The sequence below is a fragment of the Pomacea canaliculata genome, linkage group LG4, assembly GCF_003073045.1.
Source record: "Pomacea canaliculata isolate SZHN2017 linkage group LG4, ASM307304v1, whole genome shotgun sequence".
NCBI classification, from domain to species: Eukaryota; Metazoa; Mollusca; class Gastropoda; order Architaenioglossa; family Ampullariidae; genus Pomacea; species Pomacea canaliculata.
This window is the reverse complement of record NC_037593.1, coordinates 29,391,476-29,497,708: the sequence shown is the minus strand read 5'-3', so window position 1 is coordinate 29,497,708 and position 106,233 is coordinate 29,391,476. Positions and strand designations below refer to the sequence as shown.

Below are 106,233 nucleotides of genomic sequence, written 5' to 3'. Positions count from 1 at the left end.
TGTCAGTTAGCCATGGTCTTGATACTGCAAAAAAACAAAAACAAACAAACAAAAAAAAACCAAACAAACAAAAAATACACCCAACTAAAACAACTCTCTGTAACAATGCAAGACAACTACAGGCAGGCATCGCCCTATATGTATGCTTACATATAAATATAATACATAAATCTCAAAAGATTTGCTTTTGAAGATTAAAGAAGTTTGCAACGCACTCAGTATTTGAAAATTTCAGAAAGTTTAGCCATCAAATGAAGTTTAGTCGGAAATTAAGCTTTGACATGACGAAATATATTGTGCAAGCATCCTTCTCTTCTCCTTTCTGTCTGTCTCTCTGTTCTCTCGGTAGCATTGTTTTCTTTGTTGTACATATACATGGTTGTACTTGTGTGTCCGGGCATTGCACGCGAGTGAAACTATATATGTTGTTTATCTGTATGTCAGATTGTCTGATAATTATGCTTTGTATTTACAGCAGAATATACTCAAAGTCTGTATGTTTAAAGCAGAATATACTCAAATATAAAGAATGTACTCACGTATCTGATCAGATATCTGATCATTAATCTTAAAGGTTAAACGACTGACTTCGAAGAGAAAGTAAGTCTTCGAAGAAAAGCGATCCTCGGTAAAAGAAAATACATAGGGGAACAATATGCTGTTGGTGAGTGTTCGCTTATACAGTCAGAGTTTGTACACATATCTTACATATACTGATTACAAACGCCAGTGGATTAACTTTGTTCATACTCATCATCGCTGAGCCCAGCCATACTCGCTTCTATAAATACCACAATGGCCTAACAGTTCTGTGTAGAGAGTAGTTCTTTCTGCTTCACGAGCAGAGTGTGAGAATGCTGAGTTTAATGGCTTATATCTTGCAACTTAACCTCGTTTATGTACTCATATTTAGGAAATTTTTATTTTAAAATAAACGAAACCCGATCATAGAGAAAAATGCACTCATGTTGACCTTTAAGTCTATATCTGTACACTAGAATATACCCAAAGTCTATGTATTCGCAACAGAACATATTCAAAATCTATGTATTTACAGAAAAATATACTCGACTATCTTGGGAAAAGAACTCTAAAAAAAAAGAATTAAAAGAAATAGCACATATTAATACCCATCAAAAGCACTGACTCGAGCAAAGGTATTTTATGTTTATTTTCTAACACAAAAGCAAATATCATAGCAGAAACAAAGAAAAATGTATATTTAAATAAAAGCAAAACTACTTTAAATTATTAAGTTCTGCGGAGTCTAATTTTAAATTGTTTTAACCAGCTTTTCGTGCCTTGTCCCAGCGACTGAATGTCAGAGTCTATCTATCAGACACAAACATGTATTTATGATTATCTTATTTCCGTCACCAAATCGTGTGGGTGTTGATTTGTTTCAAATCCGATTCCCAACCCCCCGGAGATGTTGCAGCCTTGTCACACGAACTGACAATGTATGCGACATATGTAACTGAGTCTTGATACCAAACAACAACAACAACAACAACAACAACAACAAAACTAAATCACCAAATATATTCTTGGTTCCACTTTAGAATGTGGTAGATCCTTCCATCAAAAACTAAGAAGCCATTGAGTACAAAATTTTAACGCACTTGACATCACTGTCACTAAATTAAATCATAGGACACAATACATATTAATGTCAAGGTTCGTTTTTTCCCCCATGAAAAATTGTTCTCATCGCTGTGAGTGCTGCTACGAGAAACAAAAGACGTACCCGCTGCCACCCGCAGCACCTGGTGACTTCAGGGTGCCGCCTGAAGTATTACTGGGACATCACGTGACTTACTTCCTCTTCACGTGACATGGTCATCATCAACTTCATCACCATGATGTATGCACGGTGTTTGCAGACAACGGTTAATCCACTGCGTGCTGACGGTGCAAAGTAGAGAACTTTGGGTCACGTCACGGAGTGCATGGTGACGTCACATCCCGGACTCACCTTCTCTGACTTCAGAGAGCGAGAGCTTCTATGTCACAGGTGTACATGTACATTGGTGTGTGCGCTCATGCACGGGGAATTTATAGCTGCACGCATGCAGACGTACAAACTTATTCATTCGCACATACAGATGATCAGATATGTACAATCACGTGCAAGCGTACAAACACCGATAAAGATAAATATATATACAAGTAATTACATACAGAATGATGTACATACATTAAAAAGAGTTACATACGGCATGAATATAAACAATCATAAACATAAACATTTATAAACATACATGATTTTACATGCACCACACATATATACATATATATATAATTAAGACGTGTAAGAAGTTTATCATTTTCAATCTCCCGCACCTTGAAATCTGCCTGAAAATTCAGTCCGCAAAGAAAGAAACAAGGACGCTTAAAAAACGCGTTTTTTTGTTTTGTTTTGTGTTGTTTTGATTTTTGCCAGCGTCTCTAATAATTGTTGTCTCTACTCCTTTTATTCTAGACTGTGGATGCTTTTTTTTTCATTGTGCTCATTCATCTTTGATTAACCTGTACAGTTCTTAAACTTTTTTTAATTGTATTATTATACATTTGAATATTTCGTTGCGAGAGCTATCGTGTTAACTAAATTATATCATTATTATTATTAATTAGCAAAAATAATGAGGATGGCAGGCAGGGTTCGATCAGTGCAAAGACACCATTGAAAAAAATCAGGAGAGCAGGAAAAGACGAGGAGCGGAAACGTCAGGCTGATGACAGCAATGAATGATCTGACCTCCACTGATGATGTGAGCTGTCACACTCATTTGCTTCCACACCCACCGCATCCACACCACATCCACCACCGCCGCCGCCACCACAACAAAGCGCGTGCACCGTCTCACACACCTTGTGTTAGAGGGCTCAACTGAATGCCCTCCTTATCATTCCCGGGAAGTGTTCCGGCACCTGTCATAAGAGAAGACAGATGTGTCGGATATTAAGAACAGCACATAAAAAAACAAACAGAAGTAGGTCAATGTTTTTCCAGGATGCTCACACGTCTCATTAACACGCACTCACCTGTATATAAGCTTTCGGTGTTGTCAAGACTCACCATCCACACCAGCCAACTCCCAACGACAATCTATTCTTTTCTGAAACGACAAAGTCATCTCCAGGTGAAGACAGAATGGCAACTGCACAGTTGGCGTTGGTCCTGCTAGGAGTCCTCGCTATTGCACACGGTCTTGTTGGTAAGATTTCTGATGATTGAATTTATGTCAAGTTCTCCCTAAAACTTATAAGAACAGTGATCTGGATGTGTCATGTGTACATTCAGACATCCAATGCTTGTCAAGAAACTTTAAGTTTCAAAACAAAACTAACTCATAACAGTTAATGTAAACGATAAAAAAGTAATAAAAATAAAATAAATACATGGAAAATAATTATAGTGATGAAAAAAAGTATTTTTTTCTGTCTTTTCTGTATGTCTCTATTGGAAACGTCTATTGGCTTTTTCCTATTTGTACAAAGCTATATTTATCTTATTATGAATGTTTATGTACATGTGTGCGCCCTATATGTATCCTTACATATTAATATATATTTATATTTACTTCCGGTATTCAGCTCCCCAATATCAAGGTACATACCCCAAACATTGCCGTCCCCCATGTGGAAAGTACTGTGAATTCGACTACGAACTTGACCACAATGGCTGTCCTCTCTGCCAGTGCAGGAACGGTAAGTTTGTGACGTCTCTGAAATTTGAAAGAAAATTTGAGATTTTTTGTTACCCTCGTTATGTATTCCCTTCCTGCTTATATATGCACACACACACACACGCATCATTATGAGGTGATTATTGCTATGAAGTAAAATACTTTGTCTCAAACAAACAAAGCTCACAGACATTGTATGTTATCTAGGTTCTGACATGTTGCAGGTCCCGTGTGTCCTCAGCTGACCTGCTACAACCAGTGTCCTTACGGTTTCATCTACCGAAATGGTTGTCAGACGTGCGAGTGCAATGTTGGTCAGTGTCTTATAATCACATTTGTTTGAATGTCTTGCCACTAGAGAAAGTCAGTGTTTGTTCATCAGTACGAACATTTAACATGAGCTTGTTTGTACAAATTACTGTATAGGTGTTGTCGTCCTCTCTAACATTTGAATATCTTCCTGTAGCTGCAATGTAACGTTGTTGCAGGTAACTGCCAGCAAAGGTGTTTGAGTTATTGTCAGGCCCCGCACTCGAGCATCCTACCCCATGGATGTAACTGCAACTGCGGAGGTCATGTGCAACCACGACCTACCTATTAGGTATAACACCCACTTAATAGATAGCTCTTACAACTATCGTATTCTAAACTGTTTTAACAAGCCTAATATGTCTGCCCAATTAGTTTTCATTTAACTAATCGTCAGTTAACAGTGGTTACAAATGGCAATATAAGTGTTTTGGTTGAAAGAAGGAGGAAGAGTTTATGAAAAATGGATTGCATAAGAAATTTCTTTAATCAGAAGAATATATCATGGTTTAAAAGTCTGAAGATCTTTAGAAGTGAGTCAGTTATATTGTAGAAGTCTATAAAAGACCGATGAGTGCTCCCTATGTGTTGAGACGGCATAAAAGATAGAGCAGCTGCTAGTTTGTGTGTTTCACGTGAGTTCTCACTCAGTTCTATCTCTGCTAGTTTTTTTTCTGTTTCCAGGTAAATGACAGAACAGTCGACAACCTTGGCAAAATCCAAACGCAGCGCTTCAGCTGAGAACTACCTCGGCCAACTCAGAGATTTCTAGAGCATAATAAAACTTCTGAAATAAATGCAGTGAAAGCTATTTTACTTGTTCAATGAGTTTTGTAATCTACAAGGTACTTTGGTGCCTTTGTGTGTGAGTCTGTATTTATACATGCTTGTATGGACGTAGGAAGGTGTCACTACAGCCAGATGAGTTGACTTGTAGGTGTTCCAATGAATAAGAAAAACAAAGCAGTTACCCCATTGTACACAAAACAATCGTGCTTTATTTGTCTTCCATACCTGAAGAGTTAACTGCAACAAGTTGTCATTGCTCTTACTCAAAACTGCACTGTAGAAATGCAGTGGGTCCCGTTCGATTGCGGCATCTGGGGAAATGAATAAACCGATAGTCAGTTGTCTGGAGCAAACGAATCACTGCTTCATGTAGCAGCTCAGTAATCTTCATCTAAATCTTTCAGCGCTATATAAATAATCCGAAATCTTTTCTTTTGAAATTGCTGCCGACACGGTATCATCAATCCTTCTTCATCTTCCATACGTACGCCGCTTTTCTTTTTCGCCTGACGTAAACAAATAATTCATCAAGATTAGGCAGGGGGGATGGTCCGTGACGACTGTTTGCCGACAGCCGCTTACCTCTCTTGTCGGCAACAAAATATGTTTCCGTCTTTGCTTCCTTTACATATGCAGATTTATGCGCAAAACGTGTGGGGTCTATGAAATCTTGAAACATTATTACAAAGTAGAGTTTCTATTCACCAGGAGAAAGAAAGAAGAGAGAAATGGGGAGAGCTACAGAGAGAGAAATATAGAAAAAAAAATGTGAGTTAAAAACTAAACTAATTAAAGTGTTTAGATACAGATACACCTGCTCAAACGTCTAGACCAGTGGTCTCAAACTCATATTAGCATGTGGGCCGCAGTGGAAAGTAACAGCCAATCAGCGGGCCGCACCACGAAAAGAAAATGTTTTTTCATTAAATTTTACGAACACTACTGTCACTGCAGTTAAATGGTAAAATAAAGTTTGTATAATTATTAATTACATTTAGTGTAGTTTATTACGTGCACAGGCAATTTAGTTTATTAAAATAAGTTGACGTTGTCTCTGTCACTAATAACGGGGGTAATTTTCACTGCGGGAGTTAATCACCAAGCACAACATACATATACACCGCAGACGTGGCCGAGGGCCGCACAAAAATGTTTCGCGGGCCGCATTCGGCCCGCGGGCCGCGTGTTTGAGACCCCTGGTCTAGACTATATGGGGTATGATCCAGTCAGTCATCATTATCTTCGTTTTTTTCATTTTTCGCAATACTTTTTTTTTTTAGATCGCTCTATTTTGTTTTTATCTTTCATTTTTTTCTGTTGTTTTTTATCTTTATTTTGTTCAGTTTTATTTTGTTTGTGCACCCACGTGTACACATGCACACTTGGAGCCCTTATGTCTAAGACGCCGTTGTTAGCTCACATACTCGCACACAAACATAACTTTAATGTCTAGATCCCTGCTATTAGTCCATTCATGTCACAAAACGTGAAAGTCGTTAAACCCTCCCACGCCGTTTAATGACAACATTGTCTGACATGTCCCCCCGGGCAGGAGGAGGTAGATTCTCATCTTGATGACTCGAAATGTTTATTGAAGTTACATTGAAGTGGGGAGCCCTTCCTTGCGGTGAAGCGAGCATCTTTCACTTCTCCTGTGTTCTGTCTGAAGTTAAATGCAAGCGGTAAAAAATTTGCCACATAAGTTTTATTCATACTGCGCACGCACAGCCCTCGCATTTTACAGGGGAAGAAGAGAAGGAGAAGGGGGAGGAAGGAAAAAGGGAGATGACAGATGAAGAGTCCACGCAGCGGTCCGTACCTGCTATCCATGTAATCAGTTTTTTTTATTGTTTTATCTTCAGAGGCCGTAGTTACGAAACGGAAGTAAATCGTTGCTCTGGGGCAAAACGAGAACTTTATGACTAAGTTTTAAAACGATGTTTGGTTCCCACAGATCTTGTTTACCTCTAGTAAGCAGTAATTATAAAGCGGTGGCAAAGGTGCTCGGGGATGAAAAGTAGTGTCCGTGAGATTTCGACACAGCTCGATAACTTCGGAATCAAGATGCTGTTCCTTCATGCCCTGGGGAGACGACTTACTCTCGCTTCATATATACGGGCCTGGGGGCCGTAAGAAATACACGTAGATAAAAATCCATATTGGGTTTTAAAAGAGCCACGAAATTGAAAAATTGCTGATAACTAGATTGTAGTTTTAATTTTATTAGTATATTTCAAGTGTTATATTTATTATTATAAAGTATTAGTTATAGTATTAAAACATAAAGAAAACACAAAGAAAACTGCAGTGATTAAATATGTGTCAAATATTATATAGACCACATTCAGAACACATTCAGTCCCGCATTCTTCTCTCTCATAATAATAATAAGAAAAAGAATAAGAATAAGAATAAGAATAATAAGAATAAGAATAAGAATAAGAATAAGAATAATAAGAATAAGTAGTAGTATTTGTAGGGGGTATATTTTTGAATAGATGTGAGTTCATCGAGCTATGAAAACGAAAATGAAGAAAAACGTAGCATAAGGACGAAGCTGTGGCCAACCTTAACGAAGTAGTTGTATCAAGAAGTGATGTGAGCAGAAGTGTTTTTTCAGAAAGGTGTTTTGATTCTAGACTTGAGAGGTCCGAACATAGTTTCATCATTCAGAGAGATAAGAGCAAATAATGAACGAGGGATGCTCTGTGAAGCATCGACATTTATCTCATGTTATGAATAAGAGATCGTTGGTAAGGCGACTATTACATCGATACAGTTGCCGCCTGGTTACCATTTACAATTACGTTATTTGCATTTGTCTACACTTGACTCAACTTTTCCTCGCTGCATCCGGGTCTGAAACACCTTGTGGAATAGAAATAAAGGATATCAGTTTTTAAGGTCGCTATGCTTGGATGATTCTTCCGGGATACATGAGAGTTGCGACAATTTCAAGGTTGAATTTGACGCAATAAAACATGAATCATCTTTTGTCCTGAAACAAGTTGCCCCATCGTTACTTCATGAGGATGCAGCGTCTGCCTCTCTCCCCTCACTCCCGCTCCTCATCCCCTCCCTCCCTTAGGTCTCTAACCTGGACCTTAACCTAGTTCAATGTCTTGACGTCGGTTTCTGTGACCTGGGGCGTTTTATGAGCCCAAAGGATTGGTTGTGATAGAAGAAGAGCTGTTTCCTAGCTGGTGTTTTTCAAGACATAGGGGGACGTCACACAAGACTTATTTCGCGTGATTAAACATCAAGACCATCTCACTTCACATCTCTGTCTCACTCGTAATCACTCTCAATCGCTCGTTATCTCGCGATCCCTCCATCCATCCATCATATGCCCGCACAGAACACTTGCATACACGCCTGTATGCACAATTACACGCACACATTCACACATATATACATAATGATGTATATAATAATACATAATAATGATATACGTGATACAAGAATAGATATACCTTCCTATATGCATACATCAATACATACATCTATACGAACATCCCTGAATGCACGCATAGAGTAGTACATACAAACATCAATCCATATATTTAAACATACACATATCACTACATACACGCATACACATCCATACATAGATGCATACATGCGTATTGTATATATCTATCCATCCATAATACACTATTTCCTCCTCACATGTTTGTTCCTCCATTGCACACGAAATCACACAATTCCATCCACCCCCAATATAGCAATATATGAACTTCACATTTATAATTCAAGCCATCGATCCATATATAAATGAAGTGATGAACCAACCAACCAACCAACCAACGAACCAAGCAAGCAGGCAACCAACCAACCAACCAACCAACCAACCAACCAACCAACCAACCAACCAATTATTGACCTAATTGATCTTACGATTAGTCTCTTCTCAAACAGAGTGAGTTCGATACTGCAAAATCCACGAGGGTAATCAGTTTCTGGCACAGCAGGTACTTGTGGGCTAGTTTCATCAGTTATTGGGTTCATATTTTGCATATTGAATCTTGAGATGAGAAAGTCGACTCACTTTTCAATGTCAAACGTATGTACACGTGAACGGGTTATCTCTCTTGGGCCATACATACATTACATATTCCACACACGTACGTAGACTTCCCCTATATCAGACAAAAATGCCCACATTCACATTCACACACACACATATATATATATTCCACACCCACTGACGCACAGATACAAGCTACCAACAAGCTTTCCGATCTTTCCTCACACGTATGCACATCTGTATCACGTGCTAACAGTACTAACTAATACTAACACAGTTGTAAGCTACTTTTGTAGGTGAAAAATATAGGTCAGCAGTAACCACCATTGCTGATAGCTGCTGCACCTGATAATCCGGAAATGACCAACAAACACGAAGCAGGATGCGGACAGCGACATAAACAATGTCAGCCAATCACAGGCGTGCTTATTACGTCCAATGCAGGGTTTCATCTGCTGGAGACCCCCGGGGAAAAGAAAATGATGAGTCAGTTATCCCAGGCGCCTATATAAGTCACGGTGCTAGCTTCTACAGGTAGCAACACCAAGAACTCCCCACCTACCACCAGATACACCAACTCTAACCCGTCAAAAGACTTGCTTTCTGTCCAACTACATTAAGCCTGACAGAAATACTCACCAAGGATGGCCAGCACCAGTTTCTTGCTGCTTCTGCTGGGGGGCTTGTCCATCATACAAGGCTTGACTGGCAAGTATTATCTACTTTGTGGATAAGTTACAGGACAGAAACATTACACCTGGATGATGTACTCATTTCATTCTTGTGTAACGTTTGTTCACATCAGTGTTTCTGTCCTGGAACTAAATTCAAGCAGGCAATGTGCTGTGTGAATATTCACAGCAAGTCACTGAATATTAACTAGCTATTTTCTGATTATCATTTTGGTCGCAAAAGTTTTCATCACATTTCACTTATTTATAGAAGCATTTTCTTCAATCAGTTCCAACATTCTCTTCAAGGTTTGAGCGTTTATAGGCAGACACATATACACATATTTGCACATAGTCACATAGACATTTGGACGCACAAAGTAAGTATTTAACACTTGCATATTTTCTACAGCTTTGATTCTGAAACCACCAACCCACGAGTGCCCACCACAGTGTAAGATTTTCTGTGAATACGGGTTCGTCTTAGACTCCTATGGCTGTCCAACCTGCCAGTGCAAACAACGTAAGTTCATTCCAACTGACTCTTATTTCACCAAGTATTTTATAAAGCCATATCCAGCCCTCAGCAATCGCATAACATATAGCTAAATGTGAACAAAGTTTAAAAAAGAGAAGTTTCCAAGATGACAAAGAATTCTCAAACTTGGTCTAACGTAACCCCTTCGCTAGGTTGGTATTATTAATATTGTAATGATTTTGTAGTGTAAGTGTAAGATTGGCAGGCAATTTCTTCTTTCAATTTAATAAATGCGAACTAAATCACCGAATATGCTGCTCATCACGACCTTGTGTACTAGCGCGAATATGATCTGAACATGGATACTATTGGTTTGCTTCAACAGGCCCCGACTGTCCTTTCCTTAAATGTCCTGCTATTGACTGTCCTTATGGAAGACTAGAGGAAAACGGATGTCCTACCTGCCGATGCAAACCACGTGGTATGTTGTTAGTCACCATCACTTTACATTATATAAATTTATTTTACAAAAATTTCATACGGGAAAGAAGACAGCGTATTTATCAACATCAAACTTTTTTTGCAGACTAGATATTTATTTCTTACAAATGTCGTATGCTCTTTGTAGCACACACATACTCTAATCAATTCGTATACCTTCTGTTACCCTAGTTGTGGATCCTCCACCTGGAAAGCATTGCCCACCCGTCTGCTTGATTTTCTGTCCATACGGGAACGTCTTAGACTCCAACGGCTGTCCAATCTGCAAATGCAGAGACCGTAAGCTGAAATTACTCCAGTCATAATTATATACCTTAGTTTCAAGTAACCATCTCATGTACCCAACCTTCAAGTAAAAATCCAAACGTCCTGTCGGCTGCTTCAGCTCAGTCGTGAAGACTAAGTGGCCCTTGTCTTTCCCGCAGGTCCAGTCTGCCCACCAGTGCGGTGTCCCAGACCTTGCACTAACGGATACGTCACCAAGAATGGCTGCCAGACATGCACGTGCCTACCTGGTGAGTTGATATCTTCCTCTGGAGTCATAGTTCACGTCAGTTAAGAAATGTATTATTATTTTTTGGTTTGTTTTTCTTTCCCTCTCTGGGCATCAGTCGCCATTTTGTTAGTGTTCGTAGCTAAACATTATTTGTTTATTTGTTTATAGTTCAACATCATTATGGTGCTGATAGTTCAGCATTACGAAAGTGCTTACAGTTTAACATTATTACGATCTTCATAGTTTAGCTTTAATAGCATGTTCATAGGTCAGCATACTTTGATGTTTATGGATAGAAGCCTCGTCTGTCGACGTCACGTTTCTGAGGATCGTTGTGCTTTTGTTGCAGACGTCTGCCGAGACAAATGCTCGCAGCACTGTGCCAATCCCTCTTACGCCTTGCCACCTGGCTGTACCTGCAAATGCCCAATAGTAGCTTACTAGTAGGTAGGATGCTACCTCACTACCTTTCACCGATTACATGGATCAAAATTTAAAAACTTCAGACAAAAGATTTTGCTTCTTTATTCTCGAAAACTTCTTGCAGAACTAGTGTGATGTATTTTTTTTAATGATTTTGTACAGCTCAATAGAAATATTATTTTCTCAAATCTGAATCAATTCCCTCCTCCCGTTTTTGAGATACAAACAAGAATGTGCTGAATTTCTTCCATATCTGATCCTCTTTGGCTCACACCTGTGGTTTGCATGAAAGAGTCTGATTTGATTTCGGACGAAGTTTATATTTTTTGTCAAAGCGTGCAACAAAGCGACGAAATGTTTTTCTGTCCAATTTTTTGTTATTGAAAAAGACACATTCAGGTGAAGGTCAACGAAATCGCTTTTAGCAGTACACAAACAACAGTACATTAATCTGTTTTTCTTTAATTTTTTTTAACCAATAGGCCAACTGAAAAAAAGATTTCGCTGATGAGAAAAACAAGGACCTGCAGTACAAAACACAACCTAAGGAGCTGCAGACTGTAGAGACGAATGTATTAAGAGCTTGGAAAATAAATGAACAAATAAAATGTACTTGTTCTTGTTATCCTCTAACACTACAATACCATATTCGTTCATAATTTAGTCTTCTGGCCCAATTTAATGTGGGGTACAAGACAATATAAAATGTATGATACATTTATTCTAACCTTTACTCATTTATGTGTATAACAATAATAATAAAGCTTATTTTTAAAGCGCCATATTCCGGCATTTATGAGCAAAATCATGGGGCTTTATCAATGATGATGATGATGATGGTAGTAGTGGTGGTGGTGGTGACGATGATGATGATAAATTACAAGCAACCAACCAAAATGACAGGAAAGAAAAAGTGATAACGCGGAGAAACGGAAATAATAATAACAAAAAGCGTAGTGCCAACTGATTAACAACTATAAATAACAATATATTCCTTTATCCAATACGTCTTTGAAATTAAATGAATAAATTATGGGAAAAAATACAAGAGACAGAAGAATATAGACTACCAGATATGTGTGAGTGGCCTGGCAACACATTGCAGCGTTTAAGATTTAGAGTTTAGGTATGCAGCCCCCCCACCAAAAAAAAAAAAAAAAAAAAATCCAAAAAAGCATGGCCTCTGAGTAAAATGCGTATGTCAGTACTGTTTCAGTATCTGGGATGTACTTCCGCTGAATTTTCGTCAGTTTCATAAACAGTGAAGACTGCTTCCTGGATTTTAATTCTTAAATTCTTTTTTTCTTTCAAAACTGAGGAGGTACAGCCAATTCATGTTCCATGCTGTGACATTTCGAGTAGGAATATGTCTACGTGATTGTTTTCACAGCGCGCAGTGTCTATCAAGCATTTCTCGATCAGTGTATACTACATAATTATATCTCAGTTCTTAACAAATGCAGATTTTAAAAATGTATAGATAAAATTCCGAGCATTCACTATGTCATGTGCTTTGCGCGTCAAGGGAAGTAACTTAAAAAAGTTTTTTACCTCCCCTTAGTGGCCCCTACCGAACCCTTTAAAACGGCTGGCAACTTGCAAATGTTGCTACAAATATACCTACTTCGAAATTGTCAGGTTAATATCAGTGTATCTTTATTTGTTGGCCGCCGACATCTTTTGAATAACCTGATGTGTCACACACATTACAGTAATTAAGTTTACTAAGCAAGTAGAAACAATTCAGTAATACAATTAGGAGTCACTAATCCATCCCTCGGGGCACAGTAACAGTTCCATCCCACAGCTGATCTGTCCAATGACCTTAGCTAGTCTCGTCCATTCACCTGACGTCATAGTCTGATGTCTACAGGATATAAACAGGAGAGATCCGCATGTTGACAGTTATTCACGTCCGGAATCCTTTCCGAAAGCTTGGTATGTCGTCGTCGCTATAGAAACTGTCACAATCTTTTATAGATCTTTGTCTCCCTACAGACATTTTGTGTGTATATATATATACAAGCATGCATATGTATTTATATGTGTAATAATAATAATTATTATTATTATTTATATAGCGTTTTCCCAACCATCAAAAGCTAGCTTAAAGCGCCTCACACAAAATATAAATACACAACAATAATAATGATCTCAAAACAAAGAGGTCATTGTGTAGCTACTCGTGGTGAGAAGAAGAATGAAAAACAATCTTTCCTAGACATATACTTCTGTTGTGTCTGTGTGCGCGTTTGTAAATATGTGTAGGGGTGTCTTGATGTGTGTGTGTATATATATATGCTTTGTATGTGTGAATAAGCACGGATATTTGTGTTTGTGCGTGGGTATGTGTGTTTAATTCTGTGTGTGCGTGAGCGTGTAGGCGCACAAGCGCTCCTTCACTATAACTGTTACTTTGCAGTCACTGTGTCGAGATTTCGAAATGTCTTGTTTTGATCAGGCGATCACATGCTATTCACATTCTTGTAATAACTCGGTCGTCGACCTTCCCTTAAGTATAACGTGCATTCACTATGTTTACGGCAACAGGTCTTTGTCACCACGTGTTTACACAATTACACAAAGTACGTTGCTGAACTGGCAGCTCGCAGATATATATATATCTGCTTTTGTTAGATTTTGAAGTCGTGGTTATACTCTCCCCTTTTTAAAAAGATCTTTACAGCCAAAGATATTAATAGACGATCGCGAGTGCGTCAGAGGGGGAGCAGGAGGTAGAGTTGGGGGACATTCGTAGGTCCGGGTAAGTATACCTGCCATGAGGTCAATCGTTTGAAACGTCATTATCGTCCAAATATATTCACCAATCAAAATGCAGTTCTACGTCTCGTAGCCTGCGATTGGACCATAATTGTGAAGGATGTAAGGTCTATAAAACGCGTTGCAAGCAGACGACACCACGGAGAGAGCAACTGAAAGCAGGTGTTGATCCTTTCCTGACTAGTGAATCATTATTTTCTCACCAAGTAACGGGTAGAAATGGCAAGTGGGATGGTGTCAGCTTTACTTGTGTTCGTGAGCTTGATAGTCGGCGAAGCAGGAGCAGGTAAGGCTTGCTGGTGTGAAGAAGGAATCGAACAATTTGTGAAAGTTGTGTATTGACTTGTTTGTGTAGTTGTCAGCTGAATACTGTGTATACACTCACACATATGAAAACTAAAGCTATACATTCCCACCAACAATATCCTTCATGCGTGTTTATATTTATATTGTGTGTTAACAGCTGTTGCACACCCTCCTTTTGACCAATGCGGACCAGTGTGCGCTATTGCTTGCCTCTATGGAAACGTTCCTGATGAAAGAGGATGTCCAACATGTCAGTGCAGAGAAAGTGAGTTAAAATAAGTCTTTGTCTATCTTTTCTTTCTCTTTCTCTCTCTCTCTCTCATGCACGCACGCACACAGAGTAGAAATATATTTGGTAAAAGGTAATATTTTGTTCCCTTAAACCAGTGATGCCCAACCTTTTTCGGCCTGCGGGCCAAATCCATTTCGGACAGCCGTGTCGCGGGCCACTTCACCGCAAAAATACAAAAAGGAAAAAAAAATAGAGCAGATACCATTTTTTATTAGAAACAAGTTGTACTTACCATTAATTATGTAGTAATTAGTGGGATATTTGAAGTTGTTTTCCCGAAACCAACTTCTGAATCTCCGGCCTCATCGTAGAGACACCAAGTCGGAGCACTGAATCGAAATATTCTTCCATGGAAAAAAAAGATTGAGAGACGCCCCTACGTGGGGATAAATACTTCTTCTTCCTTTTTTTTCGTTTTTTTATGTCTTCTTTTATTACTAACATGCGGATATCCTGCAATGTGGGCAGAAGTTTCGCGGGCCGGATATGGCCCGCGGGTCGTAGGTTGTGCATCCCTGCCTTAAACTAAAGGGTGCTTGGAAGGCTGACTGACAAAAGCGGACGACGTGGCTTTACTTATGTCAAGACAGACAGACAGACAGACAGACAGACAGACAGACAGACAGACAGACAGACAGACAGACAGACAGACAGACAGACAGACAGACAGACAGACAGACATAAGCGCGCGCGCTCACTCACACATACACACACACGAGTCAGTTTGAAATGTATGTCCATAAAAAGTATCGCCATTATTAAAACAGATTTCACAGACACCCATTCCGTTTAATGATAATTTTTAAGGCTAACGTAGTTACTACGTAGTTTTCATATTTTCCCTATTTAGCATTAGCGATGTAATGTTACCGTCATTTCACTTCCAACTAACCGAGCTACAAAACTTTCTGTTCAGAACCTTTATGCCCTCTTTTCAAATGCCATGCGTGTGCTAACGGCTACGTCTACGTCGACGGCTGTCAGACTTGTACCTGTCAACCAGGTACGCTTACCTTCGCTAGTTTTTTTGTTTTTGTTTAAACTAATGTATACGTGATAAGACGAACGTACACTTACCTTGCATACGCACGACATATTACACACACGCACATAACGCTCGACGAGCCCCGCAGATGACGATGACGATGACGATGAAGAGATTTGTAGGTGAATCGATTCGAAGAGGCCAAATTTCACAGGAAAGTCACTGAGAGAGTTATAAAGAAGATGGCGGACGAAGACCATTGCTTTCCCGCTCACTCGGCCATTTCGTAGCAACTGCTTTTCTGTTATATGTGACGTCTTTTTTCTCTTATAAATGACGTCATTTTCTGCTTCAAGTGACGTGGAACAAATGACGCACACAAGACATCAAACACAAAACACCTTTCGTACACGAGACAATACGAGACGTATCACAACTCATTACACTATATATGTAACAAAGTTATACCTATCTCAAATATTTATTATTGAAGGAATGTGGAAATTTTGTATGGAATAATGTGTCAAATGCGAATGAACAAAACTGAGGCCGTAAATGCTTGGTAGGATACGTTTGCTGAGAGGTGTCAAATAATACAAAATCTTGAATAATTCCCCAGAGAACTGAGTTTATATTTGTATACATGGTTATTTATGCATAACAGGTGCGCAATAAATCATTAATATAAAAGACTAGGAAATATCCGATATTTGCAAACATATTTTTTGCAAATGTAGTCTTGACATATTAATAACCATACTGAAACAATAGAAGTCGTCGTATAAAACTAAATGCGAGATGCGGAACTAGATATATAGTACAATAAAAACAAAAAATAAAGTTCTTAGGACTAATTAATCTAAAATGTACAAAGAACGTAATGAAAACCTTTTACTGGCATGCCCGTTTCACTGTTTTTCTTATTGCAAATGTTATAATGCAGGGTTATACTTAAAAGAAAACATACTACTTATGAATACGATGCACTGTTCAATATTTGATATTGCAAGCATTAGGCATATTATTAAACATGGTTTTTAAAACTGAACAAAAATTAAACACATCTTATGATGACAAAGGGCTTAGCTTATCAAAAGCAGGATGGTTTTTCAAAGTTGGGTTCTTCAGACGAAGGTAGGTTTGTGTGTGTGTGTGTGTGTGTGTGTTTGTTATGTGCTGATGTAAATTTGACTAAACTAGTCACAATATTGTTTTTGCCCAGACTGTGTACCTGCAGTTTGTCCAACCATCAAATGCGCATACGGACTTCAACGAGACGAGAATGGCTGCGAGATCTGTTCGTGCAACCCAGGTAAGATCCGGTCTTTTCTCTCAATCTCGGTAACACAATGTATGTGCTTTCTTCGTGCCTCGTCGACACACCATGTCAGACTTTCCATTCCGAAAAACATCACAACTGTTTGATGAAAGACCTGTTTTAAATATAAGCGATGTTTGCAGGTCCAGTCTGTAAACTAGTGAGGTGCCGCAATGCGTGTCCATATGGATACCTGTATCTAAATGGATGTCAGACTTGTACATGCAGACCAAGTATGAATTTTTCGTTTTATGTATTAGTTTTATTTTCCTTTTTAAAAAAAATCAGTGCACGTAGAATTTAAAAAGAAAAAGGAATGGCAGAAAAGATTATGCGGAGAAAAAAGATCTTCTAACCAGTCTGAGAATCATCTGCAGTCTACTAACCCATGCAAAATTTCTAGAAAGCAGTACAGATGCGTGAAAACGAAACGTTTAAAATAAACTTTAGAGTTTAGAGTATACACATATATTTCTTTAGTAGTTAAAATGCCATTTACATGTTTTCATCTCGAGTAAAATCGTTTGCAGGACCAGAATGTCCAATGATCAAGTGTGCACGCAACTGTCCTTCTGGATATGTCTATAGCAAAGGATGCCAAACATGTACCTGTCTAAATGGTAACTAAACATTTGATATTTTATCTTTCAGTGTTAACCTCCTCTCTCGTTCTATATGGGTATAGCACTAGGACACAAGGATTTACAGAGCTACCTGATCAACATTCAGGAATCTTGCACTTATGGTAGCGAAGAATTGCATCATGTAGATGTTACATAAATAGAGTGGTCAGCCATAGAAGCTGATGTAGAGTTTCGGAAAGACGTGTGACTAGTTATGTTTACGTCTAAAGGACGATTACTTTACATAGATTGTGAATTGCACAAAGAATGTGTTGTATTATCAGTTTCACTAATTGTCGGTTATACACATCTGACAGCAATTCGTTAAAATGCTGTTTGCTGCACTGAGTGTCTTATAGTGTCAGACAAGTCAAGATTCTGCTTTGTGACTGCGTGTATTATGACTGTTACAGTTTTCCAGTAAGTCAGCCTATCTGTGTAATAGGCTTATGATTGGCCTACCACCTAGCCCTCTGAAAACTCCTTGAAGACTATCGACTCATTCTGGAAGTGAAGACCTAGCTCCTCGCTGAACCGCTGATGACAAACCTATTAGCTTACCTTCTGACCTGTAGAAATCTCTTGTGTCTGATTAGATCATATAGGTGTATAAAATATACCTTGCTTTTAAACATTACCAGAAAATTTTCTTGATTACTACTATATTTTTGTAGGAGAGAAGTGTTTAATGATCGAAGTGGGAAATAAAGGGATACAAAGTACACCATACTAAATGCTTATAACGACAAGTAAATAGGAAAATGAGAGAAGGAGATGATAGAGGATCATGTAGCCGCCAATCTTTTCTGAAGAGATAACAACAACAACAACAACAACAACAACAACAACAACAACAACAACAACAACAACAACAAATGTAAGCAAGAAGTAAAGAAATTTGGCATTTATGTAGTGTATTTAAATCAATCTGAAATTAGGTCCCAAGGTCTGCTGCCTCAAGATCAGAAGTAATAAGTAATATTAATCATTTATCTGATTAGAGCAGTATAAAACTTCATTGGTTTATACTAGATCCCTATTCTTAGTAGGTGCTCTATACGTTTGGTAGCAGCACATAAAAGCATAATACAATAAAGTGTATCTATGTTGTCAAAATAAATACTTCTTTTGTTTGTATGCATACCTAGTCCTGTGAAAACCCAAAGCAAACCCATCAGAATTTTTAGTGAGTTTATCGGGATCGTCTGGTTGTGTACAGTCTCTGGTTGCTTCAAACCACAAGATTTCCCATCACTGTGTCGTGTGAAAACGGAAACAGGACTAGATTTTCCCCCTCTGATTAGACCTGCCTAGTAAATCCAACTTTATCAGCAACAAGATCCCTGACAGAGGACTTGGCAATCACCAATCTATGCTCAGGGACCAGAGTTGTTTTGTAAATAGTTGTTCGAGGTCATTTTTCTCAAAGCGGGCAGAAAAGAATTAATCACGTTGTGAAGTCCACACTCAACGACTGCAAGTGCCACCTGGATTTTTAATAGCTTTTTCCTTGCGATTGACAGAAGACATACTGTTAATACCATGAGGTCGCCACTACTTAACTACAACTCAGCTTTGTCCTTGTACCTTTTCTTTGCTTCCCTGATGGCATTCCGCACCTCTCTGTTCGTTACTTTTTTGTCATATACAGTTTCAGTATAAAATATACACTTTTTATTTTTTAATACAGTTTTGAGTTCTTTGTTACCCAGGGTCTGTTATTGCTATCATATAACACTAAGAAACAGCATTATTCCATAATTTAGTAGTGTGGTCCAATATAAAATGTTCGTGAAGATGTGTGGTGTTCTTTTACTCTTCAGTCTATCAAAATCATTGCGCACCTCTCTCTCTCTGTATATATGTATATAATCGATGTATCCATACGTGTATGTGCCTATGTGTATGTGCGTTTGTAGTAAGATCCCGCACACAAATCCTAGTTATTATGTTATTTGTTCTGACCACTTTCTGACCATATAGTGATCTCATGGATTTACACAGACTTGTCCTCGTTTCTCCATAGTATAATATGCAAACACTAATACTAATAAAGGCTAACGGTGTCTGGTATCAGCGTTTTTCAATAAGACCATCCTGAGGGACTCTCCTGAGAAATCACTCCATGAAGACTGTCCCTTTAGGCAACGAACTTGAAGAGCGAGTGTGGGGAGGGGGAAGGAATGGTGGTTTACGCCGAGTCAGCAACGAAGGTTATATCCGTGCAAGGCAGGCAGCCATGTAAAGAAATATAACATGCAGAGAAGGAACAGCGTGCCTTAGACGAGAGCTGAACCCAGGACAGCCAGCCTTCACTGTATTGATGACAGGCGCTAACCGTTGCGCCACCGGACCGCCCACCAAGAGCAGAGATTGAATATAAAACGCAGTGTGGTCAAAGAACTTTTATGGAGATAGAAGGTCTTTGGTTTGACTGAAAGCTGAAGGACTGTAATTCCCCAGAACAGCAGCTACAGGAAGTTAAAATGTACGAATGTTCTCTAACATTTTGCAAGCTTAATATTTAAAAGCTTATAGACAAATCCATTGATTACAAGACTTAATATATATAATTATTATATAGCTTTTGTTTAATATTCCTAAATAACTTATAAACAAAGGAAATGTTAGCATAAGGGTGGGATAAAAGAAAAAGCACAAAGTTAACAAGATATCCGTGGCTTCAACCAAACGGTGACCCTCCTGCATCTTCCCTTGTCTCACCATCAGTTCTTGTTGTCTTCATCCCTTTTCCCTTATATATCACAGGTTCCTCTCGCCCTAACAGTACAAAGTTGCATACAAGTCTAAGTACTTTTTTACAAAAACCAAAAAAAAAAAAAAGAACACAAAAAAAAAACAAGACAAAAAGTAGAATTCCTGGTAAGTAAAAAAGTGTGCGTGTGTGATGAGAGTCGTGCTCACTCGCTTAGCTGCCCGTTGTGTCTCTGTGTCTCCATGTGTATGTATGTAAAGTACCATAATCCAGGCTTCTGTTGGAGAAAGGCGCTGCATAAATACGCTTTAACATTCCACGAGTTATAAATATTTACAGGACATTTTACATTTCAAATTCCTTTAAACTCCTCAAACTGTATTTATCTAAAGAGCATATTATTAGACATATGTTATGTATTTAAAGTTAGAAGTAGTATCGTCTGTACAGACTACATATGAGGTACCTGCTTCGTCTCTAATATTCCGCAATTTTACTGTAATAATGCTTTGTCAACAGTGTTTTCTTTCCTTTCCCGGAGGGCAATGGCTATCCATTGTCAGTCTCTGTGTATGTGTAGTGAGTTGTGGTAAGTCTCGTGTTGTCTCGTGTACGAATAGTGCCTTGTGTCTGACATCTTGTGTGCGTCATTTGTTCTACGTCACTTGAGGCAGAAAAAGACGTCATGTATCAGAGAAAAAGACGTCATGTATCAGAGAAAAAGCAGTTGCTCCTTGATGGCCAAGTGAGCGGCAAAACAACGGTCTTCGTCCGCCATCTTCTTTATAACTCTCTCAGTACTGCACTCTTTTCAGTAATTTACTCAAACCTGCTTGAATCGAGTCATTGGCCTGTTCAGTTTTACCAGATGTTTCATCTTTACTGCCCTGATGTACAAGAAGTTTCTAGCTTCAGGAAGAAGCATAAAAGACTGTGTATTGATAGTGTCTTCAAGCAAGATGTAAAGATCTTTGTGTCTGCCCTGCACACCTGCCGTGTGTCCGACCATCAAGTGCATATGTGGACAGAAATATCAATGGCTGCAAGATTTGTGTCTGCAGCCTACTTGAGATTCGATAACTTTCATCGGTTTTAGTAACATAAGGTACATACCTTCGCCATGGGTTAAAATTATCTGGAAATACCACAAACAAAGAAGATTATTCTCCAGACACAAACGCAGACAGAGAAACCTGCACGGGGGGGGGGGGGGGTAGGGGTAGCTCTTAATATAAAAAGCGGAGGTAGATGTGGTTTATGGAGCTTCCCGAATATATGGAGCAGTCATAGTGTGGACAAGCGATTTTTAGAGAGAAAAATTAGTGTCTCTACACATCTCTGTGACACAAACTGTAGACCAAGTGGTAAAATGTGTAGAACACACGGCTTTACATTTCGGCTCACAAAACGATGAGAGATATACAGTTGTATCAGCAGTTGAGAAAATTTGTGAAGTAGTCAGAGAAAGGCGATCAGAGAATTAAATCTTTGCTTTTGACACACGGATCCAGAGTATAAGCAGCGGCAAGGTGGCCCACATGTGGTAGTAGAGACCGTTTGTCCCTGAGACGCTTTTATACCTTTATTAACCTCTTGACCAAAAGTTTATAAATTAAAAAAAAAATAGAGCATAAAGCAGGTGACATAACCAAGTAGAAACAAACACCAAAACTGCGTTTTCGCTAAGATGCTATTCACATTTTCGGTCTTCAACCTTCTTCCAAAGTATAACATATCTATGAGAGTCTCCCTAAAGTATAACCTACATTCAATATACTTAAAGCCCCAGGTGTCCTTGTCGCCAGCGCGTTTACACAAAGTACATTGCTAAACTTGTTCAGGGTGTCAGCTCAGCTTGTCCGAAAAAAAGAAGCGATCATGATTCCTTTCCTCTCTACCTATAACCCACACCCTTGACTACCATCCTCGACACGCGAAGTACCCCAAGTACCCTCAAATCCTTTTCTTTCGCTTGCCTTTATCAGTCATTTCTAGACAGTTTGTACAGATCTCTGCTCCTGTAAGACTTTTTAAATCGTTGTTAGTGCTCTCCCCTTTCCCACAAAGCTCTTTACAGCAAAAGAGTGATAGAGGTCACGAGTGAACAGAGGGAGAGCAGGAGGTTGAGGTCGGAGGACATTTGTCGGTCAGTGAAGAGATCCACCAAAGTATACCTGCCATGAGGTCAATCGTTTGAGAGGTCAGCATCGTCTACCAATCAAAATGCAGTTCTACCTCACGCAGCCCGGGATTGGACCGTAATTGTAGAGGATGTGAGTATGGAAGATTCTGTAAGTTGCGTTGAGAGCAGACGACACCACAAAGAGAGCAACTGAAAGTAGTAAATTGTTGATTCTTTCCTCCTTTTCTGAGTCAGAGCTACTAGTGTGTCATTTTCTCACCAGGTAACCAAGTAACAGGTAGAAATGGCAAGTGGGATGGTGTCAGCTTTACTTGTGTTCGTGGTCTTGATGGTCGGCAAAGCAGGAGCAGGTAAGGCTTGCTGGTGTGAAGAAGGAATCGAACAATTTGTAAAAGTTGTGTATTGACTTGTTGGTGTAGTTGTCAGCTGAATACTGTGTATATATATATGTGTGTGAGTGTGTGAGTAAAAACTAAAGCTAAATATTCACACTAATAATCTATATACTTAATTTGTGTGTATATATATATATGTGAAAACTAAAGTTAAATATTCACACTAACAATCTATATGCCTAATGAATATATATATGTGTGTGTGAAAAATAAACCTAAATATTCATCCTAACAAAGTATACACTTAATATATGTTTCGTGTGTGTGTGTAGGTGTGTGTGTGCTAAGATCTAAAATCTGTTCCAGTCCCTCTTTCTGACCGATGTAAACAAGTGTGTGCTATTGGTTGCTTCAGTGGAAACGTATTTCACCCAAAAGGATGTCCAGCATGTCGATGCATAAAAAGTAAATGAAAAATAGATTTATACTCTTTTGTTCCTCTCTCTCTGTCTCTTGCGTGCATACATACACACACGGTTACATCATAAAGACGGCTGCCAGACTTGTACCTGTAAACCAAGTGAATTTATTTTTGTTACACTTTCTCTTACTAATGTATGCAGCTAAAGATTTCATATGAACCTAAAACGGGTTTGGCTGTCGTCCGTCGTAAGTCCAGTCTCCTGGTGTGCTTCATTACGTTCGCCACCCGTGACGAGTTCTCTGGTATAAGTTTCGGTAACATGCTTTTTGACATGGTGGGATTGTTAGCCCTATCACAACCTATTTTACCTCTAGGTGAGGTGTCCATCTTAGTCGCCTCTTACAACATGACTGGCTGGATGGCAGGAACCCTATTCTTACAATGCTCGCTAGGCAAGCATACCCCGTGATCCTATAGGGGGTGTGTAATAATAATAAAATTAATTTATATAGCGCTATTCCCACCATCAAAGGCTAGCTCAACGAGTCTCACAAACAATATAATTGTTAATACAGTGGTTCTTAACCGGGGTTCTATCGAACCCTAGGGGTTCGGTGAGTCGGTCTCAGGTGTTCGGCGGAGCCTCCGCCACGGAGGTCAAGACACACCCGACTGATTATGTAAATTCGTGATGACACTAAAGAAGGGTTCGGTGAATGTCCATATGAAACTTGTGGTTCGGTACCTCAAACAAGGTTAAGAACCTCTGAGTTAATAACAGCAATGGTCTCAGGCAAACAGCTCATTGTCTTAACGGTTAGTGTAGCCACTTATATTGAGAAAAAGAATGAAAAACAATCTTTCATAGACATATACTCCTTCGTGCGTGTGTGTGTGCGCGCGCACGCGAGGACGTTTGGAGGTATAGGTAGGTGTGTCTTGTGTGTATAGATCATTTTGTGTGTGAGAATTAGCTTGGATATTTGTGTTTTTTCGTGATTATGTGTGTTTAAATCTGTGCTGTGCGTGTACGCGCACAACCACTCCTTCACCTCAAATGTTACTTTGCAGTCACTGTGCTGACATTTTGAAATACTTTTTCTTGTTTTGATAAGGTCAAAACTCTCTATAGCGAAAGATATTGATAGACGATTCCGAGTTCGTTTGGGAGGTGGAGATGTGCGGCATTTGTCGGTCAGTGAAGAGATCCGGGAAAATATACCTGCCACGAGGTCAATCGTTTGAGAGGTCAGCATCATCCAAATATATCCACCAATCAAAATACAGTTCTTCGTTACGCCGCCTGGGATTGGACCATAATTGTAAAGGATGTAAATATGGCGAAGTCTATAAGCTGCATTGCGAGCAGACGACACCATGAAGAGAGCCTCTGAAAGTAGTAAATTGTTTGTTCCTTCCTTCTCCATTTCTGAGTCAGAGCTACTAGTGTGTCATTTTCTCACCAAATAACCAAGTAACAGGTAGAAATGGCAAGTGGGATGGTGTCAGCTTTACTTGTGTTCGTGGTCTTGATGGTCGGCAAAGCAGGAGCAGGTAAGGCTTGCTGGTGTATAGAAGGCGTCGAACGATTTGTAAAAGTTGTGAATCGATTTGTAGGTGTAGTTGTCAGCTGAATGCTGTGTGTGTGTGGAAACTAAAGCTAAATATTCGCACCAGAAATCTATATACTCAATGTGTGTATATGTGTATTAACATCTACTAGGTGCTCCAGCCCCACCTCCTAACCGATGTGGACCAGTGTGCGCTAGAGCTTGCCGGTATGGAAACGTACTTGACAAAAATGGATGTCCAACATGTCGATGCATAAAAGGTAAATTTAAAAAAATATTTTGATCTTTGTTTCTTTTCTTTCTCTCCCTCTCTCTCTCGCGCACACACACGCGCGCTCTCATAAATAGAGAGAGAAGACGTGCAATGGTAAGTAAACAGAGTTAGTGTGACTTATTGCACAATTCTTTATCCACATTCAATGCAAAAAAAGACCAAAACAACCAAAGGAACAAAAAAGACAAAAGATAAACAAAAAACCCTTTAGTATTCTTTTTATCACCTTTATGTACAGAACAAAGGACCTATATTTAGACTCATGCATGGTATTCTTTTTTCTGTACACAAAAGAATTGCCATTATTAATACGTATTTCACAAATGACACACTCCCTCCAATCTATGATAATTTCCTGTTACAGCGTAGTTTTAAAATATTTTCACTAGTTAACCATTAGCGATGTATTGTTACCGTCGTTTCACTTCCGATTAACCGAGATAGGAAACTGTCTGTTCAGAACCTGTTTGCCCTCCTGTGAAATGCCGTGCGTGTCCTAGCGGCTACATCTTTGAAGACGGCTGCCAGACTTGTACCTGTAAACCAAGTGAGTTTACTTCTGTTGCACTTCCTCTTACTAATGTATACAGCTAAAGATTTCATATGAACCTAAAATATTTCTTATTTCAATAATGTGGAAAGTCTGTGCAGAAGAATTTGTCAAAAGCAAATAAACTAATATGAAGCCGTAAATACAGTTGGTAGGGTATGTGGGTAAGAGGTGTGAAATAATACTCAGTCTTTAATAACTCTCATCGAACTGATTTTAGAATAAGTATTTGTAAACGTGGCGACTTATGCGTAACAGGTGCGCAATAAATCATGAATGTATAGAATTAGGAAGAAGCCGACACTTGCAAATATAAATTATGCAAATGTAATCTTGATGTATAAAAGCCATACTAAAAGCGATAGAAGCTGTCGTATGCAACTAAATGCGAGATGTGGAACTTTATATATATATACAGTACAATGAAAAAGGAAAAGTTAAGCTGTTTGGACTCCAAAATTAATATGAAATGTACAATTAACATAATTGTGTGTTGTGTGTGTGTGTGTTCACGCGTACGCTCTACCATGGAAATATCTAAGGCAGATGAAATATTGTTTTTTCTGTAGACTTTATACCTGCAGTTTGTCCAACGATCAAATTTCTGTTAATCTCGGTGACAGAATGTATGTGCTTTCTTCGTGCTTTGTCGCCACACCATCTCAGACTTTCCATTTCGGCAAATATCACAAGCGCTTAATGAAAGCGCAGTTTTAAATATAGGCGATGTTTTCAGGTTCATTCTGTAAACTAGTGATCTGCAAACAGAAGTGTCCAAATGGATACATGTATCTAAATGGATGTCAGACTTGTACATGCCGACCAAGTATGAATTAGTTTTATAAATGTTTCAGTTAAATATATTATTTTTATTTCCAGCTTTAAAAATATCGGTACAGGTAGAGTTTGAAAAGGAAAAAGACCTTAACATTCTGAGAATCATCTGCAGTCTACTAACCCATGCAACATTTTAATAAAGCATGACAGATGAGTGAAAACGAAACGTTTAAAATAAACTTTAGAGTATACACATTGATTTCTTCAGTAGTTAAAATGCCATTTACATGTTTTCATCTCGAGTAAAATCGTTTGCAGGACCAGAATGTCCAATGATCAAGTGTGCACTCAACTGTCCTTATGGATATGTCTATAAAGAAGGATGCCGAACATGTACCTGTCAAAGTGGTAACTAAACATTTGATATTTTATCTTTTAGTGTTAATCGCCTCTCTGGCTCTGTGTGGGTACAGCACTAGACACAAGGCTTTACAGAGCTACCTGATCAACATTCAGGAATCTTGCACCTATGGTACCTAAGAATTGCATCATGTAGATATTACATAAATAGAGTGGTCAACCATAGATGCTGATGTAGAGCATCGGAGAGACCTTTGGCTAATTAAAAAAAATACTTTATATAGACTGTGTAGTGCTAAAAAGTGTGTTGTATTATTAGTTTCACTAATTGTCGGTTATACACATCTGACAGCAATACTTTAAACTGAACTTTTCTGCTATTTGCTGCACTGAGTGTCTTGTAGTGTTAGGCAAGTCAAGACTTTTCTTTGTGACTGTGTGTAATATGATTGTTGCAGGTTACAAGTGTCAAGACACTTGCAAGGTTTTTTGTGCAGATCGTGTTGCTATAAAGTCTGCATTCTGTGCTCAATGTCCTTGCGTTTAGCCAGTCCATCAGCTTGTCTCTGTGATTTGCTTATGATTGGCCTACTGAACACTCCTTGAAGACTATCGACTCATTCTGGACGTAAAGACCTAGCTCCTCAGCTGAAGCATGACAAACCAATTAGTTTACCGTCTTAGCTGTTTACTTCAGGAATTGAAAAGTAGTTTTTGTCAGATTTTGTCTGATACTCGTTTAAAGGTATACCCGAAACATCATCGATTTGTACTAGATTTTTGTAGTAGAGAAAAGTGTTTAATAATCCAACTGGAAAATAAATGGATTCAAAGAACACCGTACTGAATGCTTCGTAAGATAGATAACAGAGAGAATGGGAGACGTTGATGATCAAAGAGCCAATAGTTCTATCTTATGAGATCCTGAAATCATTAATAACAACTGTTATAAGGAAATAAGCTGTTTCCTATTCATGTAGTTTATAAATCAAGATGAAATTCTCAGTGAGGTCCCAAGGCCTGCAGCCTAGAGATCAGATGCAGTAGTGTTTAAAGTACATTAATTATTTATCTGATTGGAGCAGCATATAACTTCATTGGCTTATACTAGATACCTATTCCTAGTAGTTATTCTGTACGTTTGGTAGCAGCACATAATACAATAAAGTCTATCTGTGTTTTCAAAATAAATACTTCTTTTGTTTGTATGCAAACCTAGTGTTGAGTGAAAACTACACAAACCCACCAGCGTTTCATTGAATTCATCGTGATCGTCTGGTTGTGTACAGTCTCTGATTGCTTTACACCACAAAATACTTTTGAAACCATGTTGTTTGGAGAAACAGACTTGCCATTCTGTATTACTCCGACCTGTGTGTGTGCGTGGGTGTGTCTTCGAGTGCGCGCGCGCATGTAATAAGTAGGGAGTTCCCTTCACTGCATCGTCTTAAGGCGGAAACAGGACCAGACTTTCCCGCCCTGATTAGACCTGTTTAGTTAGTCCACTTTTATCAGCCTCAACCACAACTGCGGCAAATCTTGTATGCCTGTGATTTGCTAAGCGAAGGATGCCATATTGGTACACTTGACCAGCCTGCTACACCAGCATCAAGAAGTTTGCTGGAATAATTTTAACATCCCAGATTTGTCCATAATTACCATTTCGCAAGTGACATGCGCATACAACACTCACAAGACGACAAGAAACAAAATTGACATGAATGGACATGAAAGGCAGACGACATCTGCTCGAGGTGGCCCCGTGACCTCTCGCTGAAGCGCTTGACGACGACGACGATGATGATCAGTCGATTTTCCCGAAATTTACGTCACGCGGGAAACAGGGGGAACATTCTGTTACTCTTCCTATAGCAGCAAGACGACAGCGAATTCATCAACATCAAACCCTTTTCCAGACTTGCTATTTATATTTTCTAAAATTCGTATTCCCTCTGGAACACACACTACTCTCTCTCTCACACACAACCTTAATTTCATTAAGTTTTACGTGATCGTTTGGTTCTTTATGGTCCCTGGTTTCTTCAGAACTGTTTACTCTTGTGAAAGAAGGTTATCCAAAGAAAGACTGTTTATTTTGAGGAAAACTGCCCTTCACTAAAATAAGTCCTGAATATATGAGGAGGAATAAAATGCGATCGGGGATGAGTGAACGTTTCTGTGTTAGCGTGTTTGTCCCCATAGGGGAAACGAATATCCGAGTAGTTAGAGCGCTGGCGACCGAACTGAGAGCGCGCATTTATTAGGTTTAGTTTTGGAATATCACCCATCAATGTGCACCAATGTCGATACAAATATATATATATCCCAGAGGATTTTCTCCCGATGCAAGCATAAGATTGAAGATGAAGTGCACATGTTGTTTGATTGTTCTGCCTATGAAAGCTACAGACCGAAAGTTGATATTTTAAAACCTGGAACTCCATATAAACAGTCCAGAGATAAAATTACACGAGTCTTTATATGTAACTTTGAAACAACCATCAAATAAATCTCTAGTTATCGGGAATCAAATATTTAAAAACTGAAATGAAATGAATACATTCTCGGAAACAAAGAAATGTCAGTATACATAGATAACGCTATTGAAAATATTGCTGTTGCTGTTTTATTCCCTTTAATTTCCCTTTAAAAAAAACAACAACGGATTTGCTCAATAAAGATCATCAATCATCAATCATCATCCTCATCCTCATCACATAATTGACGATGAATGATGTCTAGCACGTGAATGCACACAAAGTAAAAGGTAACACGCAAAGTTCTCTGTCTCTACATAATAGTTTAAGAAACTGCAAGCCTTTCAGTAATTTACTCACACCTGCTTGAAGATAGTAATTGGCCTGTTCAGTTTTACCAGCTGTTTCAGCTTTACTACCCTTATCCCTGATGTACAAGAAGTCTCTGGCCTTAGGAAGACTGTGTGTTGATGATATCGCTAATTACATACAAGATGTAATGATCTTTGTCTCTACTCTGTATACCTGCCGACCATCAGGTGCGCATGTGGACAGAGATGACGATTGCTGCAAGATTTGTGTCTGTATCCTAATTAAGATTCGATCACTTTTATCAGTTTTTGTAACATAAGATAATACCTTCGTCGTGGCTTAAAATAATCTGCAAATTCACTAGGAAAGATTTGGGTAGGCCTCCACTTTTCCCTCTCTCTCTCCCAGTGGGTTAGCACAGACACCGGACACGAGTTGCGGCACTGCAGATGGCGCTGGACGTTTTCCTGCCCAACTGAGAAACTCTCGAGGTCTTGTCGAAGTGCGAGCAGTTAAAAGCTTTTCTGCCTCGCTTGCTTAAAGGCAGAGCCGAGCCCGTAAATGACACCAAACCATTCTTCTGTCCGCTGTTGTAAAAGTTCCTCCGTCTGTTACCTGCAACGCTCTCTACCGCGAAAGAATTTATAAACGATCAAGTGTGAGCTGGAGGGGAAGGCTGATTAACAGATGCGGGAAAGTACACGTGCAAAAGCTTGATGCAGACACAGATATACATTAATCAAATTACAGTTCTATGTCACGCAGAATGGGATTGAACCATACCTACCTACCTATGTAATTAAAGCCGAGCTTTACAAGCAGAGGACCTCATAGAGACTTGTCTGAAAAGTAATTAACTATTGATCCTTTTCTTGTCCTCAGCGTCGTAAGATTGAATGTTTCTGAGTCATAGCTACAGGTGTGACACTTTCTGTTGGGGATGGGTCTACACACAAAGGTCACTGTCAACACACTCCGTCCCATGTTCTTTCGTACAACAGAGTACAAAGATTAGAATGGAGAGGGTGATAACTCTTACATAACTCAACCATCAATAAATAAACATGATTATTGTCCCAAATTTCATATTAATGTCATGAATGACTAAACCCTCCCTGACGCTCCTTGTTATTATTCAAATGTTTCTCCAATAGTTCAACAAAATTTAATTTACTGTTCGGATGTTGTCCAGAAGTTGTATCGTCACCAGCCGGGTGTTTCTGCCGAGTCAGCACCTGCGGTTCTGGGACACTAAAGTGTATTGTTGCAGTCAGGTGTGTCAGCCTAGCCAGCACCTACTGTTTGGAAGTTTCGGAAAGTGTGGAAGGATATTCAAGGAAGTGTAGATGGGTGTGTGTGTATGTAAGCATGAACGTCTCTGGACAACATCCAAACCGTAAATTAAATATAATCCACCTATGAAAGCTATATAATTTATATATGAAACACGGGTATCCTAAATGTATACTAAAGCTTTTATTTATTTTTAATGCTTTTTAAGGAAAAGAGGCGATACATCATTTAAGTATAATTCTGGTATCCGACATCTAAAGTGTGAAATGAGAGATGGTAGGGTGAATAAAATATTGTTAGATATAAAATATTTATAATGGTCAGTATTTACTGGGCATACAAAGAGAAAGTGTTGTTCAGTTTCAGATGTACTGGGACTTAAGGAGATATGGCACAGTAAAGTTTATGCCAAATTATCATAATATCAAATCACACCAAATGGTGGCAAAATAATCTGTTTCAGGATTTGACATTCCCACACTACACAAAAACAATATTTATACAGATCCAGAATAAAATGATAACATCTTTTCTTGTTGATGTAGCAATAATAGTATTAAATAAGGAAACATTGACAAAAAGTAAAATAAACGGCCCAATAAGGTGAAAGGTCAGTTGAATATCATACTCATTTATTGTCCTTTGTTGGATCATTTCTAAACAAAGGGAAGCACAGGGCTACAAACCCACCTTGTTGAGACCACAGGGAAGTAGGGGAAAGCATTCAATGTAATCAGACAAGTCTGCAACAGCTTTCACTCTAGTCTCCACACTATTGTATATAATTTTAACATTTAAAAGCATTTTTTCCTTAATACCATTTCTGTAGCATTTCATATTTTATATATCTAAAGAAAAAATTTCTGGTCATACCCATAGTGGACCCAACCGTTCCTTTCTGAAAACGGCTGCCAACTTGCAAATGTTACTACAAATATACCTACTTTGAAATCGTGAGGTTAATATCAGGTGTATCTTTATTTGTTGGTCGCCGATATGTTTTGACTAACCTGATGTGTCACACATATTACAGACACCATACAGTAATTAAGTTTACTAAGCAAGTAGAAACAATTCAGTAAGTAACAGTAGCTGCCATCTTTTTAATCCATCCTAAGGGGCACAGTGACAGTTCCATCCCACAACTGGTCTGTCCACTCACCTTAGCTCGTCTCGTCCAGTCACCTGACGTCATAGTCTGATGTCTAGAGGACACAAACAGGAGAGAACCACATGTTGACAGTTATTCACGTCCGAAATACTTTCCCATGCTTGGTATGTCGTTGTCGCTATAGAAACAGTCACAATCTTTCATAGATCTTTGTCTCCAGAGAGATAATGAGAGATTTAAAACACATACGGATGTCTGTGTATATGCGATTGTGCATATATTTCTATGTGTGCAATAATAATAAAATTAATTTACATGGCGCTATTCCCACCATCAAAAGCTAGCTCAACGCGTCTCACAAAAAATATCATAATTAATAACCTCAAATGTTACTGTGCAGTCACTGTGCTGACATTTTGAAATACTTTTTCTTGTTTTTATAAGGTCAAAACTCTCTATAGCGAAAAATATTGATAGACGACTCCGAGTTCATTAGGGAGGTGGAGATGGGCGGCATCTGTCGGTCAGTTAATAGATCCGGAGAAAATATACCTGCCATGAGGTCAATCGTTTGGGAGGTCAGCATCCAAATATATCCACCAATCAAAATACAGTTCTTCGTTACGCCGCCTGGGATTGGACCATAATTGTAAAGGATGTAAATATGGCGGAATCTATAAAATGTGTTGCGAGCAGACGACACCACGAAGAGAGCAACTGAAAGTAGTAAATTGTTTATTCCTTCCTTCTCAATTTCTGAGTAAGAGCTACTAGTGAATCATTTTCTCACCAAGTAACCAAGTAACGGGTAGAAATGGCAAGTGGGATGGTGTCAGCTTTACTTGTGTTTGTGGTCTTGGTGGTCGGCAAAGCAGAAGCAGGTAAGGCTTGCTGGTGTGAAGAAGGCGTCGAACAATTTGTAAAAGTTGTGTATTGACTTGTTGGTGTAGTTGTCAGCTGAATACTCATAGACATAGACGGAGAAGACGTGCACTAGGCAAATCGTAAGTAAACAGAGTTAGTGTGACTTCTTGAACAATGCTTTATGCACTTTCAATACAAAAAAGACCAACCCCCCCCAAAAAAAAAAAAAAAAAAAACAAAACAAAAAAAAACAAAAAAACAACAACAAATAAAAAGACGAAAAAACCCAAACAAGAAAGTCTTTAGCATTTTTTTTATAACCTTTATGTACAGAACGAAGGGTCTATATTTAGACTCACACATGGTACACATTCACTATTAGTTCTTTTTTCTGTACACAAAAAAGTTGCTAGTATTAACACATAATGTACTTCACAATTGACACATTCCCTACAATCTATAATAATTCACTGTCACAGCGTAGTTTTAAAATATTTTCACAATTTAGTTATCCATTAGCAATATATTGTTGCCGTCGTTTCACTTCTGATTAATCGAGATATGAAGCTGTTTTTTTTTTTTTTTTGGTTGTTGTTGTTTTTTTAAGATTCTCCTTGCCCCTCTATTGCGCAATGCCCATGGTGTCCTTACGGCTACGTCGATGAAGACGACTGCCAGACTTGTATCTGTAAACCAAGTACGTTTACTTTTGCTGCATTTTCTCCTACTAATGTATACAGCTGAAGATTTCATATGAGCCTAAAATATTTCTTATTTCAAAGAAAGTGGAGAGATGGCATGGAAGAATTTGTCGAAAGCAAATAAACAATTTAAAGCCGTGAGTACTAACAGATGATAAGGTATGTTTTAAAATAATTTTTTAATTGAGTTAACCATTACCAATGTATTGTTGCCGTCGTTTCACTTCTGATTAACTGAGAAATAAACTGTTTTCAGAACCTCCTTGCCCCTCTGTTGCGTATTGTGCTGCATGTCCTTACGGCTACATCTATGAAGACGGCTGCCAGACTTGTATCTGTAAACCAAGTACGTTTACTTTTGCTGCAATTTCTCCTACTATGGTATACAGCTGAATATTTCACATGAACCTAAAGTATTTCCTTTTTCAAGAATGTGGAACGCTTGTGTGGAAGAATTTGTTGAAAGCAAATAAACAAATATGAAGACTTGAGTACTAACAGATGACAGGGTATGTTTTAAAATATTTCCACTATTTAACTAACTATTAGCATTGCATTGTTGTCGTCGTATCACTTCTGATTAACTGAGAAATAAGATGGTTTTTGTTAGAACCTCCTTGCCCTAATGTGCGATGCCCTGCGTGTTCTTACGGCTACATCTATGAAGACGGCTGCCAGACTTGTATGTGTAAACCAAGTGAGTTTACTTTTGCTGCAATTTCTCTTACTAATATTGACAGCTGAAGATTTCTTATGAACCCAAAATATTTCTTATTTCAAAGAAAGTGGAGAGATGGCATGGAAGAATTTGTCGAAAGCAAATAAAGAATTTGAAGACTTGAGTACTAACAAATGACAGGGTATGTTTTAAAATATTTTCACAATTCAGTTAACCATTAGCAATGTATTGTTGCTGTCGCTTCACTTCTGATTAATAGATATGAAACTGTTTTTTTAGAGCCTCCTTGCCCTTCTATTGCGCTTTGTGCTGCATGTCCTTACGGCTACATCTATGAAGACGGCTGCCAGACTTGTATCTGTAAACCAAGTACGTTTACTTTTGCTGCAATTACTCCTACTAATGTATACAGCTGAAGATTTCATATGAACCTAAAGTATTTCTTTTTTTTCAAGAATGTGGAAAGCTCGTGTGGAAGAATTTGTCGAAAGCAAATAAAAGAATTTTTAAGCCGTGAATACTAACAGATGACAGGGTATGTTTTAAAATATTTTCACTATTTAGCTAACTATTAGCAATGCATTGTTGCCGTCGTTTCACTTCTGATTAACTGAGAAATAAACTGTTTTTTAGAACCTCCTTGCCCTAATGTGCGATGCCTTGCGTGTCCTTACGGCTACATCTATAAAGACGGCTGCCAGACTTGTATCTGTAAACCAAGTGAGTTTACTTTTGCTGCAATTTCTCTTACTAATATTGACAGCTGAAGATTTCATATGAACCTATAATATTTCTTATTTCAAGAATGTGGAAAGATTGTGAGGAAAAATTTTCTTAAAGCAAATAAACAAATATGAATTAGTGAATACTAATAGTTGGTAGGGTATTTTTTAAAATATGTGTTTTTTTTTTATTGAGTTCACCATTAGCAATGTATTGTTGCCGTTGTTTTACTTCTGATTAATCGAGATATGAAACTTTTGTTTTAGAGCCTCCTTGCCCGTCTATTGCACAATGCCCATGGTGTCCTTACGGCTACGTCTATGAAGACGGCTGCCAGACTTGTATCTGTAAACCAAGTACGTTTACCTTTGCTGCAATTTCTCCTACTAATGTATACAGATGAAGACTTCATATGAACCTAAAGTGTCACAAACCTGCTGCGCTATATATATTTTTAAATATTTTTTTAAGCCTAAAAGGGGACAGGGAAAAGTAACTGGAAGGGGGAGGTGGTAAAGACAGCAATGACTGCGGCTGTCAGGGCAACAGTCTGAGGCTTCCCGCGCCGTGCAGGGATGGCCGGCCGGTCTTTTTAATCAGTTGGTGTTGATAGGTTGTTTTTGTTCGAAGAACAAAGGAAAGAGTGTTGTGATGTTTTGGATGTTTATTGTGTGAATGAGTTTTTCCTTGACGGGAGCGGGGAGAAGTAACAGTCTCCTCGGTGTCATCAGTGCGTCCGGAGCGGACGTTTTGTTTGCAACAAGTCTTTAACCGACTTGGTGTTGTAGTCCTGACTGGACTGGGTACAAATCTTAATCAGATTTTCATGTTATTTAACAAGTCCTGAACAGACTTGGAAGTTAGTCCTGACTGGACTGTGCAAATCCTTACCAGATTTGTATAGTAGCGTAACATTGAACATGCTGAGGATTTTGTGGGGGTTTTTTTCTTTCACTTTTGTTGTTTGTTCTTCGCTTATTCATCGTATCCGCCGGGGAGTTCGCCGACCAGCGTTGAATTAACATTTTCAGGAAGGGCGTCGGTGCCAGAGAAAATTTTATGTTATATTCAAGTGGATACTTCGTGCTACTTTCAAGTGTAGATTCTGTGTTGTTTTAAAGTAGATACTTTGTTGGGAACAGTATTGTCGGCAGGAATATCGGATATTTTGAGACATTAGAAGAAACTTGTGTTCGGACTGTGAGCTGGACAATTTGGACTTGTTTTGTGTTTGGTTTTTACTTCCAATTATATTTATTTTAAAATTTAAATTGTTGTCGGTGATTTTTATCTTCCTCGTCTGAAAGGCACTGTAGAGTGCAGGTGACATAAAGTATTTCTTTTTTTTAAGAATGTGGAAAGCTTGTGTGGAAGACTTTGTCGAAAGCAAATAAACAATTATAAATGAATGAATACTAACAGTGCATAGGGCATGTTTAAAAATATTTTCCCAGTTTTGCTAACTATTAGCAATGCATTGTTGTCGTTGTATCACTTCTGATTAACTGAGAAATAAGCTGTTTTTTTTTAGAACCTCCTTGCCCTAATGTGCGATGTCCTGCATGTCCTTACGGCTACCTCTATGAAGACGGCTGCCAGACTTGTAACTGTAAACCAAGTACATTTACTTTTGCTGCAATTTTTCCTACTAGTGTATACAGCTGACGATTTCATATGAACCTAAAGTATTTCTTTTTTCAAGAATGTGGAAAGCTTGTGTGGAAGAATTTGTCGAAAGCAAATGAAGAATTTGAAGCCGTGAGTACTAACAGTTGATATGGTATGTTTAAAAATTTTTTCCACTATTTAGTTAGCCATGATTTGATATCTGATTATAACCGAAATATGAAACTATCTGTTCAGAACCTCCTTGCCCTAATGTGCAATGCCCTGCGTGTCCTTACGGCTACATCTATGAAGACGGCTGCCAGACTTGTAACTGTAAACCAAGTACGTTTACTTTTGCTACAATTTCTCTTACTAATACTTACAGCTGAAGATTTCATATGAACTTAAAATATTTCTTATTTCAAGAAAGTGGAAAGTTTGTGTAGAAGAATTTGTAAAAGTCACAAAAACAAATATGAATCCGTGAATACAAACAGTGTATAGGGTACGTTTTAAAATATTTTTACAATTTTGATATTAGAAATGCATTGTTGTCGTTGTATCACTTCTGAATAAATGAGAAATAAGCTGTATTTTTTAGAACCTCCTTGCCCTAATGTGCAATGCCCTGCGTGTCCTTACGGCTACCTCTATGAAGACGGCTGCCAGACTTGTAATTGTAAACCAAGTACGTTTACTTTTGATGCAATTTTTCCTACTAATGTATAGAGCTGAATATTTCATATGAACCTATAATATTTCTTATTTCAAGAAAGTGGAAAGATTGTGTGGAAGAATTTGTCGAAAGCAAATAAATAAATATAAAGCCGTGAATACTAACAGATGATAGGGTATGTTTGCTATTTAGTTAACAATTAGCAATGTATTGTTGCCGTCGTTTCACTTCTGATTAATTGAAATATGAAACTGTTTTTTTAGAACCTCCTTGCCCCTCTATTGCGCATTGTGCTGCATGTCCTTACGGCTACGTCTATGAAGTCGGCTGCCAGACTTGTACCTGTAATAAAAGTGAGTTTACTTTTGCTGCAATTTCTCCTACTAATGTATACAGATGAAGATTTCATATGAATCTATAATATTTCTATTTTTTAGGAATGTTGAAAGTTTGTGTGGAAGAATTTGTAATATGAATACTAACAGTTGATAGGGTATGTGGGGAAGAGGTGTGAAAGAATTTTGTCTTGAATAACACTCAGCGAACTGATTTTAGAATAAGTATTTGTATATGTTAGAATTTATACATAACAGGTGCGCAATAAATCATGAATCTATAGAATTAGGAAGAAGCCGACACTTGCAAACATAAATTTGTTGAAATGTAATCTGTATATATAACTACCATACTAAAAGCGAAATAAGTTGTGGTATACAACTAAATGCGAGGTATGGAACTATATTTATAATTATATATGGTTCAATAATGAAACGGAGAAGTTAAGCTGTTTGGTGTAGTCAAACATAGCTACTGATGAAGAGTTTCGGAAAGACCTGTGGCTAGTTTAAAAAATTACATGATATAGACTGTGTAGTGCTAAAGAGTGTGTTATATTATTAGTTTCACTAATTGTCAGTTATACACATCTGACAGCAATATTGTGAACTGAATTTTTGTGCTGTGTGCTACAATGAGTGTCTTGTAGTGTTAGGCAAGTCAAGACTTTTCTTTGTGACTGTGTGTAATATGATTGTTACAGGTCCCGCATGTGAAATCAAATGAAAGACAATGTGTGCACTTCCTATTTTAAATAAGTCTATATTGTGTGCATATTGTGGTTGTCGTTAGCCAGTCCATTCTCCTGTCTCTGTGATTTGCTTATGACTGACATACTGAACACTGTTTGAAGACTATCAACTCATTCTGGACGTAAAGACCTAGCTCCTCAGCTGAAGCATGACAAACCAATTAGTTTACCGTCTTAGCTGTTTACTGCAGGAAATGAAAAGTAGTTTTTGTCAGATTTTGTCTGATACTCGTTTAAAGATTTACCCGAAACATCATCGATTTGTACTAGATTTTTGTAGGAGAGAAAAGTGTTTAATAATCAACTGGAAAATAAATGGATACAAGGAACACCGTACTGAATGCTTCGTAAGATAGATAACAGAGAGAATGGGAGACGTTGATGATCAAAGAGCCAATAGTTCTATTTTATGAGATCCTGAAATCATTAATAACAACTGTTATAAGGAAATAAGCTGTTTCCTATTCATGTAGTTTATAAATCAAGATGAAATTCTCAGTGAGGTCCCAGGCCTGCTGCCTAAAGATCAGATGCAGTAGTGTGTAAAGTAAATTAATCATTTATCTGATTAGAGCAGTATATAACTTCATTGGCTTGTACTAGATACATATTCCTAGTAGTTATTCTGTACGTTTAGTAGCAGCACATAATACAATAAAGTCTGTGTTGTCAAAATAAATACTTCTTTTGTTTGTATTCAAACCTAGTGTTGAGTGAAAACTACACAAACCCACCAGCATTTCATTGAATTCATCGTGATCGTCTGGTTGTGTACAGTCTCTGATTGCTTTACACCACAAAATACTTTTGAAACCATGTAGTTTGGAGAAACAGACTTGTCATTCTGTATTACTCCGACCTGTGTGTGTGTGTGCGCGTGCGTCTTCGAGTGGGCTCGCGCATATAATAATTAGGGAGTTCCCTTCACTGCATCGTCTTAAGGCAGAAACAGGACTAGACTTTCCCGCCCTGATTAGACCTGTTTAGTTAGTCCACTTTTATCAGCCTCAACCCACAACTGCGGCAAATCTTGAATGCCTGTGATTTGCTAAGAGAAGGATGCCATATTGATACACTTGACCAGCCTGCTACACCAGCATCAAGAAGTTTGCTGGAATAATTTTAACATCCCAAATTTGTCCATAATTACCATTCCGCTAGTGACATGCACAGACAAGAAGCAAAATTTTCCAACTGACCTAGTTACCCGGTAGCTTGGTGCTTCATTGGCGAAGGGGAAAATAAGTTAGGCGAACTAACGTTTTCCAGGACAGTCAGAGACGAGCAACTCGAGGTGACGGACCTCCGACACATTGTCCTCTTGCATATAACGGACGGTGGATTCAGCGGTGAGACATTGAAGTGAATATTTCTGTGTCGTGCAGTGGAAATCTGTGTGTGAGGACGACCTTACACTGTGTTAGCGGCACGTGAATAACGGAAGCTAACACCGCTTTACACATTGACACAATGATTACAAACGAATTGATAGTTGCCACAAGATCTTTAATTATAAAGTGATAGGTTCGTTGAATCACAATGTTTTCGATGTTTGACATGCTCAAAGTTTTATGCATTCTATATAAACACAATATGATGTTTCAAAGGGTAGGTCTGACATCACACGGCAATGTGTCCACTAGTGCCATCTGTTGCCCCCGTTGTTAACACATATCTCAGTCTAGCTTTTCTTTTGATCAGCTGATACCTCGGTTTCAAACTATCTTTTCCCATTTAGTTTCTGCCCAGGATTTTAGTTTGTCACAAATATAAAACGTCCTTTAAAAAAAAAAAAGAAAAGAAAATCACAAACTCACCACATCTAGCATTTATTTGTTCTAAAAAGCAAATCTTCATTAATTTTACATGACAAGTCGCTTTACATGCATTCAATCACCTACTTGAAATTTCGCACTGTTCATTGCACTGTGAAGAATGATCACGTGAGTTGTGTTTTAATGTATGTTCTTTAATGTGAATTAATGTAAGTGTGCTAGGAAATTAAAAAAAAATAATTTAATGAAGTTGATTTCAGCGGAAATCACGTGTACATAATCATGCATAAAAGAAACCATTGGATATTGGACATTACAGGTATATGACATTCTTTTAAAATTAAATAAGAAATCATTGAGATCCTTATTCTTCAACAAAAACAACTTCCGTAAATGTGAAATTCACACAAATAAATTCTCTCGTCAGTGCTATTCTCTAAGTCACTCAACTCCAAGGTAAATCAGGTTATGTCTGAATTCTGATAGTACCACCCTCATTCCAACAATCCGTTGTGTGTGTCTCTGTCTGCTTTGTTCCGCGATTAGACAATGTTACCATCCTTGGTACCATGTTCTTAAAAGTCTAATTATAATCTTTGTGCAATTTCCACAAACACCAACTCTATCATAAATGGTAGTCAATATCAACCTTTCCGGAGGCAACTCAAGAAGAGATGAGTGCACAAATATTATTTCACAATTATACATCAGAAACCTCCTGGACTTTCTTTATCTTCTAATATTTTAAATCCAGACCTTGCTGATTTCATTATATCATGCCACAGAAAATGTGACAGGCATAAAAATGAAGATTAGTTCATGTTTTATAATTTTTACACATGAAATTAACAAACTCTCTAATGAACGCAGGAGTAGGGCGCCCTCCTAGTGTCTGCGTCACCTGCGAACAAGTGTCGCTATCTTTTATATATTTGTGTTTATAGGAGTAAGGAGGATTGTTCTCTTTTTTTGTCGGAAGTCCCAGATAGGTCGTGACTGACCCTAGGCCAACGTCACATCTGTTTATTAGGCATACATGGAGTTATAGCGTTCAATAAACATTTTGTCTTCAAGAGAAATTTGTAAAAAGCTGTTTAATTAAAAAAAAAAGATCGAATTGGACGGACGTTGGGCAGACGAGCAGTACTACATGCAGAAAACAAAGAGACGCTGGTCTCGCGCCAGAACTTCGACTTGCTAGATCACGTGACCTGAGTGCATTAACTTCGTGTTCAGAACCAATGAGCAATATTAAGGACATTATCACCTTCTCCTCTCAAAGTTAATATTATACAGCACAAAGGTGTAATGCTGTAATCAGAGCATTAAAATATATCACAGTCAGCAGAATACATTTGAGGAAGACGACGTAACACTCACTCACAAATATAAAATATTTGTTATAAAAAATTTACAGCTCACATCAGGTAGAAACCTTTATTTTAACGTGATACCGGTGATTATAATAAAATGCCATCCCTTTACCCACATTCGATGTGTGTACCTATCACAGGTAAGATACCCGAACATGTACTCAGAGTATATTTTGTTCGTTGAGCGAGATCACAACCGTTGATGAAAAGAAATATCCTGGCCCAAGTTTATTCCTCGGAATTTTGAAATATAACTGATTTCCATATTTAACCATTCTATATACTTAAAAGGCCTCTAAAAGTAACAGAATTGACCTAAGACGTCTCCAAGAAAAATCACACAAGGGACGAAGGGTAAAGGGAAGTAACGCCGGGTGGGCTACGTGGGAGAGAGAAGGTAGGGCGGAGTGGGTGGGGGAGAGTATGAGAATTAAAAAAAAAACAAAAAAAAAAAAAACCACCCGAGAACGTGGAGATGGCGAAGCTAACACTTCACAAGAGTCTCTGCCAAGGCTTTCTGCTTCTGAACAACTCGCATTCTCGGCATAGTTCTGTAGACAGCAAAGCTCCCCGGCGAAGCGCAAGCAGTCTCCACTCCGGAGTCCTCGGACTGTGGGGACGGGGCGGCCTGCTCCACCGCCCACTGCAGTCCCTTGGCCCGCGCCGCCGCCAGGTAGCGCTGGCGTCGGTTGACTTTGTAGGCCGCCACCCGCTCGCGCTCCTCCTCCGTGTTCTCCACCACGTACTCCCACCGCAGCGTCTCGTTGAACGTGGCTGATGCTTCCTCCGGCTCGTGCTGCTGCTGGCGCTGCTGCTGCTGCCGTGCTGCATCGCCCTGCTTTGGTCTGTTTCGGGACGACTTGATCGCTTGGGTCGACTTTCCGATGTGGCTTCTGATGCGAGACTTCGCCTGAGGCTTTTTGACTGCCATGGTGGCTACGCGGGTAGTGACCTCGTCGACGGACGTTTTCTCGCTTGCGGGGATCGTCGACAGCGGCAGCGTCTGCGGTGGTGACATCGATAGTGACGTTTTCAGCTTGTAGCAGGCCTGGTCGGAAGGCCGAGTGGTGAGGGACATCTTGGAGTCAAGGAGAGGTAGCCTTGTCACCTTCCTGGCGGGAGACAACTCGCTGTCTGCAAAAAAGTAACGGGAAAGGCAAGAAATTAAATAACATATTACAGGCCACTGAAGAAAACGTCTGTGTAAAGGACTAATGTACTATCTTATGTGATACACTAATTAAAATATACATTGTATAAACAAAATACAGTGTATTAAATACAACATATCTATATATATCTTGTCAAGATGTCATCCATCAAATGTCTTAAATAATTACAGTATATCGTTTGTGTTGTAGCTGACCCACTTTTCCCAAGAACACAAAGGTGATTCTATTTATGTCACCAGTGGAGAATAAATAAATACCACCACTTCTGCATAACTGTGCACACTATAGCCAAACTAAACTGCAGGAATCCCTCCCCTCCCCTGTGTGTAATTAGTTAATTCATCTTTTCAAAGTGTCACAATCCATGCAATGTCTACCTGTAGAGTGGAGACTGAAGAGCTGAAGTTTCTTTCTATACTGACTCAATTCATGTTTATCTAAACATCGTATGTGGATCACCCTAATTTTTGTTCTTGAGCACAATTCTAGCACCTTAGGGTAGATGTTTACAAAATAGTACACACGTATATAAATGCTAAATCTAGAATGCTTTGGTTATTGTAATTATTTTAAAAACTCTAGGTAAATAATTCTGATTCTAGAACACTTAGGGCATGCGCCTACAGGACCTACCCCCTAAAGAAAGACGTGCTTTATTTTCTGCTAACACCCATTTGGTTGACACATCAGGAAGATCCATTCAGGCATAAGCCACTTAAAACCATTCTATAGAAACACACCTTTATGACCTCCCCTACCCCAGCCCCCAACCAAGCCGATGTGGGTTTGCAAGGCAGTAGAGTTGAACATTCTAGCTCAACCCATTGTTGTCTCACATACAGTTAATCCACACTTATACATATGCCACTGACTAGGCCATTGCAGGTCGGCCTCACACTGACGCTACACAAGGATCACCAATGATAGGAATTAAAGGTATACCTGAGGGGGTTGAGTGTCATCGCCACTAGACAACGTTATCAGGTGGCGGAGGGCTTACTACAGAAAGGCTGACGGTTTTTGGTGAACAGAGGGTGGATTAAGAGTGTAAATGCTGGGAGGGACTGAGCAACTGTTTACTCTGACAGCAAAGCTGAGTGACGGATAGCCATGAGTGAATCTAATTAGATTTATTTATAGGTTTTCAGTTTGAAAAAAGTTTAGCAGGAGTGCATGGTGGGCGAGGGATGCTGGAAGATTCTTAGTTTCATGCAGCACACACTGTGACATACTGTGACATACTCCAGAGGAGGGAAAATCCATCGTAAGGGTACTAGATGGAAATACTATATTTCTTATGGGTCTAGTGGGGTGTGATATTTTCTGCTGCGTAAAGCACAGTGCAAGATACTACTTTCCCCAAACCCTTCCATTCTGAAACATGCCTGCCTACAAATATCACCATGTACAGAATGAGGTCAGAGTAATGATGTGATGTTTGTCCACAAACACCAAATTAACATTATGTCCATGCTCTCCCATCTGCTGTATTCTTCACAACGTTAATGTATTCTTGCACAATCCTGAGGTCTGTGCTGCTGATCCTTTTATCTCCTCATGGTGGTTTGTTGGTGTGTACTTTGACAATACTTTGGCACAGGGTGAGGGTGTTCATTCCTGTTTGGGGAAACTGTATTTGCACTGATCTTTACCCAGCTATTCGAAAAGCAATTCCACCCAAAATGATCTTTACACTTTACTTTAATTTGGCTAGAATGTACATATTTACCTGTATCTTCACAGATGTTCACAAAACATGATATCTCTATATATATATATAGATACACCCTGATACTGATTTTGTAACAGTTCACATTACAAATTTATAAAATCTCAAGTTGTAGGCATTTTTTCTTTTCTTTTTAGTAAAGTGCTTTGAGCCCACCTTTAATGGTGGGAAAGAAAGTGCTAAACAAATAAACATATTATTATTATTTTATTCATTCATCCCTTGAGGGGTATGGAGAAATGGACATTATACACAATTTAAATATGTACACTATATGTGTGTATATGTATATGTGAGTTACTATATACAAGAACAAGTACTTGCATTTTTGACACAGTGAAGGTCAAGGGAAAAAAATTTCTTCATACTAAAAAAAATGATTTTTCCACTTTTTACAGAGATCTTGCTTCATTACTTCCTTGGTTTAGTATGCATTTTCATCATAGGAAATCAATTCAAAAGTACAAAATACTAGAAAGCTGCTGGGTTAGAGGAGGGAGAAATCAAGAAAAGAAAATGTAAATGAAGACCTGGAACAAAAAGAACAACGAAAGCTTGGCTAAGGCCCCTTAGCAACAAGAGCAGTATAAGCCACAAAGAGTTAAATCCTGTGAAAATCTTACAAGACTGATCAATATCTGTATCTCTCCAATGCAACGTGCCTAGGCTTTGAATTCATCCTGATATTGATGTGCCTTTTGTTGCCATGTCAGACATGTTATTAAGCATTCTAAGCACACAATTTAACACCTCTGCAGACTACAATATTATATTCAATTTCACTAGGTGTATAAATGCATGCACTATGTGCAGGACTTTCAAAAGCCTAGATGAAGCATTCCAATGCTGTGTTTCTGTGTGTCAATTTGTGTGTTGATGTATGTGTGAGTGATAGAGAGTAGACATATGCAGTGTGTGTTGAAAGATAGAGAGCGCGCGCGCGTGTGTGTGTGTGTGTGTGTGTATCAGAATGTTTTTGTTTGCACTAACTTTGCTAAATAGCTAGGAGTCACTCGCTCACACTACTTCTCTTTAAATTGATTATACAGACAGAGAACAGAGTTGCAGTTAAGTCCTTAATGCAAAAGAAACAACCCACTTTAAGAAAGAAACACTTTGCTACAATGATAGGATTTTCGCAAAAATCAATGGTTAAAATCTTATTTAAACAATAGCTGGCACTTCCAAATAGTCTCTGGTCTGATCAATGAACCATCCACTTCCAGACCTGCTGCTTTGCTACTTCCGTAAATCATGGTGTTTAAATTTCTTGGCAATGTTTTTTTTTCACCAAAACTCCACACTCATAAAAATATAAATCCCAGAATGAGCAACAAAATTTTCTGTACTCTGTGTACTTCAAAGTCAGCATTTTTAAGATGAAATTGGGTAAGAAAGAGAACCTTCATGGCATCAAAATAAGGGTAAGCATACACAATTATAAAAATGTTGAAAAAGGACTCCATGGCTCAGAGAAAAATGGAATAGTCCAAATACACTAATAAAACCTCCATCCAAGATGCTGAACAAAATATAGCAGTGACATAGCTTAGAAGCCTTCAACAGTTTGATCAGTAAGTTGAACCTTAGTGTTTTAAACATTATTCTAAACAGATTTTTATTTTGTATGATTTATGAAAAACATTTCAACATAAGATTTTTATATGATAGTATGTATAAAGTGATATGATATTATATGAAGGACTGACCCTGATTTAGGTTAAAGCTTTGTAATCTACTCTTTGGCTTAGCCTAATTAGCCTATTATCCTGTCATATATGATTAGGATTTCAGAATCTCTGATACATGCGCTGTCATATTTGCCAGTTTTTCGTGCATCGGACTTCATTTCCATTTTAATCAAGGAGAATAGACAACAGCCATTTTTTTATATACTCAAAACAATTGTAATTGATAAAGGTGAGCAATGGCTGAATAAACATTGACCTACAGTGGAAATCTCGATGGTCTGACACCTGAATGTGAGGCATTCTAACAAAAGAATCTCAGAGTATTTTATTGGTGCTTGTGATCTGTTGGTGGCCACCTTGTTGAGGCAGGATTTTATTGCAGCATAAGTTATCTAGCAGTTGAGAGAGTGTGTGTGTGTACATGAGTATGAGTCTGTGCACATGCATGTGATCATGTGCACATGTAAGTTCTTTCTTTTAGTGATAATGAGTGAGTGATCGGTGTGTGGTGCAAGAAATTAATTAACTTGTAACAACTGTGGACCTTGTCCCATATGCATGCTGTGGAGCCAGATTACTAGCCTTATCAGTAAGTCAAAAAAAGTCATTCTGTCTTCTCTGATAGACACAATGTTGGCAGAATAATATAACATACTCTTCCTTATATGCTGACACCTGCCTGTGTACAAAAACTTAACAAACTTCTGTAAACATGCATTTTCCTTGGTCTGAAGTGAAACTACTCACATCTAATGATTAATACCCCAAAGATAAAAACACAGAAATTTGCATTAAATTTTAGGCTTGACAAAACATTCCTAACACCAGAGTAAATTTAGGTTCAACCCAGTAGGGGATTCGAAGCATCTAGTCCAGTGTTTAGAGGACTGGCTTCAGCACCCAAAGGTACATTCATCTGATACCCATGTGGTTCAGCGAACTTCCTCCATTGACCCAGATGGAAACCTCAATTCATAGAAGATTGAGGAAAGGTAAAACAGTGAGAGGAAGAGGAGATGGGAACCACCCTCACAAAAAGATGACACTGAGAAAAATGATCTTTAACACAGGGGTGCACAGAGTTTTCTTTTTGCGGGCTGGTCTCAAAATTCTCAGCCCAAACCCCAAAATATCCCAAACCCAGGCCAGATGACTACACAACAAACCTAATGATAATGAAATGGACAAAAAATATGTGTGAGAATGACCATTGCTTATTACCTTTCTACAATCCAGTTGCATACAAAACACCAAAAAAATGAACAGTTCACAGTTTCATAAATTAAAGTAATGATAAAGCCTCTCTGATCATAACATTTGCCTGTCTGTTGTCTCGATAGACTGTGCTTCCCCTTTGACATCTTTGAGAACAAAAATTAATCAAGGTTTCAGGAGGAAAGGGGATGCACAACCAGAGACACAAATGAAGAAAAAGAGAAAGAGTCTCAGATCAATAAAAAATATTAAATCTAATGTTTTTAAAAAACTGAAGAAAACAAACTTATTGCTGTGCTGTGACTACTTCTGGACTTCTGACATCGGATTCGGCTACATATTTATAGAAATGACAATGACAATTCAATGATAATGAAAGATCAGGGAAGGTAGGGAAAGAATAAACAGCAACCATGAATCAGGAACAAAATCTTTGATCTCTGTGAAAGAAGGAGAATCTTAATGAACAAGAAAGGCAGCAACCTTGTATCAATAAGAAGACAGCTTTGCCAAAATCAGGAGGAAGATAAAGGCAAGAAAAAAAGCAAAAAAGACAGAATTGAAGGGCAGTGCCACAGTGCACACAAAGAAATGATAATCAGAAATAGCAAGGAGCTATAAATGATAAAGACTATAACAAGACACACTGAAAGAAAGTTTCAATGACAGCATCCATATTCTCAAAGTACTGGTTAAAAATGCTGATTGTCATTTATGTATGCCAGCCATATCATAAGAATTCTGTCATCACTGATATGAGAAAATAATGTCTGATTTCAAAAAGTTAACAAAATAATAATAAAGATGTAAAATGAGATCCCAAAATGGTAACAAAGATGTAGAACAAGTTAACAAAAGAGTAACAAAGATGTAGAACGAAGAACAATGCAAAGACTCAATGTGTTTCGGCAGTAAACTTTGGATTTAATGGTAACAACTCCACAAAATAAGATTAGTAACATAAGGCAAATACTGGGAATACTGAGTAATTTTCAGAATATGAAAAAATATCATATGAAACTGCAAACGGGTGACCATCACTTCAGTTTATTCAATGTAGCTCAAGGTCGCTGCTGAAGCGAGTGAAACATGGTAGACTGGAATTCAGCTAATAGATCCAAACAGTTCGCATTTCAAATAACATTATATACAGTCCTGTTGCAAACTAGAAGAGGAAGAAAAACGCAGCAGAAGCACATGTAAACATGAAGGTCCAACACTTTCATCCAAATTGAAGCATGACCACAAAACACAAACCAAATCAAGGAGAGCCAATCCCCCCCAGCCTGTTAAATGAGCAGATGAGAATTTTGGTGGTTGAGATGGAAAGAGTATGGCAAATTAAGCTGATTTTCCAGAGCTCATAGCATGCAGAACGACAGATGTGAGAAACATGCTATCAAGAGACATGTCACCTAAGTTGTGTTGAAGTAACAAAAGGAACATTGGATCACCTACCCAAACAGGGACATACAGTGAAGGCTAAACTCTGGCTCTCCTCTTTGAAAAAAAAAATAAAATAAATAAAGCTTCTGTTTTTTCGTCATTAAGTTTTAACTTGGTGTAGGTCATCCATTGTCTAGAAATATCAGAAATCTTGGATCAGATACCATTTCTATAAAGGATGCTGCTTCCTAAATAGAAGAAGATTCCAGGATTCAAATCCAAGTGCATAAAGAAATCACTTTGAATGTACTTGAATGCAGGAACAACCACTAAACTGTGTAATGTCTCACAGAACAACCACTAACTTGTGTAATATATGTCTCACAAGACCATTGTGCTATCCCTTTCAGACCTTTCTTCCTACCTTGACCTTTTCTCATTGATTTTCTTCCTCTGTCAACATCTGCTTTTAGTGTCTCTCAGACTGTATAAATGTTTCTTTTTTTTTAAAGCTCAAATGTGCTCAGTACTATATATATATATCTACTGATTAACCAATAGCTATAGATAAATTTGCAGGATACGCATACAAGTATCCATAACTCCATTCACTGGTAGATATATACGCATTGAGACTAGAAATTCTGTTCATACTAATACGTCATTGAGCAGCTTTGAAAAACATACATATGCGCATACATTCATCTCCCCCTCCCCAAAACCTCGATCTAATTGTTCGCGCAGTGACGGATCGGTTTTTACCTGTTACATCAGTTAAGGTTCCATCTCCCTCCAACCGGGTCTCGATGTCGAAATCTGGACTGTGAATTCCACTTTCTTTTGATTCTCTGCCTTTCACAGTCTGTTTAACTTTATTCTTTTTCCGCTTTACTTTCTTGACTGAAGCCGTGGTTGAAGCACCGTTGGCACCCTTCTTCGATGCTCGATAACTGAGTTTTGTTTCCATGTCATTCGTATACAAAGACAGCATGAAGTATCTCACTTAGAAACATCTCCCACCATGCAGGTAAAACAATCTCAGAAGGCAGAAGATGGAAATCCTCACCCAAATGCCATTTGTGTCCCTGCTGCCCTTCCTTGTGAGCAGCTACTGCATGCCTGCCCTACGCAGCCGACTTACACACACGATGACGCTTTCGGCTACAATATAGGTCATGATAACTTATAAAAATCTAAATTGTAGACAATCAAATAAAGTTACATATTATCTGATACTCATTATCTTATAAAATTTGTATCAATATACCATAGAATTAGTTTAAATGTTGCGTTTATTGAAGAAAACTTTGAAATGTGCGTATTAATATGTTACCAAGTGGCAACGAGAGCCTAACTTGTTGCACTTCCGGTCAAGCGCGAGGTTAGAGATATTTAAAATGTCAGCACGGACAAACATTGCTGACGAAGAAGACTGGAGTGATTTAGATGAATCATCCATGATAAAGATAGATGGAGGTGAGAATATATCAGTTGTTTAATAAGTACATGTATTTTTTTGCACAATCGTGTAGTCGTTTCCTTGATGCTGAAAGTCGTATCACTATGGGCGTATACATGTGTGTATATATAGTTCGTGGTGTCACGAAAGTTCTGTTGGCTTTCTTTGCCGGGTTTTGTTTAAGTCTGGATTAATAGGAGTGTCACTACTTCGTTATTATAGCTTGTACAGCTTCTGAATGCATGCGTGATAAGTTTGATTGCATGTTTGTCTCGTTGATGTTGTGTGATGGGTAATAATGCGTGTGTTAGCTGTTCGTGCTGCAGTTGTTAGCACAATAGCAGTGAATCTCTTTTTCTCAAGTCTGGCTTCTTTAGCGAACGGTACTCAGCAGCTACCGATTTCTATTGCTGATTACGAATTAACGCTAATTAGGAATTAACAATGGCAGTTAGGACGTTTTGAACAAAATAGTTTTTTTTACATTTGAAATGAAGAAATCCACGTCAGCAACACGAATGAATACTTTTTCAGATGCCACATGTCTGAACTTCAAAGATTTGTAGACCTTGTCTTCATTTGCATTTTTTCATTTGTTTGTTGATTACTTTTTCAGGTATTGACGAGCATGATGAAACAAGTGGACTAGAACTTAAAAATAATAAAAGCAACAAAGATTTTCAGAAGTCTGAGCAGCAGGTCTTAAATTTTGTAATTGGCTTTAATGCAATCTCCCTTGCCCTTTCTTTTGTTAGTGCATGGACTCTGTATGTACATCTGAGTTAATATTTTTAGATTGATGTGTGTGTATTTATAGTATATGTGGCAATGTTATTAACTTATTGTATTATGTTACTCAAAGGTTTTTATATCCATGTGTGTTTTATAAAAGTAAACAAGACCATTTATTTATGAGTTTGCCATGGAGACAAACTCTTTTAAGATAACAGATATGGATAACAGTAATTAGACTCATTTCTGAAGGTTTTTTTTTCTTCCTTCAAATACAACAGCACCTTATGAAAGTATGAATGAATGTACTTTTGTATAGGCAACATTATTAAGCTTTTGTAGAAACTTCACTGTTGGAAGTTATTGCAGCAGAATCACGAACTGATCCTTTTTTATTTAGATGATGGTTTTATATTATTTTTATTATTAGGTAAATGGCTCATCAACTAAAATCTTAAGCACTAAAAGAGGTGTGTGTAAGCAGGCACCACCTCCTTTGATACAGTTCTGCAGGTCTCGCTACCTCTGTGTAACAGACATCACACAACAGCTATGGTGTGAGCAGCAACTGCAGTATAGAATGATGGGGGTTGAGCCAGGGTTGACAGATATGCAGGAGATTGAGGCTGGGGACGTGCCTTTGTCTGTTAAAGATAAAGAGGAAGTCAAAAAAGGAAAGTCACTTCATTATGCTAGAGGTTGGTTTGTTGAAAGTGTTTCATGGTTTGAATGAAAATGTTACAAAATATGTGCATTTGTATGTCTTAGCATCCAATTGGGATCTTTTGCCTGAAGGTATGAGAGGTGGTGTGGTTCAAAGAATTTATGTATTTTTGTTTTAATGTGTTAATAGTCATTGTACACATAAATCAATGTACTAAAGATCTGGGGGCACACACACACACCAGTCTTGGCTCCCACATAACTCACAGCGGCACCCTGGTGCAACAGTTAGCACTTGTCATCAATACAATGAGGAATAGCTGTCCTGGGTTCAGATGTCATCTACAACATACTTTTCTTTTGTTGCAAGTGGCACCTGTTTACAGGGTTGGCTGCTTTGATGTGATGTAACTTTAGTTACTGCCTTGGTGTGAAACACCAATTCCATTATAATTGAATTTGTAAAGCACATTTCCCCTTGTGGATGAGACTCGGGGAACTGCACACAAAAGTCTACAATCTGACAGTCAACCATACAGGAAACATAAGTATCAGCAAACATGACATTACGACAAAAGCAAAAACTAAGGCATTGGATAAAGAACCATTTTATTTTATTTTTAATTTGGCTGTTTCTTGCATATTGCCTGTTTCTCAGCCCTGTAACTCTCCCATGTAATGGTGTGATTTGTTCCCGACATTTCCAGTGTGTTAGCAATATCATGAAGCACTGATTTTCTGTTTAAGTTAAATGATGAAACAATTTAGTTTATGGTGTGACTGTTGTATTAGTTTTATGCTGTTATTGCAGAACTAGAAACTCACGATGTTGTGGATGTCAAAATTTCATCAAACACTGACAAATGGGCCTTGAACATTCTAAATTTGCTGGTGGCCATGAGAGGATTTTTTTCTGGAATTGCTAAAGCTAGAGAAGTCCCAATCTTTGGGGACCTTGGCACCGGCGACATGCTGTTTGGAATTATTGATGAGCTCCACTTTGATGAAAAAACCTACAGTCTTCATCTGCTAGAATTGAAGACAAGGAAAAGCACAAGACTTCCAGGGGTGGCTCAAGCGAAACAAAATGCACTCCAGGTCAGTAGTAAAAATGAACTAACATTCTTAAACTCAAGAAATGTTTATCAGCTCATGTGTCAGGTGGAGTTAGTAGCATATGTACAAATGCATCTGAAACAGTTGGTAGTGCAGTGGCTAAAATGCCTGTCACCTTGACATTGCTGTTGAGATTCAGGTCTCGGTTTGTATTTTAGAACTGACATGTTCCTTTCTCAGCGTGAGAGATTTTATTGGACTGTTGGTGGTCTTCTCCTGTTCCCTTGTGTATATTTTGTGAGAGAGTTATATTTGGACAATGATATTGTAAGATACATTTGAATCCTTTGATAGTGTGTGCCCATGCGTCTTCATGTAAGGGTGGGGAAAGTGAGCTATAAATAAATATCATTATTATTCATGTGTGTATTCAAGAGATTCTTCTTGTTCCTAATCACCCCCCAGTGAAGCATAGGGCGGCAACTACACCACACCATTGGACCCTGCTCTGGGCATCCTTTTGCATTCAAGAGATGCCCTTGTTAAATTATTCTGGTTAACAAATATAGTTTCTAGAAACATGCATGTTTATGTTAATTTTTGTACATTATGTTTGTTTTTGATTCTGCTTTGAGTGCTTTTAAAATTTCAGGTGCAAATCTACAAGAGATTGTGGGACAACTTAGTTAAGGGGAATATGTCAGCAGATTTCTTCTTGAAGAAGCTTTGCCTTGAAGATTCAGCTGACTTGCCTCTCAGTGATGAAATTATAAAGCACATGGACCAGTTGCCAATGTCAACAGTCTCTCTTAGAAACCTTTTTTCTCTGTTGCTCTCCACTGCTCAGAGTCTGGTTTGTATTGGCTCTATGTCTATTGAATACGTTCACCAAGACACACATGATTTGATTGGTCATGTGGAAGTCAAGGAAGAGGAAGATTGGATGTGGCAGACAGTTCTGCATTCCTTAGAGTTTTGGCATGGACAGAGAGAATGTGAAGGAGTAGAAGTAGAAGAGGCATGGAAGTGTGGCATGTGTGAATATGGAAATATCTGTGAGTGGCGAAGGAAGAAAATTTCCAGCCATATACAAAAGTAATTTTATAAAGTTTTGGGTTTATCACAATTTTTAATGTCTTCCTTAAGGTATATGACCTTTTGGTCTTCCGTCATTTTATAGTACTCTTAAAAATTCTGCATAGCAATAAAATATTTATGTATGAGAACCTTCATTCATTTTAAGAAAGTCAATTTTCTTTAGATTATTCAGTATAAGATACTTTAACCAGTACAGAATTTTAACTACCTATAGGTTGGCAGAAGCCATCTGCCAAAGACCTGGGTTTCAAAATCTTAACAACAGAGACAAAGTTTTTTTTTAAGTTCCCCATTCTGCTGCCGGGTGATTAATTTACTTCATAAATATAGCTTCTGGTACATTAAAACTCAAAAAACTACTGTTCTGTGTGTCTTCATTTTTGGTAGGCGCAGGAGACTTGAGATTTTGTTAAGAAATGTGAGAAAACTATAAAACGTTAACATGAAAAAACATACAGTAAGATGGCTGGGAACTTTTTGTTTACGTTGCAGCAAGACTTCTATAGAGGCTGCAAGTTAAGCCATTGTGTGTGTTATTGAAATCTTACAGTCATTCAAGTTTTTCTCCAGGACTTTGACATGTTAAAGAAGTTGATCGCTTGATACACTTTAGTGACACATTCACTCGTCCAAGATGACTTTCTTTTTCAGTACTGCTATCTGTGAAGGTCATGCAGGCAAAAAAGATATAGTCATAATCCTAAATTATTATTAACATGACCACACTATGAGCGTACATAAGATTATGAATGCAACACCAATAACATTCACATTACTTGTACACAAAATGTGCAATACACATTCAAGCATAGGTGAACACAATTGCGAAACAGATGTAGAAGCAGATTCTGCTTTCATTTTAGGCTTTTTCAAGAAAAATACCCAAACACTGCAAACCAACTGCATCCCACTTTATTATGTACAGATTATCAAACCAGAAGGTATTCCTGTACCTGAAGATTTACACCTATTGACCAAACTCCCAGTGTTTTATTGTGTAAGCAATTTCTGTATTTGATATGTTGAAAATAATCTTTCCAGTTATTAATTACCAATAATTTTCATCCCTGAAGAAAAATAAATTAACAAAACTGAACTGTTTGATACTAAAGGCACTGACAATTTCCTGGTAACACAATAAGATTAGATAGCACCAATGGTAACTGCTGCTAGTGTAATTGACCCAAGTGGCAGTCAGGTGACTGAACTTTACAGTATGACTGGCAAGAAACTAAATTTCTGTGAGCACTCACATTGGAGTGAACATTTCCATATTGATTGCTGAAATGTAGCCTTAAAGCTGTCGGCTCTTACCAAAGATGCCAGAGCAAAGGCTGTTGAGATCAAGAAAACCTATTATTTAACAAAATGCTCCCAAGGCAGCCCTATGCTCCTCAAGGAGTAATAAGGAATAAACTAAAAACTAATGCTCCCAAAAATAGATGACGGCTGAAAATACCGAAAGAAATCGTCACAAAGTGAAATTGTCTTATTTTTCAGTTTTTTCTTGAGACTAAAAATAATGTTATTTTCATCTCTCCATGGTTATATTCTTCCAAAATAAAAACCAATAAAAATCAGAATATACATGCAATGAATACTTATGATTCTTCTACACACACATTTTCACATATCACAAAAAAATATATTAGGTGCACTCTCCTTGTTTTCTTCTTTTGCATCTTTGAAAGGCTTGTAAAAGAGAAACTATGTATGTGCATAGAGTGAGTAAAGATACAGAGATCAACATTTTTATGTATGCTTGTAACCTGAAGTTTATGTTGATTGTCTAAATAAAAGAACACACACAAAAATAAAATAGAGGTGATTGGTTCTCTTATAAACAAAAATTAGTGCATAATTATGCATTTGCAGATGAGTTCTATTTGGGAATGTCACCATTAGTACAAATTCAGTAGAAAAAAATGCTCTATATTAAGAGCCATAAACTCCACTCGTGAACACAGTCTAATCCAAAACATCAAATTTTATAGCATGATTAAAAAGGCCTTTGATATGAACTATATGAGTAATTAACATCATATTAACTGAAATTACTTTTGTCTGAAATGCTTTTCTGAAGCAGTAACAGTTGGCAAGACAGCTATCATGGAGTGCTGGGAATACTGAGGCAGCTTGGTTACGTTTGGTGCACTAGCATCCATAAGTCTACTTAAGCTCTGAGACAAAGATTTAGAATCTAAAACAATATGACAAATAGAAGATATGAAAAAAATAGATGTTTAGGTTCAAATAAAGTTAAACACTGAATATCATCATTGTATTTCAAATAAAACTGATGTCTGTGAGCAACTGTACTTGATGGTAATGTAGACTGCAGGGTCAACTATAATTATAAATGTTTGTCTCCCACCTGTACAATACTGCTACATTTTACTTGGCTGAATTATCAGTTTAATCCTGATGCACTTATCATTATTGAGTGGGAATTTATAAAGCATAATATCTCAGCCAAAGGCAAACTCATTGCACTGAATAAGATGAAAAAATAACAGATGTAAAACAAGATCACAAAATAGTAACAAAAGATGTAGAACAAGTTAACAAAAAAGTAGCAGATGTAGAAACAAAGTACACTGGGAGAACTTGCTGCATTCTGGCAGTAAAGAATGATCACTGTAGACTTAATGGTAATGCTTCTAAAGAATAAGGTTAGTGACAGGAGAATACTGGGAAGAGTACTCTTGAGGATATGAAGAAATGTTATGAAACTAAAAAATAACATCAGTTTGGCCTCAGCATTTGCAGCTGACAAACTGCTAGACTTAATTATTAAAATGTTCAAGAACTATCTAATATTCTAGGGAAGGAACTGTCGTATTTAAAACAGGAATGAATTCCCTTTGGAGTTACGATGAAATTTATTTCTTATTGGGTATCCCAACTGATGTCTGCCTATCTTATTCTAAAATAAGGAAATGGACATTTCATAACCATCGTGGTTGGTGAAAAGCTGCATACAGCATGTGAAGATCCTAATAACCCCTCAGCAGAATCATTAAGATCTGGTTAGTTCAAAGTTGCTATAATTCTGCTTTCACAAAATTAATTGTAAAAGTTAATCTCAAAAACTTAAATTAATGGAAACAAAACCTAGTAGCATCTGTACCTGGAAATAATACTGATAAAGGAACAATCCATAAATGTGCACACCTTCCTGATAATATGAGATTAACAAAAATGTGAGTACAATGTGTCAAGTCTTAGAAGCAATCAGCGTTGAAAAAAAAAAAAATTCTCATTCAATAAGGCTTTTTGTTTAAGTAGGATTTTGTGATGTCTGGTACAAAATGCTGCATTTTCATCTTTGCAAGTCAGATATTTTCATCAAATATACAAATAAAAATATCATCAACATATTTTAAAATATAAAACTTCAAGGAAAGAAGTACATGTCAAAAAAATATAAAGCTGGGCATTCTTAATGAAATGAAGTTTACAAAACATAACTCCTTACAATAACATTAGGATCTGGAACTATGTCATTTTTAAGTTCATTGTATCCTTTGTATTCTTTTAAACTGCTCCCTTGTCTGGTAATTCATCATTTATTGTGGCAAGCACTTAAAAAATTTTAGCAACCTATTAATCGAAAAAGAAATTAAGGTTCTTTCACTAAACCACTCTAGTCATCACATCACAATCAGCCACCTGTCATACAAATTAACAAACTCTCTGCTAAATTATTCTTAGCACAAAAGGGAATGAAAAAAATATTTAAAAATCCATGTACACTTTATTATCAGGATCGGAATATATGGACGACACGAGTGATATACTGTCTGCAGATGGGACAGTCTGCCAGACGCTTCCCACATTTTGTACATGTCAACATGTGACCACACTCTAACAAGATGCAATCAATGCTAGCATCCATGCAAATCTTACAGATGTCATACTCCAGGTCAAGTGGTACTCCAGGCATTGCAGAAGTCTTCCCAGAACTAGCATTGGGTGCTTTTGATTCCTCATGTGCCGCTGTTGCTGTGTACAAAAAAAAAATTGTTAGAGATGAGAAAGGATTTAGCAATTTGACAAGAGTGATGTCCCTTCTAATTGGCTGGTGGGTGCTATGTTCTGTTGTATTTTTGTCTTATCTGATGGATGTCTTTTTCGTGTTGGTGTGTGCTTTTGATGTGCCTGCCATCATTCGTTTGGATTGTGGTGCTCCTTCAATCCATGTCTATGGCTTCGATTCTACTTCAACATGGAGACATCTTAATCAACACAGTTCATTTGACAAGAGTGATGTACTGTCTGCCAGACGCTTCCCACATTTTGCACATGTGACCATACTCTAACAAGATGCAATCAATGCTAGCATCCATGCAGATCTTACACATGTTGTGCTTAGGGTCAAGTAGTACCCAAGGCATTGCAAAAATCTTCCCACAACTAGCATCGGCTGCTTTTGATTTCTCATGTGCCGCTGTTGCTGTGTACACACACAAAATTGTTAGAGATGAAAAAGGATTTAGCAATTTGACAAGATTGATGTCCCTTCTAACTGGCTGGTGGGTGTTGTGTTCTGTGGTATTATATTATCTGATGTCTTTTTCGTGTTGGTGTGTGCTTTTAATGTGCCTGCCATCATTCGTTTGGATTGTGGTGCTCCTTCAATCCACGTCTATGGCTTTGATTCTATTTCAACATGGAGACGTCACAATTGACATAGTTCATTTGACTGGTTATATCAAATGCCTTAAGCTTGCCAGACAGGCATGGACAGGGAGCTATACAAGCTAACTTTTACTTTGCTGAATAACTGTCATGTGGACAGGAGCATTTTGCAGCCTCACAATTCAACTGGACTGAGAAAGCCAGGAGCAAATATAGATGTATCTTTCTTCATTCTGCCTTGTGGTATTCTACAGACATAACACACCTTTTGTTGTATGTGTCCGTGTATGTGTTGTTATTTTGTCTATTTTTTTTTGTCAAGTGCTTTGAGCTAACCTTTGATGGAGGGATCACGCACCCAATAAATTAAATTTACTATTATTCTTAATAGTGTTTAAGAAATGGGGTTATACATAAATAAAAGTTAATGCAAAACAAAATCTTCCACAATTTACCCTATATCTTAAATCATACTGATTGAAAGGACATTTCCAAGACTGAAGCATGGGCCCTAAAAGTTTGGAATGTCTCCCCTGAGTCATCACTTGCACTGAACAGTTTCTTTTATTTTTTTAAATACTGTTCTAAATCTGGCAACCAATTTTGGCTGCACCTTATGAGGAAGAGTAATCTTGAATTCTAGCAGGGTTACCGGGTAAACTTAGAGGTTTATCAAATTCATCAAATCCAGGTCTTCTCAAACGATTCATGGTAAAAGGATTGCCAGATTAAAAAAACTTCTTCACCACTACAGAGAAAACAATTATTTATAAGAGTTCATCAAACCACTGATTACAAAATTTTTTTTAATTAAGGGGGGAAAATTACTCAAACTGGCAGTCATGTGTAATGGCATTAAAAAAAAAGATGTCGTCATCCCAGTCATTCACTTTCTCTATTATGTAGTTTTAATATCTATCCTATGACTGAAGACTAGAGGTCACAAACCTCTCTGCTTGTTTGCTTGGTCTTCTTTCCAGAGCCTCTTAGCATGGTCTCTCAGCTCTCGTTTTTCACAACAACCACGGTAGTCCACAAAATTGTTCACAAGAATCTCTTTCAGCTGCCGCACCGTCAAGCTATCCACATCTGACTCACACTTGACATCCTCCAGAGTGGCACGTTTAATTCCTGGTCTAGTTTCAGGCTGAAGAAGGAAAAAAAAAACCAAAATAAAAAACCCTTCCTCTGGATTCTTGCATGCGTTTGTAAAGAATGTGAATCTTAATAATGAACAAAGCAAAAATATAGAGCTATTTTACCTTATGCACAACCATCTTGCTTCTTTAAAATTCAATTCAATTTAACTTTATTATCTCACGCGGAGAAATTACAAGATGTGGTAAAACAACTGGCTTATAATAAAAACTTAATAACAACTAAATTCCACTCAAACTATCATCTCACACAAACACATACAGTCCATGTAAATAACCCAAAAAAAACACCTCCGACGGGAGTAATTGTGAAAATAATTTTAAAAAGTGAAAAAAAAAGAAAAAACCTACAGCAAAACATTTGGCATTTCACAGCACTCACTAATCTCTGTATGAAACCTGTATGAATTCCATGCAAAACCAACCTCCTCATGCCTCAGTTCCTCCTGATATCTCCTAAGAGTCTCTTGCTCTTGTCTCTCTCGAAGGTTTCTATCACCACCATCACTTTCATCATTACCCCGTTCAGTGTCTTCTGTGACATTTTGTAGTCCTCTATTGCTACTGTTATTGCCAGTGCTTTGTACAGAAGATGACTGTTCCTGTTGTTCCTGATATGATGAGTCTGCAACAAACAGGAAAATCTAGACTAACGCTAAATAGAAATAGAAACAGAGAGTAAAGAAGACTGAGAAGATGTGAGCATGTTTTCATCCCCATTTTAGGTAGGGTAGGGGAGGATTGTTATAAATTTTTCTAATCTGATTAGTTTCCTATAGAAAACACTGCTTCACATTCATATCATTTTACTGCTGCAATTTTAAACTAAATAATTTTGGTAAATTAAAGAAGACACAGACTCATGAAAACACACAAAAACAAAATTATTTCCATCAATGAAATCATTAATGAGAGAACAAGAGGAACACATTGGGTCTAAAAGCCACAAGATGCTGGTGTTCCCCCTTTACAAAACTTGACCATAGCAAACATAACAGACCACCACATAATAGAGGATGTAGAAAATGTGGTTGACTACATGAGCCACACTTCACAAAAGGGATAAGAAGCTTCCCTCACCTGTAGCTTCACTTATAGCAGAATTGGAGAAATGTTCTGCCATAGACACCTGACTGGGCAAAGGTGTGAAACTGCAAAAGCTGCTAGACTGCATTCTGCTCTGTAATTATTATAACACCTCACTGGTTAATGGCAGGACCAATGAGCTTCATGCCAACGATCAGCACTATTCACAATGTATCTGTTAAATATCATTTTTAATTTTGTGTGCTCAATCAGCTTAAGGTAGCCCCTTGTGCAATGAGTAATGCATCAATGATTAATGATTAGAACAGTGCAAAACAGTACTTATCCCAGAAGAGATCATTTCTCCAGCCAAAACAGCTGTCTGATGCTAGAAATTTAAGACTTTGATCACAGGCCCTCTCTGCTTGTAGGAAATGATTAATGGATTAAGACAACTTTATCCTAAAACTTACAGCAAGTTCATCAACTAGCCGATCATGCTCTGCCTGTTCCACATGTGTAGAATTAGACTCCAAGCAGAAATGAAGCAAGAGAAGATCTATCAAATCATGTTTTTCTTTACATGATGATGTTGAAATGCTTCGGGCATCTAAAAAACATCGCATGTCTTTGATTTTCCATGCCTGCAACATCTGTCTAGTAAATTTGCCAGATGTTAGAATGATACACTTGGAACATTGACGACCATTTCTTCCATTATTATTGCTTGGTTTGGGTAGGCAGGTGGAACAGAAGCAGCGGCGACAGTCTTTGCAGAATTTCTGTAAAGTAGTTGTAGAAAGAGAAGTATGCATTTGATATCTTTAGGCTTTGACTGAACAGATTAAGCAACTCTTTATTCCTACACCCACAAAAAGAGGAAAATGCACTCAGAAGTACAAATGTTGCATGCAATGCATATATTATGTATATGTTATGCATGTACATTACATATAATATTGATAACAGTAAATACTTATCACAAAAGAACATCAAAAGTAAGAAATGCCAGCTGCAGTGACAATTATTTACAGGTCTAGACTAGCATGGCACTGTATAGTCTAAATCATGGCATTAAATGTCACCAACCATGCACCATGGATGCACACATCCATACATCACACACTATTTACCATTAAAAGGCAATCAAAACATGCACAAGCATGCACACATGCGCGCAGACACACACATACATATATAATTAGCAGGTGTTCCAACTCACCCGCCTCTTAAACAGATTAAAGACCACATCACAGGTCTCACAAGATAATGGCTTGTTAGACATGGTTGCTTTGATACCAGGTTGTCCTTGTAAATCTGATTTCTCCTTAGGTGCAGTTCTAGTAAAAGAGGTGTCTGATGAGGTTGTGGCTGAGTTCCCTGCAGGGGCTGGTGAGGGAAAAACTCGACTGCCACGAAACTGACTATGTCCGGTCACTGCCCCTGCGCCCATAAGGCAGCCAAAGAATATACTGCTATAAAAATTCCTTGTTTTGGTGGAAAATTTGATAATGTTGACTGTGATATATCTTTTCAGGATAAAAGTTTTTATTATTAATGTCTGTTTTGACTTTAAAAAAATGCTTAAGTCCAAACAGAAGTTTGCTGATGAAATATTCTTCACATGAAGTTTGCTCTTGTTATTAAATGATGTTTAACAAGTCAAACACTGTGGATAATATCAAAAGTAGTTTGATCAAAAACCTTATGGAGAATTCCAAGATATTACAGACCAATAATGATACAGGCACTGTCATGTGATGTCTTACAATACTTTTCATGCATTAGCTCTGCCTCACTTCCACAATTAAATATACAGGTATTTCATGTGATGTCTTACAATACTTTCCATGCCTTAGTACTGAATCACTTCCATAATTAAATATGGACAAAAAAATCTAAATCAACTAAGTGTTTATTAATCATGCCAGTGGAAGAGATTACTCTAAAACTATTTCCATCTTGTCAACAGGATTAAGAGTGTTTATCTCCCTCTGATGACCTGGCTACCACCACTGTGAAGACCAGAAACACTCAGATACTGAGCAGCTGAAACCAGTTCAGGCTGTCTTGTGGTGTTAAATGAATGAGTAATCTGAAAAATAAAAACAATCATAAATTAAACAAATAAACTGTGAGCCGAAGAGATTTTGTTATAGGATATGAGTAACCAAAATCAAGATGTTTGTTTCACCCTTTCAGTCAACTCAACACGACCAGAATTGTGAAGCTGCTCTTAGTTGGGGCAGCAACCCAGCAACATGATGGTCTAGAATTATCAAGTTGCTCCTATACACCATCAGTATAGTTTCCTCTTAACTTGCCTAGATATCATTGTATTAGGCTGCAGGGAAAATGTGTGTGCTTGCACATGCAAACATGAACATGCAGGAATGAGCTTCAATACTAACCAATACAAAAAATAAGCCACAATATAATTGTAAAGTTATATATCAATGCTCTCTTGCCTAATAAAATATGGAATGGTTACATTATGCTGCAAGAGTAAAGCATAACATTCATTGCGATCCTGAAACTACTACAAATTATTATATGACTATTAAATTCGCCAGTACACGACTGCATATAGAAATTCAGATTTATAATCCAAACGTTTTCTCAATCAATGCGACTTTTTATTAACCAGATGGTATCAATCACACAATATAATGCTGATAACGCCAGAGTATTAACTAAGTCAGTAGACGAATTGTTTAAGCTGTTTAATTAGCCTTTTTTAAAATCTTGCAAAAAAAACCCAAAAAAACCAGAGGTGCTGAAATCTAGTACTCTAATGATTCTATTATAAATGCTTTACATGTCTCTGATAGACTATATGACTATGCACAACATAATTAAACAATAAACAAATACTCTTTTCACAAGCAGCCCTCATATCATGTTCACATGGAGTAACGATAAGCTTAACCTCAAATTTTGTAACGATAAGCTTAACCTCAAATTTAGTAACGATAATTGTGATAAGTGTGAGCGGGATCAGTGTTTAGATTGTATTGGAATACTCTGATAACACACTTTCAGTGTATTATAGTTCCTACTTCGGTAATCTACATTATGCTACAAGAGTAAAGTATAACATTCATTGCGATCCTGAAACTACTACACATTATTATATGACTGTTGAATTCGCCAGTACACGACTGCATACAGATATTCAGATTTATATGATGAATAACTGATCCAAACTTGTTTTCAATCGATGTGTGTTTTTATTAACCAGATGGTGGCGATTGCACAATATGATGCTGCTAAGGCCAGAGCATTAACTAGGTCAGTAGACGAATTGTTTATGCAGTTTAATTAGCCTTTTATTAATCATGGAAAAAAACAGAGATGTTGAAATCTAGTACTAATGATTATTATGACTATTATAAATGCTTTACATGTCTTTGATAGACTGTATAACGATCGATGTACGACAAAGTAAACAAATATTCACAAGCAGCCCTGATGTTCACGCGCAGTAACGATAAGCTTAACCTCTATGTCAGCAACGATAATTATGATAAATACGAGCGGGATCAGCGTTTAGATAGTATTTAGCATACTCTGATAACACATTTTCGGCATATGAGAGATTCTTACTTCGGTTATCAACATTAAAAAAAATCCTCTCGCAAAACTGTAACTGCACTGCATTCGCTCTCATCATATCTTGCTGTATCCCACGAAAATGTAGTTCAACGACACTCACAGTCATGATAAAGCGTAAAACAGTGGCTCTACTCTAAACCTCAATTTTCACGGATTAAAATGGATTTACCTTTCCAGAAAACCAAGTCTTTCGAAACTGTTTCTCTGGACGATCGCTCATTTTCCTCCACTTCCTGCTGGCTACCGTGACGTCAACAGCTTGTCATTAATTAATATTTCTCGTCTGCTGCTGACACGGAGAACAATGGGAGTCACTCGCTCACAATGCCGCACTTGTCCAAGCTAAATAAAGTGCATCGTCACGAGATTTCGAAAGATAAATTGCTGTTTTTTGGATAAAGGATTGCGACACCGAGAGTATATAGTGCTGATGGTAGACCGTCATGGTCTAGTGCATCTGTACGTGCCCTCGCTCTCTCGCTTGAATTCATCGGTCTCTGGTTCAGATATACACTGATGTTCTTTGTGTGTGTGTGTGAGCTAGTGTTTAATCATTTGCGGGGCAATGACCGAAGTGCAGGCGTCTTCGTGTCGTTGATGAAAGTTTTCCGTGTTCGTTGATGCCCGAAACTGACAAAACTCGACGGTGTCTAAAGTGCAGTTTAGCATTATAATAATTATTATGCCCAAGAATTTGCTTGCTCTGTGGTTTCATATTTTAAAAATAGTACAGTTAGAATTATACATTGCATTATAAAATTTGGTTTTTCTTTACTTTTTGAACCCATGCAGTCAGCTACGCATAGGCCTCTTATTTCTGATGGTTTGGAAATAATGTCTTAGACACTAAACCAATCACACACACAGTTTTTCTCACATATCTCAGAACAAGCCAAAAAAAAAAAAAAAAAAAAAGCTTGTACAGAACAAGTAATAAAAGTCAGAGTTCCTTTGAAATGCCACCTTTCAATGGTTATTGTTTTAGACAATAACGATTTTTAGACCTAGAGATCAAAAGATTTAATAAGAGTATATATTACTGTGATGACAATAATGAAAGCCCACACAACTTGTGTTTCAGCGTTTTTATTTATGATACTAAGCACTCATTTAGCAAACACTTTATTTATCTAGCTGTGCATGAAAAAATGAAAATTCTCTCAACAAGAGTGATAGAATATTGCCATCATCTAACAAAACAGTTTTAAAAAACTTCAATACATACACCTTTCCATAAGTAAACCATCAAATTGTTGTGCCTCTTGCAGATCCATCTAGACAAAGTGCTCATATAAATATCTTAAAGTACACGCTAATTCAAAATGCTATTTTCACTGCATGTAGTAAGGCTCTTTGTGCCAATCTCCATGAAGTAACTAAATAACTGAAAATAAAATGGTCACCATTTTATCCAAACCTGATGGGGTCTCAGATCACACACATAGACACACAAACTGTTATTCTGCAGAAACAGGCACAATGCTGTGCAGCAGATGAGGGACCATAACAAAGCCTTCATATGTGATCCTGAAAAAAGTGAGGCAGTTTTAAGGCAGGCAGTTATGTCCAAATAAACCCCAGCTACAACAAAATGTATCTTAAAATATAATTAAAGAAAGTGCTTATATTAAGCATTTTATACATCATACAGACATCACAAAATATCAAGAAAAATTTTCAATATAAAACCAAGAATAATCACAGCATTCTTCTTTGTGAAAATGTCAACAATTCACTTTACAAAAGGGTGATTCATAAAAATGTAATCCAACAATATTTGTTTTCTACTTGATTACTAAATACCGCAAAAAGCCTTTATCAAAATTTGCTTTGTTAATAAAGTTGTTAGTAAAGCTGAGAATATCTCAAAACCTTGAAAAATATTTTCATACACAAGCTCCTCCTTTCTCCCTCAGCTTTTTCTGAAACAGTTGCTGAGCTTCTCAACAATATTGCTAAGATTCTGAAACTTTTTTTTGACAAATATTGTTGATAAGGATAAATGTAACAACATTTTTTTATTTTGAAAATATTAATAACTATGCTGATGGAATTTTATTTCTGGTCTTCTCTGCACAAAAAACTTTATAACCACAAAAACTGCCTGATTTTTACTTCTGGTCACTTGGAACAAAACATTACTTCATAACCACAATGCATAAGTCACTGCCACAGAATCAGCAGCTTTTTTGAAGAAAAACATCAACAACTTTAAAAATCAAGATCTCCTCAAACATCATCGTTGTCCTCATCATCAGACAAGCGGCGACGTTTGCTGAGCGCCATTCCACCAATAAGTCCTGAAGCTGTGGTGAAGAGGTTGATGGGTGAAGTGCCATCGGTGATGAGTGTGGATTTGAGTCCCAATGCCTGTAGCATCTTCACCTGCACAGACACAAAAATGCCTTGGCTTTGACATGTTTATTTTGTCAACTATTGCTGACAAGCAACCTCACCTTTGTCTGTTGACACAGTATACACAGTATGGTCAGTATTATACAATGTGTTGATGACTACAGGACACCTAGAACATGACTGAGAGTCAAAATATCTGCTTAATTTTCAATGCTGAAGGATATTTTTTACCTTCAAAACTCTAATCTTATATAGCCATCCTAAGCAGAAAGTATATATGTCTGTAAATATGTCTTATAAACATTCATTAACATCGAGGACAACTCAACCCCTTTAACGAAAACCCCAAAGAACAGTGTTTTGTAAAGGATAATATGTAGAAAATAAGACACCAACGAATGACAGTACATACCTGCGTCTCAGTTCCAGCACTGGCCATAGTAGCAAGAGTTGATGCTCCAATGGCCTCAACCATACTTCTGAACTTAGTAGATTCAATGGCGGCAAGTTCCTTGGATTTGTTTAGTTCTAGATCATTTTGCTCAGAAACATATTTGAGCTCTGCTTCACGAGCACTTGTCAGACGTTCCAGCTCGGATTCCTGAGAACGAAATTTTTAAAAATCATGAAACGTGAAACTCAAACATTATTTGCTAATAACAATTAAGCCTTCTCAGTTATGAGGCAAACACCCTTTTTCATTATCACCCAAATTAGAGGTTCTAGATGAGAAGTAAAAAAAATTTAAAAAGGGCAAGCTTGATCACATCTCTGTTCAAATACTCAAATAAATGCATATAAACACTCGAACTTCTATAAGTTGAAGCTTCAAGGGACCAAAAAGAAAATCGAGTTATGGAAGGTTCGAGTTAAGTTCGTCAAAAAAAGAACATTTGCGGATGTTTAATTTTAATCAAATGTTCATTTCTTGTTAATCTTTTAAAGACACTTTGGCACTCTGTGGAGACAGTCACTTTTATTGCATGTGTTTCCTACATAGAAAGGAGAATATGGGAGAGCAGGGTCAATGGGGGAGGAGTACACAATTTTACACTTTCTGAAGTATTTTCAACTGGTTTCAACATGCTGACTGGCTTAAAGTTATTTAAGTTGTGGAAGTTTTTGGCTAGATGGACTCGAGCTATGGAAGTTGAATATGCATTGCTTTAATGGGAAGCCAACCAACTGATGTTTCAAATTCGAGTTAGGGAGAATTTCGATTTACAGAAGTTTGATGGTAAAAGTTCAACAAGATCAAATGTCAAATGCTCACAGCTTCAATCTTCATGGCCTGGGCCTTTAGCTTTGCTTGCTCCACTGCAGCCTCTCCCTCAATGCGGGCTGATTCTGCACGACTCTGGGCCTCTGCCTTTGCCTGACCTGTGCTTTCAACAGCTGCACTCTGAGCTTGAAGCTCCAGTAGATGGCGACGGGACTTTTCTGCCTCAGCCTCATCAACAATCTTTTGTCGCTCCAGTCTTCCTTTTGCTTCTTGCTCAAGTCTCTCAGCCTCATGCCTAATGTAGAGGTTACAATGGATTAAAAAGATGCAGACAACATATCTTCACAAATACCAAAACTGGAAGATGTTTGCCATTTCACATCTTTTCTTTCAATATCATGAGTTAAAGAAACAAGATGAGAATGTTTAGAGTGTTAAAATGTTTAGCTTCAAAATAATAAATGACAAACTATGCATATCCTAATAATTGCCCAACACACTGATGCTAACCTGTAGCACACACGTGCACAAGCCCCTCTTCCCACACACACACAATAGGTCCCCGGTTTATTCTAAGAGCTTTTTATACACACCGAGCAGCAGCTTCTTGAGAGTTTGTTGTGATCTCAATAGCCAGCTGCACAGATTTTTGTAGAGCATCGCGTGTACGCTGGTCCACAGGCTCCACAGACTGGATGTCTATGCTAGTTATGACGAGGTTGTTCTGGGGAAAGGTGAACTTCTCCCTCACTTTGCTGTTAGCATCAAAACCAAAGACAGAGGAACGAATGATCTTGGCTGAGTTCTGAAACAAATTCCACAAATGTATCAGAAATAAAGTACGGAAGTAAACTTGGCAGACGTGAAACACTGAAGTGCAGTGATTTTTAAGAAGCAATCCCAAAAGGTAAACATCTGATAAGGAATGTACCAGCCATGTTGCTTTTTATGGTTATCCTTTTCTTCTCTCTGTCTGTGTGTATATACATTTTGTGGAGATCTTGCAACCAGTTTTTAATTTTCTCCACTGAGCAATTACCTTGTGAAAGTCATCAAACTGCACTTGGGCCACAGCACCACGAATGCGAGAGGCAATTGCTTTGCATGCATCGCCTGTGAAATCTGGGACAGAGAAGAGCTTTGCTGCATCCTCGGGTGTTTTACTACCTGTTTCAAAATGCCTGCAAAACAATAGATTATGAAGACATTACCATCAGTTCAAACCACAAACAAAGCAATAATTTTTTATTTCATGCAAATGCAAATCACGAAGATTTTTAGCAATTCTTCTTAAATTCTTGATAAATATACTGTAGGCTCTTTTGACAGTCTGATTAAAAGACTGATAAAATGCATTTCAAAAGCCTTAACAATCTGTATCATAAAAAACCAGGGCTGAATGCATTAACCATGGTCCATTCAAGTGTAAAGTCCTCCTTAAGCATGGACAAATCAATTTGAAGTGCTGTCTTGTCGAAATACTAAGTTTACAGACAGATCAGTAAAGTGCGTATATCAGACTAAGTGCATTAGACTGTCAACCTTGTTTAAAAATGGCCAGGGCATCTAGTCACTCAGAGATCTCTTCAACTTCGAGTCTGTAGAGTTTGCTGTCCTGACCAAAAAGGTAACAGAAGTTAAGCAGCAGGAGCATAATACTGACATTTAAAAAATTGCTCACCAGTTGTATGATAACTGCAGTGACAGGCGGGCATGGTCTGCAGTTTCTACAGTGATTATATCAGTGCAGAAATCTGGTCCCAGTAGCAGGCAGAGAGATTTGATCTGATTGGGTTTCTTGGGTTTGCCTCCTGAGAGACTAAGCTGTGTAAACTGCTCATCAGGGCCTAGCATCACCAGTTCAGGCCCAAAGACCACTCTGAAAACAAGAATAACAATCATGGTGATTGAATCTTTGAGAATAAATTTCCGTAATGAACAGATATTCTGTCATGTTTAGAATCTACCTATATTATAAATCACTTTAGATTTAAAGAATTTATCTGGAACTAGGTTATAGAATTATTCTGTTAGTTAAAAAACAAATGTGATAAAGCTAAACTCTGTTAAAACATGGATAACATATGTCTCACATTTTATCCTCATATTAACGTAATTTTTGTTGTTGGCATGTAGAATTCAAGTTATCTCCCTTACAACAATGACTCGTCAAAAACTGGCTGATGAAGGAAATTTATTTTTAAATAATATTTAATTCATTACAAACTAGTCAAATAGAGATATTAATATCATAATAATATTCTGATGACAGCTTAGTTAAAAAAAAAATAAAACTTCACTCTATCCAAATTACATAAAATTATTTTTCAAAATTGTCTACATTAAATTACTAATTTCAAAGGTATCTTTTCCTTGAATTATATTTACCTTGCTTTCTTTTCCTTGTAGTCATAGATCTGCACAGCAGCATTATGAGGAACACGAAAGGATACTACGTGAGTCCTGTCACGAGGTTTGGTAGAGCGAGTGGCATCACCACCACGGTCAGCGCGGTCTGCCAAAGGATCTTTTCCACCTGCCAAAAGCTGTTCAACAACTGGGGGGAGTTGTTTTTCCCACAGCTCCTCATCTTGGTTCAGCATATATGTTGCACCTGTGATGGCTCTCACCTGTAAAATTGGATCCACAATTCAGCAATAATCATTACATTTTCATAAACCATTCTTTACCAGAAAATGGAGACAATTTTCAGACTGTAGTAGACATGACATATGACTACAACCTTCTGCAGTTATTACAGCATTTATAAATAAAGGTCAAGATATTATTATTTTCAAACTTTCCCTTCTTCAGCAGATCATGTTATGTCACTTGTACAGGTTCCCCTCAGGGCTGCTGCAAGCTTGTCTTCACTACTGTTCATACTATAATCTAACGGTTGTACAAGCACTATGGATAGGAGCTTTCTTATAAAATTTTTTGATTACTCTGCCTTGCTGTCACTTTTGTATGATAACAAACATGTTGTATGCTGGTGTGACAAACACTTTCTTATTCGAAATGCATCAAAGACTAAGCAAATGATCTTTGACTTTCTAATGAACAAGCCTGAGGCAGTCATCAGTACTATCCCATGATGATGCCATCATGGTAGTCGGCATAAAATACTAGTGACTATCTTTGATAATAAGCTTAAATGGGACATTATCACTGATATGATCCTCCGTAAAAGCCAACAACGCCTGTACCTCCTATGGAAACTCAAACTTTCTCTGTCAGCTCTGTCATCCTCACTCAGTTCTATCAGTCCTTCAATGAAAGTCTCATCTCCTCTCTTTTATCTCTTTGTTCCACAGCCTCTCCCTAAAGAAAATGGATATTCTTGTCTCCCTTGTTAAAATCTATTCCAAGATCACAGGAATCAGGCAGAGGGACTTTACTCATCAGCCAATCCTTAGGAAGACATCCGGCATCCTATTTCTGACCATGCGTTGGCATGTGAGTTTTCACATTTGCAGTATGGCTGCAGGTATGCGATGCCTATATGCAGAACCAATTGTCACCAAAATTCCTTCATTCCACATGCCATTTACTTGATTACATTTAACTCTACTGATGATCTTGTACTGGGCTGAAAGGATCTAAAGTCACCAACTGTATCTGCTGTTGCTGGGAATGTGTGTGTATGAGAGACAGAGAGAGGTTACTTCAACATGTATATATCTATATATTAGTAGTATAAACACTATCTGGAATTGCCCTTGTGGATTAATTAAGTTGTATTGTAATGCCTCCTTTCTCCCTACTTCACTCTTTCATATTTGCTAATATTCCATGTCTTAAGTGTACAGATAATGGCAAAGGATAGCTCAATGCAAACCTTGCCAGTCTTGACATCCCGAACATAAATTCCTTCATTCTCATCCAGAGGGATAGTCTGTCGCTTCATCAAAACATCCACTTCAACAGGGGGAACATATTCAACTGGTCCCCTGATCATCCACCGATCACCTGGTTTGCGCTCAACCGACTGAGGATGCAAAATAAATAAAAAAATCATTGCCTCCATTTACTATCACAGATAGAAATAATCTCAAAAACAGTTAATGGGAAGAAGAAACCAATTCATATAAAGCTGACCAGCTGAGCATTTAGTCTTTTGTCTTACTTAAGAAAACTGAATTGTTACACTTTTTTCCTTTTCAACTGAATCCCTTACTGAGAGGGAGACAGCCAGTAAAGAAAGAAATTTAATGACTTTAACTTCAAAACATAAGGTTTATGACACTGTTTTTTCTTTTGCATGTGTGAGTCTAAGTATTTACCCCATCCTTAAAGGCTTCATTAGCTCGAAGAATGAGACCCTCGTCTTCACCAAGAATGTATACATTCTGAATTCCTTTCTCAAGCTGCTCACCAGGAAGGAGGAAGAATGATCGCTCTCCCTGTAAGTAAAAAAAAAAGCAAACAAACAAAAAAAACATGGATGCAAACGTCTTGACAAGCACAGTGATTGCTTCATAGGAACACTGTATAATATAAACTGTGCGGAGTCCTAAAGCATTGCAATGTACAAAACCAAATGAATAAATATGGGAAGAAACTATTTGCTCCTTTAAGGACTATTTTACTATGAATTGTTTCCCTTGAGCAATTAGATATTTTGTTACATTTGAAAGATCAAGCCAAATAAAGACAACTATTGGCTACTAACTTTGAAATGGATTTGTACTACAAAATCGAAGAGGCAATATAATGATAAGTAATATTTGAATTCTAATAAGTTAATTATTTGGCAATTTTTTGCCTTATAACCTAATTTCATGGCAATTTATATATAATTATATAGTTGACATCTTTAATTTTTTTTAACACAAGACTACACAGAAATATGTTTTTTGCAAATTACATTAATTAAATATGTAAGAAATATTGTATAATGTGGTGTCAATTATAGCTGTCTTTACTGCAGGTTTATAGGAGGATATATTTGAACACAATTGTACTTCTGTGCAACTATTAGTGTTCTAGGGTTCAAATATCTTTGATTTCCTTATACATAATAAATGTTGAGATTTAATGAGAACTAAAATATAATTTTGCTCCCTTTTCTGATTTCTTATTACTGTAACCCTGAACCATTAAAAAGAATAAGAGTTTGAAAGGAACTGTAAAGGTAAAGGTAGGTTTATTGTACCAGTCAAGAATTCCAAAAAAAAAAAAAAAAGGAAAAGTGGGGGAAAAAAAAATGGGTAAAGCCTCACCTTGATCAATTTCTTCTGTCCAAGCTGAGGACGGCCTAAGTCATCACAAGGATCCAGAATAACACAATACTGTCGGTTGTTCAGGGTAGTTATGTTTACCACTCCAACAACCTATTTACCAGGAAACAGTCATTATAACAAACTAAAAAAAACAACAACAACAACAACAAAAACTCAGCCATTAGAACATTTAATTTAATTCAAAAATCAACCGAGGAAAAATAAGTATCTTTTCCTTGTTTCCTCAAATATCTGTACCTTACATTACAGCCCTAATGAAGATGTCAAATTATCCATAATGATTTGATTTTTTTTTTAAACTCATCAATATCAAAATAAAAATAGATCTACAGTGGAAGAGCATCTTCCAATGTTTCAGTGCAACTTATGAATATTTTTCATTTCGTTTATAGCCATGATCCCCCCCGGAGGATCATTACCTTGTCGAGGTCGGGGGGCTTGTGTGTGTCGATGACCCTGAGAGCTATACCGGGCAGGGTCACCCAAGCCGGGCAGGTCAAAGGATAGATACCAGACGAAACATGATCCCTGGCCCTCCAGGTTGGGGGTTGGGCACAGGGCTAACATTAACCCTGTCCCGTAAAAAACACTCTTGTTACGGAAACAGCGACGAAGAAAACCACCACCAATGTGTGCGATGGGCTTCCAGAGGTATCACAAGGAGACAGAAATGAAGACCCTAAATCACAGCTGGGGTACTGTGGGGAAGCTAGCCCAGGACAAAAGTGGAGGACCTTTGTCGCTGCCCTACGTGCCGACCGGCATAATGGGCAGTAAGTAAGTAATAGCCACGATAAATGTATAAATCACAGAAGCATGTACCTCCTCATACACATTGGGAATATGTGTCTCTGTGTCTTTCAGTGTAATTAGCCACTCTTCACCATTCTTGCGAGTCACACCAAAGTCATCTTTGAATGTTCTCAAAGCTCTCATGTGAAGTGCTTTCTGAAAATATTATTGTGACTTAAGATTGATGTTGGTGTTAATAAACACTCTTCTTGCCACAATAAGTCAAAGGATACTTAACAACACAGAAGTATTTATCACAGAAGCTCACTGGTATCAGCAAACTAAAAATAATCTGGCTTTCCAAGCAACAAATATTTTATGAAGCTACTACAACAATCTGCCATCATATTGAAAAAAGTGACTACCCAAAAAATTAGAACAAAAAAACAAAAACCAATGCAAATTCAAAGCTAATACTAAGGTTTTAAACCTATTTTAAGAAGATTCTCAAATCATGAACAGATGGGATTAATTAAGACATAAATATACTATCTGGAAACCTTGTTGCAGGCTGATCTTGATTGGTGAAATGAAAATCATTTTATTATTATTTCATTTTATTACTTTAAAAAGCTAGACTATGTCAAAAGTCAGCTGAAATATTTAAAGAAATATTACCTTGTCAGTCAAGACATAGGCATTTACAATGTCGACCACCTCCTCATAAGCCCCTGGTAGGTAGGCACCAGTTTTCTTCATCAGCCACTCTTCCCCAGTCACCCTATCAGTACCTTCCCGATCATTGCATTCCTTACGAGCACGCAAGCGAATGGCCTGATTGGGGCGAACAACAGTTGCTCGGATTGTTTCATCCACAACAACTTCTTTCCGAGGTATGTAGGTTCCTGAAAAAAATAAGCAAAGACACAGATAACATCTAGTACATGTACACATTAAACACTTTACTTAAAAATTATTAAAAATTATTAAAAAATAACATAAATAACAAAAATCAAATGTTTGTTCATAAAAAATAATCTGCACTCACCTGGGCCTTCAAAAAGCCACTCATCTCCAGCTGTTCGTTTTTCTCCTGACTCATCCTCATAATCCAAAACAGCTCTTAGTCGTAAGGCAGAATTGGCTGGAACTATTTTAAGAGGTGTAACAGGCTGGAATTTCAAAACCAAACAGGAAAAATGAAAGATGAAAGATGGTTATCTTTTTAATAATTTTGAAATTTTGTGGTCTGATTTACTTTTACCTTTGACACAAGTTGTACCTACTATTCCAGCGAAGCTTAAAGAACTTTCTGGATTTTTCCATATTATGGCACATTTTTACCTTGTACTTTTTAGCACTTGCGAACTGTTTCTTTCATTTTCTTTCTTTTTTTCTGTTTTTTTTTTTTTTTTTTTGGATAGCTGAAAATGCGGATATGAAAGCATGACCATACTCATAATGGTCTGTGAGATGGGTAACAAGGCTAACCTGCTTGAGAACCTCCCCAGGGTAGAGAGGAAAGGGATCTTGTGCCAAGCGGATTTCAAGATCTGCATGTTGCAGCTTAACCTGCCCAGACTTGTCAACAACAACTTTTCCATCTTTGTCTCGTAAAACAGGGTTCTCAACCACACAGTAATGCCGTGGTGGCACTACTGTCATCTTCTCTGGTCCAAAGACAACCCTTGAAAATGAAAATTAACAATTCAATAATTTAGGCAATTAAAAAAGCGATTAAAGCAGACAACATTTTTTTCTTTAAACAGTTTGGTTAATCATAAAAAATTGACATGCACTATACTGAGGAAGAACAGAAATAAAAAAATTCCAAATCTAGTAATAATTAAACCAGTCAAGCTTTACAAAAATGCTGGTTCACACAGAGAGGTATCCAAACGGTGCTAAAATAGTAAAAAAATATATTTGTCATTTGGCATCAAGCCCTTTTTTTAAAATTATAAACAGAATTTTACACCTGTAAATTTATATAATGGGGTTCAGATTTCATTGTTGATGTTACTTCTATACGTTCCAAATACCCAAAACCAAAATCAGTAATAGTGGCTAACCTTTCATTGTCTTGGCGGATGTAGGTCTGTGGCCCAATCTCAATCTTTGTAACATTGGTATTTTGATCAAGAACATGAATGAAGTAGTACGGTGCAATCCTGAAGATGTTATCCTGACCCTGGGCCTGACCTCCACGTTGCGCCATGGTTACTAGTCTAATGGGTTGCTCAAAATGGAATCTTTACTTTCTGCAAACATAACAAACATTAGATATAAATTTTATGCTTATTGCTTTAAAATAGTGTCTTAATAACAGATGCTTGCAAGCACATTGTCAAAATATACATGACCAGCTCTATACAACCAGTGAGAGTGAGCATTTAGTCAATCTTTGTTCCCATCACCCACCATCAAGAACATATATCAAGCTTTTTCTGAGTATAGCTGAATTAAGATTCAAACCGCGCGGTTCTTCAGCTGAAACTGCTTTTAAATCTCGTATATAGCATTAGTATATAGCTTTTAATGATGCAGTATGAACTGTTCAAGTCAACTTTGGCATGATACTTGTGAATCTTTTAAATGAAAATCATACATATTAATTTGTCATAGATTGTTGAACTGTATTATGTCGAATTACATTTTGGGAAGTGACACTTCCTTATCCTCTCTGAATCAATAGATGATGATTTCTTATAAGGATTTGTGTCAGTTGAAATTGTGTCACCATTAGTAATATGTTCATTGTGATGTCAATATATAAAATACACCCGTATCCAGTTTAAAGGCAGCAATTAATTATTCTCATGTCCACTGAATCAGACTCAGCTTGCATAAACACCAGACTAGATTTGTACTTTGCATGCACACTTCTTTAATGTGTATCAGAATATGGAGCTATAAATAATGAAATCTTTCCCACATTACATTATTTACAAGTAGTAAACTGATGAAGATTGGGAAATTCTAAATATGCAAATTCTTTTATTAAAATTCTTTTTTTTAAGTTGAATAAATAGCAATCAATCTTTCGTTTTAGGATATGACTTTGCATCTTATAAAGCACCTAAAATATCCAGGTTAGTCCTGATAATGATACAAGTCTTTATTCGAGTAACTAAAAATTATAATTATGATCGAAACAGCTTACATAAGAATCTGTATTTCAAGAAAACATACAATACATTTGAACGAATAATTATAAAATTTATAACGTAAGCGACAGTATGTGGAAAATTAATAACTCACCGATTCTAGTACATGTTATAGTCGTTTTCTGGACTTCCTAGATCTGTACGTTTAAATTACTCCGGGTATATAAGACCTCGACGTGTGAATCTTGCCTCATATACCACCTTGGAATCTTTTTAAACCCAACTATTGCACTTTTAAGGCATCTAACCAGGTCATGTGAGTGGTTAACCACAGCATATCTCGTTCGCAAGTACCGAAACAGCTTTTTCTATTGATCTTGCGCAAGGCAGAGCCGTACGTGTGAGTCAATGGCAGTGTTAATAGAACCCTACGCCGGTACATTTCTGAAGGTTGTGCAATGTTTGCCTTTATGTTATAACCTAAAACTAAGCTAATAATTATATCTTAAGTTAACCATTTCAAATAAAAATAAAGTCAACATGAATCCACACAGACGTGGCCAACATTTATTTCGTGAAAACATGTGGGAACGTGTCACGCAGTCGTGTTGATTGATGCGATCTAAACAAGTGCTCTCTAAACTTTCGTCATGTAACCAGTCTGTCTACGAGTTTAGCAAATTAGATTGTGCATTATAACCTAGATAATAATAATTTATATGTATATAATGTGGAGATCAATAATCCAGTATAACTGATTGATCGACGACGATCAAAGAAATATTTGAGACAACGATCGACGACGACAGACGAAGAGGAGAAGAAGGAAGAGGAAATAATGGCAGTGAGAAGATCTTCTACAAAGAAAAATGTAAGTGTCAATAGTATGTAACCACGAACTATAATATCCGTCCTCGGTGTAACTAAATGTAGCTAGATGACTATAAAGACATCGTCTGTTCAGTGGACCTAGAAACTGCCCCCCCCGACCCCCGTCCCCGTTCAACCTACCGGAAGTGACGTATTAAGCACTTGAGCAAGGGCTTCCAAGTAAATTTGATTTGGCAAGACTACGCACTGTGTAAATATTTCAAAACAAATTAAGTAAATTTCATCCGTGTCAGCATGGATGTGTATACAATTTCGTGGTGTCAGCAAAACTGTTTACGTTACTAACAGCAACGAACCGGATCGACACGCCCACACGACCTCGCTCCAGTTTCAGATATCGTACACTACACTTCCCACAAGGGTAAAGCTCATAGTCATGACATGCATGTATTCAGACATGAAGGGTTATATAGATCGTAGTTTATAAGTCAAAGTTTATTATGCACAGTACTCTGGTACAGAACAAACAATACCTGAGTTTATGTATACAGTGGCGTAGGAAGATGTTCGGCGTTGGGGGGGCAAACTCCCTGCTGACAGTGAACGGCGTTCGCACTCGCACATTTCGTAAAAAAGGATGGATGGGGGGGGGGGGGTACTGCACGCACGCACGATCTGATCGTCAGAGGTGTTAGAGCCTCCACTTGCCTCAGGGCCCGCTTTTGTGACGGTGATGACCGTCTCCTCTCTACGTTCCCCTACCTTTCTTCAGTTCTTTGCTCTTTGTGAGGAATTACGTCTCAAATATTGGGGGGGGGGGGGCAAAAGGATATTCCTGCCCCCCCTGTTTTTTCCTTGGAGGGGCGGCTGCCCCTGCTGCCCCCCTGGTTCCTACGCCACTGGTATATAATGCATAATCCTACCTCATACTGCTCGATATTAAAAAAAAAAAAAAAAACTACTGAAAAAAGAAACTTACTTTTTGGGTTTACATTTCACTTGGTAAGATAATCTTACGTTTTGACCTTTATAGTCTCAGTAATACAAACAATAAGTTTAAATTCAAATGTATAAACATGTGCAATGAGTAAGATATGTAAGATGATTCGGTGATCTTTAAAAGATTGAACTTTTAAAAAATGCACCCTTATAATTATCAACGCAAAAGTCAATTAATGTTACGATCCTCTAATAAAACCATCACACTGAACAATATAAACAATAAAAAAATCTTGATCAAGGGGACAAAAAAATCAATGTACCGTATGTGCACATCTTATCCCCCCACCCCAAACCAATATAAATTCTTATCGGCAGGAATTTATACAGTATATGCATCTATATATATAAAACCAATAGATAGAGCGACCGGCGAAAGAATACAGACGAGCACACACACGAATAGAGTAACTAAATAAATCACATATTTATTGTATCGTATTTTTTCAGTTGTTTCAGTGCACTTGCACCTATGGATCTTCTTCCGGCTTTCTAATAAACTTGGCTATAATTATCGGGGCTTTACTGTACATGCGCATTCTTTAAAGTTTTTAATTTTCGGCAGCTTAAGTGAAAATGACACCTAAATAATTGAAATGTCCAACTGTTTATACATTTATGTTACAAAACGACAACAAAATCAACAAGAACACGACACTACTTACTGATCGAGGAGGTGCGGTCGGCAAGTATTGCACCACGAATGTGTGCTTGTAGAGCAGGTGATTTCGCAACACGCAGTGTCTGGCCAGGAAAACTCTTCGCCCAATCGCTAACATCTATAGCCCGTCTTATCACGTTCGGAATGAAACAAATTCATGATTTTTTTCCGACATATCGTTTTTTAACTCCCCTAGATAGGAAGAATTAATAAATATATATTCGTATGTCGAATCTTTTAATTTATTTCTATGGTTTTCACAATCACGAATTTTTCAATCGTAAAGTCATTTGGATATTTTCGAAATGTTTCGGATGTTTCATATATCTTCCTTCTCGATCCTTCGGATATAATTATTTGCACTGTTTTAAATTAGTTTATATATGTATAGCGACATGCATATATATATTACGTGGCATGTGGAGATCGAGTGAGCATTTTAATTCGTTCTGCATGTTCTCAACACAGCATGTATACTCAAAACTGGTTCGTGAAATGGCCTTTCATTCTGCATTGAAATAGTTCAAGTTTAATACTGCTCATAACCTTTGTTTTCTGATGAGGGAAATAACACGAAACACGAAACGGGGTAGCAGACGACAAATGTACACGTTGACTAAAACGAAGATCGAATCACGAATTAACTTATATCCCCTTTATCGAATGGTTTGCTTTTTCGAGTAAAAGATTGTAATGAATCATGTTTCAAACGCTGACAGACTAGACGACACAATGTTGAAAGTTATTAAGTGGGAGAGATAGAGGGAGAACAACTGCTGTTCTTTAATCTTGAGTCTAGCAGATGCAGCCATGCATGCAGTCCTCCAAAATACCACACCCACACAACTACGCAGTCAAGAAATAACACTATGGTAGGAATAATTATCAATTATCTCCAACTTTGCATTCTGTTTGACATAAGTAAGGGCGGATATATTTCAAACACTACTATAATTCCTATTTTGTTTTAATTTTTAACCTGAAATGCTTTTACAGCTCGTGTACCAACACAGCGACGAACGTTTGCCGTTGCGACCGGCATCTTTAAACAGGGGAAGTAATTCTAGTTTGCTTTTCTAAGAGAAATGCGTCGCAGATGCTGGTGTTATCAATGTTTTTTTGCAATTGCCAGCAGCATCTTCAAAGAGTGCACAACGAAACATTCATATAAAGATATTGGCAGTGTCCGAATATGGCCTGCATTGGTAACAAAGCATCAGAAATTGATCCAACATTAGAATCTTTCGTAAGCACTCTGACGAAGAAAGGTATAAAATTGCTGGCGGTGGATTTCGATAAAACATTGGTGGACATTCATACGGGAGGTAGCTGGAAAGAAGGCACAGACAAACTGACAGTGCATGTGCGACCTTGTATGCGCGATCTCGTAGAGCATGCACATCGTAAAGGCATACATGTCTGCATTGTGACTTTCAGTAGACAAGCCTGGATGATCCGCGAGTTGCTTCAGAAAGTTTTGCCCAAAAAGTGAGGGTCAATACAGTTAACTCTATTGTGTCAATAAAAGAATTCGATTTAAGACTGTACACACAATGTCCACAGAAATACATCAAGTATGTTAAGCGTTTTGAAGTTTGTTCAAAAGTTTTACGTAACTTCATTGTTATGCAAAATATAGCAGAGAGCAAACAATACCTGAATCTAATGTATAACACAGATGAGAGTCATTTGAAAATGTTAACACGTTTGTAAGGCATTGATGACAACCCATTTTTTCCAAAGAATATTCACATAGTGATAGCACTTATAATAACAGTGTCAATATTTGAGATGTTTTATTGTTCAAATTTTATGATTAGACACTGCTGAATAGATCATGTTCATCCTATAAACATAAAAACAATCAGCTTCATTTGCTATTTTGATTTTTTTGTTAACAGAATAGCTACAAAAGTAATTGTCCAGAGTACCCCATCAGACTCGGAAGATCAACAAGAATCTCTGCATTTCCTTTGTAAAGAGCCTCATATTACATCTGTTGTCAATGAACTGTATGCAAAATATGGCATAATGATAAAATCAAAAGAAATACTTTTGCTAGATGATGAGATGGACAACTTGTACAAAGCCTCCAATTTCAACCACCATGCATTTTTTGTGCCACAGAATGTTAATTATGATACCTTTGCTAGTTTTGAAAGAATGCTAAATATAAAGCCTTGATTAAGTAGCAAGAAAGGATTGACATGCTGCAGTAGGGGCATTTGTCATGGTGGAAAACATTGAATGTGGTCAAGTGAGTGTGTGTTGGTGGGATAGGGGTTTTGAATGCTTATACTTACAGATTTTTTTCAGCTTTTCATTTGTAGTGTTTTGACAGGTACAAGTTCATAAAAAGCCTGTTTACTTTCCATCACCACCTACTTTTCAAAAATACTGTTTTAGAAAACTGTATAAAAATTCTTTGTATAACACGTCATATTACTAATCAGATGTAAAAGGAAACAGATTGTGCTGTGTTTGTGACTCTCCCAGACTCTTATCTTTTTAAAAGTTCACCTAGGTTCTTTAGTATATCTTGGAACAAATATATTTTATTAATGTGTAATCTGTAACCTGGCTCACACACTGTTATTATATATAATCAAGACTGAATAAGAATTTAAATGCTACTTATGTGTAAGTGGCATTACCAGCACAATCATTTTATGCACTTTGAGACTTACAGTCACATATTCTTTTCATAAACTAAATCAGGAACAGCAGTTTAAAGAATATTACTGTAGAGGTAATGTGTGTTGTGATCATGGCCGTATATTTACTTTTATGGTGGTTGTTCATATTTCTGTTTTTTTGTGAAGGTTTTGCCTCATGTTTAGAATTTGATAATAATTGCTGACATGAAGCCTTATGCCAGATATGAAAGAACATTATGGCTGAAATAAATGCCTATTTCCTATGACCAAAACTGGTCATATCAAAGAATTTTATAAAGATAGTTTATTTTATAATACATGTCCATGTACATAAAATTTCTGTTGTTAGTGAATATGAGTAAGTCAGGGAGAGTAAGTCAGTCATCCCCTGACTGCCACCTGTCTTCGGTGATACATGGATAGACATGGCAGCTGACCGGACCCGCCATTCTTGCCTGTTGAGGAGGATAGTCAGCAGGTTCTGTACAGGACGACTAGTCTAGTATTTGATGTTCGTAAGCCAGTTCTTTCTTTGGCCACTGCAGCATCTGCTATGAGCTACCCAAAGGTGCCTTGGAGGATAGTCTTCAACAGGGTGTCATGTTGGGTCACATGGCCAAAGACCATTTTATGTCGCAACTGTTGAAAGTAGGGGTTTCTGGTGTCTAATGAGTGTGGCCATCATGTTTCGCACAAAGCTGTTTTGTGTTCTTTGTATGAGATCCAGAGCAACCTCCTCAGGAACTTGTTCTTAAAAGCCTGTATTCTCCTTCTTGTTTTGGTAAACTGAGTCCATGTCACATCTGTAGAGCAGGATCAGCACTACCAGGCATTTGTACAGCTTGTACTTGGTAGTGAACCTTATCTTTGATCCTATCTGGCCCAGCCATTGCCGCTATTGCTGTTGCAGTCCTGATGTGAATATCTGGCGTGGAGCTGCCATCCTTGGAGAGAGTGGCTTCCAAGTATTTGAAGGTGTTTACCTCTTCGAGCTGTACCCTGTTCATTTAAATCTCTGCTTTGCCGCTATCATTGATCATAACTTTGCTCTTTTCAGTGCTGGTCTCTATTCCATATTTATTTGAACTCTCTGTCAATCTGGTGGTGAAGTCTTGCAGTTGTTAGTGCCTGTTAACAGATCTATGTCGTCTGTGAAGTGTAGAAATGGAAGTATGATGGTTGTGGAAAGCTTGGAGCATGTTCTCCAAGAAGATATTAAACAGCACCGGTGATAGAGCGAGTGTATGCCTACTGTGGTATGAAAGTAAGTTCCTATTTGGTTGTTCACCAGTTTGGTTGATGTTGATGTTTTCTGATTTTCAATGCTAAGACTGTATATCAGATTCTTTGTCTGGGTGTAACCAATGATGCTCCCCTTAGTTTGTTGATCCGTTGTGGATGATGTTTGTCCCTATGCTTACATGCAAGTATGCTGTGTTAAGATTTCAACATCTTCCATCATTCCTTCAGAAACCTTTGCTTGTACAGCATGTAAAGGTGCGCCACATCTCTGGATTTCAGGAAAATGAAAACTTGAAAGCTGAACATTTTGTACTATAATTTTAGTAGTACCCAATTTCTTAAAAAATGAAAAGGTTCCTTGTCCATAACCAACAGCAGGTGCTAGTCAGAAACCACTTATTGCATTTAAATGTCTTATATTAATGCATATTTCACTTGTGCAGGATCATACTGAATTATTTTGAGTCATCTCCTCATTGTGGTTCAAGAACACCTATCTGTATTAGAGAGTGGACAGCAGGCTTTAAACCTTAAAATTGGTTTCTCCTTGCCTTCTCCAGTATTAAGCCACTCCCTTAATCTTTATCTAGTTTTAGGCTTGTGTTTTCTTTTAACCACCCTTACCATTTTCATTTTGAAGAATAGAGGTGCTTGGAAAAGTACCAAGATAGTGATTGTAGGTGTTGTGGCCAAGTTTGCTCTGGTGCGAGAACATCATGTTGGCACAGATGTGTAGGATTGTGGTACTGTGTAGATCGCTTTTATTAGACCAGCAATTTTAAAACTTAAAATATAAGAAAAATTTAACAATGGTCTCATTTTGTACTTATGTTTTGATGCATGGTTGATTCAATTCCATGCCTAGATAAAATATCCATCCACATAATGTAGCACATATTATAATTTAACATGCTTGATGTTTGGTTGTCAGAGTTTTATGGAATGTACAAATGCAATAGCCAAGGTCCAGTATAAGATAATGAGCTGTTCCATATGATATCTGGAAATGGTTATTTCCCATCTATGCCACCTCCATTGACTTCAGGTTGTGTTGATTACATTTTGCGTCCCAGTACTTTTTTCCTTTTATAGTTAGGAAAGTATTTAAATTTTGTGTTTTCCCCCCTTTTATATGTAAATGTTAATATTGGCTTTATTTTTTTTTTTTCAGTACAAACTAAAATTTATACATGCTTAAGTAGCTAGCATGAAAAGAAGAATGATTTTATTTTGTTCATTAACAGAAGACAGAAAATACTCAGCTGCTAAAATGGAAGAATACAAAGTTTACAATAACACAAATAAAAATTGTATGCCTTTCTTTGTTCTGTATGCACTATCTTGGGGACTTTACAAAATAATTATGGATGAAGCAAGAGCTTAAACACCTACTATTTTTAAGAATACCATGTTTTTTATTGACGACCAAGCAGGTGTACGCCACTCACACAAAACTGCCATATTAGTAGTATAAGTGCTACATTGACAGGAAGCTATTATCTGTCCACATGATTGGACAGGATGCACTTTGTGTTTGCTCACTTATCCAGGTTGACTGGTTGGGCAGTGTTTGTATTATTGCCAGCAACAATGGCAAAATAACTGATCCACACCAATTCCATACTACCCACAAACGAAACAAAAGCCTTAAATTCTGAACTTCTACTTTGGGAGGGAAAAAATGGCTTAACCTGGAGGAACAGAGGAAAAACATGAGGTACCAGCTACCCTAGTGGTCATGCTTCACCTGTTTCCATTCTAATGCATTTCAAACAACATACTGTTCATTTGCATTTTCTATAAATGTAACGGTGGTCCGCATGCACAAGTCAGGTGGTACACAGCTGACAGTTATCACATGTCAGCAAAGTGATGTTTGAATCGCCAGATATGCTAATTAGTCCAATATTGATTTCACACAAGTTTTAATTTTATTGATGCCGACCTGCTCGTTCGAATAAAACACTCGTTTACCAACTAAGTCTCTATGTCTCAGCGCGAGCATTTAGTCACTTAATGTCATCCATTACCTTAGTAATGCAGTGGGCTTCCTTATTTTTTAACTTTATGTGTAGTTTACGAAGTATGTAATTTTATGTTAACTTATTACTATAATATTGTCACAAAGTACATTAAGTTTTGAATTGCAATAAAAACAAATGCGGCAATTGAAATTCATGGTACGGAGTGATTTTAGGACTTGATGGTTCACTGTATTTTTTTACTTTAGTAAAGTGGTCCACGGTCCAAAATACTTTAAGAACCACTGATGTAACATACTGCAATATATATATACACACATACATAAAATAAAAATATTAAATTTTCAGAAGTTTAAGAAAAAGATGATGACAATTCTGACACAAGTCCTTTTGAGCTTGCCAATAGGATCTTACAAATAAACAGCCTTGCGTGAGATAGGAAGTGGATTAAATTAATAAAATCCTTAACCCTTTGTCTGATGGCCACAAAATTTAGCAGGAATATTCCTTTTGATTACAGCCCAATTGTAAGTGTATATAACTTCAGAGCCTATTTACTTTTAACACATACTGTATTGTAAGATGTTACTGGTGGCTCCAAACGAAAAAAAAAAAAACTACACAGAAGACACTGATGGAGCTCTGCTACGTAGAACAAATTTTTACACTTTTGAAGTTTGAGATGGCACTGAGAGAAAGATAGTCGATAGGCAATTGTCATCATGGAAAATGTATCTCTCACTTCACTTGAAATTTCATGACCCCAATGCCAAACAGGAGCTGTGAACCTGTCAGCCTTGGGAAAGGACATCTAGAGCACATCATGCATGAATAAGCATGACTCAAACAAAGCAGTAGATATAAGATTGACAATAACGTCACAGCTGGATGAGTTAGTATTAGTAATTAAATTGAAATCGGGTTACCTGGCTAGCTTTAAAGCTCAAGCCTACGGAAGAGCTTTTGAAGGCTGGTCTTATTTTTTGGCACATGTGCCTGTTTCAAAGTAACTTAAGATATTCCCCTGCATTTGAGTGATTTTTTTGCCTACAAATTTGTCTGCGTGCCTGTAAATTTTGCTTTGCTGAAGGTGCATACTTGTCTTGCAAATCTTGAAGATTCAAATGCTTTTGTGATGAAAAAACATTATGCAAATATTGTTCCATGCCTTGGCTTTTCTGTTCAGCAGTCAGTGATGCAAAGATTATTGCTCAAAGAAGTGTATCACCATGTTTATTCTTAGTAACAACAACAAAAAATTGTATGAATTTTGTTGTTCATGGCAGTCTGCAGTATCTAATAAAAGGTTTTACCACTGTGCATTGGTCTTAATGTGTGCATGGCAGTGATGTTTATTTATTGATTTTATATCATGCAACGTTTTCACATTAAATTCATTTATTCATTTATCTGAAAAAAGAGTTTAAAATGCTTTAGATTTCTACAAGTTAAACATATCTGATGTAACTTTTAGTACTTGTGTTACTGCTCTGTGTTCTATTTCAGTCATTCTCAAAGTGTGCTCAGCGGCTGACAGTCATCACGTCAGCAAAGTGATGTTTATCATCTTAATATCTCATCCAAAAAAACCATGTTCATTACATTATCATTTTAATTAATAAAGAACTTTGCAAAGTATGTAATTTTATGTCACAAAAGTACATTTAGTTGTGAATTGTAAACTAATGCAGCAACTGAAATTAAAAATTCACGGTTTAGATTGATTTAAGCCTTGGTGGTGTGCCATATTTTTTACTTCAGTTAAGTGCTCTGCAGTCTGAAATTCTTTGAGAATCGCTGTTCTATTTCCTCTCAAGTGATAAGCGACATTTTTCGCCTATAAAATTCTCTAACAATTCATTACTAGTGTTGTACAAGCTCAGAAGCTACAAACTACATCAAATTCTTAATAGTTTATATCTTTTCCTTTAAATTTTATGGTCTTGACAAATGCCTTCATTGTTTAATCAACTTTTCTGCATAGCTCTATTTTTTAATCAAGAGATTCACTACCTTTTATACTACTCCATAAACCCAAAGATATTAAACTCAACAGCTGTAAAGACTAACCTAAATGCTTTATTGAAAATATGCTTGTGATGAATGGTTTGAGATTAAAACATTAAATGTAATCACTTTTGCAATCAGGGTGTCTCTATGCTTGTTATTATTTAATATCCATTGCATGCTTATGTATTTCACATGAGCATGGGATTGTTATACTAAACTGATTATGATGCACATTTTAATTAACTGACCAATAGTAAAACTTGCATCAAAGAAATTTATTTTGCAGCAGTTTGTGCAAAAAGATGTAAAAACAAACTTGATATTGTGTGTGCAAACAAACTGTAACATCTCTCTTAGGTGCACAGCAAAAATAAGTATTACAGATGGTGATACTACACTCTGGCACCTGTCAACTCCCATCATTAGATGAGCGAGGTGTGAACAATAACAGGCATTTCAGGTGTTGATATTATTCAGATACCTGTTAACAATGTACTCCTATTATCAGATTTAATATAAAGGCCTAAAAGGAGGTGCAAAGATTTGCTTAGCCATTGGAACATGCAGTTCCATTGTCACTTATGACATCCATGTCTTCTTTCACAGACTGTGTGCACACTTTACCCAAGTTTTTGGGTGCCCTGTAAGATCCCATTCCAGCAGCTCGTTCTGCCTCTTCTTGTGTGTAAGCTTCTGTCTCTAAGGCCTTCATTCTGTAAAAGGTGGGGTTTTACAATGTTAAATGTGACAACCAACAACCTTTTTTCTATGTGTTCACTGTGATAAGCAGCATGAGTCTTAGGACTGTATAAAAATAAAGGCATGAATCCCTCTTAAACTTGCAAGAAAATTTTGTAGTGGATCCTTACAGGGATGTAATTTACATAGAAAAAACTTTTATGCATACGATATATGCTGACTGTGTCATTAAAAAATTTTTTGTATTGATAATAAGTGGATGGTTGTGTACAATATTGTACAGTTACATTATGTAGAATGATGGTCTCTATATATGTTAGAAAATGTACCTTCTTTTGTGAGGTTTTCCTTGAAAATGTTTTTTGATTGCTTCGTTGCTGACAAAGTATTTACTGCAAAAAAGATAAACTGGCAATTGACAACGTGTAGAAAAAGTCATAAAAATGACTAAGAAGACAATTTATAACGGTACTTTGTGCTGATATTCTACGAAACTTATTAATTTAATTAAGCTGCATCATTCAAGCCATCCATGATCACAAACAAATAATTGTACTATAGTTGGTGTAATTCTCGTCAGAATTACAGAATATGGTCATCAGAATATGGTTGCGTCATTTTATGACGATATAAAATGACGCAAGGGAAGGAATTCTGGGAAAAATAACGTTCGGGTGGAGAGTTAACCAGTACAACGAGTCGGGAGTTAACTGGTTAGGTTAACTAGTTTGGTAGGACAACCCTGCTACATAATAACTCACGACTAACACTAATAGCACTTCAAATAACAACTAATAACACTTAAAGCTAGTTCATTAACAGAACAATGGACTGTAACCGAACCTCCTCCCCTCTGTTCAATAACACTGACCTAGGCACTTTAAGTTGCGTTCGAAGGGTAAGCAAAGACAGGCTACTTAAACTTAAAAGGGAATGCGATTTCTTTACTACACTGCTTCACCTAAACCCAGCGACTTTTTACCAAGTAATATAAAAAGTAGCAATATATAAGACAGACGATGAATACAAAATTAGTAAGTCAACACATACGCGCAGTGAAGGCAATAATGCTGCGCTCCTCCGGGTTTGTCGAGATCAACATCTTGGTTCATCAGACGATTCGCATTCTCGGAAACCATATCTTTTTGAATTTGATCCAGATCTTTTGTTTTTCGTTTAAGTCTGTACTTTTCTTTCAAAGGTTTGTCCCCCTTGTGTTGTTTCTTTCTCGCGTATCTTCCCATGCTGTCTTCCAACGGCTAACAGAAGCACGAGTGTAACAAATTTACCGTGTTTACGAAAGAGCCTTTCAAGGGAGTTAAGCCTTACATAAAATTCGCGAAATCGCTGATCTGAAACTCTGGGCACACGGTTGTCACCACTGGAATGAAACACTTAGGGTTCATATTTCGTCTCCGGACACTCTCTGTATCTGACACCTTTCCGCTGGGTTGGGCGTCGAGGGTTTTCTCCGGGTATCTCTCACCATAGTGCGAAACCACGAAGTGGAAACACTTTCCTACTAAATAACCAACTAATCTGAATCTCAGATCGAGTTATATTCGGCAGTGGAGAAAAGGAAGGGGAAGCTCATAATTTTTGTCACAACTACTGTTGAGGTATAGACATTTGAAATTAAAAACTGACTGAACTTGTAAAAATAAAGACAGCTGGCAGGGGCATGTGGTTAACCATTTTGATGCCTTTAGGCTTTACCTTCTCTGATGGGTGGAGAGGGAAATTTTCATAGACGTGACTAACATATACATTTAATATAATAGAATTATCAACATATAAATATCTTGCATAATGATATTTTTATGTCTGAAGTGTAAGTAAAGGTCGTGTACAAAAGAGAAGCAGCTGACAGGGTTCTCTCTCACTATTTGTCCTCTGCTGAACACAGTACAAACGGAATACTTTAAATGTCATTTGTGTATGATAATTTGTTTTCATAAATTTTAATAATTTCAAAGAAAGAAATGATGGGGACTGCAGTTCTTTATTTTTAAAATGCACACCAGTAAAACTTGAACATAATTTTGTAGTTAAAAATATTCTGCCTTAAAAATTTAAAACAAAAACTAGCCATAAACAGAAATATTTTCTGACTTCAGAAATCAGTGAAACTATAAGTTGGCACATGTTCAAACTGTGGATTGAAGAATAAATTGTAAATGCAACTAAAGGAAAAAACTTGTTAATGTTCCATTACTGTGAGATACATTACTCCAAGCATGCAAAATACAATGGAAAGTGCTCAGTAAAAGCCATTTTAAAGAAAGGTTTGTCACGAAACAATGAAGATAGACGGGCTCAACAGTGCGCACTTATTTTGAAATGAGTTGGTTTAATTCATTACAAGATGCTAATTTATAAAATCTGAGCAAAAACGCTGTTTCCCTTCATTACAAACATGTCTTTAACATTCCTGTTCTCACCTAAGATTAGGAAAGAGATCAAGACCTAATTTCCTGCAATATCACATGCATGCTTACCAACTGAACAAGGTCTCATTAGTATCTCAAAGTTCTGAGTGACATCAGAAGTAAGAATTGAGATCAATCCAATCAATAGGTCAACGTATACAATTAAAAAAAGAATCACTCTTTAGCTTTGCTACAGGCCGATGACTGCCCTATGTGAAAGCAATTTCAAACTTAATTGCATGTCTGACTTTTGGTTCAATTTTACTGGTGATTCAGACTAATGAGAGCAGTACAGCAGTTTCTGCTTCAGTGCTTGCAAAATTTTGTCTTTCTAAATCTGAAAGACTGACAATCTTGGTTGAGACCATGCTATATATAAATATATGCTCATGGTTTTATGCATCGAATAAAGAATACAAAATTAAATGAGAGGCACGAGTGATTACATGACAGATTGGTTTTAGTGGTTTCACAGAAGGATTTCAAGCCATTTAAAAAAAAAAAAACCAACATAATTGCAGCACTTACACTACTTTGTAAATTAAGATTCAGATGCTATCATGCTTATGAATAAAACAGAAAAGAGTACAGTCATCAGGTTCTTTATCTTTTAAATACCACCACAATAGAAGCCAATAGAATGAATCACATAATAATATTAATAGCAATATAGCATAATAGGATTTTTTTTTTTTTGTATTGCATCTCAAATATCTTAAAAGTACAAATACAAATTTCAGGAGTATACTATAAGAAGCTCATACTACTGAATGCCTCATGAAACTTCTCCACTTAGAAATCTATTGAGCAAAATTCAATCATAGTATTACATTTTAAATTTACAACTAAAAAAATATTTTGTATTGTTAAACTCTGGTGTTCTGAAAGCTTATGAAGTATAAGCTGAATGTTGAATTAAGGTATAGTTAAAGGCTAACTGATCTTCAGCAAATTTTATCGCAATTATTGCATCACTTTTCCTATTCATTATAACACTACCCACCCTTACCTCACTCCCCATTCACACATAAAAAAAGAAAAACTGAACTTTTTTTTCAAACCACAACTAAAACTAGAGAAAAATCTGAACCAATCAAAGCTTTTTTTTTGGCAAGCTGCAAAATAAAATGTAAGTTTTTGGGAAATCTTGCCCAAAAAAGATGGGTTTGTAGGTTTAAATGTTGTTTGGTTGCAAATTTAAGATTCTTGATATACTGCTATACTCTTATAAATCTGGTTATAGTCTAAATTGAATAATTTATAATTTATGAAGACTTTTGTGGCCTGTGCTTTTGACAGTTGTTCTCCCTGATATTTAGTACTACCAAGGTAGCTTGAACCAATAGATGCCATAATTTTTTTCATAACCCAATGCAGTAACCAAACTTCTTATCTAGGCATAGAATAAAATTGTATAAAAAAAAAATTCAAAACTAAGGCATAATGTCCAGTTTTACAATGACATCAACTGGAACATCATCATTCCTTTAAATCAAGGAACCTAAACATAAAACTGCAAAAATTCCATCAAATTATTCTCAAAAATTATAGATTTTTTATCTTGGTCACATCAGACAAATTATTTTCCATGCAAGCAGAAATGGCAGTATCTCTTTCAAGAGCTGAAATCACTGACTGCTGGTCCATTGTGGAGTGAACTGCAGTGGACAACACTCAATATACCTGCGCATCATACCATCATGTAAGTATTTGCAAGTACGTTTGAGTGTTAGGAAGAATGCTGCTGAAGAATGTAGAAGATTTTATCATCTTATGTTGTACACTATCCCCACAGGTTGAAATCAATATTGAACAGAATCTTAATATCACTTACGGACGTTTGAAAAGTGAAAGGAACTACTTCCTTATAACAATAAAGTTTAGTTTAGTCCTTGTTACTCCTCGAGGAGCATGGGGCCGCAACACCTTGTGAGCGGACCAGGTTTGGGCAGCCCCCTTCAGTTGGCCTATGTGGTTCTGACATCCTTTGCCTCGCTTTCGACTGTTCTTATAATAGTAAAAGGCTTATAAAAACTGTTATCAAAATTTCTTCAAAAAGAACACCTTCTGTGATTCCACCTTTTCAAAAACTCTACAGATTAATTTGTGATAGTAAAGCACATATCGTCTATATTTTATTTATGCCATTACTATGTCTCTTTCTTTGCATTTAACCATGGACAGCAACTTCATCTCAATGATAAGCCCTTATAACTTGCCTTAATAATAATAATAATAATAAAAAACTAAGAAGGCTGATGCTGATGACAAGATCAAAGCCTAATGTAAAAAAAAACAGGTAGCATTGCTTGGACAGTGAGCTTATGGTCTTTTGATTAGCTAAGAAAATTAAACATCCCCAAATAAGGGCACCTCTGAAAAAGGGCAGTTCACAAAAATAACCTTAACTGCCAAATTTGTAACATTGCTGTTCAGGTGAAGTAGTCAAAGACAATGTCTACGTTGCTAATTTGTGACAGTACAATGAAATATTATCCATCCTGATTCCAGTTTCTGATAACATCAAATCCATCCTCATGAAGATCTGTGCGTGATGGGTACAAAACCTTCAGTCCCCCTTCTTCGTCTACAATTTTGACTTGTTCAACAACAAGGCGTAGATTAGCATGCTTTATACCTGAAACAAGAACAAAGGAAAAAAAAAATCACTTTCTATCACATGGCAGTATTACATAGAAACTGCTGAATAATCAAATCTGGACAAACCTTGACTTTGATAACTGAAGACAGTTCTTCATTAGAAATCATCACAACTAATGTGAAGCCCTCTGTCACAGTGCTTTAAGAAAATTACCTTCAGTTTGCTCTCCGCCTGCAACTACATCTTCCTGCTCCTCTGGCTTATCATCGGTGCTGTCTGCAGCAATGTCAGTACCACCACCAGATCCAACACCTACTCCCATCTGAAGGGTTTCCTTCAGCAAGGTGTCCATGACCTTTTTGCAGACATCTAGACTGACAGAACTGGTTACCTCTACTAGGAGACTTTGTGTATCCTTGGAGATCTGTTAAAAAAATTTTTTTTGACATAACATACCAACTAGTTTTACATAACTGTGGCACCATATAAGAAATAAAATTTAATTTTTAACTTTCAAATTCAGGAGTTACTGGCCTAGATTAGTTCTTGAGCAAAAAATATTTAAAATAACCGCAAAACAAGTTGTTGCTCAGAAAGCCCTCATAAAATTAACATTTCTGAGCATCAAAATTGAATAGAGAGTACAGCTAGTTACAAGCTTTTGTGAAGTTAGTCTTAAAGACGACTTGTCTTCACCCAGAATACCTCTGGTTAAACTGAGGTTTTTTCCCCCTGATTTTAAATTCTGTCATTTCTCTGATGTTCTTTTTCAAGTCTTAAAAAGCTTGGATGTCACTATACATCAAAACATCTAAATTTCTCAGGAAATAAGCATTCATCGGTTTTAATTCATTTTCACAAGATTATAATTTACATGTTAAAATGTTTCTGCATTTGGCAGCTCTAATACTTTTGAAACCTCTTTGGATATGATTGTTAAGAAACCCCATCCCTCATTTATGCTATAATTGCTATTTACTCTGCTTTGAATGTGCACTGTTTAAATTTGTTGGATTCAACAGACAACTTTATTATTTCTTACTGATTTACTAACTTTGGTTTTGTCACTGTTGGTTATAGGCGGAAATGAAATCACTTGTCCATCAGCATCAATGAGACAAGGAAAATCTGTCTTGTCCTTTAAGAGATCAAGGTATCTGATAAGGAGAAAACAAGCATTACAGGTTCACAGAACAAAAAACAAAACGTTATTGGTAAAGAAAAAGCAAAAGTATTTGCTTACATATACAAGCACTGTCTTTCAATAATCTTTTTAACTCGTGACTTCAACAACTTGGATTTAAATTGTGAGAAAAAAGGTATTATAAATTACCTGGTTAAGTTTCCCTTATCTTTTAAAAGGTCTGTGCTATAGGCACTTCCATTTCTATGAAGTATCTACTAAAAAAAAAGTGAAAATGCTACCCAAAGCTAATTAAGCACTAAACTGCTGTCATTTGAAGAGAAGATAGAACTGTTATTGTTTGTAAAAAAAAATCTGGAAAATAGCATCTTGTAATAAATTAAACCAGTTCTTTGAAAATTTCCCATTTAAGGTTGCATTCAATAAAACAGCCAATATTTTTATGTACATTTAAACTAGCAGGCCACCTGGTAATTTTTGCTTTGTCAATGGCTAGGCTCTCTTCTCAGGAGCTATTTCTGACCCGTGTTTCCCATCCATAAATTGCAAGGGGTTTTCAGAACTTCAGGTAAAACTTTCAGTTTTCAGACACTCAGTTAAAATTACTGATTTGATTCAAGATCCAGTCACAAAAAGGACACATTAATGATCATGAGCTTGTTCTCTGATGTATAGACATTGTTTTATGAATTACATATATTAATACATGTAAAACTGTGTGTGGCATCAGTGCAATGAGGTACCTGTTCCGAGAATGAAATTGGCGAAGCTCTGGTTCAGTGTATGTATGTGTGTTTATCTCTCTTATATGGTATCAATGAATTTATGCCAATGTCAGTGATGTGTAAATATAACTTATAACATCTTAGAAACATTAAAATACAATGTTTCAGAGCAAAATGCATAAACCAAACATAGTTCACAATCTTTCTCTAGTCAAATGGTGTGCTCCCAGAAATTTTGATTAGGATCAGGCAACTGGCTTGGATTTACATAGCACCACGAACTAATATCCCTGGACTGCTGGCAGATGATTTTTTCCAGTTAACTGCTAAAACGAAGCATGATACAAGAAAGCTTTTGGTTTAGTCACATTTCAGATTAACAACTAAAACGAGGCATGATACAAGAAAGCTTCTGGTTTAGTCACATTCTTTGTTATGGCTTGCTGAGACTAACAACAGATCACTTCGCAAGAGGCTAAGCGTTGGTCTTGGCAGACCTATACACGTCCTTGATAGTACTCACTCTTTCTCTCACTCACACACACACTGAAACTCTTCTGCTTTATTTATAAGATAAACTGTGCTTAAAAAAAGTCTATTCATTTATAAATAGTATAAAAAGTATGAAAAAAGTTATGAGTCCTTAAAAAGAGCAAAGAAAGGAAAAATATTACTAGTAAAGCATACTTGTGAATACCGCTCACTGTACTGCGTTTCTTCTCTCTTCTTAATGCATCAGCCTCCTGCTGAAGATTAGTAAGAAGTTTGCCAGCAGACACCTCTTTGGTCTTGAACAAAGGGGTAATCTGAAACAGTAAGATGAATCATAATCTTCTGTATAGTTGAAATCTGCTTGAGATATTTCTCAAAAACACTTTCTGTAAAGAAAGATTCTAGTTAGGGAAGGAAATACGAACTTAAAAACATGGAGGACTGAATTACCTGGTTAAAATCAAACTAAATATATGTTATTATATTAGTTAAAATTTAAACATTAAAAATACCAAAGAAATGGTCTTCAAATTTGTAGATTTATCCCCTCTGTCAAGCTTCACAAAAGAGAAAAGTACCACGACAACAAAAGTAAATAAATGTAAAAGGCAAATACAATTCAGTTTGTTCAAACGATATTGTAGCTTTGTGTTTTAAAAAAAATGAAAGCATAGGAAAAAAACCTCCAACCAAACCACCCCTCAATTATTTAAAGACTGAGACATTTACAAAACAAACAGTATATCACCATAATACTATCTGAAGGCCTTGCAGTATACAAGAGTGGAGCCTTCACAAAAGACAAATCATGTGTCGCAATAGTTGCTGCTTGTCTTTTCTGACAGACTGTATCATGAAGACGAGTCTGAAACAAGAAAGTAAAAAAGTAAAATGACATCCTTGAATAAGCAAAAAAGAAAAAAACCCTTCTAATATTAATTCTGAATATATTTTCTCTTCTTTATTTTTATTATTTTATGAAAAAGATTTTTGTTTTACTTATCCCCACAAAAGTACAGCAGGTATTCTGCATTTACACAAGATCATCATTCCAGAATGACAGAAACAAAGTAAGGAAAGTAAAATACAAGCCAAGCTCGTATATCAGTTCATATAATAAAAATGTAGGCTGGCTTATAAAAACATTACATTAATGAGGACAAACATCTTTCATATGGCAACTAGTCATCATTTTTCCTTTTTACTCCTTTTACTGTTGTGCTAGTATTGGGATTTCTTGGTTACAAATATTATCCAGAAACATAAGGTTTAACTTATGCTTGAAAGCATGACACTTTTTTATAAGAAATATTTACCTGCAAAGTAATAAACCTCTTGAACATGTTGAGTGACTTTTTAAAGTTTAATTCACGAAGCACACAACAAACCACGTATGGCCTGACATCTGATACTTTGGCTTCTACTTTCACCACCACACCCACATCAGGAGCAAAATGAAGAACTGATATTATATTTCTGGCCAGATCCTCAACATTATCATTTTGTGGCCCCTTCTTTTTCTTCTTTTGCTTCGCTTTCTTGTCTTTCTTATCTCCTGTTGCTGCCTCTTTTTCCATTGCAGTTGCCAGAAATGTCATTATCTGTTTTAAAGAATTCTGTTCTGTAAACTTTAAAAGTTTTCTGTCCTTGATTTTGTTTCCATTTACGACCAGTTCCTTCAGTTTTGTGCATTCGCTGAGTTCATTTGGAAGTTCCTGCAGTTGGTTGTTAGCTAAATGAAGCGAATTAAGATGTGGCAACGACGAAAGTTCTGACGGTAGACTGGTAATCTGGTTATTACTTGCATTGATCTGACTTAGATGAACGAGATGTTCACTGCATATACCATCAGGCAAAGCTGAAAGCTTGTTATGGGAGATGTTCAAGATGTGAAGACTCGTAAGCGTTGAAACATCTGGGAAGTCGGTCAGCTGATTCACGTTGACTTTTAATGTCTGCAATTCTTTCAGCTTTGACAGTTCATCCGGAAGCCTTTCTATTTTGTTGTGAGAAAGGTCTAGAAACTTTAACTTTACAAGATTACCGACAGTCGAAGGGAGTGATACCAAAGCGTTATTTTGCAGAGTTAGGTTTGTCAAGTTAATCAGGTTCCCCAAATCGTCTGGTACTCGATCAAGCTGCGTACGTGAGATGTCAAGAAGATTGAGATTGACCAGCTGGAAAATATGTGGGTCTAGTCCCGCTTTTTCAATTCGTTTGCTTACGTCTTGCCCAATGAGTGACAGTTCTCGACGATTTTCACTGATCACGGCCTCGAGTTCTTGCCACACGTCCGCCATATTTTATGGTGTGGGACAAATTATGGCTCGGGAGTCGAGCAATTAAAGGGAGCCAACTAGTTATCAACAGCGCTGTTTGTATTTAATCATTTACTTCCCTGGAAAATAGTTATCAAACCTCTAAGTGACAACAGACAGGCGTCAGGTTGAGACGAGAGACCTCAGACTGATGTGAGGCACATATTATAGAACGAGATGACAGTGAAGTGAGATTTATTTATCTGTGTTGAGATTTAGGAAGCTGTTGTTTATTTCTGTCCTCTACTGGCACTATACAATGGTTTGACAAATATATTTTTTGGAAATCACGATCGAACCTTTACGCGCATGAATGTATGCACACGATCGCTCATACACCTAGAATCTTTCTCACTTTCATTGAGTGCTATTATGAACCCTTGCACACACTTATCAGCGCTTGCAAAAGTAATTACGACCGAGGTATGCAGAGGCGAACGCAGTATACATAGACTCGCGCGCGCGCGCACACACACACACATACGAGAGACTAGAAAACCGTAAAATAAGAATGTTTGTGTTTATCAAATAAGTCAAATAGGAGGAGGTGTTTTGTGGGAGGGGGAATGGGCTTTCAAGAAAACATTGCATCTAGTGTTGGGAGGTTAAAATAAAGAAAAGGGAACAGGGTCATGCAGCATGCATTGAATGTGGCACAGTCTTATATCAGTGAGCTATACTTTCTGGTGCTCTTTACATTTATGATAATATTATATATTTCTTGCTGCACAAATTTTGTCACAATCCCCCCCCCCCCAACACTCACACGTTTTAAAAAAGAGATTCATAAGTGATCTCGCTTAGAACAATGTTAAATTCAAACTTAGGTGAACGCCTAAATTAACCTTCTACAGTTAAACGAACAAGAAGAAAAAGCTTAAAAAGAAACAATCTGAATGAAATATTTTTCCTACAGTTTTTCCAGCATAAATGCAGTAAAGAAAATCGACGATATTACATAAGCAATCCAATTAGATAGTGACCCGACATTAGGGAGGGATTTCTTATTTAGGGTCAGTGTAGCAGTTGGTCAAAGCAAACGATGTGAATATCATTTTCAACTAAGCCAAACTTAACCAGTTATATATAAAATTTACACCCCAGCAGAACAACCCGAACTTAAACACATATGTACGAGGTCCCCTTAGGGTCCCGCCTCCAAAACCCGAGAGGGACCCAACTTTCTTCCCGAAGAGGTCCCATGAGGGACCCAAGAGTACTTGCAGGCTGGGAGGTGACATCAATGTTGCTTCAAGGCAAGGCAGAGCAGACTATGGCAACAGAAATGTACATTAAGTGACTACTAATATGCATTTAAAGGCACAAGCAAGGGACGCGTACTACAGGATAGACAGGACACATACAAGTACAAGATGGTAAAGACACCTATAATATTTTTCTCGTTAGCTGTCTGCAGCCTGTGTGGATGGTCTTCACCCTAAACCGAGGCTAGGCCACTTCCGGTTGGATACCGGCTCAATCAGCGATCTTCTACCATGGGTTCATAAAACAATAATAATAATAAAAAAAAGCACCGTCGACATTGCTGTGGACTTAGTTCAACATTATCCTTTTATGGAACTCCAAAGGATGAGAAAATGAAAAAAACTTTGGCTGGTAAAATTTTATTTGGTTTTATGAGTTTATTGGTGCATGTGCATTAGGAGAAAAAGGCTTTATTACTATATACTCTGGCTCCTCTAGGACTTTTCTAATTATAAACAAATATTTTACAGACTCCAAACAGTTGTTTTGCGACGTTTTTCATAGTGGCAAAGCATAATTTTCGCTCACCTAATCTAAAAAAAAGCAGATAGTGGTTACAGAGGACAACAGAGGCAGGCTAGGATTGTACACATTGCAAACTGCAGCTCGACCAAACAGAGCAGACTAAGTTTTAAACAGATAATTTTTGTACTGCAAATGATGTTAAACATATTAGACTATAGCCCTTGGAAGATAAAAGGTTCACCACCTACACTATACCTACATAGATTTATATGAATATATGATCTGTGTATGAACCACAATTGATCTTCTTGCCTGTGAAAGATGGGAAATGGGAATAAGTAAACTTACGTGAAATTAAATAATTTAAATATGTATATTGAGTATGTATGAATGATATCAACGCTCATACAGGTAGACCACTTGCCTAGGACAGTCAAGGTCTGTACTAACGGATTTACAAACAAGCGCAAACAAGAGTATGTGCTAGAGGGTATACGTGAGTGGTACACAGGTGCAGCACAGACTGGGAAAGGTATCGGATGTCCAGCGAACGTGTGCCCTGTGGCTTGTGTGGAGAGATGGAGACGGTTGGGGGGCCACAGTGGTGTGGAAACGAGATTTTAAACTGTCAGAGAGAGAGAGATTAGAGGCAGAAACTGCATCCCATTGAGTAGCCTGGTGTAAGACTGTACAGTAGATGTTTCGCCCTTGTCAGAACCAGCAGCCGGCACAAGATTAAAGAGGTAGACCCAGGACAGTACTTGTTGACTTGTGGTGAGAAGTGGGAGATTAGTTAACAAAACTACGAGAGAGAGAGAAAAACAACAACAAACAAAGCAACAAATTGATGTCACGTGATCACACTTCCTATCACCAGACATCTATAACAGTGGATGCTTGTCGCACACCGTACATCAGACACAAGAGACCCACTACCGACAGCGGCTGAAAGGAAGTTTTTAAAAAAGATCTTCCAGCAGCAAACTGTAAATAAACGGAATTTAAAAGTAAGCTCGACACTGTATTATTTCAATCTCTACCGGAGAGCGATCGGAAGTATATCTTCAGGTGGAATGACAAGCCAGGAGCATGACAGTACTTTCAAAATGTCGGAAAACGATGAAGGCTTGCAGCCTGACCCAAATTTCTGTCTGGTAGAAGGTCTTCCTCTGCCTATTTTCCGACCTACCACGGAAGAGTGGCAGAAACACATCACTGACCTGCGCAACATGGAGCTTCGACACGATGACATCCTGCTGTGTACCTATCCTAAATCAGGTAAGATGTCCGACTCTGAGGTGAGAGGCGTCTGACAATCTGTAGGAGTCAAGAAGGAGTCAAAAATAGAGGTATCAAATTGTGGAGAGTCGTCAGATTGAGCAAAACGGATCAGTTTGAGGTGTGAGGAAATAAACATCAATGATAATAACAATGGCTTTATTTCAGTAGGCTCGTGCCCATAACCGATTTTGGGGAAGGAAGGACGGGGGAGGGATCAAAAGTTGGTTTAAAATACAATTGTAAAGGCAAAAATAGCCTAATACTAAAAGGTAATTAAATTACAAGGTGCACCGAAACTGCCAAAGTAAATTTTGTTATTAACAGATTAAGCACAAACATTTGAAAATTATAAACTCTCTCTAACCTTTAATGCTTCATAAAGAAAAAAATACAACATTCTGGATTTATTTTCTAGCTACTGGTAAATAAAATTTACAAAACGAAATAGTGAAAGATTCTGAAAACATTTGTTCAGGAATGTACAACTAATGTAGATTTTTGTATTTTGAGCACATGAACACGAAATGCAACTCAGTTTCTTCACAATTGCAATGAGGACATTTAAGTAAGACAGAAGACAAATTTCTGTAAAGTTTCTGACAAACATCAGAATGAGGTGAGAGACGTTTAATTGTGGTGAGAAGGAGGCTGAAGTTTATTTTTATTGCCCACGATCCTGTTGAACAGATTTGTTGGACAACTTGAACACTTACTGACTGTAACACTAACACTCGCCTCACATCTTTGTCATCTTCACTCGGATGGTTGCTGGTGAACACTCACATAGAACTTATTTAAACACACGCTCGATTCTCGATTCAAAGTTTAACGAGGGCCTAAATATGCACACACACACACACACAAGAGACAGAAAGAAGAATAAACGGCAATGCCTGACTGTAGTAGTTAATTGGAGTAATTATCTCACGACGAGCATTATTTTGAAAACGAGGCAGAAAGATCAGTGTCAAGGGAAGGGTGATAGGTCATGAAAACATCCCGTCAAAAGATAAAAATGTAAAACATGGAGCAGACGGAAAGTTCAGAGAGGCTAGAGTGCACGATATAATAGCTGTAATTTTCTCTCATTACTAGCCAGGCAGGCACACATACACACAGGCGCAAGCATCATCTTTAAATATTTTCTCTAAGTAAGAAGTTAACCTCCAAAATATGGCTAAGAACTACTGAACCCTACAAAGTAATTAAAAACTCACTTTTCATACATAAACAATGTTCCCTTTCCACACTGCACAGAGATAGGTCTGAGGTTATGTGCGATGTTAATCTTCAGTGATCAAAAGAAACTTTTGTTGCGGAGGCAAGAAGCATTTTTGACCTGTTTCATTCGAGTTGACCCAGACCACACTGTTATAGACAGGACTGTGCGATACTCATGCTCTTTATTTTGCGGTGACCTTTGCCATTGAACTCACTGGGTTCGGTGATATCTGTTGGTCAGGAACTCACTGGCTGTGGGAGGTGACCTCCATGTTGGTCCAAGGCAAGGCCGAGTACGAGACTCGTCGCCAGGAACAGCTGATGGTCGACTTTGTCGACGTCGACCTGATAGAGGCCATGGCGTCTCCGCGCATCCTCAATACGCATCTTCCGTTTTCAATGTTGCCATGGCAACAAATCAGGGACAAGAGTATCAAGGTCTTTCACGTTTATCGCAATCCCAAGGACACTGCTGTGTCCTTCTACTTCATGATGAAGGAGTTTATCAAAGCCCGCAGAAATGTACTCTTGGAGTTTCCAGACTTTTTTGAACGATACTTAAACGGCAAAAGTGAGAAAATCTGTTTTATCAATATTTTAGATAAAATAGTGATGAGGACGAGCAGATGTGTACTGCAAGTTCATTTTGCTCTCTATTGCATCTACTTCCTCTCCTCCTCTCTGTCCTTTGTTTCATTTGATGACGAAGATAAAAGGGATTGCGCATTCCGTTGTGTTTCAGTCAACTATGGCTCTCAGTTCAGCTACTTGCGGCAGTTTCACGATTTTACCCAAGAAAACCCGAACATTCCTGCATTATCCATCTCCTATGAAGACATGAAACGGGTTTGTAAGGCCACTGCAAATCTCTGATACAATGTACACAATTTCATCTTCACGAAAGGCATCAGTATTATCTGGTTCTGCGATATTTTAGAGATTTGAATTTATTAGGTCTACATCTCTTTCAAGTTTGTTGTCAAACATAGAATTAGTATTTGAATTCTGTCTATATTTGCATGAAACTTACGAATACGAATACGGATACGAATAGTTTATTTTGTTAGGCCTTTGGGCCCATTCAAAAGGATTGTCATGCAACATGTCACAATAGATACAGAGTGTTATTAGCGTAGAATAGCATCTCTTTTCTTTGCCGCTAAATATAAAAACTTGGCAAGATTGGACAGTATTGTTTCATTACTTGTTGACATAAGCATCTGCAGTTTGGAATTATTTGGTCTAGTGTAGGACATTGTCGGAATGAAATTTTTTCTCAGATCTTTCAGGCATGGACAACATAGTATAAAATGGAACTCATCCTCTTCATCAATTTGACGCATAGGGCATATTTTACTTATATTATTGTCAGAATATCTTAAAGTGTGTGTCATTATATCTGAAATACCAACTCGAATTCTCACTAATGCATTTCTGATGAAACTATTAACATCTAAACTCAAATACATCTCTCTGTGAGTCACAGATTTAATTGACTTATAGAAACTATACCTTTCACTGCTATTGATTATAAAATCCCATTCTTGCCAGTGACAATCAATCTTTGTTTAAAACATTTTATAAAATTGCTTACTGATTCCACTCCTTGATTTAGCCAAACATGTCCAAAACCATATCTAAAAAGAAGTAACCTGATCTCAGATACTTGCATGAAACTTGTTTTTCAGAGTCCCTCAGATAAAATAAAGCAGATTGCTGAGTTTTTGGAAGTTCCAGCATCACAGCAACTGTGTGAAGAAATCGCAGAGGCCTGCAGCTTCCAGAATATGAAGAAACAGGATGTGAACAAAGCCGTTATAGAATTTACCAAACAGAAAAATATTCCACATCCAAAGCTGAATATGTACAGAAAAGGTAATTATGGATATTGTGTTACTTGCCAATGGTATCACATTCTGTTGAAGACTTGCCAACGCATCATTCAAAATGAAGAAAACATCGTGTTTGATGTGTTTTCTGCCTAATGTGATGAACCTTATATGTTCATGTTTCAGGAGAGGTGGGCGACTGGAAGAACTATCTTACTGTGGCCATGAGCGAGCAGATGGATGCGGTTGTGGAGAAAGAGTTGAAAGACCTGCCTTATGTCATACAGTACCTGTGAAAGGCACACCTGTCTCAACACTTACTGCTGACATTTTGTCAGACTATGAAAAAATTGGCCGAACAAAGATTCGGCTCAGCTTGATTACATGCCCTATACTCTTCGTATATTCTATATACTCTTCCATATATTAGAACTTTTCGATTTTAATAAATATCGTCTTTAATAAAATGGACGAGTCATAATTGTCAATAAAGTTCTTGTTTACAAACAGAAAGGTAACAAAAGTCTAAGACTTTCCAAAGTTATTGTATGTCTTTAACTATATGTTATAAAAAATGTGGTGAATGCTGTGAAGCAATGTCACGTGATGTCAGTTGCTTGAGTGACCCGTAAGGTGGCGCCGTGATGACTAATGGACAATCGGGTCTAACATGTTGACACCTGCAGTTCTATCAGTGCTGACACCGGAAGCCTTTATATTCTGTTTGAGAAAGATCTAGAAATTTTACCTTTACAACATCACCAACAATTGAGGGGAGCGACGTTTTGAAATACAGTGAAACCTCGGTTAACGAACATAATCCGTTCTGGAAAGTTGTTCGTTATCCGAAATGTTCGTTATCCGAAACAGTTTTTCCCATAAGAAATAAAAGAAATATATTTAATTGGTTAATCGCTATGTACAACTCTGACGTCTGTACGAGTGGCCTTGACCTGTGCATGCTGATGTTTGTGGGTGTGTATCTTGAGAATGGAAAGGGTGGATTATTTTCACTGTTAATGTTATTTGCGTAGCTATGATATACTTTAATGTGAAATCTGTATGAAAGACCCCTACAGTCATTCAAACATTAAACAGCGCTCCGGCTATGAAATATTTCTCAACGTGCAAGAGACATAAATTGAACCTGCAATGCCAACAACTATACTGAAATCATTAAATTCCACACACTCCTCTATATTAACATCATTAAATGCCACACAGTTTTCTATGCAGCACGAAAGCTTTGTGACTCCTTTTAAAACGAAAATAAAATCACTCAAGTAGAATTTGACAGAACATAAACTCTGCTCCATAAAGACAGATGTTGCTGGTCTCGGCCATCTTGCAGACAAAGAAACCCTCCATGCTTATCATCACTTGGAAGGCAGCAGGCGGTCAAAATGTGTTGCTGGGTGCACGAAACTTATCCTCATCCTCATCATCATCATGTAGAGGAGGTCACTTCTCGATTGTTCCTTCTCCCGAAAATTCAAGGGTCCCATAAAGTTTACTGAGATAGACTTCGTAAGCAGGGTTCTATCTGTATTACTTTCTTATTTTTCTTGTTGTTGGCTGTCCAAACTCTTGCTCAAAATCCAGCTATCCCAGATACATGCATATACAAAATAGTATATGAACTTCATACAGTAGTACAGCAGTATATACCGTAAAGCACAAGGTGTATACACATACATAGAAGTATGTGTACTACATATACACAGCAGTACACTGAACATGTTTAGGCTCATATTGCCTATCGCACTGTTAGGGAAAGACTTCTCTACAGACTTTTCTTTGGAGCCATGATTGAGGATTATCTTATTTAAATATCTTATCACTAAATAAGAAGGATGCACACAGATAAGGAACGACCGATCGTAACTGTGTCTCGAGCGCGAATGATGACATGCTGGTCGGTCACGTGTGGTTCACGTGGCTGTTCGTTATCCGAAATTTTGTTCGCTATCCGAGACAAACTTTCAACGAAATTTTTGTTCGTTAACCGAAATATTCGCTATCCGAGGCGTTCGCTAACCGAGGTTCCACTGTATAACGATTGATAGGATATACCTTTTGATATTTATGTATGCTTCGTTAACAAGTGTAATTAGTTACACATAAACATACCTACACTATACCTACATTGATCTGTATGATCCACCTTTACCACAATTAATCTACAATCTACATGGCTGTGAAATATGAACATAGTGAATAAGTGGCCTTTGTGTGAAACTCCACAATTTAAGATTTGTAAGAAGTAAAATTAAGATTTAAAACGGCCTGAGACCTTTCCATAGACAAAAGAGGAACCTCTGTAAAATTTCATTAGGATGGAACAAACGGTATGGAGTTAACTAGCGCACACACACACATACACACAAATACTTTATAAGATGGAGTGTATGTTGAATTTTTGGTCAACATTGAATATGAATTGAACGGGATAATATATTCTGACCAGCTTGAAGATATGTGGGTCTTGTCTAGTTTTTTTCAATTTTTTTTTCAAATTACTTCTTGCTCAGAGTGTGGCAGTTCTCGATCATAGCCTCAGT

General features: G+C 37.4%; 12 protein-coding genes across 36 annotated transcripts; 7 read left to right on the top strand and 5 right to left on the bottom strand.

Moving 5' to 3' along the window:
* Nucleotides 1-3,061: 3,061 nt before the first annotated feature.
* LOC112563238 (BPTI/Kunitz domain-containing protein 4-like) lies at nucleotides 3,062-4,810 on the top strand. The gene is made up of 5 exons (XM_025237060.1): nucleotides 3,062-3,218; nucleotides 3,598-3,711; nucleotides 3,914-4,003; nucleotides 4,178-4,290; nucleotides 4,683-4,810. The coding sequence occupies exons 1-4, from the start codon at nucleotides 3,155-3,157 to the stop codon at nucleotides 4,288-4,290; spliced, it is 381 nt and encodes a 126-aa protein (XP_025092845.1). The 5' UTR covers nucleotides 3,062-3,154; the 3' UTR covers nucleotides 4,683-4,810.
* Nucleotides 4,811-9,334: 4,524 nt separating this feature from the next.
* On the top strand, nucleotides 9,335-19,373 carry LOC112562503 (antistasin-like). The gene is made up of 13 exons (XM_025235782.1): nucleotides 9,335-9,522; nucleotides 9,898-10,008; nucleotides 10,349-10,444; nucleotides 10,636-10,743; nucleotides 10,890-10,979; nucleotides 11,310-11,403; nucleotides 14,392-14,450; nucleotides 14,628-14,735; nucleotides 15,679-15,765; nucleotides 16,970-17,059; nucleotides 17,209-17,298; nucleotides 17,596-17,685; nucleotides 18,102-19,373. The coding sequence occupies exons 1-13, from the start codon at nucleotides 9,459-9,461 to the stop codon at nucleotides 18,110-18,112; spliced, it is 1,098 nt and encodes a 365-aa protein (XP_025091567.1). The 5' UTR covers nucleotides 9,335-9,458; the 3' UTR covers nucleotides 18,113-19,373.
* A 3,216-nt stretch (nucleotides 19,374-22,589) lies between these two features.
* Nucleotides 22,590-28,029, top strand: LOC112561998 (BPTI/Kunitz domain-containing protein 4-like). Of its 6 annotated transcripts, none has more exons than XR_003098759.1 (7): nucleotides 22,590-22,604; nucleotides 22,810-22,897; nucleotides 23,215-23,347; nucleotides 25,030-25,137; nucleotides 25,612-25,698; nucleotides 26,797-26,886; nucleotides 27,297-28,029. XR_003098759.1 is itself a non-coding variant. In XM_025234924.1 (6 exons), exons 1-6 carry the CDS (start codon nucleotides 22,831-22,833, stop codon nucleotides 27,383-27,385), a joined length of 540 nt encoding a protein of 179 aa, XP_025090709.1. In that variant the 5' UTR covers nucleotides 22,714-22,830; the 3' UTR covers nucleotides 27,386-28,029. The 6 variants fall into 6 exon arrangements, 3 of the variants coding, with proteins under 3 accessions (XP_025090709.1, XP_025090711.1, XP_025090710.1); XR_003098758.1 differs by lacking the exon at nucleotides 22,590-22,604 and adding an exon at nucleotides 22,663-22,677; XR_003098757.1 differs by lacking the exon at nucleotides 22,590-22,604 and having other exon boundaries at nucleotides 22,713-22,897.
* A 4,685-nt stretch (nucleotides 28,030-32,714) lies between these two features.
* Nucleotides 32,715-39,048, top strand: LOC112561996 (BPTI/Kunitz domain-containing protein 4-like). Of its 16 annotated transcripts, XM_025234907.1 has the most exons (12): nucleotides 32,718-32,912; nucleotides 33,503-33,592; nucleotides 33,853-33,942; nucleotides 34,207-34,293; nucleotides 34,555-34,644; nucleotides 34,909-34,995; nucleotides 35,265-35,354; nucleotides 36,530-36,616; nucleotides 36,862-36,948; nucleotides 37,208-37,294; nucleotides 37,546-37,635; nucleotides 38,322-39,048. In XM_025234907.1, exons 1-12 carry the CDS (start codon nucleotides 32,846-32,848, stop codon nucleotides 38,342-38,344), a joined length of 975 nt encoding a protein of 324 aa, XP_025090692.1. In that variant the 5' UTR covers nucleotides 32,718-32,845; the 3' UTR covers nucleotides 38,345-39,048. The 16 variants fall into 16 exon arrangements, with proteins under 16 accessions (XP_025090700.1, XP_025090695.1, XP_025090708.1 ...); XM_025234910.1 differs by lacking the exon at nucleotides 36,530-36,616 and having other exon boundaries at nucleotides 32,716-32,912; XM_025234912.1 differs by lacking the exon at nucleotides 33,853-33,942 and having other exon boundaries at nucleotides 32,717-32,912.
* Nucleotides 39,049-41,567: 2,519 nt separating this feature from the next.
* LOC112562959 lies at nucleotides 41,568-49,850 on the bottom strand. The gene is made up of 2 exons (XM_025236590.1): nucleotides 49,473-49,850; nucleotides 41,568-42,651 (listed from the first exon to the last, which is right to left on the bottom strand). The coding sequence occupies exons 1-2, from the start codon at nucleotides 49,699-49,701 to the stop codon at nucleotides 42,002-42,004; spliced, it is 879 nt and encodes a 292-aa protein (XP_025092375.1). The 5' UTR covers nucleotides 49,702-49,850; the 3' UTR covers nucleotides 41,568-42,001.
* A 206-nt stretch (nucleotides 49,851-50,056) lies between these two features.
* On the top strand, nucleotides 50,057-55,682 carry LOC112563033 (exonuclease V-like). 3 transcript variants are annotated; one of them, XM_025236725.1, is made up of 5 exons: nucleotides 50,057-50,186; nucleotides 50,786-50,868; nucleotides 51,407-51,599; nucleotides 52,376-52,662; nucleotides 53,273-55,682. In XM_025236725.1, the coding sequence occupies exons 1-5, from the start codon at nucleotides 50,108-50,110 to the stop codon at nucleotides 53,717-53,719; spliced, it is 1,089 nt and encodes a 362-aa protein (XP_025092510.1). In that variant the 5' UTR covers nucleotides 50,057-50,107; the 3' UTR covers nucleotides 53,720-55,682. The 3 variants fall into 3 exon arrangements, with proteins under 3 accessions (XP_025092510.1, XP_025092509.1, XP_025092508.1); XM_025236724.1 differs by having other exon boundaries at nucleotides 51,386-51,599; XM_025236723.1 differs by having other exon boundaries at nucleotides 51,332-51,599.
* Nucleotides 54,616-64,597, bottom strand: LOC112563032 (E3 ubiquitin-protein ligase RNF34-like). 2 transcript variants are annotated; one of them, XM_025236720.1, is made up of 8 exons: nucleotides 64,327-64,597; nucleotides 61,765-62,637; nucleotides 61,016-61,324; nucleotides 60,597-60,696; nucleotides 59,942-60,141; nucleotides 59,308-59,506; nucleotides 58,079-58,174; nucleotides 54,616-57,723 (listed from the first exon to the last, which is right to left on the bottom strand). In XM_025236720.1, the coding sequence occupies exons 2-8, from the start codon at nucleotides 61,993-61,995 to the stop codon at nucleotides 57,482-57,484; spliced, it is 1,377 nt and encodes a 458-aa protein (XP_025092505.1). In that variant the 5' UTR covers nucleotides 61,996-62,637; nucleotides 64,327-64,597; the 3' UTR covers nucleotides 54,616-57,481. The 2 variants fall into 2 exon arrangements, with proteins under 2 accessions (XP_025092505.1, XP_025092507.1); XM_025236722.1 differs by lacking the exon at nucleotides 58,079-58,174 and having other exon boundaries at nucleotides 64,327-64,584.
* A 630-nt stretch (nucleotides 64,598-65,227) lies between these two features.
* Nucleotides 65,228-79,456, bottom strand: LOC112563031 (major vault protein-like). 2 transcript variants are annotated; one of them, XM_025236718.1, is made up of 16 exons: nucleotides 79,315-79,456; nucleotides 75,785-75,973; nucleotides 75,204-75,399; nucleotides 74,761-74,884; nucleotides 74,391-74,617; nucleotides 73,803-73,928; nucleotides 72,960-73,070; nucleotides 72,021-72,140; nucleotides 71,576-71,725; nucleotides 70,123-70,364; nucleotides 69,416-69,613; nucleotides 68,774-68,915; nucleotides 68,328-68,539; nucleotides 67,786-68,029; nucleotides 66,925-67,113; nucleotides 65,228-66,542 (listed from the first exon to the last, which is right to left on the bottom strand). In XM_025236718.1, exons 2-16 carry the CDS (start codon nucleotides 75,928-75,930, stop codon nucleotides 66,387-66,389), a joined length of 2,583 nt encoding a protein of 860 aa, XP_025092503.1. In that variant the 5' UTR covers nucleotides 75,931-75,973; nucleotides 79,315-79,456; the 3' UTR covers nucleotides 65,228-66,386. The 2 variants fall into 2 exon arrangements, with proteins under 2 accessions (XP_025092503.1, XP_025092504.1); XM_025236719.1 differs by lacking the exon at nucleotides 79,315-79,456 and adding an exon at nucleotides 76,974-77,783.
* A 594-nt stretch (nucleotides 79,457-80,050) lies between these two features.
* On the top strand, nucleotides 80,051-86,509 carry LOC112563034. Its single transcript, XM_025236726.1, has 2 exons — nucleotides 80,051-80,798; nucleotides 81,212-86,509. Exons 1-2 carry the CDS (start codon nucleotides 80,503-80,505, stop codon nucleotides 81,492-81,494), a joined length of 579 nt encoding a protein of 192 aa, XP_025092511.1. The 5' UTR covers nucleotides 80,051-80,502; the 3' UTR covers nucleotides 81,495-86,509.
* Nucleotides 86,510-86,791: 282 nt separating this feature from the next.
* Nucleotides 86,792-89,190, bottom strand: LOC112563035 (zinc finger protein 593-like). The gene is made up of 3 exons (XM_025236727.1): nucleotides 88,951-89,190; nucleotides 88,230-88,292; nucleotides 86,792-87,914 (listed from the first exon to the last, which is right to left on the bottom strand). The coding sequence occupies exons 1-3, from the start codon at nucleotides 89,142-89,144 to the stop codon at nucleotides 87,749-87,751; spliced, it is 423 nt and encodes a 140-aa protein (XP_025092512.1). The 5' UTR covers nucleotides 89,145-89,190; the 3' UTR covers nucleotides 86,792-87,748.
* Nucleotides 89,191-89,883: 693 nt separating this feature from the next.
* LOC112562296 (leucine-rich repeat-containing protein 47-like) lies at nucleotides 89,884-97,621 on the bottom strand. Its single transcript, XM_025235453.1, has 6 exons — nucleotides 96,609-97,621; nucleotides 96,041-96,157; nucleotides 95,488-95,606; nucleotides 93,986-94,088; nucleotides 93,145-93,355; nucleotides 89,884-92,967 (listed from the first exon to the last, which is right to left on the bottom strand). The coding sequence occupies exons 1-6, from the start codon at nucleotides 97,590-97,592 to the stop codon at nucleotides 92,822-92,824; spliced, it is 1,680 nt and encodes a 559-aa protein (XP_025091238.1). The 5' UTR covers nucleotides 97,593-97,621; the 3' UTR covers nucleotides 89,884-92,821.
* A 2,217-nt stretch (nucleotides 97,622-99,838) lies between these two features.
* LOC112561751 (sulfotransferase family cytosolic 1B member 1-like) lies at nucleotides 99,839-104,195 on the top strand. Its single transcript, XM_025234418.1, has 5 exons — nucleotides 99,839-100,619; nucleotides 102,085-102,414; nucleotides 102,586-102,689; nucleotides 103,532-103,718; nucleotides 103,859-104,195. The coding sequence occupies exons 1-5, from the start codon at nucleotides 100,235-100,237 to the stop codon at nucleotides 103,966-103,968; spliced, it is 1,116 nt and encodes a 371-aa protein (XP_025090203.1). The 5' UTR covers nucleotides 99,839-100,234; the 3' UTR covers nucleotides 103,969-104,195.
* Nucleotides 104,196-106,233: the final 2,038 nt, after the last annotated feature.

Coding starts and splice junctions, on each gene's coding strand:
- LOC112561998 (XM_025234924.1), top strand. CDS start 22,831: ATGGCAAGTGGGATGGTGTCAGCTTTACTTGTGTTCGTGGTCTTGATG. Junction 25,699..26,796: donor GACTTGTACCTGTAAACCAA/GTGAGTTTACTT, acceptor AATCGTTTGCAG/GACCAGAATGTCCAATGATC. Junction 26,887..27,296: donor AACATGTACCTGTCAAAGTG/GTAACTAAACAT, acceptor TGATTGTTGCAG/GTTACAAGTGTCAAGACACT.
- LOC112563031 (XM_025236718.1), bottom strand. CDS start 75,930: ATGGCGCAACGTGGAGGTCAGGCCCAGGGTCAGGATAACATCTTCAGG. Junction 68,030..68,327: donor TCTCAAGAAGCTGCTGCTCG/GTGTGTATAAAA, acceptor CCTCTACATTAG/GCATGAGGCTGAGAGACTTG. Junction 66,543..66,924: donor GTGCTGGAACTGAGACGCAG/GTATGTACTGTC, acceptor GTGTCTGTGCAG/GTGAAGATGCTACAGGCATT.
- LOC112562503 (XM_025235782.1), top strand. CDS start 9,459: ATGGCCAGCACCAGTTTCTTGCTGCTTCTGCTGGGGGGCTTGTCCATC. Junction 10,009..10,348: donor AACCTGCCAGTGCAAACAAC/GTAAGTTCATTC, acceptor TTGCTTCAACAG/GCCCCGACTGTCCTTTCCTT. Junction 14,451..14,627: donor AGTCGGCGAAGCAGGAGCAG/GTAAGGCTTGCT, acceptor GTGTGTTAACAG/CTGTTGCACACCCTCCTTTT.
- LOC112561996 (XM_025234907.1), top strand. CDS start 32,846: ATGGCAAGTGGGATGGTGTCAGCTTTACTTGTGTTTGTGGTCTTGGTG. Junction 33,593..33,852: donor GACTTGTATCTGTAAACCAA/GTACGTTTACTT, acceptor AACTGTTTTCAG/AACCTCCTTGCCCCTCTGTT. Junction 37,636..38,321: donor GACTTGTACCTGTAATAAAA/GTGAGTTTACTT, acceptor TGATTGTTACAG/GTCCCGCATGTGAAATCAAA.
- LOC112561751 (XM_025234418.1), top strand. CDS start 100,235: ATGCTTGTCGCACACCGTACATCAGACACAAGAGACCCACTACCGACA. Junction 100,620..102,084: donor GTGTACCTATCCTAAATCAG/GTAAGATGTCCG, acceptor TCTGTTGGTCAG/GAACTCACTGGCTGTGGGAG. Junction 103,719..103,858: donor GCTGAATATGTACAGAAAAG/GTAATTATGGAT, acceptor TTCATGTTTCAG/GAGAGGTGGGCGACTGGAAG.
- LOC112563035 (XM_025236727.1), bottom strand. CDS start 89,144: ATGGGAAGATACGCGAGAAAGAAACAACACAAGGGGGACAAACCTTTG. Junction 88,293..88,950: donor CATTATTGCCTTCACTGCGC/GTATGTGTTGAC, acceptor TCTTTTTTGCAG/TAAATACTTTGTCAGCAACG. Junction 87,915..88,229: donor GGAAAACCTCACAAAAGAAG/GTACATTTTCTA, acceptor CACCTTTTACAG/AATGAAGGCCTTAGAGACAG.
- LOC112562296 (XM_025235453.1), bottom strand. CDS start 97,592: ATGGCGGACGTGTGGCAAGAACTCGAGGCCGTGATCAGTGAAAATCGT. Junction 96,158..96,608: donor AGAGGTTTATTACTTTGCAG/GTAAATATTTCT, acceptor TTCTTGTTTCAG/ACTCGTCTTCATGATACAGT. Junction 93,356..93,985: donor CCAACAGTGACAAAACCAAA/GTTAGTAAATCA, acceptor TTTTTTTAACAG/ATCTCCAAGGATACACAAAG.
- LOC112562959 (XM_025236590.1), bottom strand. CDS start 49,701: ATGCTGTCTTTGTATACGAATGACATGGAAACAAAACTCAGTTATCGA. Junction 42,652..49,472: donor AACCTTAACTGATGTAACAG/GTAAAAACCGAT, acceptor ACTTTTTTGCAG/ACAGCGAGTTGTCTCCCGCC.
- LOC112563034 (XM_025236726.1), top strand. CDS start 80,503: ATGGCCTGCATTGGTAACAAAGCATCAGAAATTGATCCAACATTAGAA. Junction 80,799..81,211: donor CAGAAAGTTTTGCCCAAAAA/GTGAGGGTCAAT, acceptor TTTTGTTAACAG/AATAGCTACAAAAGTAATTG.
- LOC112563033 (XM_025236723.1), top strand. CDS start 50,108: ATGTCAGCACGGACAAACATTGCTGACGAAGAAGACTGGAGTGATTTA. Junction 50,869..51,331: donor TTCAGAAGTCTGAGCAGCAG/GTCTTAAATTTT, acceptor TTTTATTATTAG/GTAAATGGCTCATCAACTAA. Junction 51,600..52,375: donor GTCACTTCATTATGCTAGAG/GTTGGTTTGTTG, acceptor CTGTTATTGCAG/AACTAGAAACTCACGATGTT.
- LOC112563032 (XM_025236720.1), bottom strand. CDS start 61,995: ATGGGCGCAGGGGCAGTGACCGGACATAGTCAGTTTCGTGGCAGTCGA. Junction 61,325..61,764: donor TTAATCTGTTTAAGAGGCGG/GTGAGTTGGAAC, acceptor ACTACTTTACAG/AAATTCTGCAAAGACTGTCG. Junction 58,175..59,307: donor CCAAGCAAACAAGCAGAGAG/GTTTGTGACCTC, acceptor GTGTGTACACAG/CAACAGCGGCACATGAGAAA.
- LOC112563238 (XM_025237060.1), top strand. CDS start 3,155: ATGGCAACTGCACAGTTGGCGTTGGTCCTGCTAGGAGTCCTCGCTATT. Junction 3,219..3,597: donor TATTGCACACGGTCTTGTTG/GTAAGATTTCTG, acceptor TCCGGTATTCAG/CTCCCCAATATCAAGGTACA. Junction 3,712..3,913: donor TCTCTGCCAGTGCAGGAACG/GTAAGTTTGTGA, acceptor GACATGTTGCAG/GTCCCGTGTGTCCTCAGCTG.